The following is a 142,835-nucleotide window of genomic DNA, read 5'->3' as shown; positions in this document are numbered from 1 at the left end:
ACAAGGTCCCCACCCCCACGTGATTTCATCGAGGGAGGTACTGATCTCGGAAGGCACATTATATGCGAAGACGCTCACCTGAGAAATGCACTCAGGCTTTCCGAAAGGAACACTCCAGGGTAGAGGCCGACCTGGTGAAGCAAAGATGAAGAGCTTTTCCCAGCCAGAAAACTTGCACTTGGAATGGCTCTGCATTTGCTTTATAACATTGGGGAGCACTAACATCACACTACTTGATTTTTCTTTTCTTTTCTTTTTATTTTTTTTTTAAGATTTATTTATTTATTCACGAGAGAGGGAGAGAGGCAGAGACACAGAGGGAGAAGCAGGCTCCACTCAGGGAGCCTGATGTGGGACTCGATCCCTGGACCAAGGATCACACTCTGAGCCACCCAGGTGTCCCAGACTACTTGATTTTTCTAGGTTAAGTTAATCTAAAGCCCACCTATAAGCCCCTGTTCACCAACCTTGGCAGACTGTCCGGCATGGACACCCAGCAGCGCACCCCTCCCATGTCCAGGGTCTGCGTCCCGTGGAGGCCCTCCTGCCTGCACCACGGCTAGGAATAATCAGGAGGTAGATGAATCTGAGCTTCACAAGCGAACCCCACATTTGCTGGCATTACTTTTCTTCATGGGAGGGGGAAGGAATTCCTTGCTCAGATAAAGCATTTTTGCAAATCATCTATGCTGCATTAGGAAGTGTTTTTAGAATCCCCTTCTGAGTTTCATTTTGATCTCCCCAAGAATAGTCTGTCTGACGACATGGACTTGCAGGATGGGCCTGCCCTCTCCGGGCATCATTGCCCATGTCGTGGAGCAGATGGGGTGGGATGCCCTGCGGGCCTGCCTCTCCAGGCTGGAGATACCGGTGCTGACAGCCGACGACGTGAGAGTTTGTGATCAGTTTGGAGCCGAGAACCTCCGAGGCCCTCGTAATTCTCCTGACTTGTATGCTGGTGTGATAAAGACTCGGCTCCTTTCTGGGGAAGTCGGGAGACGGCGGAGTGCTTAGGTGCAGTTAGAAGCACTTGACAATTTTCAGAGACCTTTCAGCCCAGGCTGGCCTCCAGGAGGGCTGCACCCCGAGCTGGTTTTCTAGGGGCCTCCCCTGTGTTTGACCACCTTTCCCTGCCAGAGCCTGGACTAGGATGATCCGGTTGGGGCACGGGCTTTTTTTATGTTTAAATCAGGTGAGGCTTGGGTGCTGGGGCTGCAGCAGAAGCTTCCTCCCGGGCACGTGGAAAAACAGGATTCTGAAGGTGATGACAAGGCTTACCACAGTGGGACGATGAGCATCCCCAAAAGATATGTCCAGGTCCTGAGGCCTGCTACCCGTGAATGTGACCTTATTTGGAAACAAGGTCTTTCATCTGTAGATGAAATTAAGGTAAGGATCTTGAGATGAGATCGTCCTGGATTAGGGTGACCGATGCCCAATGACAGATGTCAGAGGGACAGGAGCGGAGGGGACACACGGGGACACAGGAAGAGGCCACGTGAAGACAGACACAGAGATCGGGGTGATGTGGTCACAAGCCAGGGGATGCCTGGGGCCATCAGAAGCAGGATGAGGCAAAGAAGGATTCGCGGCGGGCCCTGGACACCTTGAGTCCTGACTTCTGGCCTCCGGGACCATGAGAGAATGAGTCCCCATTGTTTAGAGTCACCCAGTTTGTGGTCAGTGGTTTCCGCAGCTCCAGGGCACCCCTCCCTTCTCCAGACACCAGCAGCCAGCCGGGTCCTGGCAGCCGCCTGCCCTTGGCGGTGAGCCCTCCTCCTGCCAGCCTCCTTCCCCTGGCCACCTGGACCAGTCGTGTCCCCCTGGCTGCTCTTTTTGCCTGTAGCCCAGTTATTTTGCTGTTTCCTTTATGTCCACAAGTGGGGAGGACGTTGCTGCTGCCAGGGCTTCCAGGCTTTGCCAGGCGTCCGACCGTCGGTCGCTTTTTGTGCAGCCTTTGCTCCTAAGGAGCTGGGGACAGATCTTTCTCTGCAGTTTGGGCCAGAAAGAGGTGGGCGTCCACGGTGAAAGGTCTGGCTGTCCCCTGCAGGTTCGCGAATGTCAGAGTGGGCTCAGTCCCGGGCTCTTTTCTCCACCTTTGCTGAGTTCCTGGCTGGGGCGGACACTTGTCGCTTTTGCTGCCCTGCATCCTGTGCACGGTTTTTCTGTGGGAGGAGGGGCCTTTCCCAGCCCCCAGGCCACTTAGCAGGTCCCCAGCCTCTGGGTGAGGTTGTGGCAGTCAGCCGACGAGCACACACGTTCCGACGTTTCTGTGAGGGCTGTTCCCGAAGGACCGAGTCCGGGAGTACAGAGGCCGCAGCAGTGCAGCCGATCTGTCACCATGAGGGGAAAGCCTGCCTGAGAATGGAGGCAACACTGGGGCACGGAGAGACCGGTGGGGCAGATGGGACACAGAATTCTTTTTTTAAAGATTTTATTTACTTATTTGAGGCGGGGACGGGCAGAGGGAGAGCGTCTTCGCGGGGAGGCTGGCCAGGGCTTGATCCCACGGCCCATGAGACTCATGAAATCATCGCTACAGCTGAAATCAAGAGCCAGATGCTCAACCGACTGAGCCAGGCGTGCAGAATTAAAGGAGCTGTCACTCCGGGTGGTGAAGCACAGATTGGCCCTGGACACACCATTGAGAGCGGAGCTGAGACAGGGATTTCAAGAATTCCCCGTGACACCGTCGGGACTCCTGGATCCAGCTGTGCCTGAAGCCACTGACCCCTGAGTTATTCAGGGTGTGGGGACTGTATGTTTTCTTTTGCTCAAGCCATTTGGAGCTGCATTTCCTATCTCTAGCAACCAAGTCCTTATCATGTACTTTCTCCCTGTGTTTCTCCCCAGAAACAGAGCTGCAAGGGGGCTCTGGATCATTGCCCCGGCTTTGCCTGGGAATCCACTATGGATGCTCCAGCACCAGACCACACAGCTCCATGCTCTCGCTCTGGTTCTCCAAGAGGCTTATTACATCTCTGTGCAAACAGACCTTCTTTCACTCTTGTTTGAGAGAGTCCCACCCCGACAGGTGCTGGATTGTCCTATGAGCCGGGCTTGTCCCCGGACCCTCATCCTCCATGAACAGCCAGCAGAAAGAACTGGAAGATCTTACAAAAGACGCATCAGGTTGGGGAGTGCTGCTTTTTGCCTTTTTTTTTTTTTTAAGATTTTATTTATTTATTCATGAGAGACAAAGAGAGAGTCAGAGACACAGGCAGAGGGAGAAGCAGGCTCCCTGCAGGGAGCCCGATGGAGACTCCATCCCGGGACTCCAGGATCATGTCCTGAGCCAAAGGCAGACACTCAACTGCTGAGCCACCCAGGCGTCCCTTGCTTTTGTTTTAAAAGGTTTTATTGGGACACCTGCGTGGCTCAGCAGTTGAGCATCTGCCTTCGGGTCAGGGGTCCTGGGATCAAGTCCTGCATTGGGCACCCTGCAGGGAGCCTGCTTCTCCCTCTGCCTGTGTCTCTGCCTCTCTGTGTGTGTGTCTCTCATGAATAAATAAATAAATAAAATGTGTTTTAAAAGATTTTATTTATTTATTTGAGCTAGCGAGCGAGGGAGAGAACACAAGCTTCAAGGAGGCCCAGAGGTAAAGGGAGAAGCAGATTCCCCGCCAAGCAGGGAGCCCGATGCAGGACTTGATCCCAGGACCCTGAGATCATGACCTGAGCTGAAGGCGGATGCTTAACCATCTGAGCCACCCAGGCGCCCCGAGGAGTGAGTGTGGTTTTAATTTCAGAGAAACATGACACAGTGAATGATGACAGGTGGTTTTTAGGAAAATGGGTCTCATGGTCTCAAGCCTTGGATGGGTGGAAGGTCCATGGCTGTAAAAGGAAATTAAGTTTTAAGAGAGCTGAGGTGGCTCTTGGGGGCCCAGACTCATAAATATTAGTGGGATCTCTGGATGTGGCTATCAGGGCCTGGGGCCACGCTCTCTGCCCGGTGTTGCCGCCTGTCCTGCTGTGAGCCTCCTCACCTCAGGGCCCCTGCTACCAGGTGACACCGAGCCTGGAGTGGCCTCAGTAGAGGACTCTGTCCGTAGGTCGCCCTTTCCCTATTCCCTCTTGAGCCAAGAAAGGTTACTTTGTGCTCACAGCCGAAACATTTAAAATAAAAGGTTGTGACTTGATAAACACGCAAGAGCGTTCATAAACCATCCTGTATTGTGGAATTATAGAGAAAACCAGAGTTTTGTGTTAGACCTAATAATGGCCCCTGAAGATGCCCGAGTCCCGGTCCCCAAAGCTGTAAATGTGTGACCTGGGACAGCAAAGGGAACTTTGCAGATGCGATTAAATTAAGGACCTGGAGATGGGGGACGGCCCTGGGTTGCCTGTGGGATCCGGTGCCATCGCAAGGGTCCTTGTAGGAGGGAAGCAGGAGGGTCAGAGCTGGTGACACGTGGAGGTTAGGGCGCTGTCAGGACCGGCCCAGCAGCCACGGGGGCAGGCGGCCAAGAAATGGATTTGTCCCTGAACGCTCCAGGGGGAGCACAGCCCTGCGAGTCGTTGGGCTCGCATGGACGACTTCTGACCCCCGGAGCTGTAGGAGAATAAACGTGTGTTGCTTTGAGCCGCTAGGTTTGAGGTATTTCGTGATCACAGCCGTGGGAGGCTCATGTGTCTGCCGGGCCTGGGGAATACGGAGGCTGGACTTGCAGGGGGGCACTGGGGGGCCTCCGGGAGGGGGGCCTGGACCCCGGCGGAGGAGCTACGGGGTTCGGAGGGAGAAAGGCTCGAGGCCCCTAATGGCTCTGAATCTGGGTTTGAGGCGGCCCACCGGCGCTCCCTCTTCGGACGCAGCGGCCTCTGATGCTTCGGGAGGCCGCTGGTTAGGGTGTCACATTCGAGACGCAGAAGACCTCCGAGGCCCATTCCGGGTGACAGCGGTTGGAAACGCGGGGAGCAGCGTCGGCACCTCCAGGACCTAAATTTCCACTTGGCCGCCCCCCCCCCCACGCCCGCGCCCGCCGCGCAGACTCGAACCGGCAGGACTGACCCCTTGCTCGAGGCTCCCAAGGAGGAACCCACGGCTGCCGCTCGCTGCCGTCCCTCAGGCGCGGGAATCACCATAACCAGGTCTGTGCAATCTCTTTATGCAGAACCCTCAGTTTATTGCTCAGGGAGGTTGAGAGGTGCAGCGAGCCCTCGCCGCGCCGGGCTCTGAGCGCGCGTGGGCTGATCGCGCACTTAATGATACAGTGTAAAGGGGCAGCTCGGCTCTTAGGATAATTTTGTGATGGTCAGTCTAAGCCTAATACCCTCGTTCACGGCGTTTGCTGCCGTCCTGAATCTCTCCTCTGAAAAGCAGTAATAGGAAGGCCCGCAGCAGAGCTTATGGGAAAATGACTGCGCTCAGACAACCCGGCCGCCGGCCGCCGCCTCGGATGACCCCCGTCTGCTGCCGGGAGGGACCCGTCACCCCGTGCGAGGCCGGCGGCACCCCCGGCCGCCCTCCCGGCACCCCTGGCCTCCTGCCCTGACCCAGGGGTGAGGAGTGTCCCACAGGCCAAGGGGGGCTCCCCGGCAGCGGACAGCGGCTTGGCGGCCAGGCTGAGCTCCCGAGAGGGCGGCGGGCCCCTCCCAGAGGCCTTGGCTCGAGGTCCGCTGTGGCCGGGTGGGGGGTGAGCTCCCGTCCGCGGGCACCTGCCATGCGGCCTCGACAAAACACCTGGCACTTGTCTGTTCACCCTGTGAGGTTTCCAGAGCGGCAACGGAGGCCTGGACTTGCGTTCCCTAGCGTGGCTGGACTCCGCGGCCTGCCCTTCCAGAACCTTCCAGCAGCTGAACAAGCCAGGGGCTCCGCCTTGTGCCACGTGCAGGCTGATGGGGTTGCCCTTGGCTGGGGGCAGCCGGGGGTCTCGGGACCCTGCCCTTGGAGGAGCGCTCACGCGATGGCACAGGGAAAGCAAGAGGGACGTCCCCCTGTAAAGCCGCCGGTCCCAGGCGGCGGTCAGTGCTTCTGTTTGCCGAGAGACAGATAAACCTCCTTCTGCGGAAGCAAACGCACGGGAGGAAACAGCCAGAAGGGGGCCGCGGCTGTGTGGGCACAGCTAGAGGTAACGGAGCAAAGCCGGCCTGCACACTCCCTGTTTCCCCGGAGCCCTCAAGGCCGTGGGCCGTGGACAAGGGCATCCTGTGACTGTCTCGTGGCCACTGACCAGTGATGCCCCCGAGACGAGACCGAGGGACCCAAGAGCATTGGCCACCCCAGCGCGCACAGGCCCGCAGACCGCCTCCCTCGGGGCGCCGCGTCCTTCCCTCCTGCCCTGGGGGCGCCCCTGGGCCCAGGCTCCCTCTGATCTCCGATGCCGGGTGCATGTTCCTCTCTGTGATGCTCAGACTCATGACCCCTGCGATCGAGGCCCCATGCCACTGGGGCAGCAGGGCAGTGAGGCCCGTCACAGCCCGTGGGCCACAGCCAGGCCCAGACGTCCGGGAGCCTTGGGGGCGTAGGCCGACAGCACAGGGCACCACCTGTCCCCCAGCTCCCCGGGGCGTGTGCATCCCCAGCCCTGGTGCAGGAGCCTCCGCCCGGTGCCTTCCCGTGTGGGGGCTGCAGCTGCGAGCTGCCTCACAGATGCCTGGGGCCGCGGAGGTGACAAAGGAAGAAGGTGACAGGAGCCTCCGTGCAGATCACCGCCGGCCGGGCCTTCACCCCCAGTGTCTGTGCTCTCAGGGCCCAGAGGCCCGGAGCCAGCCATACACCATCCATGCACCGTGCGTGTGCTTGTGCGCTTGTGTGAATGCTTGTGTGTGTGTGTGTGTGTGTGTGTGGTTCTCCTGAGGCCTCCCCCCTCGGCTTGCCGACGGCACCTTCTTGCTGTGTCCTCATTCCCTCTTGTAGGGACATGGGTCCCGTTGCATCGGGGCCCACCCTAACAGCCTCACTGTACCATAATCACCTGAGTGCCCTAAGTACAGCCACATCGAGGTCTGGCTCCGGTCTGCCCCACGTATGTCATCACTTCGGGATCAGTGGCCACCAATTCTTCTTTCCTCCTGTCGTGGTGGGAGCCCAGACTGTGCCAGGCTGGCTGGGTCATATCCACCAGTCCCTGCTGGCCAAGGCCAGTCTCACGCCAAGATTGTAGGATTTTATAGCTAAATATATTTATATTCATATATTTACTTTTAAAAAACCCTACAACTTTTTCATTTCTATCACACGATACTTGTTTTTGTTAGGCTTCTCTTAAACCACAGCTCATCACGGAGTCTTTCGTCTTATTTTCCAATTGGCCTGTCACATTCCCCATCGAAACTGCCCCCCTGTTCTGGTTCCCGCTGCGGGTCTCAGGGCTCTGTTGTCTGGAGCCACCCCGCAGAGCCACCGAGCACCTGGGTCTCGTGTGTGTGATGCTCCAGGTGTGTCTCTCTCCTGCCCCGTAGGGTTCTGCAGGTGGGACAGAGAACGGGGGAAACGTGGGAACCGATGATGTCATACACACACCCTGGCTTCTCGATCGCCGCCGTGACGTTCAACAAAACACAACGTGGTGCTTCTTTGAGTTTTGTTAGCATTATGGAATCCACACACTGAGTTCAAGATTTGGCTTGTAAGTAGGTGCTTGATTAGCATTTTTATTGTCAGTAAAAATGAATCTAGTATATCTTATAGGAATGCGCAGTTTCTCCTTGAGCCTCCTCTAGATTTAAAAGTAAGTCTTGGGCACCTGGGTGGCTTAGTGCTTGAGCATCTGTCTCTGGCTCAGATCATGATCCCGGGGTCCTGGGATCCCATATTGCATAGGGCTATTGCATAGGGCTCCCTGCAGGGAGCCTGCTGTGTCTCTGCCTCTCTTTCTGTGTGTCTCTCATGAATGGATGGGTAAAATCTTAAAAAAAAAAGAAAAAAAAGTAAACCTTACATCACATGGCTTGTTACATGTTTCAAAACCAGATGTATTTTTTCTTCCTAAGCCATCCTGGGTACCCAGAATTTTTTGGCTCCCCAGCTGGTGTGTCCTGCTGGCGTTTTAGAGACACTTGAGTCTGGAGTTGGTCTCACTTCACTAGTCCTGGGATCTAAGATTCAAGGGAGTCATCTTTTTATTTGTGTGTGTGTGTGGGTGCACGTGTTTTTCTTGGCAACGTATATGTAACACAAAATTTTACCATTTTAATCATTTTTAACTGTCTATTCAGGCATTAAATATACTCCCAGTGTTGTGCTCATCTCTAAAGCTTCTCATCTTTCCAGGCAGAAACGCTGTACCCTCTGTGGAAAGAGAAACTGAGGCGTATGAAACATTTTGAGTCTATTTGAACAAAGATCGGTTCAGTTCGGGCAGCATCCCGTCTAGCAGATAGAGAGGAGCTGGGGAGCTGGACAAAATGAATGGCTTTCCGGGGCTGGAGGGAGTGGTCAGAAGGTGGGTCGGCTCCTGCAAGGTCCCTTTCCTTCAGGGGCTGGACGGAGGACCACGTGAGACGCCATCACGTGATTATGATTCTGTTTCTGGGAGAGCGGAAACTGGAGCCAAGTTAAGTCTTGGTTTGGAGGTGTGGGGCTTAGCGTTTGCGGCTCAGCTTTGGACCTGCCATCCTGTTTTTAATATCATCGAACAATAATAATAATAATAATAATAATTCACCTAAATTGTCTTTTTAGGCTAAAAGGCCAAAACTGATTTGCCTGCCACAGGTCCTTTGCACGGTTGATAGCGTGTGAGCCCATCCTTTCACGGGCAGCAGGCCTGGTAATGGGGGGTGACCGTCCCGGGGTGAGACGCCACCGCTGGCTGGGCTGCGAGGCTGAGCAAGGCTCGGGAGCAGACCACGTCCCCCCGTGGTGCCCGGCTCCTCTGCACTCTGGGCGGTGGAGACGCGGATTGAATCTTCCTTCCGGGGAGCGTGGAGACCAAGCTGCCTCCCATCTGGGTTTGCATACAGTAGGAGCTCAGTACTGACTTAGGGAGTGTATGCAAGAGGCAGAGCTGTGCAGATTAGAGGGTGTGGTCTTCACCGGCACATCAGGGCCAAGTTCCGAGCCCGCTCTCCCTCCCAGCTCAGGATTCCAGGGCCTGAGCCCTTGGGGCAGTGACTGTCCCCAAGACGACTCTGGGCACAGTCCTTCAGGCACGGGGGCACTGGGGCGGCCACTGCTCCCTCAGTCCCAGGGCCTTCCATGCTCCTCCCATCAGCAGACCATGGTCCCCTGCCCGCGAGGGCCCCGAGGGTGAGGCCCGCTCCTTCCCACGCTGCTCCCTGCTACCCAGGTCCCAGGGGACCAATGGGGGAGGCCGGTCCTGAGCAGGGCAGGTGGCGGGCAAGCCCCCCCCCCCCGCCCCCCCGCCAGCTTTGCTGCATTTGGAACAAATGGATCTTTAAATGGAGGTTTTTAAAAAACTTGCAATCAGGTGATTTGACCTTTGGTTCTAGAATTTGCTGCCATAGCCTTTATTACCCTCCAAGGCAGCAGTGCTCCGGGCTGGCCATCTGACGGGTGCGGGGGAGGGAATGAGAGATTGGTTCCCACTGAGGCACACGACGTGCAGGGAAAGCGGGTCTGACCCCGGGCATTAAACATTCTGTCCTGAGACAGCGAGCGGGGCGGGTGGAGGCCGCTCGAGGGGCTGCAGAGAGCAACTCTGGATTCCAGTGAAGTGGATGAAGAGGTCCTGATACGAAGACCTTTTCACAGAGAATTGCCGTGTGGACTTCAGGCCCCCGACTGCCAAATGCGGGGTGTCTGACCTTTCCACGAGGAAGCGCCCTGCTTGTTACCCATTCCACATGGTTCACGTTCCAGGCGGTTTTTCTGGCCACCTGCCCTGCCCGCACACGCACACCACCTGCAGGTGGTAGTGGCCCCGTCCCTCTACCCCTCGGGGACCCCTCTGACTTCCCGCCCCAGCCCCCATTGCCATCGGCCACAACCAGCACGCTGGTCACTGGCGTTTAGTCAGAGGAGTTTGGGGGTGTCTGTGCCCACAGGACTGCCGTGGGCTTTCCACACACCTGAAAGGGTCACGTAGGCAGGCCCTGTTCTTTTGTTCAGGAGCTGGGGACCCCAGGCAGACACCCTGGGTCATGTGGTTTCCGTGCTCGAGGGACAGATTTAGTGGATAAAAATTGAAGAGTCCATTTTTGCAAGGGGCACACTCATACTAAAAATTATTTGTTGCTTATCTAAAATTCAGATTCAGGTGGGTGTCCTGCATTTTATCTGGTGACCCTACGTGGAGCCGCGTCTACGGGTCAGCCTGGGACACCTCAGTCTGCGCAGAAGCTCAGGGAAGAGGCTGAGGACGCTGTGAGTGATGAAGATGTGAAGGCCCAAGCTGGGGGGCTGGGAATGGGAATCCCCTCTGTTGAAACCTGGACGGACGTGGCTGCAGAGGACTGGGGGCCGACAGCCCTTCCCTGCAGGTGCTGGGGCTCCCCTGTTTGTGGGATCCGCGGGCCCCACAGAAGACCCAGGAAGAGGGTGGCAGTGGGGCACGAGCAGGACCACGCAGGAGGCAGGAGGCCAGGCCCCATGAGAAGGCGTTGGGGTGGGAGGAGCCCCCGCGAGTCCCACCCCCACACATGCTCCCACCCAGCATCTTGCATTGAGCCGTGGCCGGGTCAGGCGATTGCTCTGACCCCACTTGTTCATGCCTCATCCCCTGTTCTCGGGAGCTTCTGGGCCCTGGGTGAACTCTCTAGAGAAAAGTCACCACCCTGAGAGCCAGGGGAGCCAGGTCCTTCCAATTGGCTGCACCTCGAAGCAGGTCACGTTGACCTTATGGGCCCCAGTGTGCCCGTCTGTGAAACGGCAATCACAGACTTACTCTGCCTTTCATTTGTCCACAAAGATAAAAAGCAAACAGTAAAGAGATACCACTGCGCACCTCTGAGAACGGCCAAAATCTAGAACACTGGCAACATCGAATGCTGGCGAGGATGTGGAGCAGAAGGGGTGCCCGTCCACTGCTGGTGGGGACGCAAAACGGTGCAGCCGCTTTGGAAGACAGTTGGGTGGTGACTTGTGATGTTGTGGTGTATGACGGATAAATGTTTGGTCTTGGCCCCACTTCTGGTGCCCAGCTTCCAAGTGCTGAGCACCACAGAAGTGTCTTTTGTTATGTTAATAAGGTGACTTTTGGAAGGCTGGGGCAGATGGCCAAGAGAATCAGCCTTGGGACTGTCATTCCCACCTCCCGACCTGTGGGGACCCGAGAGGGCTGGAAGTGGGTTCAGTGAATGCTAATGATTGTATCAACCGTCTCTATGGAATGAAGCCTCCCTAAGCCCCAGGAGGATGGGAATCGGAGAGCCTCTGGGTTGGTGAACAGGGACCCCGGTGGAAAGGGGCCCCCGGGAGAGGGTGTGGAAGCTCCTCGCCCACTCCCCACGCCTCACGCCCTGCGTCTCTCCTGTCTGGTGTTCCTGAGTTATATCCTTTTATTACAAACCAGTGATCTAGTAAATGCAATGTTGTCCAGGGTTCTGTGAGCTGCGTTAGCAAAGTAATCAAACCAGAGGAAGGGGGAGGTCGTGAGAACCTCTGATCTGTAGCTGGTGGGACAGAAGCCCAGGGGACAACCCGGGCTTGCCCTCGGCATCTAAAGTGGAGGAGGGGCAGTCTTGGGGTCTGATGGCTCCTCCAGGTAGATAGTGTCACAACAGAGTTAAATTGTAGGACACCCAGCTGGTGTCAGAGAATTGCTGGTGCTGTGGGAACCCGCTGTGGCCCCACACACTGTGGAATTGAGCATCCAGGGCACATTTACTTGGAAAAATGGACTTACTCTTGGCTTATGATCCACACTCTTTGGTATTTACCCAAAGGAATTGAAAACTTGCATCCATATACAATCCGGATGTGTTTTTATTCTTTTTAAAGATTTGATTGATTGATTGATTGATTCAGTGACAGAGCATGAGCAGGGGTGGGGGGGTGGAGAGGGAGAGAGAATCCCAAGCAGACTCCCATGCTAAGCATGGAGCCCAATGTGAGTCTCGATCTCATGACCCTGAGCTCACGACCTGAACCGAAATGGGAGTTGGATGCTTAACCGACTGAGCCACCCAGGCGCCTCCCACAACCCAGATGGTAAAAACATGGATGTTTGTAGCAGTTTTACTCAAAATTGTCAAAACTTAGATGCATCCAAGATGTCCTTCAGTGGGTGAAAGGATAAATATAGCATGATCCATCCAGACAATGGAGTGTGACTCATTCTGAAAAGAAATGAGCTCTTGAGCTATGAAGAGACGAGTAGGGAGGCTTAAATGCATTATTGTAAAGTGAAAGGAACCAATCTGAGAGGCTGCATGATGGTACGATTCCAACTACGTGGCCTTCTGGAAAAGGCAAAACCATGGAGACAGTAAAAAGACCAGCAGTTGCCAGGGATTGAGGGGGAAGGAGAGGGAGCACACGGGCTGTTGGGGCACATCTGTCCAAACCCACAGATCGCCCAGCGCCGGGAGTGAGCCTCCCGTAAGCTCTGTGCTTTGGCTGACCGTGGTGTGTTCGTGTGGGTTCGTCGGTGTGACAGGTGCACACTGTGGTGGGGATGTGCCTGGCCGGGGAGGCTGTGCGGTGTGGGGGCCGGGGGCCTCTCTGGACCTTCCATTCAGCTTTGCTGTGACACTAAAACTGCCCTAAAAAAGTCTCTTTCAGGAAAGAATTCAAAGCAGTTGCATGAGGGAGACTCCTGCGAGACACAGAACCAAGAGGGTGAAAACATGAAGGAAGAGAGAGAGATTTATTCTCGGGACCTGTGTCACACGACTGTGGGGGCGGGACTGGCCGCGGGCTGAGACCCCGGAGGGGCTGCTGCTGGCCGACTCCCTCTGCTCCAGGCACCTCGTCGTCTTCTCTTAAGGCCCGGTTGGATGAGGCCGGGTGTGGACGGCCATTTGCTTTATTCGAAGGCCACTGCTTTAAAATGTGACTCTCATCTAGAAAATACCTTCACAGCGACCTCGACTGGCATTCGTCCAAATGTCTGGGTACCGTGGCCTCGCCAGGTTGACACAGAAAGTGAACCATTACAGCAGGTTACAAATGTGCTGTCATCTCCAAGTTATGGCTTGAGTTCCAAAAAGTGAGGAAGTTACCTTTGTGATTATTTCAACAAAAACTTCTTTTTTTATGATCATCAAGATAATGGACCCTCATGTCTTGAACCGTGAAGTACAGTAAAGAATAGAGGGCAGAGAAGCAAGAAGCCACGCCTGTATTTTTGCCTCCAGGGGAGCAGCTATTCACATCTGTCCTAAGCAACTGCGTGCATGCCCACCCACACGTTCACATATGCACACGTGTCCACACGCGCACATGTACAGTCACACACTCACAGGTGCATACACGTGCAAATGCATGCAACATGTGCCCACAAGCACACATATGCACACACTCACATGTGTACACATGTGCAAACACATACCCACATGCTCACATATACATACATGCACGGTGCACACACATGCACAGCAATGTGCACACATGAATGCACACACGTGCACAACACGTGCACACAAATGCACATGCACATACATACGTGCACGTACATGGATACACATGCACAGCTTTATAGAAACAAGACGCTGTTGCACACATTATAAGCTCCTGTTTCACTCAGCAGCTCCATGAACCTCCATGAAGGAATGTGGGTGTAGGTTATTCCCGTTAACTGTTGCATTAGTTTCCCTTGAATCAATGTCAACACTATGTAACCAGCAGCATGATCATGGGTGTTGGGTTGTTCACTGTGATTCGAATATACATACATTTTGCACTGTTGTATAATGATCTGCTTGGGACAGATTCCCAGGACAGGAATGTCCGTGCTGAAGGGAACACAGTTAGATTCGGATTCCTATTATTCCCCTGGTCTGTGGTGCACTTGTCAAACTCCTGGTCCTGCTAGTCGCACGCTCTTAAATATTTGCCCAACTCATAGGTGAGAAGCGATCTCGCTCGTTTTTACACTTGAGTCCTTGAAACATATGTTATTCTCTGCATGATTTTAAACCTATCTCCTCTGTCCTGCTGGCTGTCACAGGTAGAACAGAGGATATTCCTTTATCAGAAGAAAGGAAAGGCATTCATTGCAAACTCACGGCTCTCCATTCAGAAACGTAGGCCTCGCCGATGGTGACTCAGGCACCCAGCGGGAAGGTGTAGAGAGAACCGCAATGATGAGATCTTTAATTGTCAACACCAAGATGTTGGAAATCATTGCAGAAATGAAAATGGGGTGATTAACAGTCCCTCTTCAATCAAGAGCGTGTCTGCAATATGGTGCAAAGAAATATGAAGAATGGCCAGCAGTGGATCGTGATGATAAATGGGCGGAAAAGATTTATGATCTCTCAGTCCCGAGGAGAGCAAGGAGGCCATGAATAAGAGAATGAAGGGCATTTAATTTAAAAAGAACTTTCCTTGCCGGTAGTGAGTTCCCTGTGTGCTGAGAAGTCCCTGGTCCCACAGAGTGACAGCTCCTGTGCCAGCCTCAATCTTGGGTGGTGGGTTTGCTTCCTTTGGATCCTCTTCTTCCAAGTGTCCTAACATCAGTGGAGATGGAGGGACTCTGCAGAGGGCCGCAGGCGGGCCTGGACACCCCCCGGGAGGGTGGGTGTCTGGCCAGGGCTGCCAACCACATGTAGGGACGTGGGTCACACTGGCACAGCTGCAGCCCTGATGGGTGCAGAGGGACCTGCACAACCCCAAGGCCTGCTCACTCCCGTTGCCTCTCTGCTGTTTGTCTCTTTTCTCTGGCCAGCTGTGTCCTGCCGTAGGTCCGGGCAAGCAGAGGTCTGTCCTGCTGGAGACTGGCCCTCAAGAGTTTGCCGAGCGTGCTCTCCCTCTGAGGGGATCTGCACGGGGTCCCCATTCAGACCACACATGAGCAAGCACCTGAGCCCTGGTGGGTGCTGGGTACAACGGAAGGTGCTACCGTGTTCTAGATTTCCAGGGGAGGTGCATGGGCGGGACTCAAGGGGGCTGAGGCTCCACTCCGCCCTCTCAGGAAGTCAGCAGATGGACGGCAGTCTCCCCACAACCAAGATTTTAACCCCCCCGAGACTCTGAAGGGTGAACCCCACCAGGACACCCCTGGAACAGGCCTGGCCCCCTAGTCCTTGGCACCCCCGAGGCAAATCCAGGGGACCCTCTGCCCTCTCCCTTCTCATGCGTGACCCCTGGGGAACTGAGCTGTCTTCTGCTTGGCGGCAGCAGAGCAGATGAGGAGGGGGTGTCAGCAGGGTGCACGTCAGTGGAAAAGGCCTGGCAGGTGCCCAGGCCGGGGAGCTGTCAAAGGCCTTCCCTCGTACCTTCACAAGCGGCTCAGGATCCCCTGCCGCTGGGCCATTGGTCGTTTGAACAACAGCCCACAGTGGGCCTCACCTACAGATGGCTCGCAGCCCGGAGATCGGGGCCTGGCCCGTGGGGCCTAGCATCTTCCCAGAGGGAGTCAAGTGACAATGAGGTCATTGGGGTGGGCTCTCATCCCATGTGACTGCGTGTTCATAAAAGGGGAGATTTGGACACTGGCGAGCACACGGGGAAAGCCGTGTGCAGGTGAGGGTGGCCGTCCGCGAGCTAGGGAGACACCTGGGACAGATCCTTCCCCCATCACCTTTGAACCAACTGCGGTGACACCTGGGTGTCAGACTTCTTGACTCGAGGACCATGAGACCATAGCTTTTTGTTGTTTTAAGCCATCCAGTTTACGGTGCCTTGTAGGGCAGCCCGAGAGAACTAATACAAGTTTTAACTGGAATAATTTTGTGAGTACCCTGGCACACAGCAGGAGCTCAGTAAATGTCGAATTAACTTGGTGACTTAGGAAATGTAGCCATGGTCCCGACCCCCTCCCCCCACCTCCCTACCCCATGTCACTTCCCTCCCCCCACTCCCCCACCTCCCCCTCCTTCCCTCCCCCTTCCCTCCCCCACCTTCCCTTCCCTGCCTCCTCTTACCCCCATCTCCTCCCCTCCCCCACCTCCCCTTCCCTTCCCCCACCTCCCCCTCCTCCCACCTCCCCCCTCTGCCCCCCTCCTCTTCCCTCCTTCCACTCATTCCCTTCCCCACCTCACTCCCCTCCCCCACCTCCTTCCCCCGCCTCCCCCTCCTTTCCCACCTCCCCTTCCTCCCCATCTCCCCTCCCCCACCTCTTCTCCTCCCCCACCTCCTCTCCCACCTCCCCCTCCTCTCCTACCTCCCCCACCTCCCCCTCCCTCTCCTTTTCTCTCTGTCCCTGGGGTTGGTGATGACAGCGGTGAGCCTGGGCAACGCAGTGCAGAATTTCCAGGAGCGAAAGATGCTGTTTTGCTGTGTCTCCCACGGAGGCGGAGGCGGCTCTGGATGCGGATTTAAATAAGCAAAGCCAAAGGTGACCTGAACGGCCACTATTGCTTTAACCCAATCGACTGACGCAGATTTCAGCATTTTATCTCGGGCGGATCCAGCCTGTTGTGTTTCCACTGTGACCCTGACCACGCTCATGAGATCACCCCTAGCAGAGTCGTGGTTCTCGGAGGGCGCTCTGTGTTTGTACAAAATTAAGCCTGGCTCTGCACCCTGCAAAGAGCCTCCTCCTGTCCTCCTGGGGTTCTTTCAGCCATTGCCCCATGCCCCCCATCCCTTGCCTTCTCATGCCCCTCCCTCGAGGCTTGTCTCAAAGGCCACCTCCCCCACGCTGCCCTCCCAGATTATCACACCCAGGCTTTCTGAGGCTCTGATGGACGCTTATCTGCTCTCCAAGGCTTGAGGCAGGACCAGCCTCTGGTTCGTCTTGTCCCCCCTTCCAGGCTACCCTGGGCGGAACTTCTTGCATGTGTTTCTGCTCCGTTTCTACTTTCTGCGTGGGTTGCTGAGCTAAGAGCATAGGGGATGCGATGTGTGCAGGACTTTAATTCACGCTTAACTTGCTCCCTGCAACATGCGACCGTTCACCACCCTGGGAGACGGGGGGCAGGCTTCGAGGTCGGCCAGTGGCTGCCCCCACCCCCGGCAATGGTCACCCATTTCGTGATTGTTTTCAGCCCTCCCGATAGCCCGGTGTCCGCGTGGGCAGGGATCGCGGCTTTTTACCATAGTGGCCAGAGGACTATGTACTGGAACGTATTTTCTCTTAATATTCTCTCAGCGGCGTTTCACACAAATTTATCAACTCTCCCCGATGTCGTTTTTAGCGGGCGCAGGATGTCTTACCTTACAGATGTTCCGTGATAGAGCCCAGAAGTTCCTTTTGGCTTTTGGATACTTGTTTCCGGGCGTAAGACATCTAAAATGACACGCTGTGCTATGTCCTGGGCGTGCACACGTCCCTTTGCAGCCCCGCTCCCCAGGTAAGAGTCACAGAGGTCACACTGCTGGGTCAGCGGTGGTCGACGGGGCGCCTGGCTGCAGCGCCGGCACCTGACCCACCGACCTGGCCGCGGCGCGGGTGTTTTCCTCTCGTTAGCTTCGGGAGCCGAGGGGCTCGGCGGCTGACCTCTCTGCTTGGCGTATTGGCTCTTTCCTGGTCCTGGCCCAGCGCGGCCGCTGGATCTAATCAAGGTCAAGAAGCGGGTCAGGCTGCCACAAAGCCCAGAGCGTGCAGCCCTTCTTAGGCCGTCCTCGCACGATCCTGCAGGTGCTGCTCACAGGCCGCAGGGGCTTGATGGATCCAGTAAGTGTGAGGCTCCCAGCCTCCCAGGGAGGCAGAGTCCAGCCTGAGGGCTGCTCCCCTGGGCCTGTCATTGTGTCCAGCCTGACGAGGCAGGGACTGGAAGGACCTGAGCTCAAGCCCGACTCACGGCCCAGCCCCAGCGCAGGATGCCTGGGCGAGGGTCCGTCTGGGAGTCATCCCCTGTGCCAGACACAGCCCTAGCGCCGGCCCCGGGCGTGTGAGTACTGGGGTGTGAGGTGAGTGTGGACGTGTGCGGGTGTGTGTCGGGGGCGGGGGTCTGCTGTAGGCTTTGTGTTCGACTGAGGGGAGCCTCGTTCTCCCCTTGATCCGGTTGCTAAGTGAAACCCCACCCACCCTCCCCGAACTAGGGTGGAGCCGGATGGGTTTGGAGGCTCCTCGATTTCCTCGTGGTCCAGGTGTGTCCAGATTCTGACCCCACCCAAGAAACCTGCCCACAGTCCTGGAAGAAGAGGAACTCAAGACTCTGAGAACACGCAGCGCCTTAGCGGGGGTGGGGGGCATGAGGTCCCTGGGGTCACCCAGACGCAGGAGGACCAACAGTCCCGGTCTGGCCGGAGGAGGGCGTCCCGGAGCCCAGGGCTGGAACGAGGTCAAGGATTGGCCCCTGAACCCACAACCCAGCAGCCCCCGAGCCCTATGGGGTTACTGGCAGACGTCATGGGAAGCAGCCCGGGTACGGTGGAGTGAGGCTGGGTGTTGGGGAGTGGACGCTGGGGACACTTGGAAGATTCTCTCTTGGGGCAGCAGATATGCTAACCTGTCTCCTCACTGCGTCCCCCCACCCGGGGTCGAGACACCTGCTGCGGAGGAGCTTCGTGCTGGGAGGGAAGGGGGCAGCTGCGGGGGGGAACCGTGGGCCCGGCCGCTCCCCGCGCCCCTCTGCATCTGCTGGCCTCGAGCCTGCCTGCGGAGCCCAGCGGCCACCCTGCCACGGCACCTTCCTCTCTGCTGACGGCGGCGGAAGTCACCTTGCATCTTAATGATGGATTATTCCTTCAGGCCCGTGGCCTTCCCTGTGGGTTAACTGAGCGCCACTGGTTTTTCTTCGGAAAAAAAAAAGCGTTCTCTTTAGTTTGTCAACAAACTGAGTTTTTTATTTTCAGATGTGTGCTTTACTGTTCATAGTTTGATAACGTCGGCCCCTGGAATTATCTCCTTCCTGCAGATGATATGATTTTAATCACCCTGGAAAACTTGGGGAAAAATCCTCATGCACGGAGGTTATGTTAACGCTCTTGTTGTACTGAGGCGTGGCGTAGGCCCGGCCTTCCCGTGACCCCACGCGTGGACCAGCAGGCTCTTCCCCACCAGCACCCCTGCACCTCCCAAACCAGGGGTCACGGCTGTGGCACACGCCGGGGGTAGTGGTGGGATCCCCACGCCTGTGTGGACTCACCTCGATGCAGCCCCTAATAATACGACTTCTACTCGAAATAAAAACCGCTGGGACGGAAGCAAACCTGGACGGGACCGGATGAGTGGCTCCGGCCGGGTTCTCCAGGGCAGAGTGGGATGCGGGCTGGGACAGGTCCTGCCCCCACGAGCCCACTGGGACCGCACCCGAGTCACCTGCCTGCAGGCCCCAGAACTGGCACCATGCCTGCAGGGGCTCCGTGGGGAGGGTCCACCGCGGGGCTGAGATGCGGGGAGGCCGCGTGTCCTTCTGAGCCTACTCACGCAGTGCGGTGCATAGGGCGTTGCCAACATCCCAAGGTCTCCTTGAGCTTTCTAGAAATGAAGTGGCAGCTCCAAGAGCAAGCCCAGGGAGCACGTGACTCCCCTGCCCAAGGACAGCCCCGTGTGTCCACGACTGTCAGCACCTCCGGGAACCCCTTCCGGAGGCAAGGTCCAGCTCGTGCTTCACTTTCCAGATGGTCCCTGGGTGCACCTGTGCCAGCTTCTCTGGGCTGCCCCAGGGAGCCCACCGAGGCGCCTTCCCACCTCCAAGACGCGTCCTCGTCCTGTTGAGGCCGGCTGAGCCTCCCTGCCCTCTGAGCCCCGCCTGCGGCTCCCAGGTCCAGGCTGCTGGCCTGGGGACAGTTTTTTTTTTTTTTTTTTTCTGGGGACAGTTTTCCAGGAAGGACACACAGGGAACAGCTGAACAGAGCCAGTTATTCTAGATGTGACATCAGCAAAAATAAGAACGTTAAACCCCATCCTGCAGGAGGTGGGGCTGCTGCACCCCTTTCTGAAGCCAGGGGTCAGCTCCACCTGGAGGTGAGGCTGCGGGAGGCCCGGTGTCTGCCCCAGGATCCCTCCTCCTCGTGCAAACGCTCCTGCCAGCAGCAGAGGCCGCTCCGTCCGCTAGGAGGCCCTCTGGCTTTGTTAACATCGGCCCTGAAGGTTCCAGGGAATTAAGTATGAATACAGCTTAAGAGCACAGCGTCTCCCAGGGATCTTTCTGGTTCTCTTGGGCACACAATGGAAGCCCAGGAGCCAGAGGATTCCTGTTCAGAGCGTGCCCTTGTCAGGCAGCCACAAAGTGGAGCTCATGGAGCTCACGGTGAAGCCAAATGCAGCCATTTGCTGGCTCTTTCTCTCTAAAATGCTCTCCAGGTTGCTAGGGGCGGTGACGACGGATGGCAGGCCTCTGATGAGGGTGGGTGACGCGGTGTACTCAGAAAAACGTGGGCTTTCTGCTTGAGGGCTGCTTGTTCTCTGCAGGATTCCCTTCTCTGCACTCGGCACCCCTCTGGCTTCAAGAATGGGGTTCTGTCGAAATAGAAGGTTGCACAAAACAAAGAGGTGCGTGTGCCCTTTCCAAGAGGCAAACCTCTGCCTGTGGGTGCGTAAAGGACCATATAGAGGTCGAAGGTTCCCTGGCTTCCTCCAGCTGGCTGCTGCCAGGAGGGGAGTCAGGTGTGAAGCCACGAGGGGACAGGACAGAAGCTGGGGTCTGCCGAGCTCTCATGGAGAAGTCCGGGCTACCCTCGTCTAGGCTGGGGACCTGGCAGTGGTGTGACTATGGCGTGTGTGCACACATGCGTGTGCCTGTGTGTGTGCACGTGCATGTGGACAGCAGAAGAGAGGAGACTCAGCAAGCACATGGCAGGTCCTGCAGCTCTGCCAAAGAGGCGGGTCCTCCTCCTGGCTCCTTCCTTGCTCCGGAGGCTCATCTGCAAATAAAAGTCATACTTATCCTCCTTCCTCCCATGGCTGCGGGAAGGTGAGTTGCATAAAATAATGCAGGTGAAAGTGCTTGGACGACTGCACGTCCTGCGCAGAATTGCAAAGGTACCCGGAGCTGAGGTTCCCTGACGCTCGTCATCAGGAGCCAGACTGTCTGGCGACACCCCACCGCGTCACCGTGGTCCCAGGAGCGTATCGTGAATATCTCCAGACAAAGTCGCCTTAATGTTAATGCAACAGCTGAGCTGCCAGGCTTCCTCCTGCCACTGGGGGTGGCCTCGTTTTCACCCTCTTTGCTCCTCTGCCTCTGAGTCTGTCCACCCTCCAAGGCTGAGGTCTGTAGGGCAGGGGCCGGGAAGAAAACGCAGATTACTGCATTTTAGATCGGCAAAGCGTTATCATTATTTTCAGTTTAAAGTAAGACAGTGGATTAATATTTACCAACTGGGATCGAGATAGACCCCCCGCCCCGGTCTCTAGGTCGGGCAATGACGCTTCACTGCTGCTTCCAAGGTGGGAGCGCCCCGACGTGGAGAGCGGGGCAGGGGGACCCTCTGCTGAGTTTGCTCCCTGGAGGCTGGGGATGTCCTGTTTACATGGGCCAGGTCAGTGGGCTTATTGATCACTTCATCTAGGTCTAGGAGATCGTCCCCCTCAAGAAGGGGGGTTGTAAACGGTCCTGAAAATAAATGTTGGATGGAAGGTGTTACTAGCAGCGCAAATGCAAGCCAGCAGCGAAAAGGGGCAGAACTTGTGTGCCCAGGACAACTGCATTAAGTAGTGAAACAACCAGTGAAATCAAAGAGGATCTTATTGGGTTTGATAAGCAGCCGGGCAAATAAACAGACTTAAAGTGAATAAGAAGGCGATACAAGATGTAGGTTTACACTATGATTTTTTTTTTAAAGACTATTTATTCATGAGAGACACAGAGAGAGGCAGAGGCACAGGCAGAGGGAGAAGCAGGCTCCATGCAGGGACCCGGTGCGGGACTCGATCCCGGGACCCCAGGATCATGCCCTGAGCCGAAGGCCGACACCCAACCGCTGAGCCACCCAGGGATCCCCACTTTCTTTTTTTATTTTTTTATTATTTATTTTTATTTTTATTTTATTTGTATTATTTTTGGGGGGGATCCCCACTTTCTATGATTTCTGAAAAATTAATTGAATTCAGGGGTCGTTTCCACAGAACAGGCACCTATTCTGCAATCGGCAGGTGTGTTCGGACAGCAGTGCGCCGTGTAGCCGCGGTGCGGGATTCCGTCTCCCTGGACGGTCCCCACGGCCCCACGTCTTCCCGCTCTGGGCGCAGGCACTCCTCCGCTTTCTGTTGCTACGGACGAGTTTCATACGAATGGAATTATTTAATTCGTCCTTAGGGCCTGGCTTCTTTGCTCAGCATAATGATTCTGACATTTGCTCATATTGTATGTGTGTATACGCAGATACATTCATTTTTTATTGTTAAGGAGTGTTCCAGGGTGTGGCTCTGCTACAATTTTCATGAGTTCATCTGTTGGTGCAAATTTGGGTTGTATCTGTGTAAAGAAGGATGCCCCTGTCTGTATCTAACACTCTTGACGCCCGCTGCCCCGCCTCCCCCACCCAGCCTTCTCCGACACCAGCCGGCGGCCCGGGGCGTCACCCCGCGTGACCCTGTCTACCTGGAAGCGGCTCAGGCCCCGCACGCCTGAGACACCCGTCCAAGTGCAGGCTGTCGCCTCTGCTTGGGTCCGACCGGCGCCGGATCCCAGGTTCCCGCGCCCCCTCCTCCGGCTGGACTGATGCGCTAGAGCCGTTCAGGGAACTCGGCATTTTCCTTACTAGGTGACCGGTTGATTCTCAGAGGGCGCAACCTGGGAACAGCCGGATGGGAGACATGCCCGGGGAGGGGGGCGCGAGGAGCTTCCACACCCTCTCCGGGCGGGGGGCACTGTCTCCCAGGCCCCATGTGATCCCCAGCCCACAAGGTCTCTGGTCCCCCTCCTTCTGGGTTTTCACGGAGGCCTCATCATGTAGGCGGGATTGACTGACCATTGGCCAAGGGTGGTGGATCCAACCCCCAGACCCACTCCCGTCCCCAGGGGTGGGAAAGTTCCAACCCTGGTCACAGTCACATGGTTGGTTCTCCAGGCCGCCTGCCCCACCCCAAGGCTATCCAGGAGCCCTCAGCCACCAATAATCTCATTAGCCTACAAAAAGACACTTATTACTCCGGAGATGACAAGGATTTTTGAATGGCTGCGTGTCTTTCTAAAAATTAAAGTTTAATCTCTGAAGAAATTCAATTTTCATCTTTTTTTTTTTTTTGTTCATGCTTTTGAAAACTTTATGTATCACATGGCCTCAAAGATTTTCACCTAGGAGGTTTATAATTCTGGCTTTTACATTTATGGCCACCTTCTTTGTGTTTCTTTCTTTCATTTTTTGAGGTTCATGGTTTATTGAAACATGAAGATCTCCATGGAAGAGTAAAAACAAAATTGTGGGATATTTTACATGTTGACATTGAAGAAAGTAATGCTTTAACATAGAGAAAAGTAATAACGTTCTTCCGTTCTCAACGTAATTACAAGATTTATAAAAATATATATATTAAGTAATAGTTTGCTCCAGGCAGTATAGATTGGGAAAGAGACGCAAATTTAAAATTATTCCGTGATCATCTTCTACCAAGACTGCATTTGTGTCTCTGTGACAGTTTGTATAACCCTGGGTATTGTAGGAACTTAACCATGTGCAAAAAAAGTCTGCAGTAATAATAAAAAAAAAGTCTGCGGTAATAACCATAGCTTTGCTTGCCCCCATTCCTGCTTCCACCCTTTTCTTTTAGATGAAGGCTTTTGTTTGCATCCCAGGGCCTGATAAGATTGTTAGTACAGGGTTTTTGTTTGATTGGTTTGGTTTTTATTTTTAAATTAAATTTTCCCTTTGAGGTCATTGCAGATTCACATGCAATTATAAGAAATAATGCAGAGAGGTCTCATGTACCTTTTTACCCAAAGGTAACATCTTACAGAACTATAGTACGATATCACAACCAGAATATTGACATGGACGCAGTCAACATACAGAACACTCGCATTTCCCCAAAGGTCTCTGTTCTTATTAAAGCCACTCCCCCTTCATCCTCCCCATTCCTCCTTAACCCCTAGCGACCACTACTTTGTTCTCCAGCCCCATAGTCTTGTCACGTGAAGAATGTTATATAAGTGGAATCATACATCATGAAATGTTTGGGATTTGAATTTTCAGTGAGCATCACTCTCTGGAGATTGGTGCAGATTGTCGCATGCCTCATGGGCTCTTCCCGGGTCCTGCTAGGTAGCGCGCCATGGTATGGATGTAGCACGTCTCCTGTTTGATTTGATTTGTTTGTTTTTTACATGCATCTATGGAAGGACAATCTGCGTTGTTTCCAGTGTTTGTCTATTATGAATAAAGATGCTGTAAACATTCATGTACAGGTTTCCATATGAACATAAGTCTTCATTTTTCTGGGATAGAGACCAGGACTTCAATTGCTGGGTTGTATTGTTTTCATGGAAACTGCCAAACTGTTTGTCAGAGTGGCTGTATCGTTTTACAGCAACCCGGTTTCTCTGCGTTCTGGCCAGCATTTGGCGGTGTCATTATTTTTAATTTTAGCCATTCCAGTCGGTATGCGGTGATACCAAATTGTAGCTTTTCTTTGCATTCCTCCAGAGGCTAGTGACGTGGAGCATCATGTGCTTATGCGCCATCTATGTATCTCTTCATGTCTTTTGTTCATTTTCTAGTTAGATTGTTTGCTTTGTTATTGTTGGGTTTGATGGTTCTTTATATATTCTAGAGGTCTCAGTCCTTTGTCAGATACCCTCTCCTGGTCTGTAGCTTGTCTTTGCATCTTGGGTACGAGATCTTGTGCAGAGCAGCAGTTTTAATTATGATGAAGTCCAAGTAATCAGCCTTTATTTCTATGGATCATGTTTTTGGTATCAAGTCTAAGACCTCTGCCTCATCTTAGATTGTGAAGATTTTCTCTCATATTTCATTTTCTTACCGTTTTATTGTTTTATATTTTATGCTTAGGTTTGTGATTTCTTGCAGTTAATTTTTGTATGAGGTGCAAGACACAGGTCAGAATCTCTCTGTAACATTTTTTGCCTCTGGGTGTTCTGCTGCTCTAGCACCATTTATTGAAAAGGTCATCTTTCCTTCACTGAATTGTTTTTGCATATTTGTCAAAAATTAGTTCTGGCTAAAATGTCCAGCGCTGTGCTGAAGAGGAGTGGTGAGAACAGGCATCTCGGCCTGCTTCTGATCCTACTGAGAAACTGCCTCGACTTTCATCATTAGAGTAATGTCAGCTGGAGGCTTGTTATGAGTACTTTCATCAGGTTGAAGGAATTCCTCTCTTCTCCGGGTATCTGGGAGTTTTAAATAATTCTAGATGGGTGTTGAATTTTGTCAAATTGTTTTTCTGTATTGATTGATAGGGTCATGAGCATGTTCTTCTTTAACCTGCTAACATGGTGGATTACATTGATTTTCAAATATTGAACCAGCCTTGCATCCTTGGAATAAATTTATTTAGTCATGTGGATTTTTAAAAATATATAGCTGAGTTCTATTTGATGATATTTTGTTATTTGTGCATCTGTATTTATGAGGGGTATTGGTCTGTAGATTTCTTTAAAAATTTTTTCTTTGTCTGGTTTTGGTATCAGAGGGTAATATTAGTATCATAAAACAGGAGTTTGAGATTTTCCTGTTGTTATGATGAATGGTTTTCTACTGAAAAATGGACATATTTTTAATTTTATGAGTCTTTGTATCTTACTAAACTTTTTTTTTAAAAAGATTTTTTTTTCATTTATTAATGAGAGAGAGAGGCAGAGACACAGACAGAGGGAGAAGCAGGCTCCACGCAGGGAGCCCGATGTGGGACTTGATCCCAGGACCCCAGGATCACGACCTGAGCCAAAGGCAGATGCTCAACCATTGAGCCACTCAGGCATCCCGCTAAACTTCCTGTTTGAATTTTTTTTTTTTTAAACCTGCTCCAACAGGGTGAGGAAGGGATGCTGCCTCATTACCACTGGGTAAATGTAGAAATCCAGGTTGCCCACTTGGCTTCCATTGACATCCAAGGGATGTGGGCACCATGTTCCTGTGGTGGAGGACACCTGGTTATATTATGCAGTGATGGGAGTCCTGACTGTGCTCTAAGCTTCCTGTGACCGTACCTCAGTGGAGGGACACCTCATTACTGCTCAGTGGAGATGGAGGTCCAGGCTCTGTGCACGGTCTCCACTGACACTGTACCGAGGGGCAGGTGCCTTGTTTCCAGCTGGTAAGAATGGAATTTCTGGCCTGACACATCCTGGGAAGGACGGGTTTTTAGATGCATTGTCACACATCATAAGGGTTGAAGTCCAGGTCCTTTGCTGGGAGCGGCCTTTGCTGATGTGGGTGAGTTTTTCCAGTGGTGTTTGGTTGGTGTAGAGCAGTTATTGTCTGGATTTTTTTCTGTCTTGCGAGGCTACTCTTTTCTTCATCCCTTGCATAGAGAGAGTAGGTTTTGGTTGGACAGTTTGTTTGCACCTTTGGCGTTTCCAAGCTGCTGGCTTTGTCAGCTTTTAGGATATATGAAACCAAAAGAAAACCCAGGGAACTCACTACGATGTCACTGCTTGGGTCCCAAGATCCCTGGCTGGTCTGCATCCTTCTTTCCACCTGTCAGAGTCCTCTCACATTTATTTTACATATTATGTCCAGTAGGTTTAGTTGGACTCAGCAGGGGGAGTAGGGAAAATGGTATTTCCATTCTCTTGGAAGCATAAGTCCCTCATGAGCTATTTTTTAGATGATTTTATGTATAATCTGAGGTTGAGGTTGAGATTGAGGTTCATTTTTCCCCATATGAATCTATGTTTATGTCCCTAGCATCATTTGTTGAAAAGACTCCTTTTCCTGTCATATTACCTTGGCATCTGTGTTCTTTTTTCTGACACCAGCTGGGTGTCCACCGGGCAGTTCAATTCTGACACTAACTCCCACTTCAAATGCCAGTGGCAGTGGGGATGCCTAGGCTAGCCACACTTCTGCCTGGCTGACTGCCAATTTGAAATTCCTACGGCTTCCTCTCAGGTTTGATAACTTGTAGAATATCTCACGGACTTCAGGAGAGCACTTTACTTATGCTTACCCATTTATTATAAAGGATACAACTCAGGAGCAGCCAAATGGAAGAGATGTACACAGCAAGGTGTAAGGGGTGGGGAAGATGCATGGGAGCTTCCCTTTCTGGGCATGGCTCCCTCCCAGTCAGTGATGTCTTCACCAGCCCAGAGGTTCTCTGCACCCCATTGTTTAGGGCTGTTTATGGAAGCTTCATTATGTAAACAAGACTGGTCAAATCATTGGCCAATGGTTGTTGTTGAATTCAATCTCCAGCCCCTCTCTTCCCCAGAGTTTGGGGGCTGGAGCTCAAAGTTCCAACCCTCTAATCATAGCTTGATATTTCTGGTGACCAGCCTCCATCCTGAAGCTACCTAGGGGAGACAGGAGTCACCTCAAGAGCTTAAACTCAGGCATAGACCAAAGGGACTTGTTACGAATTAACAAAAGATGCTCCTGTATCTTATCACTCAGGAAATACCAAGGATTTTAAGAGTCCTGTGCTCTAGGAGCAAAGACCAAATATTTGTTTCTCATTATACCACACATTTTTATCAAAAGTCAATTGACCTTTTATAAGAGGGTCTATGTCTTTTTAAAACAATTTTATTGCTTTTTATTTTAATTCCAGTAGAGTTAACATACAGCTTCAAGTTAACATAGACTTTCAAGTGTACAATATAGTGATTCAACGATTCTGTATTTCCGGGTTCTCTATTGCATTTTCCTGACTTATATGTCAAGCTCAAACCTATGTATGTCACAACAATGTCACACTCTTAATTATAGTACCTTTATAGTAACTTTTGGAATCAGGTGCTGTAAATTCTACATTGTTTTTTAAAAAAATTTTGTCTGTGTATGTGGTGTGGAAATCTGTGTCTGTGTATGTGGAAATCCTTTGCATTTCCATATATATTCAGAACCATATAGATTTTCGTTTTTTACAGAAAATCCTGTTGGAATTTTTATTATGATTGCGTTGGATCTATAGATCAATTTGGGAGAAATTAAGGGCTTAATAATATTGAGTTTTCCAATCTATGAACATAGATTCATTCTCATGTTCATATCTCAAAGTTTACAAATAATCTTTAATCTCTCAGCATGTTTTATTGGTTTTTAGGGTATAGGGCTCATACATATTTTGTTAAATTATCTCTACATATTTCATAACTAAATACAATAAGATATAAGATAATATATTTAAAAAATTCTATTGTAAATCATATTTTTCAATGTCTAGTTTCAATGGTTTATTGCTGTTGTATTGAAATATAATTGATTTTTGCACACTGACCTTGCTTGTATCCTGTGATTCTTTTAAATTTACATATTAGTTGCAGTAACTTTTTTGCTTCAGTTTGGTTCAGCATCTGCTTCATGGATCTCTGGTGGGTTCTGAGGTGTTTTGAGGTTATCCTGGTTTTTAAAGATGTACTCACATATTATTTTCCCCCTTTTGTGTTGTGCTTTTGCATGGATGTTGTGTTGTGTTGGTATTTGCATGCATGTGCAAAGCAGTGATGGGTAAATATGCTTGTGGCTTTGCATGAACCAAGGTAGTGATACAACAGTACCTTTGTAGCCACTATATTCTTCAGTTCCTTGAACTCACAGTAAAACCCCCCAAATCCAGTTTCATGTCATGTGGCAGTAGGAATTAATGATTTTTATCAATTTTAAATTCCCAAGAGCAAAATATAAAATTCTGTGTGATGACATGGGAAGTAGACATAAAAGCTTGTCTGCTGATTACCGAAGTATGATTTTTGGCTTAAAGAAAGGCATTTGAGTGTAACCTGAAAAGCAACTTTCCATGAAACACAGTATAAAACTGACACAAAGCTATGATTATTTTGACTGGGGCTTTGACATTATTTTCTTGAAAAATGGACAATGTGAGTCTGTCTGTTCAAGGAAAGTAATTGATGGCATTGGGGGCTAGTGATAAACTTTGAGTTTTCAAGCAAAAAATAGAATTTTGGAAATTTTATGTCCACCTCTGTGATGAGCTCAGTGGTGACATTAACGAATGTGATATATTAGTTTTGGGTAAGGAATGTGTCAACGATATAAAGATTTGCATAAATTAGTAAAGCAATATTTTCCAAATCACCAGTGAAGGATGTTCTATCAGTAAAAGGTACATTCAATGTGGCAAATAGACAAATGGGTTTTCTAATAACAGATGGCTTTAGATTGCACATAACAGGCAACGTTTAAGAAACTATTACTTGCCAAGTTTTGGTATAGTGTCACATTATCTGAAGGAGCGATTAAAATTCTCATCTTTTTTCACGTTGGTGTGAGATCTGTATTTCTTCTCATGCTTCAACTGAAACAACATATAATGGATAGAATGCAAAAGCAGATATAGGGAAAAACCTGCCTTGTTTATACTGTTCTCATCTTTTGTGTAGATTGCTATGTTTGGGTTGCTAATCTTTTGTTGAGAAAATGTTAACAGCTTTATTGACGTATGATTGACATACACTACATTGTACATGGCTTAGTGTATATTTGCTAAGTGTCTGCATGTGTACACATCTGTGGAAACATCATTGTAACCAAGACAATACATATATAGGTCATCCATATCCCTAGGCTCCACCTTCCTGACTTCCTCTACCCACATCTCCAGGCAGTTCCTGATCGGCTTTCTGTCACTATAGGTCATATTGTCTAGAATTTTATATTAATAGGAACACATAGTAGATGTTTTTTGTCGGGCTTATTTCATTAGGTACAATCATTTTGCGATTCATCTCGGTTGTGTAGGTCAGTGCTTCATTCCTTTTTATGGGTAGTAGTATTCTACTGTGTGGACGTTCTGTTGTTTATCCATTTGTTGGTGGACATTTGGGTTGTTTCCAGTTTGGGGCTATTACAAGTAAAGCTTCTAGGAACATTCGTATACAAGTGTGTGAGTGAACATATTCTTTCATTTCTCTTTGGTGAATATCTAGCGCTGGAAAGGCTAGGTCATATATTAGACTGATCCTGATAACATGTTCAGATGTTCTTCTGGCTCCTTTAAAATATATAATGCTGTCATAATCACTCATTTGATGTCCTTGTTTACTAATTATACCATCGGTGTCAGTTCTGGGTCAGTTCTGATAGATTTTTCTTCTCTCGTTAAAGTGTGTGTTTTCCAGCTTCATTGCATATTTGGTAATTTTGGGTTGGTTGCCAGAGAATGTAAATTTTAGCCTTTAGGATGAGCAATATTTTTATATCCTATAAATACATTTGAATTTTGTTCTTTGGACATGATTAGTTTGCTTATAAGTAGTTTGATCTTTCGAGTCTTACTCTTAAGCTTTGTTATCTGGGACTATACCTGCATTTAGTCTTGAGTTAATTTTCCTACACTACTGAGTCAAGATGCCTGTCAGTAGCCTCATCAATGCCTCCTGAATTATAGGGTTTTCAACTCTGACTGTTGGGAATGGGTACTATCGCAGGACCCCTGTGTGCACTGGGCACATGCGCTGTTTAGTATTCAAATGAATATTTGATGAGGACCCTCTGCTGATCTCCAGCATCTTCTCTTTGTGAAGCTCTCCTCTGTAATACTCTGTCCTGTGAACTCTAGCTGCCTTGGTTTCCCCAGACTTTCAGCTACATGTCCTCAATTCTGGGAGACCACTGTGCTCTGACTGGGTTTCCTTTTCCTTCTTGGAGGCCTGGGAACTTCCTCCAAGTATCTGGGGAATCAGAGGGCTTACCTTATTTGCTTCTTCTCTCTATGGGTCACTGTTCTTTATCATTTAAGGTCCAATGTCCGTGTACCACTATTTCATATATATATATATATATAAAGACTTTATTTATTTATTTAAGAGAGAGAGAAAGCAAGAGACAGAGCATGAGCGTGGTGGGAGACAAAGGGAGAGGGAGAAGCAGGCGCTCCCCACTGAATGGGGAGCCTGATGCAGGACTTGACCTCAGGACCCTGGGATCATGACCTGAGCCAAAGGCAGATGCTTAACCACTTGAGCCACCCAGGTGACCCATGTTTCATATATTTGGCCTGTTTTTTTTTTTTTTTTAATTAAGTTGTTTCAGGCAGGTGAATAAATCTGGTTCCTGTTAGTCCATTTTGACTTGATTTAGAATTTTCTCTATTAAAGATTTTGCACTGGGTGATATTGATATTGGGTGGGGTTTTCTTTTCTACACTCTTTGTTTTGTTTTGGTATCATAGTATTGCTGGTTTCACAAAATGGTTTGAGAAGTGGTCTCCTTTTCTATTTTCCCAAAGTTTTTTTCTTTTTCTTTTTTTCAGGGTTTGTGTTTTTTTCCTTTCCATGTTTGATAGAACTCATTAACAGAGGTGTCTAGTACTGGCATTTTCTTTATGGGAGATATTCTTGTTATGAGTTGAATTTAATAGACATAGGACTATTGACATTTTCCATTTTTTATTGAGCCAGTTTGGTAATTTTTATCTTTTAAGGAACTTGTCTATTTTGTCTAAGTTTTTGATGTTTTGGCATAAAGTAGTTAGCATCATTACCCTATTATCCTTATAGTATTTGCAAGCTTTGTGGTGATGGAGATGTGCCTTCTTTTATTCCTGAAAATTGTCATGTGGGTCCTTTTAAGGGGTTCTTTTTAAGAGATTTTCTTTTTTAATCTCCAGTTTGTTTGTTTCTTTTGCATTTTGAATATTGTGTGTTTTAGCTTTTTTTTTTAATGTGTGTATGTTTATCCTTTGTTTTTATTTTTTTTTAAGATTTTATTTATTTATTCATGAGATGCAGAGAGAGAGATAGAGAGAGAGAGAGAAAGGCAGAGACACAGACAGAGGGAGAAGCAGGCTCCATGCAGGGAGCCTGATGTGGGACTTGATCCCCGGTCCTGGTGTCTAGGATCATGCCCTGGGCCGAAGGCAGGCGCTAAACCACTGAGCCACCCAGGGATCCCTATCCTTTGTTTTTTTTTGAAGGGAGGGTTTCATTAAGATGTTTGGATCCATGCATTTGTTCTTTTCATCAAATTTGCACGTTATTCAACCACTTTATTTAAATACTCTTTTCTGCCTTCTGTCTTAGACCTCCTGCTATTGCTCCAAAGGTTCCTAAGGCTCAGTTCATTTTGTTTGTTTGATTTTTTCTTTCCTGATTCAGTTTGTATGGTTTCTACTGGTGTATCTTCAAGTTGACTTATGTTCCCCTCAGTATTTCCCAATTTGCTCCTGGTAATGAATATTTATTTATTTACTATATGTTTTAGCTCGGAATTTTTATTTTGCCCATTTTTACATCTTCTTACTATGTTTATATTTTCTCCTTTTCATGTTTATGTTTTCATTTCAAGGCTGGATCCTATTTATAATGGGATTTATAAGTTTGATTGCTAGTTCTACCATCTCTGTAATTTCTTGGTCTGTCTATTCACCGATCTCTGCTTAGAAACGGGATGGATGATTCGGCTTCCTCACAGTCTAGTAACACTGCAAATACGTGGCAATTTAAGTATCACATTGTTGAGTGCAGATTTTGTCCTTTTCCTTTAAAGAGTTTTGGACTATTTTCTGGCAAGCAATTAAGTAACTTTCCAGTGGTGCTATTGTTTCAGGGCTTGTGTTTAAGGATGTGGGGGTAGGTTGAGAGTAGCCTTGACTCTGGGGCCAGTTCAGCCCCGTAACCGAGGCATGACCTCTCTTTGAATTCACCAGGTGTCCGATGAGCTCTCTCCACTCTGGCTCTTTATTTTTTATTTTTTAAATTATTTTTTTGTATTGGAGTTCAATTTGCCAACATATAGCACATCACCCAGTGCTCATCCCATCAAGTGCCCCCCTCAGTGCCTGTCCCCCAGTCACCCCAACCCCTGCCTACCTCCCCTTCCACTACCCCTTGTTCGTTTCCCAGAGTTAGGAGTCTCTCTGGCTCTTTAGAGCTCGAGTGGCTCCTAGCTCTAGGTGAACTCTGAGAATGCTTCATCTCACAGCTGCCCTGCCTTTCTTTTCCTAGCGTTGTGGAGTTTTACCGTGTCTATGCAATCTGCTGTTCTGTAACAGGCTCCAGGATCCCTTGCCTCTGGTCCAGAAAACTGTTGTTCCATATACTGTGTCTGGGTTTCTACTTGTATGTAGGAGGGCAGCTTTCATATCAGCTTCCTGGTCATGGCAACACGTCCACATTCACTGTTCTTAGTCATATTATTCTCAAGCTAACTAAATTATATGCCTCCATACATCAATAATTGATGGAATAAAGCACAAGACACACAAGCAGTTTAAAAACTAAGCTTTTGGGGCGCTTGGGGGGATCAGTCGGTTAAGCGTCTGCCTTTGGCTTAGGTCATGATCTCAGGGTCCTAGGATCAAGCCCCGCATTGGGCTTTGTGGTTAAAAGACTTGTCAAGCTCAAACTATTTTTTTTTCTTCTATAAAAGAATGTTGTAAATTTGCTGACCTTTTCTACAAGTAGGTCTTAGAGCATGCCACCTAGAATGTATTTCTGGAAAAAAAAATACATTTAATCAGAACCTTCAAAGTAAGGATGCTATGGAGCCAACAAGTGAGAAAGTACTTTTTGAAAAGAATTTGTCTGCAGTGGAAGGATTAGAAGAAAGCTGTTGTTTGATGTGATTTGATCTTATTGCCCGCAGCACCAATAGGCCATCCTCTCTTGTCTCTGTCTGCACAGTTTAAAGGTTTGGAAGCAGACTCTTTATCATGCTGTTTTCCAGATGAAAATTTGGATAGGTTTTGTGAGAAGTATAAGGTGACACCCTTAGCATTCGGCTTATGAGAATAACTGGTTGATTTTAGGGAAGCAGAAGTTCACCCATTCCTTTTGCTCAGAGCCGTTTGTGGGGAGTCCTGACAGATGCTGACAGGAGGCCTGTTATAGCCCAGGGCCCTGGCTTTGGGGCCTCTCCAGCAGGGAGGCACGTGCCTTTCTGCTTAGTGGATGTTGGATCCCATACATCGGTTCAGTTCATGTAGATGATTCCTCAGTGTTTAGCCTGCGAGCATCTGGGCTGGGTGGTGGAGAGACAGCGGGAGAGCATAGTTCTTACCTGCAAGGAGCTCTTAGAAGGGAATGTGTGTAATCTGTGGGATGTTGGCTCTGTAGACAGGTGGCCTGGGCTGCCCGATGAACGCAGAGGGGGCTTTTCATTCAGGATGCAACCCTGGGGCTGAAAGGGAGTAGGACTTGGCCAAGGGGTATGTGCTGGGGCCTGAGAGTTACAGGCCGGGTGTGTTGGGGTCCCTGGACGGCTGCAGGTCAGGATACACATGGAGGAGTAGAGATGAAGCCAGGGGAGCCATCAGTGGGCTGGGGCCCAAGGAGGTTCAATTGCTGCGCTGGGAGGAGTTTCCTTCTGGGGTGGGGGGGACATGGGTGTGTGATAATGGAGCAAACATGTCTTTTCTAGAAGGATCACTCTGTGGGTGGGGGCCGGTGCTGCTGCATGGAGCAGTCATGGGGCAGAGAGGGAGGGGACAGACTGAGACATATTTGGCAGGTGGATCTTTAAGGATATCCTTATGGATTCAATTGCAATTCCCTAAAAACGCTGAGGTCCTGAAGCCCAGAACTGGTGAATGGGATCTTATTTGGAAATAGATCTTTGCAGATGATCGAGTTAAAATGAGGTCATCAGGGTGGGCACCCAGTCCGCCCCACACAGAGGGGAAACTTGGTCACAGAGACAGACACACACAGAGGGAAGGTGATGTGAAGATAGCCGTCGAGAAGCCGAGGACCGTCTGAGGCCCCCAGCAGCAGGAGGGGGTTCTGGGACAGAGTCTGCTCGCAGCCCCAGAAGGAGCTGACCCCACCCACACCCTCCTGTGTGACTTCCAGGCTTCAGCAAGTCTGCTGGTGGAGCTCCCAGTCTGTGCTGCTTGTTATGGCCACAGAACTGACTCATACTCACATGTGAAGGGTGTGTTTGAGAAGCCAGGTGGATGGTAGTGGCCCTGGTGCAGGTGGGGACATGGAGAAGGAGCAGATTTGGGGGTGATGCCTCCGTCGGTGGCAGTGCCAGATTGAGGAGGTCACTGAGCAGAGACTCGGTTTGGTGTTGGCTGCAATGGTCTGGAGACGGGTCTGGGACATGATGGGTGGAGGGGGCCTGCAGGAGCGTGGCCTTGGGGAGTGTGCAGAGTCAGTGTGTGTGTGTAGGGGAGCAGGCTGGGACAGCATGAGCAGCAGGGGAGGGACAGGGAGCCCTGTGGTGGGGTTAAGAGGGTAAGATCGGGGAGGGGAGAGAGCGGAGTGCTGCGAAGAGCCAGGCGTCAGCTGCTGTGGGTCTGAGTGAAAAGCATCCAAGTGTCCTCGGCTGTGCCCTTGGGGGCTGGTGTGAGCAGCTGAGTGAAGGGCTAGGACCCAGAGCAGCCTGCTGGCTAACCACGTCTGTTCCCGCAAGTCAGACCCTCGGGACAGGAGGCCCGGAGCCCTCAGAGCCCAGGCAACTGGCCTCAGTCTGGCCCAGTGTGTCTGGGGACCAAGCCAGGCCCCTGCTGGACCCGCTCGGACTGGACACTTGGCCTCTATGTGTGAGTCTGTGCATGTAGGCTCAAACGTGTCCCTCCAGCTCGGAAGGGGGCCGGGCCTGCCACAGAAACCCCCAGAATCTGGGGGGGTGGGGTGTCCCTCGGTGGAGACACCCAGGCTGGGCCTAGTCTGGACAGTGAATCCTGGAGCTGTTGCCCTTCCCCGGGCAGTGGAAGGCACCCCCGGGCCGGCCCCTTGCACAGTTGCTTTGTGCCTTCCTGGGCCGTGCTGCCCTCTCTGGCCTTGCCACCCTGCGAGCGCAGCCTGTGCGGCGTGAAGGCCACGGCGGGCTGGCTCGGATGGGCACCGATTGCAGTGCGTGCCAATCTCATTTCTCTGCTACACTCCGGTCTGGCTTGCGGCGCCCGCGTGGGGCTCGTCACAGGCAGAGGAAATTAGCTGGCACGGCAGCTGGAGAGTAAAACCCAGTCACAGAAATAATGGTGCCCCAAAGACAGGAGCCCGGAGAGGACCGAGGGATGGAGGATCATTCTTCAGCTGACAGCTTTGAGGGGACGTGGGAATTGAGGGCGCCAGCATGGAGGGAGCCCACTCCTGGAGCCAGAGGCTGCTGGTTAGGGGAGAGCCCAGCCCTCCCGCAGGGAGCCCCACATGACATCCTCTGCCAGGCCCCCCTCATTGCTGTGCGCCCCGCTCCTCGGCGGCTGCCAGGGCTGCAGCAGCACGGATGTCAGACTGTCCCGGCTCTGTGCACCCTCCCCCTGGGAGCACTCAGCCTGGCCAGCATCACCTGGAGCACTCGGCCTGTGTGCCCTCCTCCCGGGAGCACTCGGCCTGGCCAGCATCACCTGGAGCACTCGGCCTGTGTGCCCTCCTCCCAGGAGCACTCGGCCTGGCCAGCATCACCTGGAACACTCGGCCTTTGTGCCCTCGGCCCAGGAGCACTCGGCCTGGCCAGCATGGCCTGGGTCCCTGTGGGCTTTCTGCCCTGCCCTCCCAGCCCGCAGAGCTCTGCTCTGGGTCGTGGCCCCTGTGAGTCACTCACACTTCCCTCTATGTAACGTTCTCCAATAGGATAGGAGAATTTAAAAAATGTATTTAAGATTTGTATTTTTATCTGACAAGTAAAGTTATTTTCATGGAAAGCAAATTTCATTATGGCAGTAGAAAGTAAAACTATTTCAGCAGCATTTTAAAAACCCTGTCTTGTGGGATCCCTGGGTGGCTCAGCGGTTCGACGCCTGCCTTTGGCCCAGGGCATGATCCTGGAGACCTGGGATCAAGTCCCGCATCAGGCTCCCGGCATGGAGCCTGCTTCTCCCTCTGCCTCTCTTTCTTTCTCTATGTCCAGCATGAATAAATAAATAAAATCTTTAAAAAAAGCTTTTAAAAAACCCTGTCTTGTTTTATTTTTTTCAACTGCAGATGAATTATAATTAGAATAATTTTGGAAGGGAAATAGGCTGGGTGGTTGCGTGTTACTCAGAAGGGAGCAGAATTAGGGGGAAATGATTATCGACTTGGGGCTCCCGTGACCGCATTATTCTTTTGATTACATGACGGATGGCGTGAACTTTAAAAATTGACGTATTGAGAGTCTACCTTCTTTTGGATTCTGCAAGTATTTCTTACAATCGATAGGCTGACAGAAACTCTGGAAACTGAGATTTTCGTGTTCCAGCAGAAATTGTGCATGGCCACGCCAGGATTTGGGAGAAACCATTTTATTCAGCGAGGAGGAGAGTAGGTTCCAGCTGAGAGAAGGCCCCTAGCCCTGTATTTGTTTTGATTAATACTAAGGAAGGGTAATTAGCGTGGGCCTGGGAAAAGGGAGGAATAGGCGCTCCTTGGCCCCGGGCTGTTTAACAGTCAAAGTAGCCGCGGCAGGGGCTGCGCTGGGGGAACAGGGCACGGTGGGCTCCGCGCTGCCCCGAGCGCCGCCGCCGGTTGTGTGCTTGCTCACGGCCACGCCGCGTCCTCCCGGGAGCACGGTGGGGAGCACGGTGGGCAGCTCGGCCCTGTGGGTGCGCGCCTTGGTTCGCATCTCGCCCGCGGAGGCCTTGGCTGGCTTGTCCAGGTGGGCGCGGGCCGGCGACAGCGAGGCGTGTGGTCCCCGCCGGGCCCCCAGGCCCCTTCCTGTCCCCAGGTGCAGGTGCGCTGCCAGGGGCTGCAGGGCTGAGCTTCCAGAGTCAGAACAGGGCACGTCATGCCCTCGGGCTAAGGCCGAGAATGCGGAGGCACCACGGACTCTGGGTTGATAGAACTAATTAGGTTTAATTAACAAACTTCAGGAATGACTATTGGAAACCCCCGTGGGCTTGAGAGGAAAGTGAGGACGCTTGCCACGTGGAGCCCCCCCCTGCAGGTTTGTCACAGGTAGATTATTAATGTCTTTTATCACTTTGATAATAGAGTCTTGTCTCCTTTGCTGTATTATCCTTTGATCCCCGAAATGAAGCTTTGATCCTGTATTTCACTTATCACTGAAACGAGTCCTTGGACCTTCAATGCCAGAAGGGAGGTACCTTCAAAGGATCCTGCTTTTAGGGCAGGTTCCCCGAAGAAAGCTGAAGGTGAGTCGGGGGCGCCGTGGAGGAAGCCCACGCTGGACGGGCGTCTGGGTGCTCCTGGTGGCTGGGAGCTGCAGGGGCGTCAAGGGTGGGTGACCGGGGCGACCTGCCCCCCGCTGGGACTTCGCCTTTGTGGCTGTGATTCCGGGCAGTTCTCACGCCAGACGCCAGTGGGCCTCACACTCAGCTCCGCACTGACTCCCTCGGGTTAGCACAGGCCACACGAGGTAGAGAGAGGTCCCACTAGGCGGCCCTGCGCTGAATGCCAGCCCCCGGGGGCTCCCCAGGCCACCCCCACGCCCTCAGCTTCCGCGATCCATTAGAATGACTCCTGGAAGTCAAGGCAGTGCTGTGCTAGGAAGGGGACGAAGGACCCGCCGGTTGGGGAGGTGCTTAGGGTGAGGTCTGCAGGGGTCCCAGGTACAGCCGTGCATTCCCCAACCAGGAAGTTGGTTCCCCTTCCTCACAGGGGGGGTTTCTAGGTGTCACTGTGGGACGGGACTGCTACACCTGCTGCGCTCAGCCTCCAGCCCCTCCCCTCCCTGGAGCCTGGGGGCTGTTCCCTTTCTGGAGACCAGCCCCACCTGGATGAAGCCGCAGGCCTCCTTGTGTTGCCTCATTAGCATAACAAAGACTCCTAGCACTCCAGAAAAGCCAAGGGATTTTGAAGCTCTGTTCTAGAAATTTCAGCAAATACCAGGTACTTTTTTATTGCAGTGCAGCGGGCTTGGGCCAGGTGGCGGGAGCCCGGTCCAGGCTGTGCATCCGGAGCTGATGGCCACGCCTTGGCCAGAGTTGGCGGCTCAGGTGAGCCTGGGGGGGCTGCCTGCACCTCCCCCCGTCGGGCCGGCCCCTTCCCCATCCCCACCTCGTCCCAGCATGTGGCTCTGGACCCAGAGTCCAGAGGCTGAGTCCTAGCCTGTAGGTCCCACTGCGGCCTCCAGAGGTGGCTCCGAGCTTCAGTTCACGTGTCACGCGCTCAACTGTAAAACACAGAGCAAACAAGAAACAACGCAACAATGACATTTTCTAGATCTGGCCCTCGAGGAGAGTTGGAGGGGGGAGGCGTTCCTTATTTGCTACGAGAATTACACTTTGCTTTTGTGATCCAAACATCACCAGGGGATGTCCTTTGAGTTTCAAGTGGGATTGCTAGACGGCCCCGCCGCCGCACCCACGTGTGGGCACCTCCGCCCTATTTTTTGTTTAAATATATATTTTTTATAATAATTTTATTTTTTATTAGTATTCAATTTGCCAACTTACAGAATAACACCCAGTGCTCATCCCGTCAAGTGCCCCCCTCAGTGCCCGTCACCCAGTCACCCCCACCCCCCGCCCTCCTCCCCTTCCACCACCCCTAGTTCGTTTCCCAGAGATAGGAGTCTTTATGTTCCGTCTCCCTTTTTGATATTCCCCACTCATTTCTTCTCCCTTCCCTTCTATTCCCTTTCACTATTATTTATATTCCCCAAATGAATGAGAACATACACTGTTTGTCCTTCTCCGATTGACTTACTTCACTCAGCATAATACCCTCCAGGTCCATCCACGTTGAAGCACATGGTGGGTATTTGTCGTTTCTAATGGCTGAGGAATATTCCATTGAATACATAAACCACAGCTTCTTGATCCATCATCTTTTGATGGACACCGAGGCTCCTTCCACAGTGTGGCTATTGTGGACATTGCTGCTATAAACATCGGGGTGCAGGTGTCCCGGCGTTTCATTGCATCTGTATCTTTGGGGTAAATCCCCAACAGTGCAATTGCTGGGTCGTAGGGCAGGTCTATTTTTAACTCTTTGAGGAACCTCCACGCAGTTTTCCAGAGTGGCTGCACCAGTTCACATTCCCACCAACAGTGCAAGAGGGTTCCCTTTTCTCCGCACCCTCTCCAACATTTGTAGTTTCCTGCCTTATTAATATTCCCCATTCTCACTGGTGTGAGGTGGGATCTCATTGTGGTTTTGATTTGTATTTCCCTGATGGCCAGTGATGCGGAGCATTTTCTCATGTGCTTGTTGGCCATGTCTGTGTCTTCCTCTGTGAGATTTCTCTTCATGTCTTCTGCCCATTTCATGATTGGATTGTTTGTTTCTTTGCTGTTGAGGTTAATAAGTTCTTGATAGATCTTGGAAACTAGCCGTTTATCTGATACGTCATTTGCAAATCTCTTCTCCCATTCTGTGGGTTGTCTATTAGTTCTGTTGACTGTATCCTTTGCTGTGCAAAAGCTTCTTATCTTGATGAAGTCCCAATAGTCCTCCGCCCTATTACCTCCTGCAGCTGCAGGTGGCTTCCCTCCCCATCTCCCCAAGGCAGGGTCGGCCCACCTGGGCCCACCGGTCGAATCCACCTTGGTGCCTGTGTTTATGAAGGAGAGATGGGAGCACAGCGGAGCACCCCGCGCCGGCCAGGCCGCTCTTGGGATGTGAGGCCAGAGTCAAGCAGAGCCAACACCTGCTGTCCGCCCTTCACGGGGAGATGGTCACGCCCGCCCCCCCCCCCCCCAGACCTCGGCTGTCCCGCGGCAGCCCGGCCCCGCCTGGCCAGTGTCTTGTACCCAGCCCTCCCTACGCGTCGCCGTGTCCTGAGACTCTCCCTGTGGCCTTTCTCTCTGAAGCCAACATGACTCCTCAGGAGCTTCCAAGCACGGCCTGCTCTGAGGAGGGGCCCTGGCCCTCCCTTCGGAGGAGCCGAGGTGACAGTCAGCTTGCTTTTAAATTGCAGGTGGCTCCTCTCCGTTAGGCTTGCAGTGAAGGGAGCTGCCGGCAGCGGTGGCCGCCCTGGTCGAGCCTCGGATGAGACAGGTGGCTCGCCCCGCGTTCACCTGGGACATGGGGGGCACCCGAAGATCCGACCTCTTCTCTCTCAACAGTGAGGAGCTGGTGGCCTGCGAACAGGCTCAAGGAGCTGCGAAGCCTTGGGGATCCTTTAATCGGCTGTTTCTTTAACTCAAGTTGTCCCCATTCTTGCCTTTGCCTGGCCTTCCTGCCACGGCTGGACAGACAGTCCCTTGGGTGCCCTTCCCGGACTGTCCCTGGCCCCTGACCCTGGTCCTCTTTTGGGACCATTTCCTGAGGTCCCCGGAGACGAGCCTCCGTGCTTTCTGAGACCCCAGTCACCGCGGGGCTTGGGGACCCCCCTCTCATCAGGCGGGAGACCTCCCAGAGCCTCGTGTGTGGACCCCGTCCTCGCCCTGCTTCCCCCCTCTTCCTCCCTGGGTCTCGATCCTTGGCTTAGTTTCCTTCTAATCTTATCAGATGCTGGTCTTAGTGAAAACTGGAGGCTGGTCCCCGTCTTACCTTCCCTGGAAGGCTTTGCTCTCCTGTGGCCAAGGCCAGGGCCAGGGGCAGGGGCAGGATCGCCCGCTCCGCCGTCCACTCCCAGGGAAGCAGAGCCAGTGCCCGGTGGTACGTGGGGAACAGCTCTCAGGCTCCCGGGCTCCGGCCACCCTCCGCCCCTGGACGCACTTCCCCGCGGGTGACCCAGGCTCACTCCATCCTCCCCGGTGGCCGCGCCGCGCGGTCCCTCTGCCGGCATCCGTCCTGCCCGACCTGGTCTTCCCGCCCTGACGCGTCCGTTTCCCCACCCCGGAGAGAGTGCTCCATCCCTGTCTAAACAGCAAAACGGAGGCCAGTGCTCCCGGCTGCTCACAGACCTGCCACAGGCACTCGCCGTCCGTGCAACCTGACCTGATGAACCGCCTACCCCAGAATAATAAATTCCCTCTGCCCCCTGTCCCCCGCTTAGGGTTTAAAATCAAACCCACCTTGTTAACTGAACCCAAGACCACATTTAAGATGAACATGGTGAGATTCCTGATGAGTGCTCGGTATCCCCATAGTCCCAGCACTCTTGAATTTTGTGGTCCGGCCCTGGGCCCTGGTGCGGGCTCCGCTGAGGGCGGGACGGCAGCGGCCAGTGAGGTCCCCCCGCGGGCTGAGCTCTTGGGGACCGTGTGTCCCGTGTGCTTCTCTGTTCTATTTTCTCCTCTTTCCCAGCCTCCGGTCCTTTGGCTCTGGCTGGCTGGGCCCCAGCAGTGGCACCTAAGACAGGGCAGCGTGGCCGTCCCTGTCGGTAGATGTGGGGGGACAAGTGCTAGGGCTGCCTCATCCCTCCACATCCCAGGACCCCCTCCCTGAAACATAGTTCTGGATTTTTCCACGTGGGGGTGAGCGGGAGTGGGAGGCCCGTGATCTAAGCTTGGAAGGAAGTGAAGGAGCAGGGAGGGGTGCAGGGGTCTCCGCCCCCCCCCCCCCCCGCTGCGCTGGGGCTCCTCTGTGTGGGGCCCTGGGTGCAGCTGCTGGGAATTGGGGCGCCCTGGGCAAGGCCGTTCTCCTTGGGGAGGGCGGTATCCAGGGACCCGGACCGCGGAGGGCAGACGCCGGGCACGCCCTGCACGTCCCTTATTCTGTCCATTGCAAAGCTATGATGTAGCACCTGCCGTCGCCAGGCCCTGCGCTCAGCCCTGGGAATCCTAGAGTGAGCGACGGGGACGAGCTGCTGGGCGCCCCGATGACGTGGCCGCGCTTCTGCAGAGGGAAGGAGGAGAGCCAGGAGGAGGCTGGTGGGAAGGAAGGAGAGAGGAAATATATACGTGATCTAACCTGGTGGCCTCACCCATGGGCCGGGGAAGGTGGACGTGGGTTGACGTCCACTCCGTCATCTGCTGTGGGATGATTTTGCTGTCTGTGCTTCTGATTTTTTTTTCCCTTTTTACCAGCCTTTAGAGATGTGTGCCAGCTTCGTGAAGACGTGGAGTACGTCATGTGTAGACCTGGGCTTCATAATACGGCCTCGTCACTGTCATGGGAGGTTCACGCAGAGTGTGCGGATCTATGTTGTGAAGGCCTGCTGGCTGGCTGGCTGCTGGCGCCTGGTGCCAAGGGGCGCTCAGGTCCCCGGGCCTGTCCAGAGGCAGGGCTGGCGGCAGTGGCTGCAGGGAGCAGGGCGGCCTCTCCGTAACGAGGGCGGTGAACACAGACTCAGTGCTGTGCTGCGTCACACAGGAGGGCGGATGTGCCCACCCTGCCTGAGCGGCCCGACTGGCTCCACGTCCCGTCTCGCTGTGCTCTCCAGGCCCGGGGTCAGTCATCACAGAGTGGCTCCTTCTCCTTCAGGGCAATGCAGGGCCACCCAGGGTTAAATCAACCCACACTTGATGTGTGTGGCTGTAGGCGCAGAGTCCACTGGTGGAGGCTGCAGGGCCTGGAGGCCGCCGGGCTGGGCTGGCGGGTCCTCTGCCTTTGGCTCTGCCTCCTGGAGCCCTGGGTCCTGGGAATGGGCACCATGGTGCGATCCGGGACGAACACTAGGACGCAGGCGGCAGGGCGAGCTGGTGTCTGCGTGGTCTCCTCCGGGACCACCTGGTCTCTTGGGTTGCCCGTTCTCGGTTCCTGATGAACTCCGTGCTCGTGAGCAAGCTGCACCGAGGCCGTGCTAGGCTCCTGGTGGGGCTTTCAGAGCGGGGGGCCTCTGCCCTTCCTGCTGGGCTGGGATGCAGGGGCTGGGGCACCCCATGGGAGGGGGCAGCGTCAGGACTCGGGGGTGGGCTCGGCACTGCTTTCTTAGCCTCATGGAGCCATGATTTAGAGTTTGGAACGTGGGGAACACCTCTCCCCCCGCTCTGGCCAACACCCGGCTGGCTGTCACAGGTGTCTCCCCTGTTCTCCCCGCGCACAGGATTGGTGCCGTGACCTCCATGAGCGGTCAGGGTGTTCTGGGGCCTTGTGGAAATGCCTTCGCTCCCTGATTAAAAGGGAAGAGAAGCAACAGGAGAAGGTCGCTGCCATCCCTGGCTGTCCCTGGCTTTGTGTCTCTGATTCTGGTCAGATCACCTGGAGAGGCATCAGGTTTGCAGGGAGAGGCGTCCTGACGGTGCTCAGCAGCAGGGCTCGGGGCCCCGGCTTGGGGTTGAGGCCTGGGGCTACTACTGACGTCAGGGGAGATCCTTGGTCACCGTGTGCCTCTGTCTCCCCAGCTGGTAGGGTGGCAGCGGTACTCACCTTGTAGGATTGTTGTAAGTATTCCCTAAGTCTTTGCTGTCATTTTATTATTTTGTAGGTAAAAAGACAAAAAACAAAAAACAAAACCTCAAAAGACTACACACACAGTACACAGATACATGCTCGTTCTAACAATTCAAACAATGTAGAGAGACGTACAGGAAGTCAATCCTGCCTAATCTCTACCCTGACCCAATGCCTATCCCTCCCCCTCCCCTCCCCCTCCCCCACCCCCAGCTCTCTGATATCACTCTTCTCCCAGAAGTAATCACGTTGAACAGTTGAGTATTTTGTCTTTCAGGACCTTTTCTGGGCCTTCCTTTTCTGGCCGCACTGTATGGATGGTTGGGTGTCCCGCTGCTCTCACTCGATAGGTGTATCAGGTTCCTACTGCTGCTGTGACAAGTTAGCATATGTTTAGCAGCTTAAAGCAATACCCGTTGCTTATGCTCAGTTCCGGAGGCCAGAACATACAGCTTCTGTGTGTGTCTTGCTGGTTCTTTGCTTAGAGGCTCAGGGGACGAAATCAGGGTGTTGGCAAGGCCGGGCTGCTTGCTGCAGGAGGCTCTGGGATGCAGGGCTCCCAAGGTCAGCTGGTGGGGTCCACGTTCCCACCCAGGCCATCGGCCGGGTGGCCCTTGGGTCAAGGCAGCCCCCGCTCCTTGGCTCTTGGCTCCCATCCTCTAGTGTCAGGCCGGCGCCTGGGGGGTCCCTCTCCTGCTGGGGTGTCCCCGCGTCCCCCCACTACCGTGTTTCTCTCACTGGGGTATGTGAGAGTTCGTGGGACTGTGCTGGGCCCACTCCCTGACCCGCAGTGCTCGCCCCGTGTTAATGTCAGCTGATGGGTAACCCTGATTCCACGTGCCCTGTCCCTTCCCAGCCAGCGTGGGGTGAATAATGTCTCCCCAGAATTCATGTCCACTCAGAACCTCACAATGTGATTTTATCTAGAAATGAGGTCATTGTAGTTATAGTTATCCAAGGATTGAAATCAGCCTGGATGAGGACGGACCCTAAATCCAACAACAGATGTCCTTCGAAGACCAGAGAAGGAGACACCCACCGGGACAGGTGTGCCAGGATGGGAGCAGAGGTGGCCCTGGAGCGCCAAGCACTGCAGGAGCCACCAGGAGCTGGGACAGCCCAGGAAAGATAATTGCTGGGACCCCTCAGAGGGAGTGGCTCTGGTGGCACCTTGATTTCCACTTCTGGCCTCTCAAACTATGAGGAAACGGATCTCAGTTGCATTAAGAAATCACCAGTTTGTGGTAGGTTGTTAGCAGACAGAGGGCAGTATCTAGATTAGTGCTTGATGGGAATCCAGGAAGGGGTCTGGGGGGGGGTGGGGATCCTTCGGAATTCGGCCTACCACAAAATATTGTAAATTTCTTTTTTCTTTTTTCTTTTTTTTTTTTTTGCATTTTACTACTATTTTTATTATTTCACCTATGCGTCCCAGATATCCTGTGTAGAATGCAGCTCCACTGTCCTTGCAGAACGTCTCCGAGCCCTTACAAATCATCACACTAAAGAGGGTGATTTAACAGAAAAGGAAGGGTGGGATGAAGCCATTCTATATGTTTATCTATAAGGCGTCATCCGTCAGGACACATCAGATCATTGTAGGCCCAACAGGTCATGAGCTGTGTCCTTAGAGATCTTGGTAGTACTCCATCAATGGGGCCGTCTGCCACAGTGATTCAGCCTTTCAAGGCCCCTGAAACTTGACCTGATGCCATTCTCTTGCCATTTCTGCAGTGCTGCAAGGAACACCTTATGTGTCCCCACAGACTGTTTTAGTTGCTAGATCTGCCATAACCTGGAACCCCAGATTAGGTGGAAGGCCTCTGGTGCCTCCTGACCCACGTAGCTGGCTCTGTCATTTTTTTAGAAATCCACACAGGAAATCTTGGATGAGTTGCTCCAAGGGTTCAATTACTCCATCTCCCCCTGACAAGCACAGGTACATCAGGCCACCAACTACATCAATTGTCGGTCTGGGCTGAGAACAGGTCACATTCATGGTCAAAGTCAGGACCCAGAGATGATCAGGGCAAGCCGAGAACCCAGACTAGAAACAATTGGCTCCCCTGGGGCCTGCAGGAGAAGGTGGTTCTCCCCTGCCCCTTCCTCCCTATGTCAGGAACAGACCAAGCTACATCAGCTTAGGGGAAATGTCAAGCAGCCCATGCTTTGGTCTCTTCTCAGGCCTGATCTATGGGATCTTGAGCAGCATTTGAGGTGCTAACCCACTGTGTTCTATCTGCAGTGGGGATGTTTACGGATGACTCCGTGGCATGCGGGTCTTCGTAGTAAATTTCTTTGTAAATGTTGTGTAGACGTGTGTAAGTGCTTTTTCCATGTTTATGAAGATGCTCTGCATGGGAGAGGCCAACATCAGGGAAAAAGTGATTTAGTTGATGGAGACAGCTCTTCAAAGTTTCATTCTATAGTTAACGGTTCGGGTGTTACAAACCTGAACAAATTAATGAAGCACATTTATGGTCACGAGGGTGATGTAACAAGGACATATGATTTATTCTGAAATCAATCTGGACAGGCGGGGGGAGGTCGAGGCAGAGTTAAGGATTCAATCTGGTCATTAAATTATTTAAAATTAAATCGGATGCAGCCAGTAATGCTACCGAAAGAGAAGAAGGAAGGAGTTTATCCACCGTAGACGCCTTTAGACCTCTGACCCCCAAAAGTCTGCTGTTACCCTGTCTCCGTCAATGCGAAGGCTCCTTCTGGATTTGCCTCTGATGTGAGGATTAATGGCAGGTGGGAAGAATCCTTATGGATATCCTGAAGCTGGAACATGAGAGAGTTGGGAACATCCCCTCAAACAGGACATTGCATTGGTAGTGAGGGTTTTCTGAGTCACGCTGATTCCTGTCTTAAGGCTTCAGCCCGTTAATTCTGTGACAATCTGTATATACTTACCTACACCCCCTTAACTGTATGTGTGGGTATACAAATATGTGTATATGTTTTAGGTTCCAAAAACACCTGGATGCTTGGAAAAAAGACCTGTTACTTCTTCCGTGGGACAAAGGAAAGCCAACCAAGGACTTCAGAGCTTGGGTGCTGTCTTGGGAGATCATGGTAGGGCCAGGTACCACCAAGGCGCTCAACCCTCTTCTCCATCAGATGCTGGTGGGCCTCTGCTCCATGCTGTCCTCACTCAGGGACCCAGGCTCCACCTTCTGCAGTTGCTGCTGTCGTAGCAGCAAGGATGCAAGAGCAGGAGCATCCACCACTGGGGATCAAAGGCCTTGGCTGAGAAGTGGCTCACATGTCACTGGCCAACTTAGATGCACGATTGTCCCTCGCTTCAGGGGAAGTGGGCAGCCAGTCCTCCTTGGGCCCTTACGTGTGGGGCATTAAAGAATGGTGGACATCAGGAAGACCCGCTGGGGAGGTGAGGGGAAGCCCTGGCTCTCACCTTTCTGTCTTGAGGGCCAGAGGGCAGATTGTAATTGGTTGTATAGTGGCCCCCCAAAGATGTATCTGCCTGGAACCTAAGAATGTAACCTTATTTGAAATAAGGGTCTTTGCCGATTATGGTAAAGGTCATTGTGGGGTTATGGTGCATCCTCAATCCAAAGACAAGTCCTTCTAAGAAAAGAGAAGGGGGCACAGATGCCCCCACAGAGGGAAAGAGCATGTGATGATGCAGGCAGAGACTGTCCTGATGTGACCACAAAGCAAGGACAGCTGAGGATCCCCAGCACCACCAGAGCCCGGAGGGGCTGGCCGGGATTCCCTCCTAGAGCCTTCAGGGGAAGTGCAGTCCTAGCCCCACATTGACTTTGCACCTCTGGCTTCCAGAACTAGAAGAGAATTCATTTCTGGTGATTTGTTAAGGCAGCCCCAGGAAGCTAGGATTGACTGGGTAGATGCCTGGAAAAAAGACCTGTTACTTCTTCCGTGGGACAAAGGAAAGCCAACCAAGGACTTCAGAGCTTGGGTGCTGTCTTGGGGGATCATGGTAGAGCCAGGTACCACCAAGGCGCTTAACCCTCTTCTCCATCTGCAAGATCGTTTTTGAAAAATTATTTATTTCTCCCTTTGCTGTCCCTTTTCCCTTCCCTGCTTCAGGCTGGGAGCCAGGGTCCGTGCTTCCTGACCCCTCTCTTCCCTCCTCTTGTTTCTAGTAAGACGCTCATGCCCATCTGTAGAGTCATGGTGCTTCCCAGAGATGGGGGAGGGTACAGAGGCCATGGGGTCTGGGGGCAGGGGGAGGTAGGTGGGATCTCTCCCTTGGTGCCTGAAGGGGGGTGCTCTTGGCTGAGACAGGGCTTTAGGAGGAGGAGGCGTTGATGGGGCCAAGGGAGCTGCTGGCCAGGTTTTAGACAGGTGGCGTCCATGAATCTCCCTGCTGGACTGGGCTGCAGGCACCTGGAGACATCGTCTGAAGCTGGGACCAACCTGGTGGATCATAGTCACCAGCATCTAAACCTCCATGAAGCGCCAAAAGCCTGCCTTTTCAAATGGAATCCAGGCTTAAAAAATCTGCTTAAAACCAATTTATTTTGACTAGAAATTGGTATTAAATTGATTTGTGTTGACTATGTGTCTAAAGGCCGAATAGTGAGTAAAATCCATAAGAGAAGAGATCCTTTGGCAGATCCACCTGTCCATTTGTGCTAAATACACTTGTGCCTGAGAAGGTCGAAGCCAGCTCTTGTTGATTTATTAGCTTCGTTCGAGAAGGTCCAACATCCCTCATGTCCTGCGCTCATCATTCGACAGAGAGCGAGGCGCTGCTGCAGGTGCTGGGAACAGGCCGGGAAGAGCCCGCCTGGCCTCATGGTGCTCCCAAGCCAGCTGCGGGAGGCAGACGGCAGCATAAGGAACAGGAACCACGCACACATCACCTGCAGGCTTCCGGGAGGGGAAGGAAAATTAAAGCAGGAGCGGGGGCTCCTGGCATGGACGGTGCTGTTTTCAGCGTTAGAGAGGGTGGTCAGATGGCATCACCGAGAAAGTGCCATCTGGGCAAGGACTTGGAGAGACAAGCAAGTGGCTACGTGGAGCTTGGGAAAAGGCTGTTTCTGGAGGGGGATCCACACTGCACAGCCTCTGGGTTCTGGCAAGTTCTAGGAGCAGCGAGACAGCAGGGCGGTGGGGGCAAGGTGACCAGGTCTGTGAGCCTCGCTGCCACGGGGAGGATTTGCGTTCCATTCTGTTGCGGGCGCTGCTGCAGTGGGACGCCCTGACCTGACAGCCAGAGATGACTTTCAGGCCACCCAGTGGAGAATAGATGGCACAGGGCACGGAGGCAACGGGGATCCACTTAGGGGGCGGCCGCTCCAGGGCAGGGCAGGTCTGGCCACGTCCTGGGCTGGGGACGGGGAGAGTGGGGAGCCCGGTGCAGGTGCAGGAGAAGAGAGAAGCAGGCTGACCCAGGATGGCCCCGGCCCCTAGGGCCCCGAGGGATGAGGGGAGAGTCCCAGGGAGGGTGCCCAGGGGGTCTCACTCACACAGTGAGGGTTGACCCCCGGCCACGTGTATGATTCCGCGGTTCTTCCATCCTGTGGCCGAGGGCAGAAATTCTGGCACTGTCAGCAGCATCAGGGTGGCATGTCGTCCACCCCTGCCCCCAGGAGGGTCTGGCGGTGTCCCCGCACTGTGGCTCCCATGCTGGGAAGGGAGGGGAAGAGTGACCAGCTTTTCAGCAGCAGTGGGTCACAGTGAGCTCTGGCTCCCCTGCACCTCAGGTCCTGGAGCTTGGGGCCATCTCCGGGGTGGGCAGGGTGCTGGAAGGGGGGTGGAGGGGACTTTGGAGCCCCACAGGGCCTGGCGCTGAGATCCAAGACTCAGCCATGAGTGGGGCGACAGCTGCCCTTGGGGCTCAGCCCTGGGTGCCTGGCTGGCCATTTGGGAAAATCGCTCTCTGCTTTTCATCTTGGTTCCCTCTCCTGTGAAATGGGGAGAGTCGCTGTGGAGATGAGAATGGTGCAGATCAAGAGTCCAGCTGGGAGCCCTGGCCTAGAAGGGCCTCCTGAGAGAGGTGGGGGAGGAGGGGGAGTTCTGGGGGGATCTGAGGAGGGAGCAGCACGACACTCCCCTCCTTGGCCTCCAGGGGTGGAGGCACAGGCCGCAGGGCCCAGCAGGCAGCTCCTGGGGGCCACAGGTGTGGGATGTCCGCCCACGTCAGCTCTGCTGCCTGGGGCTGGGAGGACCGTGCTCACCGGGCACAGGGTCATAAGGATGGCTGGGACCAGTTGCCCTGAGCTGCCCTACAGGTGACAACTTCTGCGGAGCACACCTGGCCTAAGGCTGCCTGAACGTGCTATGCAAATTCATGCATTTATGCAAATCACAGCACCCCAGACTCTTGGCGGCAGAGACCTCTGCTGGCCTGCTTCTCCCTGGAGAGCTGGGGGGCCCAGGGGCTCCAACAGGCCGGGCGCCCCTGCAGCCTGAAGGGAGATTGACAGCCCCGCGGCTCGGGCTCCTCTGGGCTTCCTCCGAGGCCGATCCCCGCCTGGCTTATAGACACTGAGAAGAAGCCCGTTTGGCAGGTTAAACCCTCTTTTTATTTCAAGGCTCCACCAGTCTCTTAACAATTAGTGGATTGATCTCAATTCTTGACGCAGAGTCAGGCAAGTTCTCGGTTGACTGTAGTTCAGCAAACAAAGTGGCTTCCCGGGAGGTGTCTTTGTTTGATTAATAAGAGCAGTTCTTGGTCTTTCCACGATGCCTCTCGGCAACGCCGCCGTCAAGCTGCTCACCAAGTCTCAGGGCACCCCGTGATAGGCAGCTGGCGCGTCCTGGATCCTGCTCCGCAGATGGGGCGCTGAGCAGGGAGGGAGCTGCCGGGCCTCGGCGAGGGCACGGGTGCACAGGATGAGTGGCCAGGCCCCCCCCCAGCTGCTCCCACGGCCTCGCCCCTGGTCTGATGGGCACCTCATCCCCAGACGCCTCTTCCCAGCAGCTCCTCCCGCTGCCCGACAGTGGGGAGCAGGTCTGGGGAAGTGAGAAACTGCCCGATTCACCGTAGGGCATCGTCATGCAGAGTTTATGGTCTTCCGCTCCTTGGGCCCTGGGCCGGTCTGCATTTGCATCCAGGTCGCCGCTGCTCCAGGACGTGCTGTGATGGGAGGTGCCCCGTGCCTTCCCCGCCAGGCCCAGAACCATGAGGCCGTATGGCCGTGCCCCCCTCTTCAACACGCGGCCGGGATGGCCGCCCCCTCCGGGTTCACACTGAGCCGCGGGCTTTGTGCTATTCATTAAGGTGTTAATGTGGACAGAAAATAGAAATTTCAAGGGTTTGATGAAATTAAGACTTACCTGTTAGCTGGCAAAACTCGGGAGGGGGTAGAAATACATCAACCTACGTGTTTGAAGACTAGGAAGCAGAAAAGCATGTGGTCTGGGCTAAGGGGACTTGGAGGCATAATATAATTTAAAATCAGCCCGTTTACCGTGATGTTTCTGCTAAAACATGCTTCACCCGGGCTAATGAAATCAGGACTCCTGCTCTGACAAATCTCTCTGTACTGATTAGAATAGTCAGACGGTCTCCCCAGAAGCAGGTCAGCCCACAGCTGTGACAGAGAACCAGGGCTGGGTCACGCTAACCAGATGTTCGGGTCTGCCCAGGTAATCGGTGTCCACAGAGCTCGGACCCCGGGAACGAAAGGTCCTTGTTGGGACGTGGGCTGGGTGGCGCCTTCTGCGGGGGGCACGGGGGCCCTGGCGCCGCTGCAGGAGGGCACACGCTGCTGGTTTTGAACACTCTGCCCCAGGCTGCAGGGTGTACACGCCGCATGCCGGGTTCCGAGTCCGGCTTATTCCCTGTGTAGTTCATCTCAGGGCTGTGGAGCATCCCGGCCACGGTGCACACAGCTCCTCTTTGGCTTCTGCTGGAGATTTGAATGAGCAGACAGGCTTCATCATGATGCCGGCAGGCCAGGTCCGGGGACCCAGAGGGAGCCCTGCAGGACCAGCCAAGAGGGTCCCTGGCTGCACACAGGGTAGAGATCAGACGCGAGCCAGCAGGAGGTGGAAGCAGAGTTTCTTGAGGCTACAGAGCGAGAGCAGGTACAGTGTCGGGAGACTTGGAAAGGAAAGGAGAGAGTCCCCTCTTTGCTCGGGTTCTGGTCTGGTGTGTGTCCTCTTAGGCATCCAGGAACCAGTTAGAACAAAGGCGAGAGCCCACGTGGTATTCCTTGGAGCCAGGGGGTCTTTGAGGTGTCTCAGGTCTGGAGTACGCGTGTGGTGGCTTTGTCCCGTCATTCTCACCTGGTCCTTCCTTAGTAGTTATCTGTCCTACAGAAATCGTTACCTCCTTGTCCCTTATGAGGAGGACGTCACAAAGCATGTGTCAAGTGGGAGAGCAGGTGCCAGCAAGAAGAGCAGCAGGAAGAGGAGCAAGGAGCAGATTGTCATGGGGCCCTTTGGTTTCCCTGTCTCAATGAATGAGGGGTCTAACCCAGAGATGAAACACGTAGGCAAGAAGCAAAGGTGCTAACATTACCAAACTGTCCAGAGTGGGAACGTTCATTCAGGCAGTCGGTACTGGGTATCACTATGTGTCACAGGTGCTCTGTGCAGGGCAAAAAGCAACTGGTGAGTGGGAACCCGTCCGTGAAGCTGGCCAGCAGAGAACCCCGTGAACACACATTCAGCTGTCATTATTCCATAAATGGGGCCCAGCTGCCCAGGTGGAAGTGCTGGGCCAGGGACCCGGCAGCCTGGACTGTACCATCAGGCCACCATTAGGTAGCAGCAAGTGGCCCGACCCTTTCTCTCGGGCTGCTGTGAATCCAGCTTGGACCTGCCCTGGGAAGCTGTGGTGAGCCTGAGGCTATGCACCTCCTCCAACCCAGGCCATGGGGCGTCTGCAGTATTTGGAGAGGTGGGTAGTGCAGGTGACTGTTCAGGAGCGTGGCCTTCTGGGCACACCTGACCTGGCTCTGAGCTCCGGCTCCAACACTCACTCGTTCCCTTCCTCCCCTCCTTCCCCTGCAAGGACAACAACACAGGTGTGCATCACATGTGTGAGTGCTGGGGCAGCTGATATGCACCGAATGTTTACCTTGGCATTTGGGTCTACATGGCACAGCCGATGCTCCATGATTCAGGTAGTTGGCACGGAGCTGGTTGTTAGTTGTCTCTTGCTGTAGTGGCAGAGCCACAGTGTTAGCAGCTGAACACAACACCACTTTATTATGTCTGTGGGTCTCAAATGCGGCATGGTTTCACCAGGCATCAGCAGGCCTGCGCCCCCTCCCAGGGCTCCAGGGGAGCGGCCACCTCCAGGCTGTCCTGGGGAATGGCTGGATTCAGGTCCTCAGGTTGCAGGTTGAGGTCCCGTTTTCCTGCTTGCTGTCTGCAGGGAGCTGCCTTTAACTCCCAGAGGCCTCTCTTGGGCCTTGGGCCTGGGTCCCCGCCTCAACAGCAGTGCACAGCACCCTCACGCTGGAGATCTCTCTGAATTACCTTTCTGCCACATCTCGCTTGCTTCAGCCGGAGAAAGTTCTTTACTTTTTAAGAGCTCACCTGATTTGATCATACAGGATAACCCCCCTCCTTAAGATCCATGGCCTCACATCTGCACAATCCTGTTTGCCATGTGATGTCACATATTCACAGACACCTGGGGCCCCTTGGGGACCATTTCGTCTCCTACACTGGCCTCTTCAGGGCCATTCAGGCTCTGTGGGGGAGGAGGAGTGAACTCCGTGAGCACTGATCATCTGCATGAGTGCAGACCTAACCCGGGTGTCAGGTGCCGTGCCGGGAGCTCTGCACAGAAGGTCTCATTTGACTGCACAAGGACCCTACAATGCCAGTGCTAGTTAGTACCCGGCATTTAGAGATGTTGACATGGATGCTTAGTGAGGCCAGTGACTTCCCCAAGGACTCCTGCTGGTGGCTCCCAGAGCTGCCATCAAGCCCACGTGGCTGGTCCCCAAAGTCAGAGTTGGTGGTGGTGGTATATATTTTTTAAAAGTCAGTATTAAGCTATAGTTGTCAAAATTATATATGATAAGTACCCTAGGAGCTGGGCTCACAAGGGGTTGGCATCCCCAGCGATGCTTAGAAGAGGCAAAGCCCAGGCATGGGCGACAGATCAGACCAATGTCCAGCAACCACTTACTCCCTGCATGTTTCATCCTCATCCTCCAGCCCGGCTTTGGTGTTGGGCTCAGCTGTGTGCCTCACGTGGGCTGGAGGGATGTGAGAGGGGGTGAGCAGGCCAGCTCTGAGCCCAGCCCTGGGAGGTGGTGCAGGTTTCTACTCACCCCTCACGGAACTTCTGTCATTCGCCAGGAGCTCACACCCTGGGTGGCTCCCCCCCAGAGGGAGATACACAGAGCCTCCTGAGTGCCACCCCTGCACAAAGCAGAGCTGTCCCAGCTGCGCCTCGTTCTTGTTAGTGAGAAATAAACGCTTACTCTCCTGAGGTAGTCTGTTACACGGTGACACCGACTGATGTACCTGAGAGCCCAGTACATGGCAGAGTAGGAACTGAGTTGTGTCAGGGGCAGCACATTAAGGCTCATCAGAAATTGGTATAATTATTTGTTCGAAGGTTCATAAGCCCTGATCTGTACATGGTACGTGATCATACCTGGTCATCTTAAGTGCCCCGGGTTCCTTACTGAGGGAGTCCAATTGCATTCCTGTCGGAGAGTGATGTCAGGGCCCACCCTGCTCCAGGGCATGATCCAAGGCAGGGCCTGTGGTCACATCCTAACTCCTTGCAGAGACTTCCCTTCTCACCAAATCGTAGTGCCAGCTGGTCCCCTGGTGACTGCCCCTGCGACAAGGGGGGCGTATAAAGTCTCTATCTTTAGCTTCATTCATTCACTCATCTGTTTGCTCATTCAACAGAATTTACTGGGCACCAGCAATGCTCAAGAACTTGATGAGGGACACTTGTCCTCCCAGTTTTGGTTGTTTCAAGGGATTTGCTGATACCTGATGCCTGGCATACTGGGCATGTGTGAAAGAGAGACACCAAAGTCGTCCCCCAAGTCCTAAGGGATTGAGTGCCTTCCCCTGGTGATGCTGGGGAAGGCTGCATGCATGTGATGCCATTAGAGCCCGAGGAATTGTACTTTGATGACTGTTTCACTCATTCAGAAATGTGTTACGTCCCATCTACTAAGAGCCAGGTGCTGGGCTAAATGCCAGAGACACGACAGTGAACATGTCAGTCCATGCCCCTCTCTTCATGGGGCACAGAGAGGAGGAGGGATACTTCAGGAAAGGAAACCGCACAAGAAAAGTCATATTTTAAATAGGGTTTGAGGCAACACTGGAAAACAACAGCAACAAAAAATGGTTTGGGTTGTACATTGTGCCATGACAGATCAAGAAAGTCTCAAAGTGATTTGTCCTCATCACCTCTGTAATGCTTGCTGAGAGTAACGATAGGAAGACCAAGAGAAGAACCTATTGCTTATAGGGAACAGTTTCAGTGACAGCTAATGTCCCCTGAGACCCATGATGGGGAGGGAAAACCCTGAGTAGTTCTATTAATCATCATGAGATGTCTGTGACCTATGTGTGTCCGATCCTGTGAACACACCAATCCTACTACACATATGGCTGGAATGTGCAGTGTAAGGATGGCCAGGTGGAATTTGGAGAAGAGCATTAGGGTTTGGAAAAATTGAAACTTATATGAAAGGTTTAAGCGTGAAAAATCTCACTGATCTATAGCAAAGCTTGCATTTCACAGGGTCCGAGAGCCTGTGCCCAGGATCAGAGATCCTGCTGTACGCCCTGAAGGCACAGCTGGTCTCCTTGCTGGCCAAGAATCGGCTGACCAGCAGCCCAGAACCTTCAGTCTCGGCAGGGTTGAGATGGCCTTCCTCTTCTTCCTGTTGGGTCTTAACTCTAGGAAGGTGGAGAGAGAAGCCGTCTTGTAAGATTATTTAACAGTGCCAAGATTCAGACCACATGCAGCGAAGTAAATGACATTCATGCTGTAATATTTAGACTGGGATCGAGTGGATGCAGTAATAATTTGTAGGATCTTATTTATGAATTTTTTTGCCATTTACATGCTTGTAGGCTTCAAAATGATCTGTCATATTATATCTGTAGATATGATGTAAATTATTTAAGAGAATTGAATTGATTATACTTGTAAACATCGCTTAGAACAATTAAGTTTTGTTTCTAAGTGTTAACTTCAACATATTAAGAATTACATCTTAAGGAGTATGACTGTGCCCTCCAGCTACAAAGGGAGACATTAGAGATCCGAGCGTACGTGGGTTTTCTCTTCTATTAAGGAGATACATTATATTGAATTTCCTAATGTTGTACTATTCATTCATTTATTAGTTCAAGCAATTGCAATGACTGTGTCCTATATAAAGAAGTTCCTGGCTGGCTGTCATGAGGCTTGGTGTCTGGATCGCTGGTTCTCAAAATGCATCATCTTTGAAATTGTTAGAAATTCAAAATTTTGGAAGCCCCCTCTCTCCCACCTGCCCACAGACCTCTTAAATCAGAAACTCTGGGCTTGGGCTCAACCATCTCTGTTTTAATTAGCCTCCTAGGTACTCAAGTTGGAGAACCACCAGTTTGGGTTTCTATTTCTTCTTATGTCAGTTTTATAATTTGTATCTGCTTAGAAAACTGCCCATTGAGTCCAGGCTCTCAAATATATTATCACGGAGTTGTGGATATATTTATTAAGAATTTTAAAAAGGGCAGCCCGGGTGGCTCAATGGTTTAGCTCTGCCTTCAGCCCAGGGCGTGATCCTGGAGACCCGGGATCGAGTCCCACGTTGGGTTCCCTGCGTGGAGCCTGCTTCTCCCTTTGCCTGTGTCTCTGCCTTTCTCTCCCTGTGTGTCACTCATGAATAAATAAATAAAATCTTTAAAAAAAAGAAAAAAGGAGTTTTAAAAAGTTGGTCTCTGCAGGTATTTTCTGTTACACTAAATGTTACCTTCTCTTCCCACATTCCTGCTTTTTTTCCAACTGTGTAAGAATTTTGCAGCAGATCATGCCTGTGATATCTTGTTTGGGCAACACATGGTGTGGATTCTGTTTTTCAAGGATATCAGTTTCACAGGTGCAGAAATGTAAAATGGCAGCAGCATCCTGTGCTGCCCTGCGGGTGGGGTCTTCTGATCTCATCCTGAAGATGGATTTGTCGGCTGGGAAGCTTGTGGTCCTCATCTTCTGCCGGGCAGACATCTGTAAATCCTGGTGAGGGGGTGTGGTCTTTGCACTCCTTTCTCCATCTTCTTGTATCCAGAAGGGCACCAGGACAGAGTGAGCTGAGCCACTGTTGGCAGGAGTGATAGACTGCATCACTTGGGCATGCTTGGTCACGTGACTTGTCCCAGGAGTCTTGTGATGGCAGGGCTTCTGTCTTGGTTTGTCCAGATGCCCTTTATAGGGTCTTCTGAGGCCCCCGCCCCCACCAGGAACTGCATGTTCTCTGTGTTCACAATTAGGAAAATCTCCTAATTATGCAGAATGGATGTTCTAGATGCACTTGTGTTAATCACAGGATGGGGGCTGAGGGCTCAGTGCAGTGCTTAGCACTTGGTAAGTCCTGGCTTAATAGAAGGCTGGCCAAGGCATTTGCTGTGCACACAGTCTTCACCAAAGGGACGGACACTAAGGGTGAGAGGGTGAGAGTTCACGGTTGGCCCACCCTGGTCTCTGGGGGCACGTTTTTATAAATGCAGGCTGTAGTGGGTTAAAAAGTATCCCCTCAAAAGATATGTTGAAGTGTTAACCCCCTACCTATGGGCGTGACCTTATTTGAAGATGTCATTCAGTTAAGGATCTTGAGATGAGATCAGCTGGATTCACTGTGGGCCCTGCCTCCTCCAATCACGGGTGTCCTTGTAAGAAAAAAAGACACACAGGAGAGATGTGTAAGGTTGGAGGTGGAGATTGGAGGGACATGGCCTCGGCCCAGGGACACCGCGACGACTGCTGGCAGCCACCAGAAGCCAGGAGAGCGGCCTGGAACAGGCTCTGTCTCAGCGCTTCCAGAAGGAATTCTTTGACTTCAGACTTCTGGCCTTGGGAAGCCCTGATTTCTCCCTGCATGAGGGTGCAGCTGCTCAGACACCCCTGGGGGTCCCTGTGCGTGTGCCTGGCTACAGGGAACAGGCCTTATCACATGTAAGGACACCTGTGTCCTTCCCAGTGGAGAGGGGAGCCCAAAATAGCCTCTTAAGGGACTGCCTTCACAGCTTATTGCTAAGATTGGGGTTTATTTTCTATTTATTTAAAATATATACTTTCCATTCACTCTGCCCAAGAGAGACTTGGTGTCTGGGTTACAGCCTACTGATGGCCATTCTGGAAATTGCTAGGATCTCAGTGTTTGTTGTAAACAAAATGGTAGAACATGCATTCATTCACACTGAGGCATTTTCAGACTCCATAAACAGCAAACACGTCCTCGTTCATTACCTGCTCTCTGTGTAAAAGGGGTTCCACTGTCTTGACCTGCTTTGCTCTGTTTCTGCTACCCTTGTCTTGGGGCGAGGAAGCACCAGGGCAGTCAGGAGGCAGAAGACAGGAGCAAGGGGAGCACCTAGGCACAATTGTCATCGGAGTTTCCAAGGGAAAGGTGAGGCAGGGCAGGGTGAACCCTTAGGATTGGCCGCTTGGCCAGTTCTGGTGGTCTTTGGGCCATAGGAGTGGTCTCCAGGTGGCTGACACCTGACCCTGGGAGGACCCAGGCTGAGGAATGTTGCCTCCTGGGTGTGCCGGCCAGGTGGGAGGTGTGGCTCTGGGTGGCCGGTTGGCATATCCCACGTACCCCCTGCCGGGCCCTCACTGGCAGTCTGCTGACCCTTCCTGAACTGGGGCACTAGTGCCACCTGGCCTGCACCGCCCTCCCACTAACTCTGGCTCCTGGGAAGAGGGCCCCAGCCTCACCTGTCCCCAGATGGGGAGACTCCTCCCTGGGCACGATGCCCCCTTGCACTATTGGTTATCTGGGAGTCTGTCATCTTGCCTCTGTTGCCGTTGACCTGAGGCTTGGGGTGCTGCGTCCCTCAAGTGTTCAGAGACGCCTGCTGGGTGCTGTGCCAGCTGCGAGTGTCAACCTGCGGGACAGCCTGGTGCTGGTGGCAGTGGTGGCCCAGACCAGTGTCTGTGTGCAGCTCGCTGGTCACGGCCACGCTCCTGGTTCCCAGGAAAGGGATCATCTGTGTTTGCCCAACGTGGGCCAGAACAAAGCAAGGACCTGCTAGGCTCTGCATGTGGCTTTGACGGGTTTTCTTTTTTTTTTTTAAGATTTTATTTATTTATTCATGAGAGACAAAGAGAGATTGAGGGAGGGAGAGAGAGAGAGAGAGAGAGAGAGAGAGAGAGAGAGAGAGGCAGAGACACAGGCAGAGGGAGAAGCAGGCTCCATGCAGGGAGCCCGATGCGGGACTCGATCCCAGGTCTCTAGGATCACGCCCTGGGCTGAAGGCAGGCGCTAAACCACTGAGCCACTCAGGGATCCCCTCAACAGGTTTTCAAAGTGAAGCACGAGGTACGTCGTTAGGTGTGAGCAGTGGATGTTGGCAATTGAGACAAGACATGAGCATTTCACGAAGCCGTCCAAGCGGCTGCAGCACTTACCAGCAGAAAGCAGCCCACGCCCCAGCAAGGCCCGTCCAGGCCTGGGCCCGGGGACGGCGTGTGACAATACAGCCACAGAGGAAAGGGGGAAACATCATTGTCATGGTTTTCACTGTTGAAATATGAAGATTTTATTTCTGAGATTATTTTTTTTTGTAGTGTGCAGATATTTAGGGGGAGGAGGCCTGCTCGAGACTTTATGAAATGTGGATGTGCTTTGCAATTGCTAACAGGTAAGACATTTTTGCACCTTCTAAGTTCTAGATTCTTCTAATGGAATTCTTTCTTTGAGTGTTCCTGTGGGTGGTCCACAGGCGGGAGGGGAGCCCAGCGCAGCCCTCCGCAGCTAGGAGCGGGTGTGAGCAGGGGAGGGGTGCCCGGGGACAGAGCACAGGGGGTGGGGAGCTGCTTTGTCCTCCTGTTGCCGCAAAGTCCACTTAGTGCCCAAGTGTCTCCCTGGGAGAGCTCGTGGTTGCAAAGCCTCCCGTCACCTGCGTCCTTCCCGCTCGGTCACACAGCGCGTGAAGTGGCTCTGAAACCCGGGGGGAGCCGAGGGGAGGGTGCTGGCCCCCAGCTCGTCTGACTCCAACCTGAGTGCCCGACCGGAGGCACCAGGTCGGGAGCCGTCGGTGCCCCTCGCGTGCCCCTGGTGGCGCGCACGGACCCTTCTGGCCGTCACTGCGTGCCAGGCAGCCGGAGGGCCCGGCCGAGCTAGCCACCGCCGTCCTCTCCCGGGCGCGTCGCGGAGCGCTGTCCCCGGGCCTGGCTGTGATGCGGGATGTGCCTCCGGGCCCGGCGGGGACAGGCGGCTGCGTGGGAGGCCGGCTTCGGTCTTAGGAGGCCCTGAGCTGGGCAGGGAGCCGGCGACGTCCCCTCCCGTCGTCCGGGCGGCGGCGGGCGGGCGGCAGGGAAACCACTTGGTGACGGTCTCCCTCCTGGGCTCCTCGGCTCCGCTCGCCCACCGCGTCTCGCTGCCACGTGTGGGAGCCCACGCACCTCGTGAGCCACGGCACTCGGGGTCCCTGCTCCTCCCCGCAGCTCCCCGGAGATCTCAGAGGAAATCGGAAATGGGCCGATGGGTCGGTCTGGGGACGCTCGGAGCTTTCTCCTGACGAAGCGTGTGCGGTTTGTCGGGATTTCGGTTTCGGGGCTTCGGTTTGTTGTCAAGGGTGATGCATGACGGAATGCGTGGGTTTTAGATGAGCCTTTCGTCCCTCGGTGGACAGTTTCACAGCCTCTGTGTGGTGTCTTGGGGTTTCCTTTAGCTGAAATGTGACGACACGGGAGGCTTTGGAGGCCCATGGACGCCACAAAGCGCCGTCGTGAAGGTGGGTTGGCGTCCCCGTGACTCCCTGGGCCTGTCGGGTACTGTCCGCGCTCGCTGGGCGCCTCACTTAATTGCTGTTTTAACTTGCTCCGTCTGGCTTCCAGGTGGGTCCCTCGCTCCCCCTTACTCCTCACAGTCTGCCCCCATCCTCTGTCACCCAGTGGTGTTTGCTGCCTTGTCATCGGCTGTCACTGCGCCGACCTCGGGCCACCACCTTGTTCCGCCGCGGCCTCTCCTTCAGACGGCCTGCGCCTCTCCACCCTCGCCGTTTCGTTGAACTTTAAAACCAAGCGGGAGCGTTCCCATGTCACCTTATTCACGTTGACTTAAAAATGTAGAAAATAGGGACACCCGGGTGGCTCAGCAGTTGAGCACCTGCCTTCGGCCCAGGGCGTGATCCCGGGGTCCGGGGATCGAGTCCCACGTCGGGCTCCCTGCATGGAGCCTGCTTCTCCCTCTGCCTGTGTCTCTGCCTCTCTCTCTCTCTCTGTGTCTCTCATGAATAAATAAATAAAATCTTTAAAAAAACATCTAGGAAATAGTTTCACATCTAAAAATAACCTCAGCAAGATTTTTCAGGTCTGCATCCTGAGTTTGTGAGTGTTTTGATTTCTGTTGACGTTGATGAACCTTCTGGGACTCATTCCCCCGGGAGAGCTGAGCAGAGGTTGGGTGGATGTGGCGTGGGTCTGAGATGAGGTTGCCTTGGGTCCATCCTGATCTAATTGCTGGGAATATTTAACAGAGATAATTCAAAAATAATATTCTCACCCTTTTTATCCTCTTCTCTAGACCCTGTCCCTTTTTATCAGGGACTCCTAGGTATAATTTTTTTGACACTTAGACATCTTCCTCTCCTGGAAATTGGTGTTGACATTCTTCTATAAAGACATTGAACTTTGATGCTCTTCATACGAAACTCAATTCAACTCTTCAGAAAACTCATTCATTTTCTTTTGGCTTATCGGATGGGAACACAGGGGTGAACAACTTATCAATGTCTCCATGGAAAGTGGAACTGGGAGAGATTTCAGAAAAGTCGGGATTTGGAGATCCCTTAATGTATTCCTTTGCTGGACCTCCGTAAGGAAGTGACTTATTATGTCTGGTTTCATGCATTTTAAATGCTTCTCAAATACACTTGTGCAGGGCTAACGAGGGAGGTCTGCAGATGGTGAAACAGCGTGAGGGATTCTGATGATTCGCCTCAGAGAGATGCTTTGTGCAAGATATTTTTACCAGGGGTGTTCTGGAGGAATTCATATTAACGCAGAGACCATTGTAAAGTAAGAATTGCCACGGCGTGTGCCAGGTAATTGAATGTTTTGTTCTCAAAGCTGAATAGCGATTCTTAGGGCTCTTAGGCCAACCTTCTCCTCCAATGCCTTGTCTTCGTAGAACACGTGTTAGAATGTTTTCTTAAATCAGGCTCCTCACGGACGCGAGTCCACGGGCTCCCGACTGCCCCTGGGGCACCGCCAGAGCGACCACGCACGGAGTCCAGAATAAAGGATCCTCCCAGGTGTCGATAGCCTGTGTCACCTTCTTCATGTTCCTTTGAGTAGAGTCGCTGGTCACTCCGCAGCCCTGTGTTGTGGGTTCAACTGTGTCTGTCCCCCCGTCCCCCACCTCTGTGGAAGCCCCAAGCCCCAGTACCTGTGCATGTGACCTGGGTGACCTGGGTGACCTGTGTGTGTGGAAATAGGGTCTTGGCAGATGTAATGAGAAGATACAATGCAGTCATCCCAGAGCAGGGCCCTTTGGCTGAAGGATGTGCCTCCCTGTAGGAAGAGACACACACAGAGGAGGGCGCGAGTGGGGACAGATGCTCGGGGAAGACGGTCATGTGCAGGTGGAGGCCAAGGTGGCCGTGATGTGGAGCCTCCTGGGCCTGCTGGTCTCTTTCAGAACTTCCATCTCCAGAACTGTGAGGAGACAAATGCTGTGGCCTTCAACCACTCAGTTTGTGGTCATTTGTCATCACAGCCACAAGGAGCCCCTACGCCTTCTAACACTCCTTTTACAGCCCGAGGTGGAGTGGGAGCAGGTGGCCGTCTGAGCGAGGTGGACTCGTGCATCTGAGTGCATCCTTCCCCTGACCCCAGGTCTTCTCTGCAGAGCCCTGCAGTGCTGTCCATGCCTTGTGGTTCCCCTACAACCCTGATCACATTGTCTAAAGGGTCCCTTTGTCACAGGCTCCCAACAAGAAGCATACAGGTCACACAACTAGGACAACCCAGTGAGAGTTTAATAAATTTAGAGCTTGGGGTCAGGGTCCTGGCACCTGGCGGGAGGCACACGCCCGATGGCACCTGACAAGGCCCTTAGCCCTCAAGCGCCATTGCTGTGAGCAGGGGCGGACTGCAGCCGACCGGCCCCCTGGAGCCACCCCTCACACCTTCCCCCCGGAGACTTCTCTGGCTGGTGCAGCTGAGTGGCAGATAAGCTTGGAGCCCAAATTGATTGGCATCTGAGGAGAGGTCGCCGGGCTGGGACGAGGACCTCCCGGGACAGGTGGGAGCTGGATTCTCAAGTCCCTTGCCTTCCCGGGTCTTGGCCCGGGTCCTCCAAGTGGGGAGTGTGCATCTGGCAAGTACACATCAGCCACTGAGTGTGGGCAGGAAGCATCACGATGTCTGTGGACACTTAGCTTGCTTGCTTGCTTGATTTATTTATTTAAAAAGGTTTTATTTACTTATTCATGAGAGACACACAGAGAGAGAGAGAGGCAGAGACACAGGCAGAGGGAGACGCAGGCTCCATGCAGGGAGCCCGATGCAGGACTTGATCCCAGGACCCCAGGATCACGCCCTGGGCCAGAGGCAGGGGCTAAACTGCTGAGCCCCGCAGGGATCCCTGACACTTAGCTTTAACTACAGAAATTACACTTAATATTTTTTTGTACATTCATACCAGACATTTTACCAGTGAGAGTCCCATCGGGAGGAGGCCGTGTACTCTCCTTCAGGATGATCTAAGGTGTCTTTGCCCCTTCACGTGCGCTCTCACTGCTCCTTTGCTCCATGTGAGCTCCACCTCTGGGCCCTGCTCTGTTGGGATTGGGCAGTGGGGAGCCCTGGTCGGTTTTGGAAGGAGGGAGGAGCAGGAGGGCGTGGTAGTCACCCCTCCCGTCATGGGCTTGCCTCTGATGTCGGGACTTCCTTCTCTTGAGAGCCCTGCTTCTCTCCACACAGCCTCTCTGCAAGCTTCTGGCTGCCTGGGTTTGGGGTCCACTTTTCCCCTCTTCTCTGGGGGCCTAGGGGTGGTGACTGCACTTGGCCACGAGCCCTGAGTCACAGTGATATATCCCTTGTCATTCTCCTATGCCCTGCCCACATCCTTATGAATAGTACTAAACTATAAATTTATTAAACTCTCACTGGGTTGTCCTAGTTGTGTGAGCCGTATGCTTCTTGTTGGGAGCCTGTGGCAAAGGGACCCTTTAGACGATGTGATCAGGGTTGTAGGGGTACCACAAGGTATGGACAGCACTGCAGGGCTCTGCAGAGAGGACCTGGGGTCAGGGGAAGGATGCACTCAGATCGTGACCTCCCGCAGGGTGGGATCTGGGAGGATGTATCCTGACCTCACGGGGCAACACGAGAGCCAGACCCAGTGGCAACCAGAATATGGGGCGGGTGCCTGTCGATCCTGTCAACACCAGACAGTGTTCTGGGCGCAGAGCCAGGAGAAGGATGGGCCGTAGGTCTGGCAGGGTCCATTAATGACACCAAGCATATACATTATGTATTAATTTGGTCATTGATGTATATAGTTAGCACGTAAATAAGTAAACACGCCATTTCTTTTTAATGGATAGGAGTGAAATATCCAAACATTTTGGAAACCACCAACTTGGAAGATGACTTTCAAATACTTAGGTCTCAGGACAGAATGTCGACACTCTATCAGTCATCGATAGTTATTTGGTGAAGACATTTGAAGCCATAGGGCCTAGAAATCAATTGCTTGCACCTGCTGAAGATGCTGTGGGGTGTGTTGGGTCCAGTGAGGTGCAGAACCAGGAGAGCGAGAACTCACGGGTCCATCAGCAGCAGTCGCCACCAAGCAGAGGACGCTGGCTCTGGAAGGGGTGCCCGGGACGAACCCAGTGGGAGGGCCTGGGGGCCTGGACCAGGCTGGTGGCAGTGGGGGTGGTAAGAAGTGGGCACATTCATGTTTCATTGTGCAGGTGGGACCTGTGATCTTGCTGCTGGATTGATGTGAGGTGTGAGTGAATGAGAGGAGTCGAGAGTGAGCTGGGGTTCCTGAACGCCCGACAGAAGGGCCTTCACTGATGTGATGGAGGAGCTGCTGGAGGGGCTGGTTGGGGCGAATAGCAGAGCTCGGTTTTAGACACATTAGGGTGTGTGGGGCACGTTGCTGGGGCTGCTTCCCGGCATCCGTGCCCGTCTACAATGGGACTTTGCTACTCCTTCCATCAAGAGATGGGGTCTGTCTCCCAGCCCTTGGGTGTGGCTCATCTTGAGACATGCTTTGGCCAACAAAAGGCAGAAGTGATGCTGTGTGGCTTCCGAGCCTTGGCCTCAGGAGACTTTGCAGCTCCTGCTCTCTTGATCTTAGGAACGTGCCCCGAGTAGCCGGCAGAAGCCCAGTGTAGCCCACGGGCGGGGCAGAGAAGGGCTGTCCTGGCTGAGGCCCCTGACCCATCAGCGGCAGCCTGCACCGCGTGTCTGGCACCAGCGAGGCCACCTGGACGGTCCACCCGTTAGGCTGCTGGACGATGATGCAGCAGGTGAACTGCCCAGCTGAGCCCAGGCAAATCACTCGACCACAGGATCACAGCAGAGTGTTTAGGTCCTTAGATTAGTGGGTTGTAAAGCAGCACAGACAACCGATGAAGGTATTAACTTGACATTCAGAGCAGATTCTTTAAAAATACAGGTTTTATTATTATACAGGTCTGCTGAGGCCAGCAGATCCGGTGGGGACTGTCAATGAAAAGACCGCAGTGACTCACAGTTGCCAAGAGTCAGAGGCACGCCAGGCCATGAGGCCCATGGGGAGCACCAGGGCTGGGCGGGAGGTGGGGTGGGCGTGTGGGCTGGAGCCTGCACTGTGGTGGCCACAAGAAGGGATGGACAAGGCAAAGCAGGCAGGCTCAGGCTGGCTTATTTGAATCATTTCAGCAGATTCAGGGTATGGTACCCTACCCGGAGGTGATGGGGCAGGGCAGTTGTGCCCTGGTGTGTAAGAGCCAGCTGGGGGAGATGGTTGGGGGTGTGAACACCGGACGGGTTGGTTTTCATAAGAAAAATGCTCAAGTTGTTCAGTGTTACTAGGCATTGGGCAGTCCTGGGGGCGCGGTCCCCCCAGGGGCAGCCAGCCTACAGGTGTCGCAGCACACAGATGTCACAGAACCACCGTGTCTGGGGCTCGGGGGCTCCAGGGAAGATCCTGGCGGGAATGTAAATGTGGGCGCTGTCAGAGGCTGCACAAGGCCACCCTGCCAGTGAGTGAAGCTAGTGGGAGAAGCGGTCAGCGGCAGAGCCCGGGGGATCTCAGCACGCAGGCGCCACGGAGGGGAGCAGGGAGCTGCTATAGGGACGGCCCCGGGGGAGCCACCAGGACAGGAAGGGGGGCTCGACTGGCCATGCTGAGGGCCATGGATTGGTCCAGGGAGAGCAGGGTTGGGGCTCAGCCCCAAAGGGGTTCCAGAGGGAGCTGCCCTGTGTGCTCACATATCCGGGCCTCCCGGCTGCGTCCTTTTAAGGCTTTTCTCCCTTATGGCTCGCCTAGCATGCACCTGCTCTAATAGAACACCTGAGCTACTAATTTCTCTTGTGTGATGTCCATTCTCTCATTACACTAGACTCAGAGAGGCGGTGGATTCTGCTACTGAACCCCAAGAACTGAGAGCAGAGTCTGAAAGCCAGTGCTTTGCAAACACTTGGTGGGGGGATGAATGAGGACAGTTCGTGCTCTGCAAACACTGGGCAGGGGAATGAATGAGGACAGTCCGTGCTCTGCAAACTTTGGGAGGAATGAATGAGTGAGAGAATGGATGAATGAAAGAAAGGGAGCTTGCACGTCAGCAGACCTGTGCTTCTCGGGTGCAGGTGAATAAACGGAGTGTTGGGGCAGACGGCTGGAGGGGCCCGCCATGGTGACCAGCAGCCCTGCCGAGCATGCACACCTGTCCCTGGATCCAGCTCTGCGTCACCATCCCTCCCACTTAGTTTCAGGTTCAGATCACATTTTCTCAGTGCCTGGCACATAGTAGGTGCTTACTAGATAGTCCCTGAATGGGCAGATAAATCAGATGATCATCATAAACTTGATACTCAAAGAACTTGACTTTTGTGTTAATTACTAATCCAAATCTGACATTTCTCACATCTACCCCAGAAAAAAAATACCCCAAATGTCCAGTAATGAAAGCACTTAGTACAATTCTATCCCTCAGAAAAGTGAGCTATTTAAAGGAAAGCTTTTAGCAGATATCTCTCAAGATAGTAAAAATTAAAGTTTAAATTTTTTTTTTTTTTGCTATTGTTTGCAGTTTAATTATGCACCATCCCTTTGCAAGAAATGCTTTAGTCTGGGGCAATTTAACATTTATAAATGTATTCTTTATCGATTTTGGAACAGCGATTTTAGATAGACAGCGTGATTATCAGTGATCCACCTTCAGCAGGGAGGGAGGCAGCCTCCCGAAAATACAGGCTGGATTTCATGCTCAGAGGCATGATGGGGGAAAATGCAGGAGGCGCCCGAGGAGCGCCTGGGCCACCTGTCCCTGGCAGCCCCCGAGAGATGGTCTTTGCCAGTGGTTGACATAGGGGAAGGCAGGGATAATTTGTGGTGCTAGTCAAGCCAGTCTTTCCAGAAACACCGAAGCCGTTGTGGTGATGGCTGGCCGGCTGTCGGGGAGGGCGGTCCGCAGGCACAGCTGTGGGGCCAGGGCGACTGTGGATGGTCACCATCCGGTCAGAGCCGTGCTAGGACAGGCAAGGTCACAGCAGCCTCTGTTCTCTGTGGTCCCGACGACAGACGCACCTTCAGTTATGTGGGGTGGGGGGAGTGGACGCGCAGATCCAGAGTGGCTCAGGCTCCACCGTCCTGGGACATTGCAGCCTCGACACCAGACCTCAGCAGCAGCAGAGCGTGGGCTGCCCAGCCCTTCCGTTTTCTGTCCGCGCCTGGTTGCATCATTTGTCATGGTGGAGGCAAGTCAATGGCCGTGTCCGTGCTTGGGGTGGGGAAGAGGGAGCTTCCCTGCGTGGAAGGAGGGGGAACTGGGAACACCGGTGAGTGTGGCTGCACAGAGGCCTGGGGCTGGTGTGGGCACGGGGTGCCCAGCGAGGGCACAGAGTCCCAGGACCCGTCTGGGTCAGGTGGGGGCAGCCGGAGGAGGCCGGTGGTGCAGCTGTGCTGAGGGCCGGGGTCCAGGGGCTGTTGGGCTTCTAGACGGCACACGGCTGATACCACGACGGGGGTCAGCAGGGTGGAGGACAGGCACTGTCAGAGCCCACGGTCCTTCTCCTGCCTCTTCTCTCTCCTCCCCCTTCATCGGAAAATCTGGTGTCTCTGTGCCCTGCCTCGGGGGAGGCATGAGGGGTGCCCTGGGTCAGAGCATGGGGCTGGAACTCAGGACCCTGAGATCGAGAGTGGCACGGCTCCCAGAGGAAACCGACTAAGCCAGTCAGACGCCCCAGCTGAAGAGCTTCTCAAGTGCCCCATGGCTGGGCCTGCTCAAACCCCAGTAAATCAGAACCCCTGGGGATCACGTCTGAAGTCTAGACTCAGGTGCTGCTAGTGTGCAGCCAGGTGGCGAACCCCTGGGAGAGCTGCAGGGGGTGGGTGGCAGGAGCCAACGCTGGGTGTCTCGTCATTCCTATAGTCTCAGGTCTCTGAGGACACCAGGTTCCCCCTTGTCCTACAGGGAGGAGCTTCACTTCAGGGCCACTTGATGGTGGCCCTCATGGTGGCCTGGTCTAGGCATGGCCCCAGCTGCCCCAGGCTGTCCGGGGAGGTGACACACATCTGCTCTCTCTGGGGCCAGTGGGCACCCTTGACCCTTCCTGAGAGCACAGGGCATCTGCCCTCGGGCATGTGCCCCTGGGCTCGGACGTGCTAAAGGCTGGCCAAGACGCACATCCCCAACTCTCTGAATCCCACATTTTGGCTGTGTCATAACCCGTAGCCAGGGTACCCAGCCGCACAGGCTTCCTTGCCGTTCAGGGAGAGTCTGGTGACCCAAGTAGACTCTTCATTGAGTGGTATCGCTCCTGGGGGGCTCTAGGCTGATCCAAAGTGCCTTACTAAGACTGGGTTTTTTTTTTTTTTTTTTAATGAATGGAGAGTGGCTAACACCACTGGATTCTACTGGGTGGGGTGGGTGGGGTGGTCCCGGGAGTTGCCACGAGTCCCCCTAAATGGAGACCCTATGGCCTGCAGATGTCCTGGTGATGTAGAAGAGAGGTTAGGGTTCAGAGCCAATGGGCAAGAGAGAATTCTTGGGACGTCTTTGGTGCAAAAAGATGGGGGATGGGACCTGTGGGCAGGAAGAGCTGCCCTGGGGTCACGAGGAGGGGCCCAGTATAGACTTTCAAGTGGGGAGGGGGTCAGGGATAGTGAAAGTCTCTAAGGAACTCTGGAAACAAGGTTTCCAGGACCTCAAGGGGGCTATCTTTGTTGGGAGAAGGCCATTGATTACCGTCTAATAAAGCCTGAGCCGTGAGCCTCTGCACATGTACATCGGTGGGCCCTGTGCTGGGGGGGGAGGGTCGCCAGCACGTATCCTGGGGGGAGGCTAGAGAGAAAGGAAGCTTGCAAAGGAATTCTTATGTGTTAGGGTAGATGTACAGGGTCCTGGGGTCGGGCTAGGATTGCCTGTCGCCCTCAGTGAAGTGTCAGCATCGAGCAGCAGAGTCCCCAGAGGAGGGTCCCTCTACCCGGTTCAGGGACGTGTCAGTGGGCGGCAGGGGGTGAGCACGTTTAGTACGTCCTTTGCCTTTGTTCCCACATCCCTGGGACTGCTGTCCAGATCATCCCTGAGCCCCCGACCGCGCGGACCTGGAGCGCCCGTCCACGCCAGCCGCCAGCCGAACGTGCAGGACTGTCTCCTTGGACGGTGCCCGGAGGGGCTGCTGTTCTAAAGAAGTTAAAGAACAAAAACAAAGCAGAAGCAGCAACCCCTGGGCAAGCAAAGAAGAAGGTCGCGGAAAACTCCCTGAGCTGCAAGCAGGGGTCGGGTTCCCCGAGGAACCAATTAGGGCTTCCAGCTGCAGGGCCCGTGGGGCCGCCGCTGCGCTTCCCCTGTCCCTGCGGCCTGGGCCCGCCAAGGCCTCTGTCCTTCCTTCCTGACTAACTGCTGTTTAGGCCCCGCGTGGGGGCTGCTCCCCGCGGTCCGGCCGCGCCTCGGTTTCCCCATCTCCGCGGGGGCCATTTGGCAACGGCTGCTTGAGCGATGCTAAATTAACTGAAGAGGTAATGGTAGCGCGGAGCGGGGCTGACCGTCGGAAGTCAGCTGTTAGTGAGAAACGAGGCGTCTTCCCAGAGCCCGACGCTGGCCGCGGGATGCTGAGGCCGGGGTGCGGGTGGGGGCCCCTGGGTGGGCGCCGAGCGCCGCCTTCACGGGGCCCCCCTGGATGACCGTGTGCGAGGATTCGTGCCACTTGGCCTGGACGTGGCCTTGGGCCCCGGATGGCGACCTCCGGGCCCCGCCGAACTTTGACCCAAGAGGAGGCCTCACTGCGCCTGTTTCCCACCGGGAGCTCCCGAGGCCGGGCCGGTTCCGGGGGGCTGGGAGCCTCCGAGTGGGCCTGCTGGTTGCTCCCCCTTGGCTGACACCTGCTGCGCTCTCCTCTGAGCGTGTTCTGTTTGGGGGGAACCACCAGCCCTTTGGACAAAGTCTGGGGGCACCTGGGCGGAGGTGCCCAGAGCCTTCCTCTCCGAGGAGAAGGCGGGCCACCCGCAGCGCGGCCAGTGACCTTCCTCCACGCGCGGGATCCTCAGCACCGGGGCCGGAGGTGCTCGCCCGCGTGGGACAGGGGCGTGTCTGCTCCACGATCCCCTGCATTGCTGTGAGCTGCCCGCGTTTCTGTCCTCTCTGGGCCTGGTTCCTCGGCTTTCTCTGAGCCGGTGAGACTCTTTCCTGTCCTCCTAATGAATTCTCCAATGGCTTGGACTTTCCAGATGGACTGGTGTCGCCAGCAACCAAAGGCTCCCCACTGGATGCAGAAATCGGAACCCAGATCTGGAGCGTGTCGGGGAGGGGGGGCTGTGCTCTCCCAAGCCCCCAAATCATCCACTGTAGGTGCCAGTGTCCTGCTCTTTCCAACCTGCTTTCCCTTTCACTGAAGGGACCTAGGGAGGGAGGGAACTAAAGCTGCTGGACCCCCTCCCCCCCCTTTCTGGATCTCATTTTGAGCTGCGCCAGCCTTAGGCAGCAGAGGCAAGAGATTCTCTGAGCCTGGCCACAGACCATTTCTGGCCTTAGTCCATGTCGTGGGTGGGCGTGGAGTCTGGGGGGCTGTGTGTCCCCTCTCACTGTCACCGGTGTCCTTCGTGGTAGGTGCCTCCCGGCCAGAGCCTCCTCCCTGGTGGTGCTGGCCTGGGGGAGCCGGGCAGAGAGTGTAAGGAGCCGTCCTGATACAGCACCGTGGGCTGCGGCATCTGGTTCCAGAAGAGAAACGAGCTCTTCTGCTGTCACCCGGCTCAGCTAGATAACCACGTGAAAATGTTCCTCGTTTCCCCGAAGGTCTGTCGCCTGCCACCTATGGTCAGGTAACAGCTGCTGTTCTATAGAAAAACAGGAATGAATTCAGCTGAAAGTGAGCAAAAAAGAGAATTTATTAGAAGCATAATAAATTCTGACCAACAGGAGCACAAATGGAAGTACCAGGGTTGGGGGAACAGGAATCCAGGTGGGATGGTCTTGGGCCCTGCAGCGGGCAGAAACTTCCACAAAGAGCACTTGGCTGCCCTGGCACCTGGCTGTGGCCGGCACCTGGCTGTGTGGGGTGGCCCTGTCGCTCTCACCTCAGTCTGGGAGCACAAGAACTGAGCTGCCTCACGGTGTCCGCCAAGCCCTGCAGACCAGAGAGAGACTCAGGTCAGTTCCAGAGACTTGGAGAACACCTGGGCATGACCGGAGGGTTGGATTCAGGGATGGGTCGATGGCATCATTGTTGGGAAGTCTTGGGATTGGAGTTTTATCAGAATATTGGACGAAAGTTTGGTGTATAATTGAGGAGCAGAGCATTTGAGATGTCTGCTCATCCTCTTAGATTTTCAAAGTGATGGATCATATTCCTAATGAGACTGTGCCGGTGGATTATTGATGCTCCCTACCCTCTATTGTTAAGGTAAAGATATTTATTTTTAGGTGCTCTATAGAGCTTCACGATTGCTCAGTGATCCTTGCAACGAAGTAGAAAGAACATGCCGTGGCTGATTTATTAGAAGTTGAGAGATGATCTTTTTCCTTGTCTTTGAGAATTTTATTCACCTTTTGAATAGTCAGACCGTGTGAGCATTATTATGCAAGTCCGAGCTCAGCTAACTGACGTTGGAAATGGATAGAACCAGCCCGATGCATCCTTGAGGATCCTGTTGTGCAATGAAGCAGAGCCCATCGCTCTTCCTCGGGACAGTGATGATGGATGCCCTGCTGCCCTTTGGGTAGAGATGGAGCAATTAGGGGCTTCCCATGGTGGTCCCAGGAGAAGCAGCAGAGAGAGGGCAGGAAGGAGACCTGCATGGACCCTCTTCCCCTGGGTCCCACTTGGCCTACCATGTGGGCCTGCCCCATGGAGGGCCTGGCAAGGTGGCATGGGGTTGGCCAGCCCTGGAAGCCTTGCTCTGTCAGTGTCCCTTTGTCAATACGGATGTGCTGCCACCAAGCTGGAAAGCTGGTTGTGCAAATTGGATCTTGCCAAACACATTGATGGAGATGATTAGAGCTTGGAGCCCCTAGTGGATACATTCCCCAGAATAGAGGGTTTTTTTTTTTTTTTTTTCGTAAGGAAACAGTTACTTCCATATTCTCTTTTGGCAAATCTGGATTCTTATTCACTGAATCTTTTTAAGGCATGGCAATCCTCCAAGCAATTTAAAAAAAGAAGGATAACTAATAAGCCAGTTGTAGAGATAAAGTGAAATCGTAGAGAATACTCAAATAGTCCAGAAACAGGAAAAGAAAATAGAACAAAGAACAGACTGGACAAAAAGGAAATAACTAGCAAGGTGATAGATTTACTCCTATCAGATCATTAACTATGTTAAATGTATTGAATATAATATATAAATTTATATTTTTATACCCTGTGTTTTAATTTTCGTTCCATGGAAAATAATTCTCCTGTCCTTTGTGCCTTCCTCCTAGACCCATGGGTCGTTTAGAAGCATGTCTTTCGGTTTCCAAATTTGGGGGAATTTTAAATATTTTCAGGTATTGAAGTTCGTTTTATGGCCCAGATTACGGTCTGTCCTGGTGAATATTTCATGTGCCCTTGAAAGGAATGTACGTTCTGCTCCTGTTGGGTGAACTGTTCTGTGTTAATTAGACCAGGCTGCTAGACTGCTGTTCCGATCTTCTGTATCGTACTGATTTTCTGTTTACTTGTTCCATTGATTACAAAGAGAGAAGTATCATAGTTTCCAACTATAATTACGGATTTATCTATTTTTCTTTTCAATCCAATCAGCTTTTGCTTCCCATATTTTAAAGCTCTTTCATTAGCTGCATGCACATTCAGGATCATCTCTCTTGATTAATTGACCTCCTATCTTTGTGTAATGTCCTTCTTCATGCCTGGCAGTATGCCTTGTTCTCAAGTCTACTTTGACTGAAACAAAGGCGTTCATTCCAACTTCCATTCAATTAGTCTTCATACAGCACGGCTTCTCCCCTCTTTTTATTTTCACTCTATTTAGTCTTTATATTTGAGTGGGTTTCTTAGAATGGCATATTGCTTCTTTATCTGTTATTCTGAATCAGATGTTCTCTGATTTTAAATAGAATGTATTAAATCACTCCATCACAAATTATGAATAGTTTTCCATACACAAAAATTCTTCCAAAAAACTCTTTAATGTCTGAGGAATATTCTATACCATTCTTTTTTTTTTAAAGATTTAATTAATGTATTTGAGAAAGAGAGCATGCAAGCCAGAGGAGGAGCAGGAGGAGAGGGAGAAGTAGACTTTGTACAGAGCGGGGAGTCCGACATGGGGCTTGATCCCAGGACCTTGAGATCATGACCTGAGCCAAAGCCAAGAGTCAGATGCTTAATTGACTGAGCTCCCCAGATGGCCCTGAAGAATATTCTATGTAATATATATTTCGAAACATATTCTCTCTCTTTTTAAAAATATTTTTATTTATTTATTCATGAGAGACACAGAGAGAGAGGCAGAGAACAGGCAGAGGGAGAAGCAGGCTCCACGCAGGGAGACCCATGTGGGACTTGATCCTGGAACCCCAGGATTACGCCCTGGGCAGAAGGCAGGTGCTAAACCACTGAGCCACCCAGGCATCCCCCAAACATATTCTCAATATCCTCCTGTTTGTTTCTATGAAAAGTAAAGCTTCAGTTAATATTCCCCTGGCTAAATACTTGGACATATCCTTGATCATTTTCTATAAGTACAGTTAATGAATCATGGGATGTGCTTATTTTAAAATGTTGATATTTGTAACCAAATCAGCTTCTAAAATGATTGTGTAGTAGTAAACACTAGCCTTGGGTTTCCATCTTCCTGGAATCTTGGTGTCTAGGACCGTCTCAGGCTTGGGGACACAGGGTCACTCAGTAAGTGATCTGGGGAAGCATGACCTCAGCTCTGGGAATCCCTGAGGACATAGGCATTCTCCCAGTGAGCTGACATCTGTCCAAGGGGACCTGCCTCTGGCCAAGGGCTCAGTGTTCCTGGGGACCCCACTCCCAGCATGGCTGGTCCTCTGCACTCTTGCTTGCCTGAATCCTCAGTGCTCGGCTCTGTGTCCAAAGTCACCTCCCTGAGGGGTTCCCTGGTTATGTGATCTACAACCTCCCCCCATTCTTGACATAATTTAGATTCATGGGAAGCCAGAAGTAGAGCTCGGGCTGGTCTCTACTGGGGCTGTGAACACACGTGATGTTTGTGGCACCCCGACTGAAGCCCCTCGTGGTCCTGCTTCCACTGCCCGGGGGAACATGTGGTCACCTGGTGGAGCTACAACATGCAGGGGGTACCTGTCTTCGTCGAATTTACAAGTGAGAAATAACGCTTCTTCCTTAAGCCATTGAGAGTGTAGATTTGCCTGTTTTGAGGATGGACTTTCCTGACTGTTTTGGGAGGAGAATCTGACCTTGTGTGTGAAATAGAAAAAGGGATGGTGTGGCAGGAAGGTGGGGTGACCAAGGAAGGGGACATGTGCTGGAGTCATTGGGGCTGGGGGGCAGGTGGGAAGATCTTTATGAGCATCAGGACGACCTAAGAGCTGGTTGTGACACTGCAGCAACGCCGTGCTGCCCGCTGGGGCTTGGTGTGCTGGGAGCGAGGAGCGGCAGGTGGATCCAGCACGCCGACTGGAGCCAGAGAAGACCACGCTTGATGAAAGGTTCAAGGTTGGGATGAAGGAAAGTGAAGTCAAAGATGAGGGTTGTCAGGTCGGCCCCAATCCGTTGCACGAATGGTGGGGCCTGTCTTTGCAACAAGAACACTCGGTGACCATCGGTGTGGCGAGGGATTCCCAGGCTCTGTGGGGGCGTCTTAAGTTTGTGGCGCCCTTTAGATTCAAGAGGAAAGAGCGATGTGCTGTGTGAGTCACTGTGACCAGCGTGTGTCGTGAGCGTGGCGCCTCCAGGGTGGTGCACCGTGGGGACTCGACCCCACACACGTTTTGTGGGTGTGTTAGGTCTGCAGTGTCCTAGAAGGGTAGCGGATGGCGGGGTCCTATCCGAATCTCTAGACCTCTTGCGGGCAGGGGAGTGGCTCCGCTGTTAGGAGAGTCTTAGAGACCCACTTCGTTGGCAGCCGGTGCTTCGCGTTTCAAGCACTGCCCTCGCTCTGCATAATTGTTTGATGCACACACGCAGGTTTGTGCCGAGTTAGGCTTCCACACTGTGCCCCCAGGATCAGCATTTCAATTTCTGCAGTTTGCTGGTGCGTGATGGAATGCTGTTCTCCGTGGACCCGGCGGCACGGAGGGCTTGCGTTCACGGCCTCCCTCCCTCCCTCCTTGAGACAGCAGCTCGGCGACGTGGAGGCCAGGCTTTGCTAACTTGTCAGGAGCCCCCAGCAGTCGTGGTGCAGCGTTACGTTTCCTTCCAACGGCGTTACATGTCCCTGCAAGTGCAAGGCCAGCCTCTGGTGGTGGGGAGAGGCTGTGTAAAGGTGAGCAGGGCACGTTCCGAGGGTAAAGAGTTCACATTACACGGGGATGGATAAACACGCTAACTGGCCACAGCCGAAGGCCTATTGAGGCCAGTTCCCAGTGAGTGTATGAGTGTCGTGCTCTGGGATCACAGCATCATTTGGAGATCAGAGGGGCTTTCTGGGCGGTGGAGGTTAGCTGAGTTCCAGAGGAGGGACAGACAAATTCCAGGTCAGAGGAGTGCTGGTGCCAAAGCCCTAGAAGGAGGAGGCTGCACTGCTTCTTTATTGCGGGGACAGAAACCTACTAACTGGAGCCCCCGGGAGAAGTGCTGGCCTGTGTACCTGTTGTGGCTGGATCCAGGCGTTGGGATGATACAGTCAAGGATCTGTCTCAGGTCTCAGCCATCTTCCTCCTCATCACCTCCACTCGCAGCAGACTCTCTCACCTGCAGACAGAAGCAGCCACTGAGAGTTCCAGCGCCCGTCCTGGTAGCTGAGGCCCCTGCAGGAGATGCCTGTGTGGCCCCATGGCTGGTCCTGAGCCAACCATGACCCAGAGGGAGAGGGGTTTATATTCGACCACTGCAGGCCCTGGGGCCACCCTGACCGCCGGGCACTCATGTTAGTCTCTCTTGACTTGTGGATGGAGATGGGGGAAGGGTGGTTTTCCACAGCCAAATCGAGGTGCTGCTACCAGAGGAAAAGGAGTGGTACCATCCCTCCAGCCTGTCAGTGAGCGGAACGTATGGGTTTCCTTGGCTGCTGTAACAAACTAGCACACATTTAGTGGCTTAACACAAGACACACGATTCTCTTATAGTTTGGGGGGTGAGAAGTCTGAGACTGGGTGACGTGAAGATGTCAGGGGCCTGGGTCCCTCTGAGCATCGATTTACTTGGCTTTCCAGCTGCTAGAGGGGCCCATGTTCCTAGGCTCGTGGCCCTTCCTCCGTCTTTGAGCCGGCATCGTTGGATGGGATCATTCTCTCTGCCATCTGGTGGGTTCGCTGTCCTTGGCCTGCCCCTTCCATGTGTAAAGACCCTGTGCTGGCTTTGGGCCGAGCAGCATAGCCCAGGATCACCTGACCATGACCGGGCCTCACCTGATTTCTCTTCAGCACAGTCACAGACAAAATATTATCTCTTTCCCAAGTGAGGAAACACTAGTGAGGTAGCAAGAGGTTAAGTAGAACGTACTGCGTTAACGCTGCCGCGACTTTCCACCGGAGAGAATGTTTTGGAGGCCTGTAGGTTAGAAATGGGTGTTGCCTGGGTGCCCAGTGGGAGGAGTGAGGCCCCATCCTGCACCTGGCGGTGAGCCCGGAGGTTTCAGGCCTGGTTCTCCTGTTGGCTGCACTGGGTACAGACACTGTGCCCTCAGAGGGATGCCTGGTGCTTTGAGTGTCTTCCCGATGAGAGGGAGGGTGACGGTTTCTCAGCTGGGGTGCACCTGGTGGGGGCTGCAGAGAGTCGGTGAGAACCGATGGCATTTCTGCTGCCCCAGGGGCACTTAGGTGTGGGGGCTGCGGGGCTCGGAGCTAGGGCAAGCATGCGAACATGGGTCAGGCTCCGTCCCTCTGCAGGGCGGCCGGGCAGGCACTCACAGCCACGTCTGGTCTGCCCGGAGCTGCCTCTAGCTGTTCACCTTCAGGAATGGAAGGAACATAGAGGCACCTGCCCGAGGTGCTATTGTGATGGGTATACCTGTGCCCTCAATGTTCCTAAAGGGGGACAAAGCATCAGGCCAGCGCACGCTGTGGGTGGTGTGGAGGTACATCGCCTCTCCTTTGGACCACGTGACGGAGCGTGCTTTTGTAGAAGAGTCCTCAGCTGTCCTCGGGGTGACTGAGCCTGGTGGCAGGTAGCTGTACTGGGACCTGGACGTTGCTAGTGACCAGTAACCGGGGGGGGGGAGACCCCCAGACTTTCTGTTTTCAGGCAATTGCGGGGTGGGGGGCCCACAGTGGGAGGGCAGGCCGTCCCTGCCTCTGAAACCACAGGCCCAGGCCCAGAGGCGTGCTCCCCCACGGTGGCTACAGTGCGCTGTCAATGGGGAGCCTCATCTCTCAGAGTTGCCTACTTTCTCTTAAAAATTAGTTTTAAATTTATTGTAAAGATTCACATACAGGGATCCCTGGGTGGCGCAGCGGTTTGGCGCCTGCCTTTGGCCCAGGGCGCGATCCTGGAGACCCGGGATCGAATCCCACATCGGGCTCCCAGTGCATGAAGCCTGCTTCTCCCTCTGCCTATGTCTCTGCCTCTCTCTCTCTCTCTCTCTCTCTCTCTCTCTGTGACTATCATAAATAAAAAATTAAAAAAAAAAAAAAGATTCACATACAGCAAAATGAGCTTTTTTTTTTGTGGGGGGTGGGGAGAGGGATGTAGAGCCCCAGAAGTTGTTATGCACAAATAGACTCACAATCCGGGTGTAGCTCAGCTCCTTTACGTCAGTGGCCACATGCTCCCCAGCCCTTGGCAGCCCCTGATCTGTGTTCTCTGCCTCCTGGTGATGTTGAGAATGTCATAGAGACCCAGCGATACCGACGCAGGCAACCTTCCGAGTCTGGGATTTTTCACTCCACTTCACGCCTTTCGGACTCACGCAGGTTGTAAACATTTTCAGAAAGAGCCAAAGTAAAACCAGTGAATCACTAACACAGTGGTTATAAAAATTTGTTGTGAACACACCAAAAAAGACAGTTTACAAAGCCGAGAACTCAAACCGAAACGTGGAACGAGGCTCAGGGATGTATAGTTACAAAATAGGAGCTCATACAGGGTAGCAGCAGTGACTGTTCTTTGCGATGATGACTTAGGATACTAGACTTTCCTTAAATGACGGGGAATTGGTTAGTGGTTACTCCATATCGACTTTGGAAAATGTTTTTTTTTTTTTTTTATTTTGCTTATGATTTTCAGAGGCATAAGCAAGATCAAGTTAGTCTTGCAAAATAAGCTACATGAAGCTTTGCTTGTAGGACTAAACTGGTTTTGTCTGCTCAGGGAGTTCTCAAAGCTGGGCTCCATTCGTTCGTTGTTTGTTTTTTGGTCTCCGTTTGCTTTTGATTTTAACAGCTCAGAAGTTCACTGCTTCTTGGGGCAGAGAAGGATCCCTGGTATGCTTGGACCACAGTTTTTATCTGCTCACTCTGTTGAAGGACACTTGGGTGGTTTCAGGCTGTTAGGGAGAGAGCTGTGTGAATATTCCTGTGTAGGTGTGGTGCGGACATACATTTTCATTGCACTTGGGTCAATACGCACGCGGATGTGGGATGTGGGATTGCCGGGCCGTGTGTCATGTGTCAGCTTAACTAAGAGGCTGCTGGTCTTCCAGAGTGGCTGTACCATTTAGCACTCCCACTGGCAACAAATGGGAGCCCCTGGGCCCCACACCCTCACTGCTATCCCCAAGCTTGCCTCCATTCTAGGTGTATTTTGTTGTAGATTTGCAGAATCCGGCTGGGCCTTTGCAGGGCGGGGATCTCCCTCTTCAGCACCTCCTCACATCTTTGTCCTCCACGCTGGCCTCATGGCAGTCTCTCTGGAACGCAGCTCAGATACAGCTCTGATTCACCTCCCTTGCTTTCCCATCCTATGTCTTTTTAGTGTGGTTTTTTTTTTTTTTTTTTTTTTTGAGGAGGACAGAAATCAAAATTTGAAAATGATTCATTTTCTGCATAGCCTATTATTTTTTCAGTGGAATTAAAGATAAATGACCATGATGTTGTGACTCATTTTCTAGCTCTCCTGGAGAGCTTTCCACCCAGTGGGGTGTGTTCACGAGTTCTTGGGGAGCAAAGCTATGGGGCTTTGTGCTGGGGAGGAGCCTGCCACCAGGAGGCTTGTGATATTTGTATCGGGTTCCTATGGCTACTTTAACAAATTACCACAGGCATAGTGGCTTAAAACAATACATATTAATTGTCTTATAATTCTGAGGGTTACACCCCCTAAAATCAAAGTGTAAGTAGGGCTACATTCAATCAGGCTTCAAGGGGGAACCCTGGATAACTCGCCTTTTTTTTTTTTTTTTTTCCCAGTTTGAAGAGGCCTTCCTTGGTTAGGAGCCTGTTCCTTATATCCCTCCCAGTCACATTGTCACGTCTTTTACTACTGACTCTGATCCTCCTGTCTTTCCCTTAGAAGGACCCTAGTGATCATGTTGGGCTCAGTGGGTAATCCAGGGAAACATATCTCACAAGTTAATTTAATCATATCTGCAGAGTTCCTCCTGCTAGTTAGGTCACATGTTCACAGGTTTGGGGGATGGGGATCTGGACATCTTTGTGGGGCCATTATTCTACCTGCCAGGAGTAATGTGTTATTTAGTAGTTGTATACTTAAGGATGGATTTCCTAGCGATCTTTGGGGTTGATTCGTAATGTAATTTTATTCTGGCCAGAGAGCAGACTAGATGTAGTTTTGAATCCTATTCAGTTTTTAGAGACTCATTTTATGTCCCCAGCTGTGATCTGAGGAAATGTTTCATGCAGACCTAAGAAAACTATGAATTCTGCTGCTCTTGGGTGGGGTGTTGTGTCAGCGTGAATTAGGCGAACTTGCTTGGTAGTGTGGTTCATGTCTTTCAGATCTTTACTGATCTTCTATCTACTTTTTATGTCATTCTGTGAGAGAGAGGCACTGAAATCTCTGACTGTAATTATGGGTTTGTTTATACTCTCCTTGCAGATCTATTTTTGCTTCCTGTACTTTTAATTCTGCCATTAGATCACAGATACTTAGGATTGTTTTATTTTCTCATATCTTCAGGAACTGACTTTTTACTCATTATGGAATGAACTTGCTAATTTTCCTTGCTTTGAAATCTACTTCATATGATATTAACATATCCATTCTAGCTCTACTTTTGATGGGCTTGGAATGATCTATCTTTTCCTATCATTTTACCTTTAAACCATTTATGTTTTTATATTTAAAATAGGTTTCTCGTAGGCAGCATATCATTCAGTCTTGCTTTTTTTTTTTTTGAGCATCTGCCTTTTTATTTTTTTTTTTATTTTATTTTATTTTTTTTTTAATATTTTTTTTAAGTTTTTATTTATTTATGATAGTCACAGAGAGAGAAAGAGAGGCAGAGACACAGGCAGAGAGAAGCAGGCTCCATGCACCGGGAGCCCGATGTGGGAATCGATCCCGGGTCTCCAGGATCGCGCCCTGGGCCAAAGGCAGGCGCCAAACCGCTGCGCCACCCAGGGATCCCAGCATCTGCCTTTTAAAAAAAAATTTATTTTATTGGAGTTCAATTTGCCAACATATAGCATAACACCAAGTGCTCATCCTATCAAATGCCCCCCTCAGTGCCTGTCACCCAGTCACCTGCACCCCCCACCCACTTCCCTTTCCACCACCCCTTGTTTGTTCCCAGAGTTAGGAGTCTCTCATGTTCTGTCTCCCTCTCTGATATTTCCCACTCATTTTCTCTCCTTTTCCCTTTATTCCCCTTCACTAGTTTTTATATTCCCCAAATGAATGAGACCATATAAAAACAAGAACCATATGATCCTCTCAATAGATGCAGAGAAAGCATTTGACAAAAAACAGCATCCATTCCTGATCAAAACTCTTGAGAGTGTAGGGATAGAGGGAACATTCCTCAGCATCTTAAAAGCCATCTACGAAAAGCCCAGTCTTGCTTAAAAAAAAAAAAAAATCTATCTTGACGATCTCTGCCTTTTAATTGAGGTGTTTGGCCTGTTTATATTTATTGAGATGCAGATATAGTTGTTTGTAAATCTACCATCTATCTGTTTTGTATTTATCCCTTTTGTTGTTTGTTCCTGTTTCTTCTTTTTCTGCTTCTTTTTGGATTACTTGTATTTTTATGATTCCACTTTATTTTATTAGCTATAATTTTTTGTTTTGTTATTGTAATGGTTGCTTTATATATCTTTAATGTGTCACAGTCAACTTCCAAGTGATATTATCTGGGTGTATGTGTAGTGCAAGAGCCTTACAATAATATACGTATTTGTCTCCCCTCCTTACTCTATTATTTCTGTACATTTTACTTCTATGTATGCTATAAATCAGACAATGCATTGTTACTAACTTTGGTTTAAACAGTCAACTCTAGGGACGCCTGGATGGCTCAGTGGTTAAGCTCTGCTTTCAGCTCAGGGCATGATCCTGGAGTTCAGGGATCATGTCCACATCAAGCTCCCTGAGGGGAGCCCGCTTCTCCCTCTGCCTATGTGTCTGCCTCTCTTTGTCTGTGCCTCTCATGAATAAATAAAATCTTAAAAAAAAATAGTCAACTCTATTTTAAAGTGATTTAAATAATAACTTCATATTTACCCTATATAGTTACCATTTCGGGTATTCTTTATTCTTTGGTGTAGATACAGATTTCCATCTGCTTTCATTTTCCTTTTGACTTCCTTTCTTGTGGTGCAGTTTCACTGGTGATAACAGTTTTCAGTATTTTTGTGTCTGAAAAATTGCATTCATTTTTGGAGCTATTTTTATGGAGTAAAGAGGATTCTAGGATTCTAGGTTGACAGTGTTTTTCACTAATTTAAGGTTGAGCCATCTTCCTTTAGCTGGAACTGTCCTCATTTGCTGTTACACTTATCTCTTGTCCTCTGCAGCTAATGCGACACTTTTCTCTGGCTTCCTTTGATATTTTTTTTCTTATCATTGAACAATTTGAGTATAATGTGCCTTTGTGTAGTTTTCTTCATGTTTTTTTCTAAAGACTTTATTTATCTATATGACAGAGAGAGCACAAGCAGGGGGAGCAGCAGGCAGAGGGAGAGGGAGAAGGATGTGGGACTTGACCTGGGATCATGACCTGAGCCAAAGGCAGATCAACTGACTGAAGGCTTAACTGACTGAGCCACCCAGGTGCCCCTTTGTTTATTATGCATTAGGTTTGTTGAGTATTTATTTCTGACCTGTAGGTTCATGTTTCCATCAAATTTAAAATATTGTGGCTGTGCTACATCCAATCTCTCCTCTTCCAGGAGCTCTTATTGTGTGTATATTTGGCCACTTGAAATTGTCCCAAAGCACCTGATGCTCTTCATTTTTCGAGTCATTTTCCCTCTGCATTTAATTTTACCTATGTCTTCAAGTTCAGTAATCTTTTCTTCTGCAGTGTTTAATCTGCTATGACTTCTACCCATCATATTTAATCTCACACCTTATAGTTCTCATCTCTAAGACTTCATTTTGAGTCTTTTAAAATGTCTTCCTAACATGTATAGTCCCTCCTCTAACTTCCAGAACATAGAGAACAGTTATAACAACTGTTTTAGCCCTTTTCTACTAACTTTGTCATCTCTGTGAATGCTAGGTCAGTTTTGATGGATTGCTTTTTTCTCCTCATAGTAGGTGTTATTTTCTTATTTCTTTATATGCCTGATAGCTTTTGATTGAATGCCAGACATTGTGAATTTTACCTTGTTGTGTGATGGATATTTTTCTATTCCTATAAATATTCTTGTTTTTTTATTATTTTATTTTATTTTTTACCATGCCTAAGTTCCATGGAAACAATTTGATCCTGTCAGATTTCGATTTTATGTTTCTTAGGTGGGAGCAGAACAAATTTTAACCTATGGTTAATTTATTCCCCTACTGAAAGAAAACTCTATTGAGTGCTCTGCTCTATACCCTGTAACTTAACATTTTCTCACTCTGGCTGCTGGAAATAGGTCCTGTTCAGGCTTTGTGTGAGCTCCATTGCTATTCCCTTGAATTCTCTGGGTGGGGCGAGTGGGGGGTCCCATTCCTGGTCTTGGGTAGCTTTTTCATGTGTATGCACTGGCCATACTCTGCTGACTGTTTGAGGGGAGCCTTCTGCTGGTCTCTGGAGTTCTTACTGTGTGCAGCCCTCTCCCCACTGACACTCTGTGACCTCTAGCCTCTTTTGTCTCTGTGGATTCCCACTCTATCTCCACTGTGTTCTGCCTAGAGGATGTTTCAGTGAAATACAGACTTATTAAGGCTGACACAAGGAGACCACTCGCAAAACCTTCTCTCTGTAGCTTTTCATCACTTTTGGAATTGCAACTCCAAGTAGCTGACCTGTTAAAAAGGCTTGTTCCATGCTGAAGCAGCTATGTGTGCAGAAAGCTCCTCCCAGCTTGTCATTTTTACTGATTAGTCCTAGTGCCACCACTGTGACATGCATCTAAATCCTGTGACCAACCGTCCTCTTATCTCTCAGGGCCCAACTTCAATACCTAAACTCTGTAGGGTTATTCTCCTCTATTTTCTCTTTTTCTTTCCAAGCGAGGGGCTCATATTTAAATATGACACTCCAGGCAAGTTCCAATTATAGGGTAAGGCTATTACCTCCTGCTTCCTTGATATTATGACTCTGTTATTGTAGCTCAAGATTGCTTTGGCCTTTTTGATGTCTGGGTTATTCTGTTGTCTGACAGTGAACCTAGAGTTGATGGAAACTCCCAAAGCCTATTTACATACATGATTGTTAAGGTACAATAAACATGGTATTTCTTTGCTTCAGTATTGGCTTTTGAGGGACAAGTTTGGGCAAATATGTGTTAAAGATGTATTAGGAAGGAGTGGGGATAGATGCAGGAGCCAGGTTTGCAGTGGGTGAGTCCCCAACATGCACACACCACCTTATATCTTCAGTGAAACCACACAGTGTGAAGGCTTGTTGGAAGAAGGTGTGTGCTAAAGGACAGCTGAACATTTGGTTACCTGAGGATTCTCATGTTTTACAGAAGGCTTAAACTTGGCAGATTTCAGTATTTCAAGCCAGACTGTCTTTTAAATTGGTTCTGATTCATTAAACCACACTTTAGAGACACTTATTTAACCGATAACACTTATGGTATTGAAGTTTATGAAGTAACAAATGGCATGTGCTATTGACTTAATGCTGAAATAAAGATGAGCCATTGATATTTGATTAAGATAACAGCTGTTATAGAAGTGCTATACCCTAATGCAAAGACCACTGTTATTATACAGTAGGATAAAATAGTTACCACAAAGCACCCCAATTTAGGAAATAAAGGTTACTTGAGAGCATGAAATTATTCCAAGTTAATTTTGCACTCTGCTCTTGAAGCTGATTAGTATAAAATGTAATGAAATGCAATTTTTGCTAAACAGCTGAGCCAGGAGGGTAGCCCAGAAACCTGCAATTAGCACTGATTGGTACTGAGCCTTTGTGTGTCAGAGAAGATCTGAGTGCACAATGCTAGTTAACAAGGTGACCCCTACCAAGGCCAGTTACTCTGGCCTCTGGACAATGGATTGACATTAGACTTTATTTTTGTGATCATCTTATGGGGATCATGGAGGAATACAACAGTCACTTCTAGTTTCTGTGGGACAGGAAGAAGGTGATGTGGGAGGTCTTGAAGCTATTGTGTATGTGTCTGTGTAGAGAAGGGGTTGTTTCTGGTTCCCTGGAGTGAGGCCAGGTCCAGTGTATTGCTTGGGTCCTGTCCGCATCCCCCACCCCCATCTCTGGCTATTGGTGGTATATACAGTCCTAATGATGAGTGTTGGACAACAATCATACCATTTGGGCCTTCAGAAGGTAATCCTTCCCCAAGGTCATACAAGGAAGTTCTTTCTTGTCTGGATGTACTGTACGGCATCTGACCCAGCCACTTGGTGGGTTGCTCTAAAAATGTTGGGGTGTGTGTGTGTCTGTGTGTCTGTGTGTGTGTGTGTGCCTGTGTAAATTAACAGAACTGTCCCTGCTGCTGCCCTTTGGTGGTAAAATTGGTAAGAATTGAGCCTGATGCCAGAGGAAGAAGTGTCCGTCCCCTCATATGAAGAAACTGGTGAGACCTGGCTGACTGACTGTGCTGGGCAGGATCTGTGCTGAAGAATTGGGCCAGTGGCTTTGTCGTGTGGCTGCATTAGCAACCACAGCCATAAGCCAGGGCTTCCTGGGCTTCTCACCTGCTTTGTAGGGGGCTGAGTGTCTCCATGCAGTGACTGAGGTTTGGAAAAAGAAGGTCCCAAGCTGAAGGAAGGAAGCATTCTTACAAGTGCAGCTGGGACACATGGAGTTATTAATTTGACTATAAAAAGGCATGTGAGCTCATTACGTAGTCTGAGCCAGTGGAGAGGGCAATATCAGTTACACACCCGTGAAATTAAGTATGGGTTAGATGCTTATGTCCTTGAAGACATCAAGGCAGGTGTTAAGAGAATTTCAGCCTACTCGGGTCTTCATTTTCTTTTTCCTAATTTTGGCGGATGTTCATGTTGGATAGAGTAATTTCTTATATCCTGTTATGTCAGTGAAATGGGAAGCAGTACAAGAAAATCAGATTAACAACCTATAAGGAGTGATGGTCATAGCTGGGATGCAGAAAACATACATGTTTCAGGATAAATCGATGTAAAGTAGCTCCCACTTTCTCCTAAAATTGAGTAGAGGTGATGTGGGCTAGATCCTTTGGTCATCGGGCACCATATTCACAGATCCTAGATATTCTTCCTGGAAATAGGTCTTTCTCTGCCCAGCATCTCTTTGTTCTGAGGTGATAAGGGAGCCCACTCATGACTTCAGCCTGGGTGCTGCTTACCCTCCTGCTCTGTGCCCAAGAGCCAGCCCTGTGACACCCATAGGACCTCCTTATCTGAAGGAGTGGGAGTGATCTCCAATGTCTCATATTTACATGTGTAGAATGGAAGGTCCAATTGTCTTGTTCTTTGAAGTCAGCTCCATGAAACCCAACTAAGGCCCTGGTGAAGCATTTCTGGATACCTGGCACAAAGGTGGGGTCTTTGGGTTGCAAATGGAAGATGCCCCTCTCTCCATGGCAAAGAGGACTTAGAATCGAAAATGCTAGAGGGCCTCTGCTGAGCTCATCTCCGTGTGTTCTCTGCTTCTGTCTGTGTTGCCTTGGCTCTTGGCGGGTCCCCATGAGCTGGCCTCAGTGGTCTAGCACCAGCAATTTTCACATGTAATTCCCGTGGGAAGGGAGCATCTCTTCCTGATGGTTCCAAAATTGAGGTACTGGGATTTTCCGTAATTAGGTGATCATGGGTCATGTGCCTAGGCCCAAACCAATTGCGGTAGCCACAGGATTGGGGTGTAGATTTTCCAGGCCTGGGTCACCTGCTTACTCTGATCTGTGGGGTGCAAGGGAGTCCCTCCTGGCCAAACCACACAGACTGAGAATGTGGAGAAGCTGGCCTCCAGAGAAAGTCGGGGTGTCATTTTCAGAGAATGCATAATCAGTATTAAGTTTAAGAGTAACAGTCCTCCATGGTGCTCAGTAAATATTTGTTAAATCACTGAATGATAATGGTGCAAAGGCAGTGTATCGGTCAGGGTTCTCCAGGGAAACAGAACCACCAGAATCGGGTCACGTAATAATGGAGGCTGACAAGTCCAAAGATCTGCTGTGTGAGCTGGAGACCCAGGAGAGTCAGTGTAAATGCCAGGAAATGCCAGTCCAAAGCTGGCAGGCTTAGACCCAGGAAGAGCCAAGGCTTTAGTTTGAGTCCCAAGATGGGGAAATGGGCGTCCGAGCTCAAGGCAGTCAGGCAGGAGAAAACACCTTATTACCTGTGGGCCGGTCAGCCCTTGTGCTTGAGCAGGCCTTCAACTGATTGGAGGGGGCCCACCACTGTAGGGTGGGGAGCATGCTTTATTCAGTCTGTGGATTGAAATGTTAGTCTCATCCAGAAGCACCTTCACAGACACAACCACGAGAGTGACCAGCTGTCAGGGCGCCATGGGGCCCAGTCCATGTGGCATGTAGAGCTTGGACTTCCAATCCACCATGTTTTGTTGGGAAACTCTCCTAGTTTGACGGGAGTCTTTGTTTTTGCATCTAATCAGTGGTAAGAGCCATGGAATAACTTGCCTCAAATGGTCGAGAAATTTGGGATAATAAGGTACCAATAGTCCTATTTTCAGGTGTGGCTGTGAGGACTATAAGGTTTAGGAGATGTAGATATCTCCTCTCACCCACAAGACGTGCACCCCACAGGCTTGTTTCTCCCTCAGTGCCCAAGGTAGTTGCATTTTTGACGTTGTATTCTATACCCGTCAAGAGTTAAACAAAGCCGGTAAACTCAGGTTAGTTTCTAATGACATTTGTGTCATTTCTAAAGATGAAGATCATTTATTAGGCATGCATTTTACACTGAAGGAGGTGCGGTGTGGCCTGGGAAGTTCTGCACCAGAGGGGACCTTGGTTGCAGACATGTGGGGACCCCTACACATCAGGGTTTGTGGCATCTGGGGAATAAGACATGTTCTGTGCTTCCTGGTCTCCTGACACTTGTTCTGCTGGGTCCCCAAAGCGAGGGTGCAGCAAGCAGTGCCCGGGACTGGTCAGGGCCAGATGCCGTCGTGTATACTTGAGGTCCTCGGTGACGATGGGGGCCCCGGGTTGGGGGGCTTGCTGTCCGGTGGGCAGTGGGGTGTCCAAGCTGCCTACCCGGGGTGCAAGCGGTTGAACAGGCTGGGGCAAGGGCAGGCGTTGTGGGCCACCGTGCTCCAGTCGCTCCCCTAAGCCATCACTGCCCCCCGCCCCTCTGGGAGGGAAGGCCGTCGTGGGGTCAGCTCCATGGCTCCCGTCTGCTCCCCTGGCACCCACTGAGTCCGGTGGCCTCCTCATCGCCCGTCTGCCACCAGCTGCCTGTGCTCCAACCTTTCTCCAGGTCTTTGTCTTCGCCTCCCATCCCACGTTGAACTGTGTCCCTCCAAACTGTGTGTTGAAGTCCTAACTCAGCACTCAACGGCCTTCCTTTGGCGGGAGGGTCTTTACAGATGTAAGCAAGAGAAACTGTCCTCACTCGGGTGGGACCTGGTCCACCGGGCCTGGTGATTGGATCAGACTCTGAGACAGACACGCGGAGGGAAGGCGATGTGAGCACACGGGGGGCCGTGGGTGGAGGGCCCCGGGGCCTCTCCCCCTGCCGTTTCTCCCACAGGAAGAGTGAGTGTGAGTGCATTCCCGGCTGCGCCCGCTGCATGCACTCCACCCAGTGTAGACGCGCCCGCGTGGACTGCTGCGGGCCCGGCCGGGTGGAGGGAGAAGCTGGCGCCAGCAGCCGGGCTTAGGACTCGTCAAGGGGAAGCGGCTGACCCGTCCGGGGCCCGCCTGCAAAGCCCGAAGCCCACCCCGGCCGCGGGGCCCCCCCCACCCCCCAGAATCCACCCCCAGCCCTGGGACAGGCTACCAAACACCACAAGCGGCCCATGTCTGGGTGCCTGACCATAGCCCCCCAAGGCGGCAGGCACCCACGGGACTCCCCCCGCGGGATGGGGACCAAGCCTGAGCCGCAGGACGCTGCACAGAGCAGATGGGGCTCCCAGCGCCCGGGCCGGCCTGTTGGGAAAGAGGGGAGCCTAGGATCTCACAGAGCTCCCCCAGGAGGGAGTGAGACGTGTGGAGGGACGTGTCTGCAGAGGACGGGAGGCCTCAGCAGGTGCAGCCGGGGCGACGTTGGGTCCTGGCTGTCTCCGCCCCGCGGCACACCGCACACCCGTACTCTGGCCGCCCGGGGTCCAGGGCTTCGTGTGCACGCCCTGCACTTCTCCACCTTCCTGCGCTCACGGGGTTCATCATCCGGAACATCCTCCTCTTTGCCTGGCGTCCGTTTCAAGCAGTGCCCCTCCTGTGAGGCTTCCAGAGAACTCGGTGGGCGCTCTCGTCACTGTGGGGCCGCTCAGGTCGGGCCCTTGAGGTCGGCTACTGCTGCGGGTGGGCCGTGCTGGGAGGGCGTGCGGTGCTCCCGGAGAGGCGCTGTGCTGGGTGCCAGTGCCTTCTGGGGCGAGGACCGTTTTCAGGGGTGACAAACTCGCCATGGGAAGCCACCCTGCATGGAAGAAGCAGTAGTGATCAGCGGTCCTGTGGATGGAGAGCATTCAGATGGAGGTGGCACCTTCACTCTTCTGGGGGGAAGCGCAAGGATGGAACGGGGCCCCGAGGGTCCAGGGACAGGCGCCGAGGCTGCTCTGTTGAGTGCCTACAGCCTGCGAGCAGCCGTGCAGATGCTTGCTGCATGTACCACGGTCCTCTTAGTGTGGACAGCATGTGGCTCCGGGCCCTTTGCTGGACCTTGAGCCCTGCCCCCAAAATTCATGTCTACCCAGAGCCTCAGAAAGTGACCTTATTTGGAGATAGAGTCATTGAAGGTGTAACTGGTTAAATGAAGGACTAGGGTGAGGCCTGCGGTGTACCCTCAGCCTAGTGGCCGGCACCCTCAGTAGAACAGACAGAGGAGAGCAGGCGTGATGGCAGAGGCAGGGATTGGAGGGACACGGCCACCAGCCAAGGGGGGGACGAGGATTGCCAGCAGCCCCTATGAGCTGGGCCAGGGGCACAGAACAGGGCTCCCTCACAGCCCCCAGAGGAACCAGCCCAGGCACACCTTGATTTTGGACTTTTGGCCTCCAGAACGTTGAGAGGATGAACTTCTGTTGTTTTAAGCCACCGAGTCTGTGGGAATTTGTTTTGGCAGCCCCAGGAAGCTCACACACTGCTGGGCTCGCCTGGCGCCAGGACAAGGTGAGCGTCCTGCCCTCCCCGCTCGTCCCTACAACACACGCACCATGTTTGCTCCCCTCAAATCCCCACACACACCCTGACCTTTCTGACATGTCAGTGTATCAACCTCTATGCTCTGGCACGATGGATTATAACCTGCAATTTGAGGTCCTTTAACCAGCAGAATGTTTGTGTTTGCATGCTTTTTTATTTTTAATTAACTGTTTGGCACATAGCATGCTTTTTAATGCTTTCAATTACCACATATAATTATTTAGGTATAAATTTTAGAAATGTCAAGTGACTGGTTTCTTGGCAGAGGTAGCTTGCAAGCTGTAAACCTGCCACAGCTGACACTCTGTTCCCGTGGGCCTGAGCCTTGCAGACCAGAGCGGCATGCCCCTGTGGAGGATGAAGGGTGGGCGGTGATGGGGTCCCAGGACCAACATCCGTGATTGATTTTACCGAGGTGCAGTAATTTAAATTGGGTTTACATTTAAGCCTTTCCCACTCACCGAACACATTATGGATGGGGTGCAGAAATCCCATGGATTTTCATTCAGTTCAAGCCTTGCCTCAATAATCTCTGGGGATGTATTTTAGGGGAACAGTCTAAGAAAGATATCCTTTCCACTCCTATGTTTATTGCAGCATTACTTACAATAACCAAACTCTGGAAACAGCCCAAGTGTCCGTCGATGGATGAGTGAACAAAGGAGATGTGGTGTATGTGTGTGTGTGTGTGTGTGTGTGTGTGTGCAAGGGAATATTACTCAGCCATAAAAACAAATGAGATCCTTATTGCCTTTTGCAATAACATGGATGGAGCTAGAGAGTATTATGCTAAGTGAAATAAATCAGTCAGACAAAAACAGATACCACATGATCACACTCATATGTGGAGTTTAAGAAACAAAACAAACAAGCAAAAGGAAAAAAGACAAGCCAAGAAACAGATTAATTCTAGAGAACACACTGGTGGTTACGGGAGGGGAGGGGGGTGGGGGGTGGGCATAATAAGGGATGGGCATTAAAGGGCACACTTACCATGATGAAAAAAATGAAAGAACAGAAAGATATCCTTTCTGTCTGAGATAGGGCCGTCCATTCATTTACTGACCTTTTCTTGGGCATCTCCCACCTGCCAGGTGGGTATAGGAGCTGACGATAGGGCATGACTAGCTGAGTCTCTGGCCCTCAGGGAGCTTCATCAGCTGCAGTTCCTGCCTGGCTGGGCGGTTCAGGAGGCGCGCATTCCTGCCATCAGTGGAAATGATTAGGTGTCTCTTAATACAGCTTCCCTCCTCTGTTTTTTGATACCATTTTGAAAATGAATGATTTGTAAGATGACTAAAATGCGATAAAACAGTTAAAATGCTTCCATTTGAGAATTCAAGGGAATGTTAATCTATATTTTCAATTTTTAAAAAAGACTTTATTCATTTATTCATGAGAGATAGAGAGGGAGAGAGGCAGAGACACAGGCAGAGGGAGAAGCAGGCTCCCTGCAGGGAGCCCGTTATGGGACTTGATCCCAGGACCCCGAAATCACGAACTGAGCCGAAGGCAGATGCTCAACCACTGAGCCACCCAGGTGCCCCTGAATGATAGCTTCCTAAACCAAGTATCACCCGAAGGTCTTTTAGACGGTAGAGAGTGTAGCATATCCTTGTTTGGAGACTCAGAATTACAATACCCATCTCTCCGTGTCATCCTGGGACAGTGATGCTCTCCAATGGCCCAGACCAAGTGAGGAGGATGTGGGGAGGGTTTATCTGCTACATGTGGCAGTTCCTCCACTGGGGAAAAGCCTACTAGCCAAGGACAGTGTCTACAGTTGCCCACGGAGTCCATGATATGAGCCACGTGTGTGGTCGACCTTCAGCACATCCCCCGAATGAATGAATGAGTAAATGGACTACACGTGGCTATTAGGGAAATAGCTGTTTGTGTGCTTCTCTTTAAGGGGATACCATATATCTGTTTTTGCCGGTTTTTCTAGGAATTAAAGCATTCTTTAGTAGGCACTCATTGTCTATAAAACACAAATTGAACCATGTCTTGGATTTTCTACCTGTCGTTTACGTGCTTTTGTCTTTTGTGCTGAATTTCAGAACTGGAGAGTCTACACACTCCCACTTGCACTGAGTTGAATATAATTCATGCAGTAATTGTGCATTTGTGTGGAAGGCCTGCTCAGCTCAAGGGCCTTGATATGTGCGGATGGAAGGAGAAAGAAGGGAGAAGAAGGTCTTGGTGTAAATCAGACCCTGAACAAAAAAATAAATCAGACCCTGACTGTGTCTTAGAGGAGGGGGTAATACGTGGGGAAGCCTCAGTGTTGGTGCCAAGCCATACGCGGTAAGGAGGGAACGGACACAGCACTCTGAATTCTCAGAGGGTGAGCACTTGATCTAGGGAGGTGGGAGCAGTGGAGTCAGGGAGCACTTCACAGAGGTGGCATTTGGACTGACCCCGGGAGAATGGGTGTGTTTGGGTGGAGTAGAAGGTGGAAGAAGAGAAAAAAGTGGAGTGGGCTGGGTGATGGGGAACAGCATGTGTTCTGGTGCTGTTGGAATCTGTGCTGAGAACAGACAGTGTCAGGCTTGAAGGTCAGGCAAAGGGTCCCCTTCCCTTAGGGAAAGGAAGGGATTTCATAGGGTGGAGTAGGGCGAGGTGTGGCCACAGCCTTCTCTCAGGAGGAGTCATCTTGGAGCCGGGTCCAGAGTGGAGGTGGAGCCCTAGGGAGCAGGGAGGTCAGATGTGGTCCCCAGGGAGGAGATGGGGGAGACAGGGGGGTGGCATTTAGGGAGGGGAGGTGAGAACATGCTGGAGATGTAAGAGGGTGGCGACTCCTATGCAGTGGGGAGCACCAGGTATCTGCAGACAACCAGAGGAACCACAGCTTCCCCTTCCAAAATGTTTCTATGACGCCGTGCTAGGTACACCAGGGCCTGACACCCTGGCTGGAAATGCGACTCTTAGCCACCTGAGTGACTATTCCAGTTCCACGTAGTCCTTTCAGTGTTAACAGCACCAGCCAGTCCTGCCTCTGAGTGTTTGTGCGGATCCTGATAGAATGGATGATAACCTGCCTTGTGTGGTGCTTTCTCTTGCCAAACCGTGCTCTCTCTCTTGGGGGGCAGGGCCCCCTGTTCTGGCCCTGCCTTGTCCCCGGCTCCCACACGGTCTCCTCACCGTGGGGCTAGAGGCTCGTCAAATGTTGGATGATGAGTAGAATTCGTGAGATATACTGATGGGAGATCCTCTCCAAAGTTCAAGGAAAGTTAAGTTTGAGGAAAAAAAAAGTTTGAATTATAATATTGAGTCTGTTTTGTATCCGTTGTACTTTGTTCACAATATTGAACAAAGTTCTGTCCTACTTTAGTAAAAAATAGAAGTTTTCAGGGCATTGATTTTTCTGGAAGTCTGGCTCTATTATTTTATGTAATGAATGAGATCCGTCTCCTTCTCCTCCCAGATACGATGTGTTACAGTCTTAGTGCTGGTAGCTGTAAGCAGGGCTGAGGGTGCTTAGGGGTCACTCAGCCAGTAGGGAAATACCTGTCACACTGTGCACACGCGTGGGAAGGTTTTGCAGCCAGACTGCAAGGTGGGTCCGGCCACAGGACGGAGAATGTTAGCTGGAGGGAAGGACTCAAGTCCAAAGGCCTCCTGCTCTGGTGGCCTCTGTAGCAACATACACAGGGCTGCAGGGCAGGGGGGATCCTTGGGCAGGGGAGGCATCTGCTGGCAGGGGGGATCCACAGGCAGGAGGGATCCTTGGGCAGGAGGGATCCTCGGTTGGGGGGATCCTCAGGCAGGGAGGGATCCACAGGCAGGGGGAATCCACAGACAGGAAGGGATCCTTGGGCAGGGGGAGATCCATGGGTGGGGGGGATCCTCGGGCAGGGGGCATCCACAGACAGGAGGGATCCTCCGGCAGGGGGGATCCTTAGGCAGGGGGAGATACATAGGCAGGGGGGATCCTTGGGCAGGGGAGATCTATGGGTGGGGGAATCCTCAGTTGGGGGAATCCTCAGGCAGGGGGGATGCACAGGCAGGGGGGATCCATGGGCAGGGGGGTATCCACAGGCAGGGGGGATCCTCAGGCAGGGGGTATCCATAGGCAGGGGGGTATCCACAGGCAGGGGGGAATCTACGGGCAGGGGGATCCATGGGCAGGTGGGATCCTCAGGCAGGGAGGGATCCACAGGCAGGGAGGGATCCTCAGGCAGGGGAGATCCATGGGCAGGGGGGATCCATAGGCAGGGGGATCTTGGGTCGGGGGGGTGATCCTCGGGCAGGGGAGATCCGGGTGGGTCAGAGTGTGTTTGGGGCGGCCTCAGAGCAGGGCCCCTGCTGAGCCCCAGGAGGTGGTCCTGCGTGCCTGGGGGATTCAGAGAAAGACCAGCGTGAGCCGCGAGGAAGGTGAGCGTCATCTTTGACTCGGGTTCGCAGGGTGCCCAGGCAAGCCGCGTGGCTGTGCGGCTGCAGAGACGCAGACGGAATGAACGAGTCCAAACATCTAAACACGTTTTCTTCTTTGAGTTGAGAGCTGAGTTTTCCCGGAGGACCGTACTGGGTCGGGAACTGCCTGGGAAGGCCTCGGCCGCTCTCCGCTCTCTGCACATTGTTTGCATCTAGGACGGCCTGGCCTCCCAGCCAGAGGCTCCAGAACCTTCTGCAGGTTGTTGCGCCGCCGGACCACTCTCCACCTACTCGTTGGCCAGGCGCTCAGGGCGTCACGTACGTGGGCTGCTGGAGTCCGCGTGATATCTGAAGACAGAATAATCTTCCAATTTTTCCTGTCAGGTTTGATACATAAGCGGTGTCAGGCTGGGACCAGCCCTTTAATAGACGACACTTCTGGGGCCGAATGAAAATTTAATCTCAGATACATCAGAAAAGGTTCTGGGTGCAGACCCGAACCTCGGCTGCAATCTTCGCGGGGACCTGCATGATTGGAAACCTTGATTACCCTGGACTCATTAAGTGAAGGCTGTGCCTGCTACTTGTGATCTGCATTTATTTGTAAAACAGCAATAGAGGTTTTAAATGGGACGCAAGTGGTGCTTCATTTTTCTGTAAACGGCTGTGTCACCCTCAGATCCCTGGGAGTGGCCGAGTCCTCCCACGTGGGGACGAAAGCACTGCCCCGGACCAGCGGCGCCCGAGCCCCAGTCCCAGACCCCCCCCAGAGCTCAGCCGGCCAGGCCTCCCGTCGGCCGCTCGCCCCCCTCGCCCCGCTCCATGCAGCGCTCGGGTTTGGGTTTCCCCTCTGCCTGTGTGCGGCTGCCCTCTCCCATCCGCTGCCCCGCCGAGGCCCTCTTCGCCTCTCCCCGCTCTTTCTTCCTTTACATGCAGTCTCCAGACCTGGAGTGGATGCTGGCCCCGTGCACTTGGATATCCGTGCAGAGTGACTGTTTTTAATGCCGGTGGTGACTTGGCTAAGGGTCGCGTCGGATTTCTGCATCCTCGGCCAACCCTACTCGCCACCTCTCTGAAGAGGCACCGTTGTAGGGACTTGCTGTCTTTGAATCTCAGACGAAACGAGAAGCCCTGGGGACTCAATGGGCTCTTGCCGAAGACAAGGTCCCTCGGAGGTCAGCATCAGGAACCTCCCACCCCTCTCGTTAGGGGGGGTTTATAGGGACACCGGGATGCAGAACTGATGAGAATGGACAAGAATCATTCTATGAGGACCCACAAAGTATTACTGAGAGACTCACGCCAGCACCGTTGTTCATGGGGTGCATCCTGGGTCATGAGGCCGATTAAATTTCTTACCTTTGCCCCCTGAACAACCTCCATCTTATTGTTTGGGAGCCTAAAGAACCAGATCCAAAGCTTTCAATCATTTCTAGGGTTTCTTTTCTTTTCTTTTTTAAGGTTTTATTTATTCATTTGAGAGAGAGAGAGAGAATAAAGCAGTGGGGAGAGGCAGAGGGAGAGGGAGAAGCAGCTCCCCGCTGAGTGGAGAGCCCAATGCAGGACTCGATCCCAGGACCCCAGGGTCATGACCTGAGCTAAAGGCAGACACTGAACCAACTGAGCACCCAGGCGCCCCATGATTTCTAGGTTTCTACAGAGAATTTCTCCTCTACCTGGAATCCATGTCCTTTACCTCCCATCTGGTTGCCATCCTGCCCTCCTTGGAAGCACAGCTCGGGGCACCTGCCCCCAGAACCCCGGCAGCCCTCCCCACCCTTCTCCAGGCACAAGGATGCCCGTCACACTTGGATCCTGGTCTCCCCACCTGCCCAGGCAGCGAAGTGCCACACTCACCTTTGGATCCACAGCCCCTGGGCACCTGGCCCTGCCCAGAGTCTGTGCTGCAGGGGGAGAGAGGCTGTCTGGTGTCTAGAGACCCAGGCATCCTGCTCTTTGGATGCCCTAAAGATTCTATGTGAAGAGTTTCTTCTTTTGCTAATCCCTGGATATTAGATGAGCAGAGATATGAGGCTCAATACAACTAAAGCCAGAAGCATCTTTCTTAATTAAATTTGAAATGCTAGTAATTATCCACATTATTAAAGCAGATTGAATCTACCTTATTGCCTCTGACATGACGGGTGTTGGGAGGCTGGTACCGCCTCACTCAACGATGGTTTTTAAACAACATAAAAAAAAAAAATTTGGTCCAAATGCAATATCCACCATCTTCTGAGTGTTCACTGGCCAGAGGGGCCGACTTCAAAGGAGGGACTGTTCTAGAAGCCTTTTACTGGTTTGACACATGAATGGCGACTCCCCTGGATGGCAGTGCCCTCAGCGGAGCTTGCAGGACTGCGGAGCTATGGTTTTGGTGGGGGTCGGAGGACATGTGCAGGGATGTGAGCAGCACCCAGCACCAGCGGGCGCTTCCTGCTGCTCTGCCAGGGCACAGCAGCCATCGGCTGGGGAAGCAGGTGTCCGCCGGAGGGGCCACAGCTGGATGCCAGGCCAGTGGAGGGTCGGGGGCCTGCGGGAGGCCTCCCAAGCCCTGCTCCTGGTCTGTGTCCTGTGGAGGCAGGTGTGAGTGAGGCAAAGCCAAACCCTCACCAAACCCCGCAGAGAGCTGGGGGTGGGTATTTGGAAATACCCATGTTTGCTGATTCAAGCCTTTCCAATTTCAAACAGAATTCAAAAGCTGAGATTCTGATGGTTCAGGCCCGAAGGGAAGTAATGACCCTGCATGCAGGGAATGGAGGGAACTTGTTGCTTGTTTAATCTTTGGGCCTGAATCCCTGGATGATCGCTTCACTTTCTCAGTTGATATGTGTGTGTTTCCATGTACATATGTGTGCACGTGCATACAAGTGTGCATGTGTCCACGTGTCGGTGTGCAGGTACATGTGTATATACACCTGTGACCATGTGTGCACACATGTATGTATATGTGCCTGTGTCTGTGCATGTGTATTGTGTGCCCCATGGGTGCACACATGTGCATGTGCGTATGTATGTCCATGTACCTGTCCATGTACATGTGTACACACGTGTGTCTTCAGTTATCTGGAGGGCCTGTAAAACCAATGCAATTCTGGTGAAATACCTCTAAAATATTTTTGTTAGTAAATTTTATGTTTTTTTTTATTTTTTAAAAATATTATTTATTTATTCATGAGAGACACAGAGAGAGAGAGAGAGACACACACACACACACACAAGTAGAGGGAGAAGCAGGCTCCAGGTAGGGAGCCCGATGCGGGGCTTGATCCTGGGTCTCCAGGATCACACTCTGGGCCGAGGGCAGGTGCTAAACAACTGAGCCACCAGGGATACTTATGTTTTCTTTATAAAGAGCAGGGACATTCTAGATTAACCTAATATGTTCAATATATTTTTAGTTTTTAAGAGTCTTCTTAGCACCATTTGGGTGAGAAGAGTACCTGATGTTTGACAAAAGAAAAGAGAACCCGGAGCTTCTGAGGTCCTCAGGAAGCATATCAAAACAACACTTTCTTTAAGCTTGGGAATTAATTTCCATGTGTCGAACCAAAATGTGGCTTTCGCCAGCCAATGACCAAGCCATGTGGTCCCCCATCTGGGGCAGAGCCGGGTGAGGATGCACGGGGCCTCAAAGGCACAGTCAGCGCCGAGTCAGCAGAAGCGTGTGAGCGATCCCCGCACCTGGTGCCTCTGTCGTGTGCAGGTCCCGGGGAGCCAGGCACTCCAGAGGACGTGAAGCTCAGTGGTGGTCTGTGTGTTGACCCCCCCACCCCCTGGTCCTGCCTCCCTGGCCGGTGCCTCCAGACACACAGGACGCTGGCTTCTTGCTTGGCCACGGTGGGGAGGAGAGTGGTGGGAAGCAAGGCCAGGAAGCCTGGAAGCTCTCTCTCTTTTTTAAAATTTTTATTTTATTTTATTTTTTTAATTTATTTTTTATTGGTGTTCAATTTGCCAACATATAGAATAACACCCAGTGCTCATCCCATCAAGCGCCCCCCCCCCCCCCCAGCGCCCTGGAAGCTCTCTTGCGTTTGGTTTTGCTTCAGGCCAAATGGAGTGGAGGGTCTGTGGGAGGAAGAGCAGCATCTCCTACACCAGGCAGGAGGCCCCAGGGCTCGAGGGAGACACTGTGGCCTGGGTGGCTTGGCTGTGGCCTCTGGATCATGGGATCAGAGAAGCACAGAGAGGGACGGCTCCGGGCACTTCTTGGATGATGGAGAGGGCTGCTGTCCCCGGCCTGGCAGAAGATTCTTGTATTCCACGTCAGATGGGAGCAGCGGGAGCCACCCACCTCGCATGGGTCTCGATGGGGGCAGTGGGTCAGTGATGCCCTGGCACAGGGACCGGAGCTCTTGCTCTACTGGGCGGTGGCCTCAAGTGTGTCCTCCAAACCGTTCACGTCCCAAACCCCAAGAGCCCGAATGAGACCTTATTTGGAAATAGGGTCTTTGTAGGTGTAAGTAGGTGTAATTAGTTGCGATGAGGTCATCTGCATTAAGGTGGGCCCTGAATCCAGTGACTGGTGTCCTTGTAAGAAGAGAGGAGACCCCCAGAGAAACAGATGGCCGGCAGAAGCACCCAGGTGAAGTCAGGCGGGGGGTGGGAGTGAGGCAGCCACGAGCCAAGGAGGGCCTGCAACCACGAGGACCCAGAAGAGGCCGGAGGCCCCCTCCCCACAGACTTCAGGGGGAGCCCGGTTCCAGACCCCTGGCCTCCTCGACAGTCAGAGAGGAAGTGTCTGTCCTTTCAAGCCGGCGGGTTTGTGGTACTTCGTGACGGCAGCCCTGCCATGCCGGGTGCTGATGAAGCTCCCCGAACCCCAACACTAGTGTTTGGAGGAAGAAAAGAGCCCCAGAAACCACCGGAGGTGGAAGTTCCAACAGGGGCGGGGGGAGCAGTGTCCGTGGGGGATACTCGGGCTGCATCTGCACTCGGACTTCGTGCATCTGATCTGCTTTGGCTGGATGTTTGTCCCCCTTTGTTTCCTTCCTCCCTCAAGCTAGTGTGGTGCTGGATTCTTTCCTGGGCAGTGCACCCCTTTCAGTCTCCCAGGGGCTCCTCTGTGCACCTGCCCAGGGCCCCCTGCTGCTCAGCTCCCTGCGCCCCGAGCTGGCCCCCTGCACCGCCGCCGTCATCTCTGCAGCGACCCCTGGAAAGCTGTCACCAGCGCGGCGTGGAGGACAGTGCCAGGAGGAGCCGGATTTGGGGTAAAGTTCCTTATTGCCATCCTTACGAGGCTAGACCTGTTTCCTCCGCAGGGCGCAGAGCTCCTTCTCCCTTGTTGGGCTGACGCCCCTGGAAATCCCGCTAGGGACCTTCGTACGGTGACTCTTATGCCTGTTTTGTGGAGGCAACGGGCGGAGGGACGGTTCCTGTCTCAGTCCATTTGCTTCGAGCCTGCTCGTGAGGCCTTGAGGGAGCTTCCTTGCCCCGAGCACCGGGGTGACGTGGTCGCTGCGGTGGCCTCCCTGGGACCGCAGGGCCTGGCCGCAGGGCGGTCCCCTTGGCTGGCGGAGGCCCTCTGGCACTGACACCCCTGCGTGTGCCTCGCCAGCTCGGATTTGGGCAGGGATGAATTTATCTTGTTCATGCCTCTCCCGGTGACAGTAGTTAATGAAGAGACATTCAAGGCGTCTTCTGAGCTTGTGAATTTTGAGACAAGAATCATAGCTTCACAAAATCACTTGTAGAAACAATTCTGAACTGCAATTTACTTTGCTTAATGAAAAGAAACCAAGAAGCGTGGCTTGCTGCTTGGCTGGATATTTTCTTTAGACACGTCCCAGCCTGTACACGGAGCGAGCGCCCAGACCTCGGAACCAAGAGCTTTCAAACTCCAGCAGATCGGAGACTACGTATGGAGAGAGGTGGGGCGGCTGGTGTCGGGGTTCTGAAGTAGGGAGTCCTGACTTTGCGTCCAAGGGCCCCCCCCCCACACCTGCCAGTGCCCCCGCGACTCCTCACAACAGGTGCTGCTGATTATATTCTTGACCTGAATTAGAATTTTCCAACAGAGTCCGTCCTAGTTTCCCCAAGGGAGCCTCCTTGGGAGTGTGTGTGCCGTCTGGGTGCCGAGTCCTGGCTGTCCCGGCCACACCGGGGTTCCGGGGTCCTGGCCTTGGCTCAGCTGTGCCTCCCAGAAGTCCAGAGTCCCTCCGAGAACGAAGGCTTTGCCACGCAACCCGACGGTTCGCTTGTTCCACGGGCCTTTGTATCCAACGGCTCAGCTCACCATCGACTACGTTTTCTCTCGTCTCCGTCCTGATTTTCCACTGACACAATTGTGTAATTGCCTGCAGCCTGCTAATGAATTGTTAGCTCCAGTTGCACGTTTGGTCCCCAGGAGGGTGAGGCCCCAGGGTTGGGCAGATCTCTGAATTGGATTTCGTCTGTTCGGCACCGTCGTTAATGACGGGAGTGCGAGTGAGGCTGTTGTGGGAAGGAAGAGGCCTTGCCCGACCTCCACCGAACCCCAACACCGCTCTCCCAGCTAGCTGCCTTGCACACGCAGGCGGCCGGCGGCCTCAGATGCCGTCTTTAGATTCACGGACAGCTGGGGTTGTGGCCTTGGAGCTGCGTCTGCTCTCCTACAAGGAGCACGAGGGCTGCCTGTGTCTGGATTTTGCTGTGCTTGACTTAACCTGGCGCTTCTACCCTTTGAAAAATGAAAGCGCAGCAAGCCCAGGAGGCTGGGCGGAGCCCAAATACGTGGTGGTGGTGGGGGGTGTTGGCAGAGGGTCTGTTTGAAACTGGGTTTGAGTCTCCCCTCGGCTCCCACCCTCAGGACCCTCCCTCTCTTCGGGGTTCCTTGAGCACATGTACTGACGGCCGCATGGCTTACACGTGGTTTCCGGCATGGGTCAGGGCGCCTGCCTGTCAGCACCTGCTAGCACGACAGGAATCCCTAGCACCAGGCCTGCACCTGTGGTAGACGGAATAATGGTCCCCCAAACATACCCACGTCCTCACCCCCAAAACGTGCATATGTCACCTTGTGTGGTGAACGGGTCTTTGCAGATGTGGTTACATGACGTATCTTGAAATGGGGAGATGATCCGGACTCACCTGGGCCCAGTGTAATCGCAAGGGTCCTTTATGATGACGGCAAGGTCGGAGCAGCGAAAGGAGACACAGTGATTGAGCCCAAACCGCTTCAGGTTGGAGTGATGTGCTGTGTAGGTGGAGGATGGGGTACCCAGCAGGTGGAGGATGGGTACCCAGCAGGTGGAAGAGAGGGTCCCTAGCAGGTGGATGACTGGGTCCCCAGCAGGTGGAGGATAGGGTCCCCAGGAGGTAGAGGACAGGGGCCCCAGCAGGTGGAAGGCAGGGTCCCCAGCAGGTAGAGGACAGGGTCCCCAGCAGGTGGACGACTGGGTCCCTAGCAGGTGGAGGACGGGGTCCCCAGGAGGTGGAGGACGGGGTCCCCGGCAGGTGGATGATGGGTCCCAGGCAGGTTGAGGACGGGGTCCCCAGCACGGTGGAGGATGGGGTCCCCAGCAGGTGGACGATGGGTCCCTAGCAGGTGGAGGACAGGGTCCCCAGCAGGTGGACGATGGGTACCCAGCAGGTGGATGACTGGTCCCCAGCAGGTGGAGGATGGGGTCCCCAGCAGGCGGAGGATGGGGTCCCCGGCAGGTGGACGATGGGTCCCAAGCAGGCTGAGGACGGGGTCCCCAGCAGGTGGAGGATGGGGTCCCCAGCAGGTGGACGATGGGTACCCAGCAGGTGGAAGAGAGGGTCCCTAGCAGGTGGATGACTGGGTCCCCAGCAGGTGGAGAATGGTGTCCCCAGCAGGTGGAGGATAGGGTCCCCAGGAGGTAGAGGACAGGGGCCCCAGCAGGTGGAAGGCAGCGTCCCCAGCAGGTAGAGGACAGGGTCCCCAGCAGGTGGACGATGGGTCCCTAGCAGGTGGAGGATGGGTACCCAGCAGGTGGAGGATGGGGTCCCCAGCAGGTGGAGGATAGGGTCCCCAGGAGGTAGAGGATGGGGGCCCCAGCAGGTGGAAGGCGGGGTCCCCAGCAGGTAGAGGACAGGGTCCCCAGCAGGTGGAGGATGGGTACCTAGCAGGTGGAGGATGGGTACCCAGCAGGTGGAGGATGGGGTCCCCAGCAGGTGGAGGATGGGGTCCCCAGCAGGCAGAGGATGGGTCCCCAGGAGGTGGAGGACGGGGTCCCCAGGAGGTGGAGGACAGGGTCCCCGGTAGGTGGATGATGGGTCCCAAGCAGGTTGAGGACGGGGTCCCCAGCAGGTGGAGGATGGGGTCCCCAGCAGGTGGACGATGGGTCCCTAGCAGGTGGAGGTGGGCGCATCCGGCTGGAAGAGGCCAGAGTGACCCGGGACCTCCTGAAGGTCGCGACCCAGGCGATACCCGGAGTTGAGGTCTGGCCTCCAGAACTGGAGGAGGATACACCTGTGCGTTCTCCTCGCCACTGCGTTTGCGGAAATGTTTTTCACCGCCGCATGGGGAGGCTGATGCAGAGCCGGGTCCGGAGAAATGTGGCTCCGCTGTGACGTGTCAGGCCACGTGCTCGTCCGCGGCCCTCCCCGTGCCCTCGCCTGCTGAGCTGGAGAGCAGGCCTTGCCTTTGCACTCCCGAGGCCCAGGGCCACCTGCCCGAGCGCTGCTGGGCCAGGCCCCGGCCGCTAGCCACGCGACGCCGTGTGCGACACCCACCAAACGGGAGCTTGGAGGCTTCCACTTAGCTTCCTTTCAGGAGGTTTCCGCGATGCGTTTAAAGTCAAAATTGTGAGCATGTCACCCTGTCATCTTTTTCAAAGCTGCGGGAAAAGGGTAAGAAAAAAAGAGAAGCAGAGCAGTAGTTTGAACTTTTGAAAGCATCGTTTTCCAGAGCGCTCAAATTCCCGGTGGAGGAGGGAACACATACCTTTGGCTTGAAAGGATACTTTGTAGTGTTCTGTTTTTTGTCCTTTTCTATTTCACATCTGAGCACGTTTCCTTATTTATGGTCAGCGTGCTGCCTCCATTTCAGTTAACCAGATGCCTTCAGGAAGGTTTCCGAGAGAGCAGGTGAGGGACCGCAGGTCTCGAGGGGCCGGAGGGAGGTGTCCTGGCCCCGCGGCAAGCGGCCTGTGACCCGGGTGAGCTACCGGGAAGTGGGTTTTGGTTTCCTCTTCTGCGGGGCGAGAGGTCTGCTGAGCGAGTCCCTAGGCACACGTCCCTGCGATCCTGGCCCCGCCCAGGCCATTTTGAGAGCTAATGGAAGGGGACACACATCGGTTCTGGGTTCTGCTCAGCTGGAGATTTCCAACCAAAAAGTCTTTACAGGTATGCTGACCTTCCGGGCTTCTTCTCTTGAGAAACACAGAAACAGAGACAAATCCGTCCCTAAACATGTTAATAAGCTCAGCTAAGATACCATTCATCATTCTGATTGAAACCTTTTAAGCTGCATAATTGTGCTCTGTTTTTCTCAGTTACCTTAATGAAGTGCGGTTGGGGCAACAGTGATTAACTGCAGGCCTGACAGCGTGTGATGCATTTGTCTTTAAGTGTCTGCATTTTTTTTTCTTGCCGTTGTTTTAAATTTATCTTAACTCCATATGAGGAGTGAATTGGATAGGATGGTAGTGGTGCCGTAGAGGTGACAGTGACCACCTCCTTCATGTCATCCGAAAGAAGCCAATGGGGGAGAAATACATATTTTCTCTTTAACTGTGGCGACCCCCGTGCCTCCCTTTCTGACCCACGGGAAGGCTCAGGGTGCGGAGCTCGCGGAGCTGGCCCTGCTTCCCCGTGAAATCCACAGCCCCGTACATGCACATTAAAAAAAAAAAAAAAAAAAAAAGAGTTAATATATGGCTTCTTTAAAGATTTATGAGGTTCTGTAACTAGATTTTGTATTAAGAAAGTATGGATCCTAAATTTTATGTTTTAATAAGATCAGAGGGACAGATTCATTGGCTTTTTGGTACTTTATGGAAAGTCGATAAATACAGCTCTCAGACTCTGGTGGGACTGGCGGTGTTTCGGCCTGCCTTCCGCTCGGGCTTACCTGAACGTCACAAGGCAAGGCTTCTTGTGGAAGTGACTCAGAAAAGTGTATAATTCAAAAACCCGGGGATCCCTGGGTGGCGCAGGGGTTTGGCACCTGCCTTTGACCCAGGGCGCGATCCTGGAGACCCGGGATCGAGTCCCACGTCGGGCTCCCGGTGCATGGAGCCTGCTTCTCCCTCTGCCTGTGTCTCTGCCTCTCTTTCTCTCTCTCTGTGTCTCTCATGAATAAATAAAAATTAAAAAAAAAAAAAACCCGAACTGGAAGTCTTTGGGATAATCCACCCCCTCAGATGTGAACCGTATGTCACCGGTTTGAAGTCCCAGCCTGAGAACATTGTTTCCAGTTTCAGAGGTCAAAGAATTGTTTTTAGTCCCTCTGTGCGCAAAGTTGTAAAGGGGAAGATGTAGATATAATTGCTTAAGGCTTTGAGAAGCCTATGAAATCATGCTGATCCAAATGAGATAAATAGGTTATGGGATCTAAGCATGATCTGCTCTAGTAAACACCAAGTGTCCGCGGCTCGGCGGTGCGCTCGCTTCCCCTGCGTGGGGAGTAAACGCGGAGCCACACGGAGGAGGGGGGGTCGGACCGCCAGCCGCCAGCCAGCGTGGGCCGCAGTAAAGGCGCTTTCTTTGTTCTTTACCATAAAACCAACATCCTTGCTTAACAACGTGACCTCGAAGCCAGAAGCCAGCCCGTTACCCCAAGGTTGCTAAGAACTAGCTCTGGTTTCAAGGAGCCTTTGGGCATTAATTCTGGCGTCAGTTTTCCCACATCTGCCGAGGATCCGGGTGGCTCCCTGCACCCGGAACCCTGTTCTCAGAGTGAGCAGGATGTGGATCGGATGGAAAATTCCAGATCTTTAAAAAAAAAAAAAAAAAAAAAAGAGAATTCCAGATCTTTATGAGTCTCCTTTTAGCAATTTTCATGAAGAATGATGCAAATAATCCTAGTTCGTCTTAGAATCCGAGAAAACAAGAACATACTATTCTTACAAGAACCAGAACATACTATTCTAGCTATTTTAAAATTGAATAAAGATGGCTCACATACCTCACCCCTGGAGTCAGCGTAACTCTGATGTCTTAATGCACACGTCTTCCAGACTTTTTATACAGGTCTACATGCGTGTAACCTACTCTTATGATGGGTTGCACTTCACATTCTTTTAAAAGGAGCTTTTTCTTAATGTTGACACATTTATCGGTTTTTTTTTTTTTTCTTTTAATGCTTTTTGTCAGGTTAAAAAATATTTCTCTACCTGGAGCACGTGGGTGGCACCTGAGTCAGTTGAGCACCTGACTCTTGATTTCAGCTCAGGTCTTGATCTCAGGGTCATGAGTTCAAGCTTTGTGCTGGGCTCCATGCTGGGTATGGAGCCTACCTAAAATAAAATTTCACTACTTAAGATGATGAGAATATGTCCCTGTTTTTTTTTTTTTTAAGCTTTGTTGTTTTACCATTTGCATTTAGATTAATAATAAATCTTGAATTAATTTTTGGATATGGCTTGAAGTTGGATAAAAGCCGATGGTTTTCTCATAGAGATGTTCAGTGGCTTCATTAGCCTCTCTCAAGGAGCCTGTCCTATCGCCACTGAATTTTGGTGCCCCTTTTTCACAAAGCAAGTGACCATATACACGTGTTATTTCCGTATTTTCTATTCTCTGTGGTTGGTTTGTTTATCCATCATGCGGAGATACCACATTGCCCTGATTCCTTCTGCTAAGTCCTGTTGGCTGATAGTGTGTCTCACAGCTCTTTTGTTCTTCCTTGAGACTGTCTTGAGTATTCTACGTTTATTTATTTATTTTTTTGTATTTTGTACGAATTTTAGAATCAGCTGTCAACTTGCACAAAAATGCCTGCTGGGATTTGGATTGGGCTTTCACTGAATCAGGAGATCAATCTGAGAACTGACATTTTTTTAAATAATGATTTTTGTAATCCATAAGTAAAGAATATCTCTCCCTTTACTTAGATCTGCTTTAATTTATTTTAGTAATGTCTTACAGATTTTCACGTAGAGGTCTTGCACTGGAAAAAAAATCATTTGTAGGCATTTGATGTTTTTTTGATGCTGTATTAAACAGTTTTTGAAAAATTTTTGCTGTGTTTTTGTGCTAGTATGTAGAAACAAAATGGGCTTTTTATAGTGATCATATTTCCAGTGATGTTTCTAAATTCATCTATTCTAAGTTTATTTGTAGATTATTTTAAATTTCTATATATGCAATTATATCATGTGTGAATCATGACATTTTTGTTTTTCTGTCATCTAACTGCCCATCCCTCCATCTATCTTCTATCATTTATCCGTTCATCCATCCATTGTCTATCTATCCATTGTCTGTCATCCATCCATCCATCCGTCCATCCATCCATTCCTCCATCATCTATCTATCATCTATCTTTCTTTGCCTCATAATTCTGGTACAATATCTCTAGCACAGTATCTAATAGAAGTGATGATAATAAGCATCCTGAGGCCATAGACAAGATGTTCCTTATTTTAATATCAAGTATGCTATTGACTGTAGGTTTTTTCCCACCCCCAACAGCTACTCTTTATCAGATTTAGGAAGACCCTTTCTATTCCTAGTTTTCTGAACATTTCTGCTCCACACCTTTTTATTCCTTCTTGCTGGGGATGAGGAATTCTTAAGATTGTACGTATGCCTCCTCTTGATCTTGAAAGACCAGGTTAGGTGCGGACCTCCTCCCATTTGCTCTCTCTAGGGTGAAACTGTTATGCCTTCCTGTTTGAAGGCCTTTTATCATCATCAGCTATTCCCAATTTCCTCCCATAATACAGAAAGTGTTATGTAATCTGACATCAATAAAATGAAATCAGTTTCTTTAGTATTTGCATAGTATGCATTTCCCAATATATATATTTTAAAGATTTTATTTATTTATGAGAGAGAGAGAGAGAGAGAGAGAGAGGCAGAGACACAGGCAGAGGGAGAAACAGGCCCCACACAGGGAGCCTGACGTGGGACCTGATCCCATATCTCCAGGATTACACCCTGGGCTGGAGGCGGCACTAAACCACTGAGCCACCCAGGCTGCCCATTTCCCAATGCTTTTTACTTTTGCCTTGTGCCCTTAAATTTAAAGTGTGTCTCTTGCAAAAAGCACGTAATTGGGTGTAGTCTTCTTATGTAGCCTAATGATATTTGTCTATTAATTGGAGTGTTTATTCTATATGTTTAAAGTAAGTACTGATTTAGTGGGGTTTAAGCCTATCATTTTATGATTTGTTTCCAATTTGTTCTACTTTTGTTTGTTCTTTCTTTCTTGCGTTTGGGATTAATGAAGTATTTTTTATTACTCCATGTTGTCTTTCTACATTGTTATTTTTGTTGGTACTTTTTTAGTGGCTACTGTAGAGACTGCAGTATGCATGAATCAGTGATAGCAGCCCGGCTCGGTAATTTTACTGCTTCCCTACTGATGCAGGAGGCTTACGGTGCTTTAGCTCCACTTACCATTTCCCCATGCTTTCTGCTATTATTGTCACATATTTTACTTCTACATACATTGTAAACCCAGTCATTATCATGACTATTGTATTAATAGTAAATATTCTGTGCACTCACTCACATATTTACCTTGGATGGTGCCCTTCATTCCTTAATGCATTTCTATGCTTGCATCAGGGAAAATCTCTCTGCAGTTAAGAACTTCCTTTGGTATGTCTTGTGGTGTGGGCCTTCCAGCAAAAAAATGCTGCTTTCACTGGTTTGAAAGCATCTATCTTTGCCATTTATTTTTGAAGGATTTTTTTTCCTGGGTATAACATTTTTTAGCTGGGATTCATTTTTCTTTCAGCATTTACCAGTGTCATTCCCCTTGTCTCCAGGTTTTCGCATTTTCTTTTAAAAAGCCATCTGTTAGTTCTGTTATTATTCTTTTGAAGTTAGTATGACTTTTTCCTCTAGCTGGATTTTTCTCTTTATTTTTAGTTTGCAGAAGTTTGCCTGTAATGTTTTTAGGTATAGTCTTCTTTGTATGTACCCTTCTGGGGCTCCACTGAGGTTCTTGAATCTGCGGGTTACAGGCCTTTATCAGTTCTGTGTAATTCTTAGTTATTCTCTGTTCAAATATTGTTTCTGCCTCATTACCTGTCTTCTATCATTTGGGACTCTGCCTGCATGTGTGCTGGTCTACACGCCGCATGTGCTCTGCTCTGCCGTTCTCATACCTTCCCTTCTGTGCTTTGGTGTAGACACTTCCCAACTGGTATTTCTGGGAGTTCATCATTGTCTTCTGTGTACAGCCTGTTTTCAATGCCTCTGCTGCATTTCAGTTTCAAATATTGTATTTTTAGTTTTTGAATGTCTGTTCGATTTGATTCTTTTTTTTGGTTTAAGCATTCTTAATCTTTTCATCCTTTTATCCACTTTAAAAATTTTGTTTAACATATTATACATAGTTATTTCGGGGTCTTTGTGCGCTAACTCCAACACAGGGAGCAGTGAATCTGCTTATACAGGCTAGGTTTTATTTTCTCAATTATTGGTCACCTTATTCTGACTCTTCATTTGTCTCAAAATTTTTGATGAATGTGCCAGACATTGTGAATGAAAGAATGACAGAGGCTGCCGATGATGAGCAGTTCAAATTTAACTTGAGCAGTTGAGAGTTAAGCTGGGTTGCCATTTTAGTAAAATTCAGCCTAACTCAGTTCCCTCTCTCTTTCTTGGGCCTGGTCCTCCTTGGTGACTCATCTGGAGACTGACAGGCACTTGCCTTGCAGCTCTGAAATGCTGTGGGAAATTTAAAGGTTTGATCTTGGGTCTTTCTCTTCTCACTTCCTGCAGCTTCCAGTTCAATTTTGCTGAGCAGGATACTGGCTCTGTGTTTTAGGCAGCCCCGTTTCCTCCTGGAAATTTGTCTTTTAAATGCTTTTAATAGCAGGATATTTCCATCTGCCCAGTAGAGGTTTCTGACTCTAGCTCCACCCCCCAGCCCCCACCAACCTCCAGCATTACCCTAGAACTTAGCAAATGCCCTGAGGATTTAAATTGGTGTTTTGTTTTTGTTTTTGTTTTGGTGTTTGTTGTTTTGTTTCTGGTTTTCAATCCATCATGCCAGCTTATGTGACTGTCAGAAGCTCTGCTGGTGGTTCTTTCTCCCACTAGAATTCTTCTGTGTTGGCCAAGCCAAATCCTCCTATTGTACCCGAAATGTCCAAATGTCTTCACAAGAGAAAGTTTCAGGCAATTGTCTGCTCCAAGAACCCTTCCCTCCCTGGGATATTTGCTTATATAGACACTATTGCTACCACAACTTTTTGACATTTTAAAAATATGGCTTTCAGTGATTATATATTTTTATGCTATTTGTTGTAGTAGGACCATCAGCTGGCTACAACCTATTACTGGCTACTTGGCATAAAAGTTCTACATTTTGCTTGTAATCTGTTTTTTTTCCTATTAATATATTATGAACTAATTTCCTTTTAATAAATGTGTATCACTAAGTATATTTCTCTAACTTTATTTGCACTAATCCCCTGTGGTTGAGTAGATTATTTATTAAGCATGTTTTAGCTAATCTTAGTCCTTATGACTAATCCTTAGACATGGAATAAGAAAATAGTAATTTGAAGTGCTTTTTCATCATCTTTTCTTCTAAGAAAGTGTTCAGGCTAGGTCACGCTGTCCTAAAGCCCTTTGCCTTAATTTATAAAATAAGATTTGAGGGGCACCTGGGTTGCTCAGTGGTTGAGTGGCTGCCTTTGGCTCAAGTCATGATCCTGGGGTCCTGGGATCGAGTTCTGCATTGGGCTCCCTGCAGGGAGCCTGCTTCTCCCTCTGCCTGTGTCTCTGCCTCTATTTCTGTGTCTCTCATGAATAAATAAATAAAATCTTTAAAAAACAAGTCTTACATATTCTCTTTTTTAAAAAAAAATATTTTATTTATTTATTTGAGAAAGAACAAGAGAGAGGACAAGCAGGGGAAGAGGGAGAAGGAGAAGCAGACTCCCAACTGACCAGGGAGCCCAAGGCAGGGCTTGATCCCAGGATCCTGGGATCATTACCTGAGCTGAAGGCAGATGTTTAACCAGCTGAGCCTCTCAGGCACCCCAGATTTTTCCTTCTTTAGGACAGGCTTGTTCTCCTATCTTGTAAAATGTTGATACCACTAATGATTAAGAACAATGCCTATGTGGGTAAATATAGTTAACATCGGCATCAATACCCAACAATCCTTTTATTTTCTACAGAGGCTGCTGTGGCCACTGCATTTGTACAGCGGAAGATGCATTTCTATTTTTTGTTGGTTGGCTGGATGCTTTCTTTGCCCTATGAAGCAATACTTGAGCAATCCTTCGATATTTTGTCCCTCCTATCCTTACTCTTGCCTCTCCCACTTTCACTGGTAGGTAAGACTTAGAGGGCTGAGGAGAGGGAGAAAGAGAGAGAGAGAGAGGAGAGCAGGTTATTTTCAAACCTAGATGATTGTTCCTAGGATAGCTTGTTTCAAATAATGATTTCCTCAATCTCTTTTCCAGTAAAGTGTGGCATGTAGGGACACCTGGGTGGCTCAGTGATTGAGCATCTGCCTTCAGCTCAGGGTGTGATCCTGGAGTTCCAGGATTGAGTCCCACATCAGGCTTCCGACAGAGAGCCTACTTCTCCCTCTGCCTATCTCTCTACCCCCTCTCTTTCTGTCTCTCATAAATGAATAAATAAAATCTTTAAAAAAATGTGTCATGTAAAGGATTTAGAACAGTGCCTAGCACATAGAAAATTAGTAAGCAGTGCTGGCTGCTGTCATTGTTATAGTTGTTTCCATTGTCAGTATCATCATTACCATCACCATCATGATCACTATCATCATTGCCATTATCATCACCATCATCATTACCATCACCATCATATTCATCAACATGGCCATTACCATCATCAGGATCATCACCATGATCATGATGGTCATCATCATCACCATCACTATCATCATTACTATCATCCCCACCACGATGCCCATTGCTGTCACCTCAGTATCACCATCATCACCATCACCATCATCACCAACATCATCACTACCATCATCGTTACCATCATCATTATCACCATGGCCATGATCATGACCATGACCATGATGATGATGATCATCATCATCACCATAACTGTCATCATTACCATCATCTATACCATGACTATTGCCATCACTATCACCAATACCTCTACTATGGAATCAGAATCTTCAAGGATGAGGCTGAAAGTCTGTATTTTGAATTTATGCCCCAAGCTGTTCTCACATTGGCACTGGTCCTTAATTAGTATTTGCAAGTGACCATTGGTCTACAAAATGTTTTAATCATATCTTCCTTTTGTATTGGTTGATTCCTACTTTTGATTCATCTGATTTCCCGGAAGACATGCCTATATTTCAAGTTAGTTTCATAGAGGAATGCCCTGAAACAGTTTATTGCTATGTTCCCCTCATCATGCAAAGATTGAGGTGTGAATGGCCATGGAAAGAATATTCCTGAATCATTTGGAAAACTGTTAATAATGGCCCTGCTCACATGTTCCTTGGACCTCACATAAAGGACTGTATATATTGGAATTTGGGGTGTGTTCTTTTCCTCTCTCATTATCCAGTGTCTCTGTAGTATTGATATTTATATTTTTAAATTTATTTTTTATTGGTGTTCAATTTGCCAACATATAGAATAACACCCAGTGCCCATCCCATCAAGTGCCCCCCTCAGTGCCCGTCACCCAGTCATCCCCACCCCCCACCCACCTCCCTTTCTACCACTCCTAGTTCATTTCCCAGAGATAGGAGTCTCTCATGTTCTGTCTCCCTTTCTGATATTTCCCACTCATTTTTTTTAGTATTGATATTTAAATCTCATAACGAAAATCTTAATAAAGCAGTATACATGCAATGGGCTGTTCTCAGCATTCAAGGCTGAGGGAGGCATTCTCAAGCAGATAGGTATCTAGCAGACAATGAAGTTTTTGTTGTTGTCTTAGTGTCTGCTTAGAATTAGATGACCTGCTCCATTTTGCTCTTTGTGTTGCTACAACCCCGTCCATCCTTCTCCACTCCTCACATTCTTATTCTTGTGGTAAATTTTGACTGTATGTGGGCCCCTTATTGTGAACTGTTTCAAACCTTCTAGGGCCTTTGGTGGTGGTGTAAATAACACATTCATTATAAATTCATGATCTCTAACTGCAGCCAAGCCATCAGTGCTGTCTAATGACTTTGCAATTCTCCAGCCAGTTTATTCTCTTATCCTCTGCAATGGCTTTTTCAATTCCTTTCCAGCCCCCTCATATCTCTGACCTGTCCAGCTTCCACGTTTAACTCTTAGCTGAATTATCACTCCTCACTAATCACAGAAAATAGAAGCTGCCATCTGGAACTCCCTCTTTTCCTACAAATGTGTCTGCTTCCACATGCATGCCTTCTCTTTCCTTGCCGTCAGAATACAGGAGGCAGGTGTCCCAGAGGGGTCTGCATTCTGTCCCACAACTTTGCCTCCCCTTCCCTTCCCTGTCCTTGCCCTCAGCATTTAAATGTGCCTAGTCACACACCACTGAAATGGAAGATCCTCCCCACTTCACCCAATTCCTGCTTCATCATCACTGTCAGATTTCTTGCACAAGTTCTGTGCTTCTTTCCCTCACTGAGCTGCTCAGCCCACATCCATCTGCCCTCTGCTCCCACGCGGTCACCAGTGAATGGGAGTCTTCACCCGAGGGGGCCATATGGGCTTCCAGCTTTTATGGAGGCTGCACTGCACAGTGACCAGGAGCACAGTGAGCTCTGGGGCTGGACAACTTGGGCACATCCCAGCATGGCAGGTGCACGCTGGCCGAGGATAGACCGCCAGCTCACCTCTCCAAGCCTTGACCTCCTTAACTGTAGAATGGTAACCTGACTGGTGGCGTCCTCACCACGGGGCTGCTGTGAGCAGTTAAAGAGAAGGCGCTAAAGCAGTGAGAGCTGCATCAGGCACAAAGCTGCCCTCCCCAAGGTGGGGGTGATCCCCCCCTTTGTCACCTGGGCTGACGCCGCTGCCATCAGGTATGCTCTAAGCAGCAGCTGCTCCCTCCCAGCACATCATCTTGGTCTGTTCCTTGGTGGTTGCAGTCTCCGTGCCGACAGGGGCTGGAGGTGAGCCCAGGTGCCCGCAGCTCCCCAGCGGGCCTATGTCGCCGCCCCCTGCTCCACAAGCTGCGTGTAGGTGTCTGCCCCAGGCGGGTGGCAGGTGGTGGGTGGTTAGTGCAGCAGAGGCCGTGCCTCCTGTGTTGGTGGCCAGCCACACTCCCCGGATGTTGGTGCCCGAGCCGCCTGCCCCGCGGAGGGCCGCTGTGACCTGGGCTACCCGGCCCCTGTGCCACCAGAGCTCAGCCCGCACAGCCACAGTGACGACCGTGGCTTTGCCAGCTCCCTCGGGCCCCCCAGCTCCATCTGCTCGGGTTTCATTCAGATGTGCATATATTCCCAAAGAGACACATCCAATGAATCCCGTTTACAGGGCTGACCCCAGAATCTGCAGTGCTCGTCTTCCTTGGGGGCCGGCCTGGGAGTTCCTCCCACTTCCTCGGGGAGCCCATCTTCATCTGCCACTTGTCCTTGCGGCTGCTCCAGACTCCCCTCCTCCTCCTGGAGCTCCGGGTCCCCTGTGTCCTCTCTCACCAGAGCCCGGCTGCCCCAGGGAGACGGCACCTCAGCGCTGCCCCCAGGAGGAGGGACCTGCATCCTCTTGGAAAGCATTTGGCGTCCACCCAAGGCACAGGAGGCTTCCCAGCACACGGTCAGCCAGACCTACCTGGGTTTTTAAATCTATTTTAAACATTTCTTGTGCTCTGGAGTAGCAGCAAGGGCCACATCCCCCGGGCAGCCCTGGGGCGCGTCGCCCGGAACCCCGGTGTGGGGCGGGCTGGGTGCTCAGAGCCTGCTCTCACCGCCCCGGGTTCTGTCTCCTTCCGGAGCCCGGCGGGCAGGTTCCAAGCCTGGGTCCGACCTCCCGGCCCAGCAGCTTGGGCCGTGGGATGTTTTCACTTCAGAGAGCAGGGCTTGGCTTGTGGGGTCGCCCTAAATGTGCGGAAGGTGAGGGGCTTGTTCCGTGGAGGGGCGCTGCGCCGTCAGGTGGCTGCGTGCTGTCCTGGGTGCTGCCCTGGGTGCTGCCCTCTGTGCTATCCTGGGTGCTGCCCTGGGCGCTGCCCTGCTGCTCCTGAGCCCAGGGACCCGTGGGCCCGGCTCCTGCTTCGGGCTTCGGGGGAGCCCAAGGGCTGCGTGGGGTGACAGGCAGGCCCGGGCTCAGGACCTCCCCACCCCCACTCCACCAGGTCCCATGAGGGCCCGGGAGCCAGGGACGGGCCAGCTCCCTGTCTCGAGCTGGGCCTTGTCCTTCTGGCATGAGGCTCAGGTGCGCCTGGGGGGCCGGCCGGTAGGGAAAGCAGCCACCGTCAGTGCCTTCGCCCCGGGACCCCCTGATTCCAGTCCTGGGGCTGTGGGCAGTCCTGGGAGAGCTCAGGCCCTCCAGTGCTGTGCCCCCCCCCCCCCCACCAGCATGTGCTGCTCGCGGGGCCACGGCCCGGCCCAGAACTGTGGGGGAGGGGAACCGCCGGGTGCTGGTGGCTGCACCCATCCTCTGGGTCTTCCTGTCCCTGCAGGTGCGTCCCCCTTCCCTGTCCCATTCCCACCACCCTCTCCTCACCTAGGATTTGTTCCCAGGTGTTCCCCACCATTGCCCTTCTTGGGGAAGCCAAACTGGGGTACTGGCTCACGTGATGCCCAGGTGGACGGGGCTCATTGGGCTGCCTGGGAACCCAGGGCACTCTGGACTTTTGTGAGGGGACCAGGGACCTAAGTTCAGGGGTGGCTGGGAAGCCTTGTAGCGTTGGGGAATCCTCCAGGTAGGGGCCGGGCACCCAGCTCGGGTGTCTTGCCACCAAGTTCTGTTCACGCAGCAGCACCTGAGGAAGGGGCTCCTGGCCAACTCCCTTCCCTCCTGCTCCTCCTTGAGCCAAAACACGCGTGGTTCCTGCCACTGCCTGGATGGTCAGGGCCCCGAATGGGAGCGGTCAGAGGGGCAGCCAGAGTCCAGCACCTCTGGCCTCCCGGCCTCCCCTCCTGGCCTCCCCTTGCCGTGTCCTGCCGAGGAGCAGCCCACAGGGTGCCACCCTCTTAGGGTTCCTGGTTCTGCCTGCACAGACTATGGATGAGAAATACGAGTTTGTTCCCAGGGTTTAAGTTAGATAATAATATATTACGGACGCAGCGCCCCTGAAGTCCCATCCGCAGCACTTCTCACGGAAGCCCCATCGTAGGTGCCTGGTCAGCAGCCCGCTGCCGAGCCAGGCCGTGCGGCACAACCAGCTGTGGTTTCTCAAGTACCCTGGGTTCGTGGTGCTTTGTATTTTCTCTTCCGCATGAAGCTGTGCTTCCCTCCCGGAGAAGCTAAATAATGGAACACTGCGAGCTTTTGCGCGATCCTTAATATTCACATCTCCGTGGGGTTTCCCAAGTGTCCTGTTGATATTTTTGTGCAGTGGCAAAAGAACAAAGCCGTGTTAAACTCTAAGATGTTTGCTGAAACGCCATAGGGTTTGTCATGTTGTTGATGCCTTAAAATTTTTGTTGTTCGAGTGTGTCCCAGCGAAAGTTACACGTCCCGTGGTGATGGTGGGGAAGAGACAGAGACCGTTCAAGCTAAACCATGCCTCTCCGTCATGGTGGCTGCTCCATGGTGACCTCCTGGTGGGGCTTGTCCACCTTGGACTAGATTCCCAGGGATCAAATATGAAGGTTTAGCACAGTGGATTTAAGAGTTACACTGTCGCTCTTGCCTCCGGAAATGCTCTGTGCTCTAGAGACTGATTTGGCCAACATGAGTAAGAATGATCATTGTTAACAGATGTTCCTACACGAGAATCTGATGGATGTTTGGGACCTCCGTCCCTGGAAATATGCATATTTTATACACATGTCAAGAATGATTACAGGGGGTCATGTACCAGCTGAAAGCCACTCATTTGCCCCAGATGAAAAACAAATCTCTAATCTATGAGATAGAAGCCTACTGGTTGGATATTTGAGAATCATGGGTTGTTTTGGGAAAAACAGGGCAGTAGACTTCAGGCCAAGTGTAAACTCACAGATAAGTAGGTCACTGCAGACTGTAGAGCTCTATTTAAAATACCAGCTGTTGGGAGGAGGATGGTATATATTCTCTGCAGCTTCAAGACATAAATTTGCACATTATGGGATTAGCATGTGCTTTCTGGTGACATTGCTTTTTGTGGTTTTCTGTGTAAGTGAAATCAGGGCCATTCTCTAGCATCACGAACTGCAAGTAAAAAATAAAGCAAAAGAAAAAGAAAGATAAAACCACTTATCCACCATTTTAAAAAGTCAGATGGAAGGTATGACTGAGGCATTAGTAGGGCTGAAGGTGTTGGGTTGGGGTAATTTTGTAACAAGAGGGCAGCAAGGAGGTCACGAAGTTAGTAGCTTGGAGCGGCGTCAGGGTAGGACCTAGATTCAGATGTTCTCAGCAGGTGCGGCCAAGCCCACACCTGGTGGCATCACTGGGGTGGGGAGAGCTTTCGGGAGAGATACTCCTTAATCCGGCACAAACCAGAGACCTGCCAAGGTTCTGGAAATGGGAATTGGCGAAGGCAGTAGCTACAGCAAAGACTCCTCCTGTGCACACACCAACCTCTCCCCGTCTGACTCTTCCCAGAAGTGCATCTTAAGGGAAAAAAGAGAGTTTCACATGAGCTGGTTAGTTTGTTTTTCTGTGACAGAGCCTCCCTTTTGCATCTCAGGGACATGTCTGAGCTGATTGAGTGTGTTTTTCTTTCAGTACTGATCAGAGCAAAGAGCCCCAGGAATAATTTTCTCTTTGGAAACGTTTCCTTCTAAGGGAAAAAATTAAAAACGTTCCATCATGACATGCAACCTTGTTTGTTTTTGGGGAAAGGGGTGTTAATTCTCTGTTTTCCATTTTGAAACTTGTTTAAAAGCTAAGTATGGATGTGCAGCTTGTCCGAGCAGGACATTTGAATGTTGCCTAGTTATATGTGCTATTAAAAATGGATATTTTGTTATTTCTAGAATAATGCATGTTTTTCCCCAAATACCAAATTGAAATGGTCTAGAGAAGACATAATAAGCATATTAACCAACTTCTGTGTTTCCAGAGCAGTGTTATTTAGAAAAGCCATCCCTGTTGGCCTGGAACCAAGCAGGATGAAGGAAGAGGCCAGCATGTACTTGGTGAAGGTCACGGAAGGTTCCCCTGGGTGCTGGGGAACTTGGGGAACTGGGGGTATCTCCTTTGGTCCCTCACTTCCTCTTCTGCTCACCTTGGAAATTTGCTCTGAAGCTTCTCCCAGTTTCTTCGGTTTCTGAGCTAAAAAAGGGGGCTGGCTCTCTCCCTTTCCTTTTCTAGGATAGAAAATGGTTGAAAAGTTACTTGCACTTAGAAATTGACAACGTTTCGCCATGTGGAGGGACATCATCCAAGGAGGAGGAATTTCAGTCTCAAAAATAAAGAGAGTTAAGACAGAGGGTAGCCGAGAAGGTGCAAGGAGCCACTCTAGGTGCTGGGGTTGGGAACTTCCTGCTGCTGATGCCACCAAGCTCCAGGCGGGTGGGGGGCCCATGGGAGGGGGCACGCACACTCTTGGGGTTGGGGCAACTGAGCAAGCCCAGCGAGCAGACCTAGTGCCTATCTCTGTGTCCTCCAACAAGAGGGAGCATGCAGCTCCCACCCGAACACAGGCAGACCAGCCAAGCTCAGGGGCAGTCAGAGGGTGGGGGCAGAGGCTGGTGAGACACGAAAGAAGGGAGATTGTTCTCCAGTGCCACGGGGGGTTCCTCCCACCCAAGTCGAGTGCAGGCTACAAAGGAAGCTGATTCCCTCAAGGGGAAGCCAGTGGCCCCGTCTCTAAGTAGGTGGAGAGAGGGCAAGTCCTCCTGGCCTTCTGTCTCAGGACTTCCAGCTCTTTGCAGCATTGATGGTGGGATGGCCTGAGAGCTGGGACATCCTCGAGTCTTTGGTATGTAGAAGTGCTGCTGGCTTCCAGGTGTTAGTGCATCTTGGGTGTGAAAATGCTGAGCAGGTGTTCAGGCCCCCAGGAGGAGCCCTTCATCGGGTGCTCCTGTGACATACGAGATGGTGCTTTTGTTACCAGCTCCCAAGCAGATGGCAAACAGGAAGCACTTCCATCCTGGGAGGGGCTGGGAGGGCCCCTGAGAGCCTAACACTGGGAGTTAGGAAGCCCCTAGTGGCAGGCTCCCATCCAAGAGGGCATCACAGGCCTGCTTGGCTAGGTTGGACTTTGGCAAAAGTACCCACACTTGGTGTCTTATTGCATCCTACCTGCTAATTTACCCTGTTGGATTTGATCTCTCTCATTGTTCAGTTATTAGAGAATGGAAAGTTAGGGGTACAGAAAGTGTATTTTATTCCACGTAATTATTTGTGTATCTTGCACGACCTTTTTAAAGGGATGTAACTTTCTGAAGTTGCTCTATGGGTTTCTGTAAGAAAAATGATGCATCTCTGTGGGGGTTGTTGGGAACTGTGTAAGTGTTGTATGAACAAAGACTAAAGGTGTGACAAAGAATATGTTGGGGCCTCTTTTATGAACTGGTCCTTATGGAACCCCAATAACTGTGCAAATGATATGGTCCCATGGAGATAGTTCCTCTTGCACATTTTTGGTAAAGTTTAAAATATCTCTGGTAGATTCATGGCATTACCTTGTGGTATGAATTTTGTTTATCCAAAAAAAAAAAATGTCCTTCTTTACCTTCCCTGTATTTTTTTTCTGTTTTTAACATTGTGGTAAAAGACATGTAACAAAATTGATCCCCTTAGCCCTTTGTAAGGGCACAGCCAGTGGCATAAAGCTCACGGATAATGTTGTCTCCAACACCACCGCCCATCTCCAGAGCTCTTCATCTTGTAAAAGTGGCCCTAATTCTCCGCAGCCCCTGCAACCACCCTTCTACTCTCTGTCTCTGTGGTTCGGACCACTCTAAGGACCTCATGTAGGTGGAATTCGTAGTTGTCTTTCACTGACTGCTTATTTCACTGAGCCTGAGGTCCCCAAGGTTCATCCAAGTGTCCATTTTCTTTTGAGATGATGGACTTGCCAATTGTTCGTACTTATCCAACAGTTGAAAGCAACCGGAGTCCACAGCAGCCTGCACGAGATGAACATAAGGAACATAATGGTATTGCTGCTCGTGACAATGGGGAGTCGGCAGGAAATACTGGGCTGTGGTGTTTCTGCCTCTCCCTTTGCCTCCCAGTTGCATGGAAGACTGTCCATGGAGAGCTGGGAACATCCTTCCACTTTCTGTTGGAGCTGGGGTTATGGTTATGGGGGCTTGTCTCCGAAATTCGGTCCAGGATTCTTGGCCCAAGCATCCGAGAGAGAGAAGACATGGAAGCCTTGTATGGTTTGTGGCCTCCAGTGGGATAGGTCATCCTAAATCCAATCAAACCAGTGACCGAGACAAAGACTGGGCAGTCCAAGCAGAGGGGAGAGGTGAGCATGCCCTTATGTGGGCTCAGGGAGGGCAGGGGAAGCTGAAGATGTCCCTGTGAGCCTAACCGTCTGATGTGTGCTGCATCCCCCGGAGCTCAGGCCCAGGCTTCTCGAGCTGTTCTCTACCACAAGGAGCCAGGCTGCTTGGAGCGCAGCGGGTTCCACATTTGGAGTGAGAACCCTAGAGGGATCCAGAATGTCTTGTCATGAGAAAACAAAGACGTCCAAGTATTGGGGGAGGTGGTGACAGTGGAGCCGGATTAGAGGGGACATCCCTGGCTACAGTTTGAGCTTCAGAAGCAAGTCACTGATGGCCCCTCCAGGGACCGTCGCAGTATTTGTAAAGGGCTGTTGATCTAGGATGATCCTCCAAAGGAGCAAAACGTAGGACATGTGTTAGAATAAGTTACTAGAAACCAGTGGGAGCCACTGATCAGTTAGGCATCAGGGAAACTTATAGTTTCCACAGTCCCTTGACGTGTGACCCCCCATGGGAGTCTGGGAGGATGCAGGGAAGGATTTGTGATTGTGGTCTTGCTGACAACTCAATATGAAACCACTGGCCAACGAATATGGGGCCCAATGGGCTTCCTGAGATGCTGGAAAGCTGGAGGTGCTCTTTAAAGAGGCCTGGGAGCTGACACTGCTGCCTGGTCCCCAAGAGATGACACAGACTTGAACCTTGAGAACATGGTGATATTGATATTTGTAGGGACACCCCATGAAGGGCAAAGGTGATTTGCATAAGTCCATCATGATTAATGATGTAAACCCCCCAGCATAAAAGAATCTTGGTACAAGAAGAATTAGCTTCTCCATCTGTTAAGACTCTAATTTGCTAATTTGTGGAGATGGCACCAACACCAGCTGCTGCCCCCTAAAGTCCCCAGTTAGGGGCCTCAGCATTCTGGAAAGGCTCTCAGTCTGCTCATGCTCTGCAGCACTGTTTTCTTGTCAGGAGCTTGATCTGTGATGTGTGTATGGGTGAGTGAGTATGAGCATGTGTGAGTTCTGGTCCCGGTGGGATGATGGATGAGGATGCTGAGGATGCTGAGGATGACCAGGGTATCTTTAGACAAGGTGAATTTGAGGCACCTGTGCAATATCCAGAAGGTAACTGGGAATATGGGTCTGGAACTGTGGAAAGGTCAGGATTAAAAATTGCTCTCTGGGAGGTACTGGTGTAGGGGTGGGTAGATGAGGTCACCTGGACGTGGCTGATAGAACAGGGTGAAGGTCAAGGCTCTGTGAGATCCCAGTGGCCTTGGATGGGAACTTCAGAGAGGCCAAGTCATGCACCCAGGTCCTCCCCTCCTTGGGAAGGGGGAGCTAGGAGTGGTGCCAGCCTCCTCCAGCTCCCCTGGGGATGGCTCCATACACGAGACTCTGGGTTTTAGAGGGGACCTTAAGTCACCTGGTCAGGACCCTGGCTCTGATAGATGCCAGCTGCGTGACATCAGGCAAGGGGCTGACCCTAAGCCTCATTCTCCTTGTCTATGAAGAGCACAGAGGTGCCCTCCTCCCAGAGCGGTGAGGCTTCCCGGAGGTGACGTGTGTAAAGTGCCCAGGACACTGACTGGCACGTAGTAAGCACTCAGAAGTACTTATGGTTCGTATTAATCAGGATGCCTTCCAACTACTTTGTGGACAATCCATGACAGATGGACTTAGCCTCGATAATCCCTCTGGTGGGCTCCTCACTCTGTCAGCAGCTGAGCCAAGTGGAGAGTTAAGGTATCCTTGCTGCCTGTCTCCTTCTGGGGGGAGAAGTGTCCGTGTCTTTCTGGAGCCCTTGGAATGTGACACTCACCTGCTCGCTTCTCCTCTGCAGTGATGGAGGGGCAGGGGGCTTCCCTGTGGTGTGCGTGGGGGGCGCCCAGAGAGAAAGGGAGTGACGGATTTTTATTTATTTTGAATAAAATGTTCCATCTGCTCTCCATCTGTGTCGATAACCCCACATCAGGTGGGTCTGGGCCAGCAGACACCACAGAGTTTACGGGGCCACCTGCCAAGCGGCTAAAGACCTCCCTTCTGGTTCTAAAGTTCTTAGGAAAAAGATGTGTTCAGCTTAATCTTGAAGTCTAAGTAAAATCTGGTTTGAGTTATTTTTGGGCATAGATTTATAAAATAATAATGAAATCATAATGCAAGGAGAGCCACTGATCTGGGACATATATTAACACCCGGACAAGATATATAGCAAATATTTGCAATACATGTGTCTTTGAAAGGTACAATCTAGTATTTTGTACATATCAAAACGATCAATACCCTTCATTAGCTCAGACCAGTCAGCACTTTGTTATTCAGGAATTGGGAATATCCCCTTTATTTTTTTAAAATTTTTTTTGTAATATCCCATTTTATTTTATTTTATTTTATTTTATTTTATTTTATTTTATTATTTAATTAAATTAATTAATTAATTAATTCATTCATTCATTTATAATATCCCCTTTAAATTAAAGTCGCAGTCCTTATGAGTTAGCGTGAAAGCACACTGTCCTTCCTTTTTGCCCCTCTTCTCAAGACGCCATTCCTGCGGCCCTGGCACCGCGAGTGGGTGCTGTGTGTGGGGTTTTGTATTGAACGCTCTCCGAGTTCAGCTGAATCCCGGGAGGGCCGCCTACCAGGGCAGCGCCTGTGGTCCCTCTTCCACACACCCCGCCACCCCTGCTGGACCCCGGCCTACAGAGCCTGCAGTTCAAGATGGGCAGGGTGGCTGGGGGAGGCCCGGGGTGGGGGGTCCCGGCGAACCGTGTGGTGGCGGTTTTCCAGGGACTGGGAAAGCAGAGAGCTCGGGCTTGAGGCCTAGGTGGGCTTGGAGGAATTTATACCTTATGTCTCTGGCACCTCAATGTCTCCAGAATGTCTGGCTTCCATTTATTCCTTACAAGGTACTACGTCCACCGGGGATCTGTGTTCCTGGTGGTATGTGTGTTTTCTAACAGTGGGGCTGTAGTTCAAATATATGGTTTTCAGTTTCCATCCTGGTCCAGATAGACCCCAGGAGATGTAAAACGTCTTGGTTGACATTTCTCTCTAAACCCTGAGACATTGCTTTGACTCCTGCTTGTGCTGCAGGAATGCAAATGAAAACACACCTCTTCCAGCCCATTAGAGGGAAGAGAACACATTGGGTCTCAGAGAGGGCTGGAGACAGATAAACAGATAAACCAGTCGGGCTCTGCTTCTTCCTCCTGCCCTGGACCTGGCGGTGGGTCCCTGGATCCTGAAGTGGTGCCCTTGCTGCAGAGGCGAAGGGCCGGTCAGGGGGCAGAGGGCTGGGGCAGCCTGCGGTGGCCTGGTGGAGGGGATCCTGCCGAGGGCGTGGGTGTCCTGGTGGAGCAAGAGGCACCTCTGGAAGTCTGACTCCTCCAACCTTGGCTTTTCTTCAAAGGTGGGTCCCTTGAAATTGAATAAAATGAAGGTCACCGTGGACTCGGTAACTGTGGCTCTGAGCTAAGTGGTTTTATTTTCAACAAATTGGTCCCATTGAGGGCAGACTCCTCAGTACAAGCTCAGAGAAGGTGAGAACAACTAACTTTTGACTAAGTGAAGTTTTCTTTATAATTCAACGGCTCTTTTCTTCCTTTCCCTTTAGCTTTTAGTGTCTTTTCTCCGTGAACTGCTTTTGGTCGTTAAGAAGTTTGGCAGAGGCACCAGGGTGATGGGTTAAGCATCCAACTCTTGATTTCAGCTCAGGTCATGGTCTTAGGGTCACAAGATCAAGCCCCACGTTGGGCTCCACGCTGGCTTGGAGTCTGTTTGACATTCTCTTTCCCCACCCCGGCATGCATTCTCTCTCTCTCTCTCTTTAAAAAAAAGCAAAAGTCCAATGTGGGGTTCCTGTCCAGGGCACGTGAGGCACAGCGACGCATTCCAACCAGCGCCTCCGAGAATGGCACCGTCTCCCGTTGTGGGGAACTCACTGCAGGGCCCAGGGGCTGCATTTCTGTGTGTGTGTCAGGTGGTGCTCCGTCCAACTTCCTCCACCACCCAAATAAGCAGTCGGAGAAAAGCCTTGGATCGTTCAGTGAAATATGGGGCTTGGCTGGGGAGGGAAGCACACGCACACAGACATACACAAAAGTCGGCGGGCGCTGCGGGTCAAACAGGCCCTGCGCCTCCCTGTGCTCCTGCCCAGCACCCCACGCCAGCACGTCCTGGGGCTGCTGGGGCTCAGTTTTCAAATGTGATGCCGTTATGGATGCTTTCCTCTGACCCGAAGGCCTTGATATGGTGTGAGGTGAATTACTGAAAGCCGCTGCCTTGGCTTCCTTAACAGGAATCGCGGCACTGTGGCTTCTTTATGGGCACTGTGGATTGGATTTACGAAGATACGTAAATGATTATTTACAGGCGCAGTTCTGCCAAGTGCGGGGATGAAAGTTGCAGTATCACTTGGGGGCCCGGTTTAGGTGTTGCTGGTGCCCTGTCCCTGCGTCAGGAGCGGGCTGGCTCCAGACTGCTCCGGCCCTGCCTTCTCCAACACCGAGTCTCATCGTGAAGGTCACTAGGGCTGCAGTGTGAGCTGGTGGCTGGCTAGGGCACCACTTAGGCTGTTCCCGTGTCAGGAGACAGGACGTGAGGGTGTGACACAGAGCAGAACTCACAGGGATGGAGAGCAAGGGATGGATTCAGGGGAGCTTTGGTTGGCTTGATGCCTGTTTGGAGGCGGGTGGTCGGGGGAGAGATGAAAAGGGACCTTCCAGGATTCGAGTTTGAGTGGATGGATGGAGGGTGCTGGGAGCCCAGGAAGAGGCTGGGGAGGAAGGTGACGAGCACACGTTTGGGCAGGTTGGGTTTGAGGGCCTGGAGGGCCTCCAGGGGCAGTTCAGGGGAGACAGCGGGGCTGCAGACACAGCTTTGTGTCTTCAAGTCACGAGGTGTAGAGGGAAGAGGGCAGTGATCTTGCCCCATGGTTCTTCTGCTCTCAATTTTTTTCATTTTCCCTCTGACCTTTGATGCTTCATTCCTTTTCCTTGTGTCCAGCTGTTCTTTTTCTATTTGGAGCCCTTTCTTCCTTTCTGATATGAGAGCCTAATGGTAGAAATCATCCCATAAGCACTGCCTTTGCTGCATCCCACACATTTTGATCTGTCATGTTTTCGTTTTCATTCAATTAGAAATATTTCCTAATTTCCCTTGTTACCTCCCCTTTGACCTATGCATTCTTTAGAAATGCGTGGTTTAACTCGGCATTTGGGGGCATTTTTTCAGATCTCTTTCTGTTATTGATTTTCTGTTTAACTCCATTTGGGTCAGAGAACCTACTTTGTAAAGCTGAAATTGTCTTGTATTTGTTGAGGTTTGTTACAGGATCCAGATTGTGGCCTATCCTAGTGAATATTTAATTTATTCTTGAAAAGCATGTGCCCGTGTATGGAGGCTCCTATAAATATCAGTTTGGTCTCAGTGGTTCAAGTGTTGTTTGCATCTCCCATATCCTTCCTGACTCTCTGCTCATTCTTTCAGTTTCTCAGAGACGACTGTCGAAGTTCCTGACTGTATTTATAGATTTGTCCATTTCTGCCTTTAGCCCCCTTTGTATGTGGCTTCATGTATTTTGAAGCTCTGTTGGGCGCACGGGCATTTGGCACTGTTATATCTTCTTGGTGACTTACGTCATGTCCCTCTGTATCTCAGGTAGTGTCCCTCGTTCTGCAGTCTGCCCTCTCTGATGTTAATATAGCCACCCCAGCTTGCTTTCTTTTCATAAGTGTTTACACATTATTTTTTTTCTTTTTTTAATAATAAATTTATTTTTTATTGGTGTTCAATTTGCCAACATACAGAATAACACCCAGTGCTCATCCCATCAAGTGCACCCCCCTCAGTGCCAGTCACCCAGTCACCCCCACCCCCCGCCCTCCTCTCCTTCCACCACCCCTAGTTCGTTTCCCAGAGTTAGGAGTCTTTATGTTCTGTCTCCCTTTCTGATATTTCCTACCCATTTGCTTTAACGTGGATGGAACTGGAGGGTATTATGCTGAGTGAAATGAGTCAATTGGAGAAAGACAAACATTATATGTTCTCATTCATTTGGGGAATATATATAATAGTGAAAGGGAATAGAGGGGAAGGGAGAAGAAACAGGTAGTGTTTACACATTATATCTTTTCCCATACTTTTGCTTTTAGCATGTGAGTATAAACTCATTTACTATGTAACCCATATTACATAGAGAGATGAGATATAGATAGATATGTTTATATTTGGGGATCCCCGGGTGGCTCAGCGGTTTGGCGCCTGCCTTTGACCCAGGGTGCGATCCTGGAGTCCCGGGATCGAGTCCTGCGTTGGGCTCCCTGCATGGAGCCTGCTTCTCCCGCCTCCTGTGTCTCTGCCTCTCTCTCTCTCTCTCTCTCTGTGTGTCTATCATAAATAATAAATAAATAAATCTTTTAAAAAAAGTGTTTCTTATAGACAGCATATATATTGGTCATGCTTCTTCATTCAATCTGATCATCTTTGTCTTCTAATTGATTTTTAAAAGACCATTTACATTTAATATAATTATCCATCATGTTGAATTTAAAACGACTGTATTGCTGCTTGTGTTTTTCCTCTGATTACTTTAGTGTGCTATTTTCTTAAAGGCTTTACCTCTCCTCCTTTATAAATTCTTCCCAGTTCCAACCTATTGTGTGTGGTTTTTTTCTCCAAAGAATTTTTTTTTAAGATTTTATTTATTTATTTGAGAGAAAGGGGGAGAGAATGAGATGGAGACAGCAAAAGCAGGTGGAGGGGCAGAGGGAGAGAGAGAGAAGCAGACTCCCTGCTGAGCAGGAAGCCCAACGCAGGGCTCAATCCCAGGACCCTGAGATCATGACCTGAACCAAAGGCAGATGCTTCACTGACACGTCCAAAGAACTTATTCTTAGCATGCTCTAGAATATGCTCCGTGCACTCATGAATATGTTCAATGTGTGCAAGTCTTATCTCCACTCTGATGGTGAGTCCTCAAGCCGAGAGACCATACCTTTATATCTTCTATGTTCCTCCCAGCATCTAGCAGAATGGGAGTTTCTGGAAGGAGCTTATTACCTAGCCAGGGTCACCTGGTCATTTGGTTTCTTCACTCACTGAAGATGCTGAATGTACCGGAGGGAAATCAGATGGTTGCCATACAACCATCTGCGTGACATCCAGCCACACTATCACTTTTCAGCTAAAGCCCTCAATGCCCCCTTGATACCTGTGATGAAATCTTTCCAGCTTTCTCAGCTTCTCAGCTCTTCCCTGCCCTTCCCTGTCAGTGCTCCATGGATCTCCATCCACGGTCCACTCCCACCTTTGCACACTCTCCTCTCATGATCCTAGTCAGTTATGCCACCCCAGACTGAGCTCCCACAGAAATTTGTTTCCCATGTCCTGGCTCACATTCCCGTCTGTACCCCATCCAAACCCCAAACTCCGTGTCTCCTATTCCAACCTTTCTGTCTTGGATGAAAGACTCACTTCCACGTAAGACCCAGCTTCAACATCCTCCTCTCTCATGTGTTCCCTTCCCATCCATCCAACTGGATGGATGGGGGATCCTGTCCCCCCAACTTTCTCTTCTGTTGTGTCTCTACCACCATCGAGAGCAGTCTCTGGCACTGGAACAGTGGCCTGTACCTGAACCCTCTGTGCCTGTGGGACCCCTTCCTTACCCACACCAACTGCCCAAATTAATCTGCTGCACTGTCCATTCTCTCTGGGCCTCTGGGCACCCTGCTCAGCCTTCCCTCTGACTTATGCTAGATGGCCATGGTCTGCTCCATCATTCCCACGTCCTGCTTCCATCCTTCTCTCTTGTGCCCTCCTCCAGTGTTAATGGAAGCTCATGTCAACATATACCCACGCTGCCTCATGTTGCACTGCATCTGGCTCCTCCCTTGGCATCAGACCTCTTTGTGGGCAGGGCCCCCCCTCCCATCCTTCCTTCTAACCCCAGTGCCTGTGCACAATAGTTCAGTAAATTCTTACACTGAGCAGGTCTTTTGTTCAGAGCCTCTCAGCTCACTCTGGTGGGGAGAGTCTCACTGGAAATGGTGATTTTTTTTCCTCCCTAAAATCAGGGACACAGTTACTCCAAAGAAATGGTGGTGACGTCTGAAATAAGAAACGAGAAATTCATGAGGGGCCTGTGGCTGTCAGGAGCTCCTTTAGTGGGCCTACCTCTGTGTTATTTACCTTAATCTCAATCTGGAAAAGGAATGCGAACAAATAAATGTTAAGGAAGTAGGACAAGCATTTGGTCACCACAGAGCCACAGTGGGGTTTGAACCGCAGCGTTGCAGTGAGGCTACTTCACTACAACTGCTGTCCTTCCTTCTGAAAATGAATCTCAAACACAGAAGACGTTGTTTGTTTTGCCCCGTTTAATACTTATTTTCCAGTGGACTGACTCACTCTGTGGAGTCAAGTCTCTTGCATTTGCCTAGCAGCTTATTTGGAGAAGAAAATAGCCTTGTCATGTCATATTAACAGCGACAGAACATTCCATCTGGCGGCCGCTCAGCCCTGCTGCTGTGCTGACCCGTGTGCAGAAAATCAGTGCCGGCTCCCCAAAGTGCTCTTGATTTCTTGATTTGGCCATTTGTCAGGTTTCCATCACTTGTGCCCCTGGGTGACTCTCTCTGAGGATAGAGGAGCCTGTAAAGGAGTAGACAGTTTGTTCATTGTTGCAGAACACGAGTAGCTGCATTGCAAGGCCTGGGACAGGAGTGCAGAGAATGTGAGGGCTGCTCCTTCCGGGAGCAGTTGGATCAGGTGTGTTGTCAGCTGTCTTGGGTTCGGCAGAGATGCCGTCTGAGGACCGGGCCGAGTGCCGAGAGACCAGCCTCGTCCTGGTGCACTAGGGAGACCGACGTGGGGAGGACAGCCTTTGGTCCACTTGGATACTTGGATTGCAGCATTTACCTCTACAACAGATGTGGACTTTCTAACCTGTTTCTAAGTGAATAATGTAGAAAAAGAGACATTATGTCTGGTTTGGCAGCAGGCAGGCATTTTATATGCATTGTCCCAGATCAGGGAGCGATCGTGATGTCCCTTCATGCATGACAAGCCCATGGACTGGTCATTGTTCTGCATCCCTGTGTGTGTGCATGTGCGGGCATGTGCATGCGTGCGTGTGGACGGGGAGGGTCCCGTGGCCCACCGAGGAGGACTGTTTCTGAGCTTGATGCTCTCTGGGCTCTCAGGAGCACAGAGCTGCCCCTTGCTCACCTGTGGAGCAAATTCACTGAATGTGAATTTGCTCCCACGATGCATGGGCCTTGTCTCATTTGGTTTGTGCTCCCACAAGAAACTAGTAAACGGAGAGTCAGGCTCAGGCTCTGTAGAATCTGGGGTAGCTTTTCATCAGGTTGACCTGCCCATGTGCATAAAGTACTTGAGCTGCGTGTGACTGAGGGGGTTGGAGTTTCTTCTGGAAGCAGTAATGGTTGGGGCCCATCCCCTCTCTGTGGAGTGGTCACCGAGGTGCCCAGGCTTCTCCAAGAGCAGCTGTCACCCAGGGAACCGGTGAGGCTCTTCTGTCCTCCGGCCTCAGTTGGGGAAGCGAGACTAACTGGCAGCTGGTGTGATGGCTCTGAAGGCCCGGGTCCCAGCGCGAGTGCCAGAGCCTTCTCTGGATGTTTCCAGGCGCAAAGCTGCCTCCCCAAGGAGATAGTCACCTAAATGGGGAGAATTAGACTGGATCGAATGACTCATTAAATGTCTCATACACGAAAGCCAAAGAAGAGAGAGCAGAGCCAGCGTGATCAGTGAGGGGGCACTGAACACCCCCCCTGTCTGGCAGCCAGGCCTGCTTCTCACTCTGGCCTGTGCCTGTTTTACAACAACTGGGTTTTATTGAATGAGATGAACAAATGAGGTGGTGGCCCACCAGGTGACAGGTGAGGAATGCACACGCTTGCTTTGGCCTCCATTATCTTCTTGTCCTCGGGTGGTGCCCCTGGGCACAGCCTACAGGGTCCGCCCCACAGACGCTCCTTTTTTATTTTCTTTATACCGTCAGCACACCGCAATGCTTGGTCGCTGATGACATCTCATACTATACAAAATACAGGGCTGACGAGGGGTAAAATTTGGAAACATCCAGGTGAATTCAAATGCTTGAAAAGGAAGGTCTGCTACAGTCTCATCAACGAGCAGCAGTATCTGCCCATTTGCTCGTCACAGGGCCACACATATCCCTTGTCCCATGAGTTTTTCAGTGGAGGCGACCAGGACTCCCTGGGTGCAGCTGATTTTATTTCAATGTTGAAGCAGGAAAAGATCAGGGTGGCTTCGGAACATGCTATGGTACCAGAGAGAGGCTCCTCTCCTGAGAGGTGGGAGCGGAGTCGGCAGGACAGAGGATCCAGCTAGCAGGGACATCGCTGGCCGGGAGCTCAAATGAAAAGTCCAAAGGAGGGGCACCTGGGTGGCTCAGTGGTTGAGTCAGTCTGCCTTCGGCTCAGGTTGTGATCCCGGGGTCCCAGGATCGAGTCCCGCATCGGGCTCCCTGCATGAAGCCTGCTTCTCCCTCTGCCTGTGTCTCTGCCTCTCTCTCTGTGTCTCTCATGAATAAACAAATAAAATATAAAAAAAAAAAAGTCTGAAGGAGGATCCTTGTGGTCAATGGAGATGTGTGGAGCCTGCAACAGGCCTCAAGCTCGTAATGATGCTTGAGAGAAAAGCTAACAGGATGCAAAGGTAGACCTCAAAGCAGACAAGAATAAAATAGTGTAGCTGTAGGGTGTTGAGAGTCTTCTCGTGATTATCTTCCTGTCGCTGAAGGACGGAGATGCGCTTGTTCTTGAGGAGGCGGGAAGGAATGTGTGAGAGCCCAGCAGGCCTGGGTCAGGTCAGGACCATCCAGACAACGACGGGGACCAGTCCACAGGGGAGGCTGCGCGTCCTCATGACGAGGAAATGGGAGGGGATGTTGAACATCCGCTGACCTCAGGGGGTCACACACAGCAGCCATATGTGGAGACAGCCGTGGCGTTTCAGGAATGAAAATTATCCCCATTGTCTGGAAGAGAGAGCCAACCCGCTGGACTTGATCCCTTCCTTCTAGACCAAAGTTCTTCAAAGTGTTTGGACCTGACCCAAAGCAAACAATGCATTTTATATCAGAGTCTGGAGCATGTGCATGCACGCACACGCTTCACAGAGCAGCAGATACATAGGACCCACGTTACGTGATAGGTACACGCGTGTACCTTTCTACCATCTGGGAGGGCACGTCCCGTGGAGCGCACTTGCCCTTCTGTGCAAGGTTTGTGCATTGGGCACCCTCCCTGCCTGAGCAGCCAAGGAGAGTCCAGCAGAGAAACTGTGATGTAAATACAGTTGAGGCAGGGGGCCGTCTCCCGTCCCAGGGCCAGCCTGCTGGGGAATGGCGGGGTCAGGGCCTTGGGTATTTCTTAGGGGCAGCAGGGGAGACCAAGCTTGGGAATTATTAGCAAATGTTCATGAGGGCCAGCGTGCAGGACAGGCCTTGCCAGCCAGTTTCCCTTTAGATCAATGGTTACCTCGGAGCATGGGGACAGCGCCTCGGTGGTGGATGGGATCAAAGAAGAGGTCTTCTCATCATAGAAATTCCGACGTTAGCACGAGATCTCAAATACAAGGGTGATCGTTTTGTTTTAAATTGAAGATAACACCTCCTCCTTGTTAATTGAGCATTTACTCTGTGCCCGCTCTGTGCTAAATGCTGTAATCCTCCACCTGAGGTGACCCTGCAGTGGGGACCTGTCCCTCTCCTACCGCAGAGGTGGCTGAGGCCGGCTCAGCCACGGACGCAGCTCCCGATACAGTGGTGGGGTCTGGGTCTGCATCCAAATCTCTACCTGGAGACACAGTATTTTCTCATAACGGCTTCTATGTTGAACCTTTATCCGTCTCTTAAGCGGCTTTGAGGGGGAAACAGACGTTTCGTCCTAAGGGATTAATCGCTTGATTATTTTGTGCTGTTTAATATTTATAAATACTTTCCAATCTAAAAATGTGACTTTTAGTGAAATAATAAAATGACCTCATGTAGTGAAGGCTCAATTGACCTTTCCCTCCTAAATCACGGTAGACACAATAACAGCTATTTCAAAATACATCTGCTCTCGGCACCAGAGTCGGTAAACGTGTCATCCTAATTCATTACGGTTCCACCTCTGTATCTGGACCTGTCAGAGATCATAAATGACCGCTTTGTGAATTCTGAAATTCATGAACGCCGGATACTTACATTGTAAGATTGAAATGGGTGCTTCATAGGAAACGGTCATTATCTTCCCCCTTATCACTGTTGTGGCTGTTAGCTTCTCTGTGGTTTAGGAAACGTGATTAACTCTTGGTTATCGTTCTGGGGGGGAGAACGGACTCGCCTGCGACCCCGCACCTCATTAAAGCCACTCTTTCGAGTTCCTCCACCCAATTTTTATGGCAGGTGCGGAGGGGTAATCGATTTGGTTGGTTTTGCATTTCACCTTTTCCTCCTGCTCTTCCTTCTGTCCCTGCTAACAAGCAGTGAGATGGACGACGGAGAGACAGACTTGCAGAGCATGGGAAATGCAGCTTGTAAAGCCCCTGTCTGGAGACCGCGGCTAGCTCCTTTGGTCTACATTTCGATCTTACAGAGTCTACGAGCAAAGTCCCACTGCCTTTGGAAAGGTGATCCTCTCTCTCTCCGGGCTTCTCGGATCCGCCAGGCAGAAATGCTTTGAAGCTCTTGCCTTGCAAATGAGCTTCCACACAGTGCCCATCCCCAGCTGGTCCAGAACCCTTGGCATCATGGCGCTCGTCTTGGTGAATCACCCAGAGAGCTGGCCTTGGCGTGCCCCTTCTGGAAGGATCATGGGGCTCCTCTCTTTTCACCTGCTGGGTTTTCTTCAAATGTGAACAGAACACAAAAAAACTTAAGGGTATAGGTCTTATTGTATTTGCTTCAAAATTCCCACTTTGGTGAGTAGAAATTGGATGCTGGAGGTGCCCCCCCATCCAATCTCTGAAACCCCCTTTGGAGGTCATCCATACGGGAGCTGATAATATTACGTTCAGCTGGGGCTTGACCCTTTCCCCTGTGTCCTGTGTCTTCTGTAGCCACGAGATGGAATATTCTATACGCTTGATGGATACTTTTCTCCTGCTGATACTTTCACTGTGGGCTAATTGGAGGTAGGATCCCCATTCTGTGAGTGGGGTCTCTGTCTACATTATTTTTTTTTTTTTTTATGATTGACTTGCTTTGGAGGTTTTAGGAGAGTATCTGCGTCGTTATCAAGAATTTCACTAAATGTCACGGAAAACTCTTCTCTGACCCTGTGAGAATGGGGATTCTCATGGGATGTAGGATGTCCTGGTAACCCCGCGCTGCCAGGAGGGAGGAGCCCGAGGGACGGGGTATCGGCATCCCGTGGGAACTCGGGGAGCACGGCCCACGTGCAGTTTCTGACGACGCCGGGGGTCCTGGGCAGGCGTTGGAAGCGTTCTCGGTGCCGGGTGGTGCCGGGTGGCGGCCCGGGCCTGCAGTCTCCCTGGGGGCCGGTGGGCAGGGCGGGCGGGCCTCAGGCTGGGGCAGGCCGGGGCGTCCCGGGGCTCGGGGGGAAAGGAGCGACATAACGCAGCCGGCCTGTGGGCACACGTGATCTCGAGTTTCCCGACTGGCTAACCGGTGAACGAGACTCCCACGCATGTCACGTTCCTGGGCTCTGCGTCCCGACAGCCCTTGTTCGGGCCCTGCCGCCTGCTGCCCCCCGAAGCCCCCCACCCGCCTCTCCTGGCCCCGGCTCCCATGTCCTCCCGGGCTGCCTGCTGCCAGCCCCTGGCCTCTTCAGCATCTGTCACTAAGGTGCCGAGGCCCGGCCTGTCGGGGGCCCGTGGGCACTGGGACCTGTGACCCAGACTGCACACCCCGGGAGCATGAGCCCCTCTTTCCTGCGGGTCTGGAGGCCGGGAGTGTGAGGTCGGGGCGGACTCTCTGCCGGGTGCGGGTGGCCGCCTTCTCTCCCTGTCCCACGTGGAGGGAGCGCCCGGGCTCCCTGCGATCCTTCTGCTGAAGGCACCCAGCTGCTCCCCAGGCTCCGCTCTGTGACCCAGCCCCGCGCCCGAGGCCCCAGCGCCATCCTACTGAGGTCGCCCTTTGGAGGGGACCCAAGCCACCGCATCCCGTGACTGCTCGGGCGCCTTCTGTTGCTCTGATCCCGACTCTTGCCTCAGGTTCTCTTTTTCTGCAGCCTGTCACGTGCTCAAAGGCAAAAATGGTGTGCGGGCCCCGCTGGCCTCCGGGGACGAAGCCACGGCCTTCCCCCGAGGTGGGGGCTGCATGTCAGCTCCTGGAGGGAGGGGGCTGTGCCTTTTCCCTTGGGGCCTTGGGAGGGCTGGCTTTGCCGGGCCCCCTGACCGGATGGTTCTGCTCCGAGGTGGGATCAGAGGGGGTGCCCGGTGCAGGCCGGCTCCCGAGGAAGCTGCATAAACCACACTGTTGGTGCAAACAAGCAGGTCAGGGATGGGGGCCCTCCCCGAACCCGAGTGCCCAGATGCCAGGTGCTCTGTCACTCAGCCCTTTCCTGCACTGGGACATGCGTTGTTTCCCAGGGAGCTTCATCGTCTTGGAAAACAGCTTCTTAAAAAAAAAAAAAAAAAAGGTGTGGCCAGCATCTTTGTCTTTCTACAGATTGATGGTTGGCTCTAAACTGTCCCCAGCAGCTCTCTCTCGATTTCTAACCTAATAAGCATGTGACTGGCTCCGTGATGAGCTGGAAATAGCAGACATCTGAACGGGGCATGTGGATCCTGAAATTTTATTCAAATGCACCAGTAAAACTATAGAGCGTTCAAACTCAAAATTTAATCCCTCGCCCCTGGAATCAATACAGTTATAGTGAGATGATGGATGGTGATGATCGCGTTCGGCGCTTGCGAGTTCTCGGACTTGAAAAGCATCGGGGCGTTGGATGTGGTTGGGCCTCTGCACAGTTGAGCCTTTAACAACCTGTAACCCGGGGCTTGGAGGGCATTAGGCTCTTCTCCCCTCAGAAGAGAAACTGGCCCCTAGTCAGCAACGTTTAATTGAGAGAAAAACAATAAAACTGAACAATGCAATTGATTTGGCGCGGAGTCAGGGTAGTTACAGCGCTCGAGGTTAGCGGCGTGTTGACTGTTTTAAGGAGAACCCAAATTCAAAAATACATGCGCTGCGCTGACTGCTTTTCCCTGAAGTACATAATCGGAGAGGATCCCGCTCAAAGGCAGCGGCGCGGGTCACGTCCTCGCCACCCTCGGGCTCGGGTCTGAGCCTCCAGCGAGGCCGTCAGGGACCGCACGGTCCCCAGCGCACATCACTCCCCATGGGGCAGGTTGGGGCCGCCAGGCATGACCCTGGGGGCGTTTTGGAGACATCTCAGACCCTCCGATGGCAGCCGAGCTTGAGAGGGGGTGCGGGCTTCGCCACGGGGCTCCTGAGAATCAGGACTGTGAGTGAGCCGGGTCCCCGGGGCGGGGGGGCGGGGGGGCTGGATGGGGAGGGTGCGGCCGGGGCCGCTGGCCTGACCCTCCTGTGTCCTGTGTCCGCGGCCCAGCCACCCCTCAGTTTCCAGAGGACCTTTCAAGCCGGGACTCTTGTTTCCCCTACAACACTATTTCCATTTAACATCGGGGGTGGCTGAGTGGGGGTTGGTGGGCTTTTAAAATCTGAGAGTGAGGAAAACTGTGTGGCGGTTCCTCAAAGAGTTAAAAATAGACCCGCCCTACGACCCAGCAATTGCACTGCTGGGGATTCACCCCAAATACACAGATGCAGTGAAACGCCGGGACCCCTGCACCCCGATGTTCACAGCAGCAACGTCCACAATAGCCACACTGCAGAAGGAGCCTCGGTGTCCATCGAAAGATGATGGATCAAGAAGATGTGGTTTATGTATACAATGGAATATTCCTCAGCCATTAGAAACGACAAATACCCGCCATGTGCTTCGACGTGGATGGACCTGGTGGGTATTATGCTGAGTGAAGTGAGTCAATCAGAGAAGGACAAACATTATATGGTCTCATTCATTTGGGGAATATAAATAATAGTGAAAGGGAATAGTAGGGAAGGGAGAAGAAATGAGTGGGAAATATCAGAAAGGGAGACAGAACATGAAGACTCCTAACTCTGGGAAACGAACTAGGGGTGGTGGAAGGGGAGGAGGGCGGGGGGTGGGGGTGACTGGGTGACGGGCACTGAGGGGGGCACTTGACGGGATGAGCACTGGGTGTTATTCTGTATGTTGGCAAATTGAACACCAATAAAAAAGTAAATTTATTATAATAAAATAAAATAAAATCCGAGAGTGACTTTGCATTCTCCTTCCCTGGCGCTCTACTTGTTAAGGGGAGATCCGGGGTGCAGGGCCTTCGGGGGATGCTGGAAGCACCAGAGGAGGGTTAGAGGAGTCAGTGCCCCGGAGGATGTGAAGGAGGCGGGGAGGGCTGGCAGTGGGACCCTAGCCCTGGCTGGGTCACAGCCTGGGGGGTGGCATCATCGGCTGCTTGAGGAGCACCTGTCACAGGTGGCTATCTGGGCTGCCATCCCTCAGTGTCCTGAAATCCTCTTGGTTCCGGACATGAACTCCAGTAAGACCGCTGCTTAAAATTTTAATTGCTTGAGAATAATTGGTGTGTGTGTGTGTGTGTGCGCGTGTGAGCTGAGTTATATCAGAAAACCCATTAAGGACATAAAAGATTAATTTTCATTATGACTGTTAGTTAGTAAATATTATCTTTTATATCAGCCTGAGCGATAATATGAGTAATGGGAACTATTTAACTTATTTTGGTTTAATTTTAAAACTTTAATTATGGCAACACTTTGCATTTTTATTAGTATTGGAAGGGGGCTGGAAGGAAATGATGTTTGGTGGTTGATTGATTGAGACCATTTCCACGGGATCCCTAGATGTGAACCTCAGCTCCTGGGAGCAAGGGTACAGGTGGGAGGAGACGGGGTTCGGCGGGCCTGGGGTTCTGACTTAGTTCACGGAGAGTCTCCAACGGACGGTGGCGTCCTGATGAAGGAGGGGAGACTGTTCAGTCAGTTCAGTGGCTCCTCTCTCCTCCTCCCCCTCCTCCGTCCCTCCCCGTCCCCCTCCATCCCTCTCCCTCCCTCCCTTCCTTCTTTCCTTCAATGAATACCTACTAAGGCTGATGTATTCTTTGGGAGGGACACAGGAAACCTCCAACTCTCTTGGCCCACCAAGCTCTCACGACTAGTTTTGCTGCCGAACATGGCTCTTTTGTTTTATCACCACCTCGAGATCTCATTCAGACCCCCTAACTCTGGGAAATGAACAAAGGGTAGTGGAAAGGGAGGTGGGCGGGGGGCTGGGGTGACTGGGTGACGGGCACTGAGGGGGGCACTTGGCGGGATGAGCACTGGGTGTTATTTATGCTTAATGTTGGCAAACTGAACTCCAGTAAAAAAAATATAAATAAATAAAAAAAATATTTACAAAAGACAAAAAATAAAAATAAAAAAAAAAAAGAAAAACTCTGAGTGAAGGCACTTTGGCTGGGAAGGCCTGGGGTAAATAGCAGATGATGTTAGTGTTATTGGGCGTCTCTCCTCCTGATGCCAGATTTAGAGCACAACCTCGTGCGGGTCCGTGCCCTCTAACTCTACAAGCTCACCGTGTGCGTCCGGATGCTTCTTCTGGGTACTCTCATCATGCTTAGAATAACAACCTATCATAATCATGCTCATAATCATAAGGATAAACCCATGTGGATTTAACCTGATGTGGCAAAAGGAGCAGGGCTTGACCCTGGAGTGGCCTTGACTTGGGTTCTGGCTGCGGTGCCTACTACCTGTGTGACCCCGACAAATCACTGATGCACTTAGAGCCCCAGCATCTTCATCCCCGGAGTGTCTCGAGAAATGGATCCTTGAAGGGGTACGATGGTTAGCCAGTGGCTGGTCCAGGGACCCCCAACAATGTGCTCCACAGAGAGGACGCTCTCTGGATGGTAGCGGTGAGACGCTGCAGATCCCATCGCTGATTGAACACCTCAACCCACAGCGAGGTCCCTGACACCTGTCTGGTGTCTTGAATTCCCACAGGGCTGAGTAGGGAGACAGGGTTGCCCTCATGTCTGGATGCTTGTAGAGGAAAACCGCAGAATCACCCAGTTGTCTGGTGGCCTCATTTGTGTTTGCAGATTGGAAGTCAGGCAGGAAAAGTGACCTCACCGCAGGTGACCTCGTCACCAGGCAGGGAGGGACCCAAAGTCTCTGCCTCTGGGTCTGGCCTGTCCCCACGCGGCTCCCCTGTCTGGTGCAGACAAATACATTCTGGGCCTTTTTTCTCTCCCACAGACCTTTGTATGAATTGTCCCCACATCATCCTTTAAGGAGTGAGCCCAGCGATGAGGAGGGTTAGAGCCCGGACACACCCTGGTGATATGATTTGTGCTTCAAGAGCAGCTGATCACGCTTGATAGAATTAGGCATTGGTCTCTTAGAAATAGTGACGGGCGGGCGCCTGGGGGCTCAGTCGTAAGCATCTGACTCTTGATCTCCGCTCAGGTCCTGACCTCAGGGCCGTGACTTCAGGCCCCACATTGTGCTCCACGCTGTGCATGGAGCCTGCTTAAAAAAAAAAAAAAAGTGACTGAAGTCAAAAGAAATAGAGTATTTAGGGAGAAAAGAGGAAGAGCTGTAAAGTGTGGCCGAAAGCATGCTGCCAGCGCAGGCCTCAGAAGGCGCGATGGTGACAAATTTGTGTCTTCAGAACAGATTAATCAGCATGACCGGCCACTCTCGGGCCCGGCGGTGCCAGGCTGGCGGCCAAGGCTCCTCTCGCGATGCCTTCCTGGAGGGTCGCCGTGTCGCCCTCACAGCCCCGCTGGGGGTTTCTGCCTCCAGACTCAGTCCGTCTCTCCTCCGGAGGCTCTGCTGAGCGTGCACAGCTGCTCTGCCTGCACCCTGTGGGTTCAGTACTGCCGGGGCATGGGGCCGGTGGGGGCGCCCTGTCTGGGGGCCCGAGGGAGAGTGCTTTGAAATGCTCAAAGGGGACCCCACTTCCCAACTCCTGCTAGACTCGGGGTCTGCTGATGCTGCCCCTGTGTGCTGAAGACAGCCCCCCAATCTGCAGCCTCGCCCCTGCCCGCAGGCCCCCATACCTGCAGGCCCCCCATAGACTGGCCCCCATCTGCTGGAAGACGGGCTCCCCATCTGCACCCCCCCATCTGCAGCCTCACCCCCCATCTGCAGGCCCCCCACGTGCTGGAGCTGCTTTTGTCACTTAAGCCTGTGTGTACTCTGAACAGGCTCATTTCTTCTGGAGGTCCCCGTTGATGGGGGAGCTGTTGATATGGGCTGTAGGAGGTTGTCCTGAGAAACTGGGGATCCAGCAAGCAGATTCCAGCCCTGAGTGGAGGCCCTGCCCGCATAAGGACCAAAGCTCTGGGCCTGGCTGTCCACAGGGCCCGGATCCGTGTTTGCTTCCCTCCAGAGGCTCAGTCCTTACTTCCTCCTGGCTTCCTGTGCGCCTCCGTCCCTGACCGCCTCGGGTTTGGCGTCTGTCAAAGCAGGATGGCGTGCCCTGGCCTGAGGCCTGCCGCCTCCTCCTTCAGAAAGGTAGGAGGACAGCTCCAGAGCCGGGCAGAGCCAGGGGCATCACCGGCCGAGAGAGCCTGACACGGGTGGCATCTGGTGCCCGGAGTTACTTGGTTGCCAGGGCCAGAAGCCCACTGAGGCAGCCCTGGAGAGGAGGTTCATGGTAAGGCTGCAGACACTCCGCCATCCTAGCAGGAGTTGGCCCATCAGGGCCCAGTCGGTCGGGGCTGGCTCTGCTCCGAAGGAAGGGCCTCGGCAGACACATCTGTGGGCTCGCTGTGGGGCTGGCAAGCCAGCGGGCTCCGACCCTCACCATGCCCGTGGCTCCCCGTGCCTCCCCGTGCCTCCCCCTGCCTCCCCGTGCCTCCCCCTGCCTCTCTTGGGCCTTTCCACATCCCAGCTCCAGATCCCGGCTGGGGAATCTGACTGGCCTCGCTCCAGTGGGCTTGTCCGGGAGAGCCGGATGAAGCCCTGATACACGCGGGGGGGAGGCAGGCCACACGGAGCCCACAAGTGGATGCACGTTTACTAAACACCATGAGCTGGTAGGAAGAATGTGCACTTGAGCTGGCACCCCAACACCTGTGTGAGTCCGGGTGGACTTGGGGTCTCACTGGGTATTGGTTCAGAAGCTCCAGGTGGGCAGGGGCCCCATCCCGTATGGCACGCTGGATTAGGGACCCTCGTCTTAATGTGGTGACTTCAGTAAAGACCCTATTTTCAAATCAGGTCACATTCTGAGGTGCTTGGGGTTAGAATTCAACATACCTTTTCTGGGGACACACTTCAGCTTGGCCACAGGGGGCCAGGCAGCCGCCCCTAGAAGGCCCACGCCCTCTGGACAGGAGACCGCAGGCAACAGAGGTAGCCTGTCTCCCCCAGGTGAGTCCAGAGGTCAGAACTCCCTGTGCCCTCCTCCCTCCAGCCCCGCATGAGCAGGGGGCATCAGCGTGGACCCTCACTTCCTCCTTCCCTCCGTTCGAAGGGGCACGCCCCCCACGACCCCGTCCGTGGGCCCCCAGCCCGATCTGTGACACGAGGGCAACTCAGCAGGGTGGGGAGATGGGAGCTTCGGGCTGGTCCAGGCATGTTCACCAGCAAGTGCTGGGAAGCGATGGGATCCACTGGAAGGGCAGCTCCAGGAGCGCCCCCCGTGGGCCCGTCTGCCCAGAGCTGTGCCCTGGGGCGCAGAGCTGAGGAAATCGGGTGCTCAGCAGCTCAGCAGAGACTTGTCGTGGATGACAATGTTCAGGAAGGCACTGAGTGCCGGGAAAGGGACAGTCAGGCTGCCGGGCTGAGGGTCCTGGAGAGGATCTGCTGCTTCTGAGTGCCCCGGGGAGGGGGGCAGGGGGCCAGGCCCAGGCCCCACCAGGGAGCCAGGCCAGCACCTGGGGTGCGCATGGGGTTCACGTCAGAGGGAGATGATGGGAGTTCTGAAGGAGTCTGGGCTGTGATGGACTGTGATAGCTGAACATGCCGGGAACGTTCTAGAACTTGTCCAGGAGGGTGAGCTGAGTGAGAAGGGAGCTGAAGGCACAGTAGTGACAGGAGGGTCAGGAGATGGTCCACATCAGCAGTCTGCCACATTCAGACTCCCTCTGTCCCCACCCTCAGGGGACCCTGCAGGTCCTTCTCTCCGTGCACCTCCCCTTAGAGGAGAGTCACGGGGCCACCTTGCCAAGCATCACAAACCGGGGGGCTCAGAACAATCAACACTGACTCTTTCACGTCCTGGAGGTCGGAAGTCTGAGATCCTGGTGTCAGGAGCCAGGGTTCCCTCACAAGGCTGCAGGGGGTCCTTCTTGCCTCCTCCGTGTCTTTCTGGAGGCTTCTGCAGCCCTCCTGCCTGGGCCTGTGGTGTCGCATGGCCTTTCCCTCCGTGTGTGTCTCTGCTCTCTTCTTCTTCCAAGGACCCTAGTGTTCAGATTTGGGACCACCCTGGTGCAGGGTGACCTCCCCCCAGCTCATCACAGCACATCTGCAAAGAGCATATTTCCAAATAAGGTCACATTCTGAGGTTCTGGGTGGACACGAACTTTGGGGAGGGCACAGTACAACCCAGTACAGAGGAAATATTCCAGAACTTGTGAGACTCTGCCCTCCTACCCCATCCCAGCGTCCTAGGCCAAGGTGCTTCCATGTGCACCGCAGCCAGCCCTTGGAGGTGCTGTCCTGCTCCCCAGGCCCTTCCCTGTGTCTGAGAGCGCCCTGCCGGCTGGGCGGAGGGGAGAACAGTTCTCAGTAGGACAGAGTGTCCCCTCCCTCAGCACGGGATGGCCCTCTAGGAGGGGACCCCAAACTTGAAGCCACTCCCCAAGCCCCCGCCCCCAACTCTTGGTCTCCAATTTCCAGGACACCGTGGTACCTCCCTTAGCCCCAGGTCCTCCCAGAACTGTGTTCAGAGCCTGGACTTGGATCCAGACAGAGGCAGACCATCCCAGGAGCCATCCAGGCCTGTGATGGCCCCCGGGTGTCTTTCTGGAACTGGGGTGTACCAAATACTGCTTGGGGAAACAGTGGCCATACCATGGACCGGAAGAGGGTTTGCTCGGAG

This window comes from Canis lupus, chromosome 29, assembly GCF_048164855.1.
Source record: "Canis lupus baileyi chromosome 29, mCanLup2.hap1, whole genome shotgun sequence".
NCBI lineage: Eukaryota > Metazoa > Chordata > Mammalia > Carnivora > Canidae > Canis > Canis lupus.
The sequence above is the reverse complement of the archived record's forward strand: the minus strand, read 5'-3'. Positions refer to the sequence as shown.